The 144,179-nt window shown below is 35.1% G+C and overlaps 1 protein-coding gene across 1 annotated transcript; it reads right to left on the bottom strand.

Annotated features, from left to right (window-relative positions):
* Positions 1-32,016: 32,016 nt before the first annotated feature.
* Positions 32,017-33,244, bottom strand: LOC125359225 (hypoxanthine-guanine phosphoribosyltransferase-like). The gene has a single exon (XM_048356839.1). The coding sequence runs from the start codon at positions 33,198-33,200 to the stop codon at positions 32,544-32,546; it is 657 nt and encodes a 218-aa protein (XP_048212796.1). The 5' UTR covers positions 33,201-33,244; the 3' UTR covers positions 32,017-32,543.
* Between the last annotated feature and the right edge of the window lie 110,935 nt (positions 33,245-144,179).

The following is a 144,179-nucleotide window of genomic DNA, read 5'->3' as shown; positions in this document are numbered from 1 at the left end:
TAAGAGGCAAGCACTCTTGCCACTAGGCCATATTCCCAGTCCCCATTAGTATATTTTCTAAGTGTCCATTTTGTTATTTTGTTGGTTTTGCCTGTTCTCTATTTTATTGTTTGTCCTGCTTATATCAAATTGTAAGAGGTTATTAGGCATTCTTCATGAAAGATTTTAATCTCATTCTGAAGATGTTTTTTGCTTCTATGACTATCTTCATAATTTGTCAGTGACATCCCATTCAAGAATTTTAGTGTTTGTTTTTTTTTGCCAGTCCTGGGCCTTGGACTCAGGGCCTGAGCACTGTACCTGGCTTCTTTTTGCTCAAGGCTAGCACTCTGCCACTTGAGCCACAGCACCACTTCTGGCCATTTTCTATATATGTGGTGCTGGGGAATTGAACCCAGGGCTTCATGTATAGGAGGCAAGCACTCTTGCCACTAGGCCATATCCCCAGCAACAATTTTAGTTTTTATAGTCCTTTTTATTTGTCCAAGAGATTATGTTTTTGAGTTCCAAGAACTCTTTCCCAAGGCAAAGCCAACAGGGTTATCGTCTGTGTTTTCAGAAATTTCACAGTTTGGCTCTGAAATTTTAGTTCATTATCTATACAGATGACTGTGTGTATTTTGTAAGGTAATGGTGCATAAGAACATGGGATGAACAGGAAGAAACAAAGGAAGCAGGGAAGAAAGGTACTTAGAGGTTAGGGTAGGACAGCACAAGTGTCCCCTCCTGTAGTAAATATTTCATTTTCAGGTCCTGTGGGGGAATTAAAGCATTGTAAAGAGTCAGAAAATCTTCACTTTTCCAACTCTGATTCTAAGAAAAACTGACTCTTCCCTTTACATCCCTTTTAGGAAGTTCCTTTAGGAGGAGTAGGGCCTCGATTTATTCTTGAAACCCTCAACCAATTCAGAGGCTAGGATTCCAAAGGACTGCTATTACTACTACAGGAGACAAATGGGGCTGCACAATAGCTTGATTGCTTTTTAACCCCACAAATAATGATGTGAGTCAAACTCAAACCTATCCTAAGTACTGAGTTCTCAGTAGAGTGGAATAGTCAGAAGGACCGCTATGGCAAACTGGGATATAAACTCCTGCCAATCCCCAATATTGCCTCTGCAGACTATCAGTTTCTCAACTGGGAACCTCCATGGGAAAACAATCAAGCTGAGGATCATATAAGGAAAAGCAGAGATTCAATTACAAAAGGCACCAGGTTATGGATCTCTGATCCCCAAACCTATCTAATACCTTTGTGGTACAATTTAAATAGGAGGGATTGTTTCAATCTTAGATTCAAAGAACAAATCTTAAAAAATAAAAGAAAAAGAATCAAATGGAAGTAGGACATGTTAAAACTCTACTTTGTGACTAATGACTGGCCTGGTAAATTTAAAAAAAAAACTTACAAAAAATAGAAAAGTAAAACATTAGGAAGATATAAACCTAGAAGGTTCTATCCTCTATCATGCATATCTGCAGTTGTTTTGGAAGTATTTTCTGAGATTTCACTTTTTCTTTAGAATTATCATGATACTTTCATTGAAGATCTATATTATAGGTATGGTGTATTTCTAGACAATTTTCTTCTCCATCCATTAGCATGTTACTTTTATTTAAATGGCACACCATGCGTTATTATAATTGCTGTGTTATAAATGTATGCATTATTTTGACTGATTTCTTCAGTGGTCTTCAGTACTTACATGATCATCTTCCCATGTCAGTCTGTAAGAGCAGTTAACTAAACAATGTTCTGGGGCTGGGTAAATATGGCCTAGTGGCAAAGTGCTCACCTCATGTACATGAAGCCCTGGGTTCGATCCCTCAGCACCACATATATAGAAAAAGCCAGAAGTGGAGCTGTGGTTCTAGTGGTAGAGTGCTAGCCTTGAGCAAAAACAAGGCAGGGACCATGCTCAGGCTCTGAGTTCAAGCTCCAGGACTGGCAAAAAACAACAACCCCAAAACCAAAAAAAAAATCAATCTAAACCATGTTCTATTGTCCTCAGGTGCCCAAGTATTTAAAAGTTATCCTTATATTTCTGTGTGTATGTGTGTGTGAATGCACATGTGCATGTGTGCATGCTATTACTAGGTCTTGAACTTTTGTCACAGTTCCTTTTGGGGTTTCATTGTACATATACAGAGCTCCAGCACTTTGGCAACACCTCCAATCTAACATTATGTTGATTAATTGCAAGTAAAGTGTGATATAATTTCCTTCCTGGGCTGGATGTAAATTGTGCTCATCCAGTTCTCAACCTCCTAAGCAGTTAGAACTACTGGAATGAGCCACTGACATCTGAGAGATATTTCATTGTTTTAAAAGTCTTCACTTGGGGCTGGGGATATAGCCTAGTGGCAAGAGTGCCTGCCTCGGATACACGAGGCCCTAGGTTCGATTCCCCAGCACCACATATACAGAAAACGGCCAGAAGTGGCACTGTGGCTCAAGTGGCAGAGTGCTAGCCTTGAGCGGGAAGAAGCCAGGGACAGTGCTCAGGCCCTGAGTCCAAGGCCCAGGACTGGCCAAAAAAAAAAAAAAAAAAAAAAAAAGTCTTCACTTATATTTTTTCTCCTCTATCATAGAAAGTGTATCATTTTGTTTGTGATTCCAGATCTATCTGACTAAAAGAAAATCACATTTATTTATTCTACACTTTCTGAAGAAAAGTCCAAGTGCTAAATTTGGGTCTTTCCATTTGAATCTATCAGCTTTTGACATATGATATTGTTTGGCATAATATCACTTTCCCTTATTCTATTCTTTTTGCACTGTTTGTTCCTGTCAACATTTCTACTCAAATAAATATCCTGAAAATATAATGAAAGAACCATTACATTCTAGTATAAAGAATGTTTAAAATCATGCTATGAAATAATAATCTGAGGCTTATTGACAATTCATAATAAGATTTACCACTTAAGATGTGCCGGAATTCATGGGTTATTTGTCTTTTCTTCTTCCTGCCTCAGGAGCTCTTAGTTTCTAGCCGTGTAAACAAGGCTGATAATCAGTTGCAACCATCACTGCCTGCTGTAATTGCTTGTTAAAAACATGCTTCTGGCAAATTTATAAACCCAAATTCAATGCACAGTTTTCATTAGTCTTCAACAAGAGAGACAGAATATGTGGCCAGCTCAGATGAGAGGAGAGCTACTTTCCAGGGAGAGAATGAAAGGGAAAGGAAGAGCCTTGCCAGAAGGAGATCAGTGGACTCCTTGTCACACAGATCAGCTGGGCCTGAAGCCAGACTCTTGCTTTCATCTTTCCAGTTACTTGGATTCATGTATTCACTCTCTTCGATAAAACTAGTTTGAATTGGTTTTCCAACATTTTAAAATAGGATGTTGAAAAGTAGAAAAAATGCATAGTAAGAGTGAATTGGTACAACTGAAAGATCTAAGCTGTCTAGGGGCTCAAGTGGTAGAGCACCTGCCTATTAGTTGAAGTCCCTGAGGCCACACTCGGGTGCTTAAAAAGAAGGAAAAGAAAGATGAAGAAGTACTGTTATCAGTTGAATCAAGGAAAACTTTCCCTCCTTTCAACTATCCTGACAAATTTTTAAAAATAAAGAGTAAAGAATTGGTTAAACAAATACCTGTTATCTGAAAATAGATCCTTGTTTGAATAATAGGAAACTGCCTGTGTTTTGTAACTCAGGAATTTGATAATAAAACAGAGGAAGGAGGATCCAAGTGGAAGAATTTAAGGAATAAGAAGACCCCATTTTCTGTGGCTTGTGGTCTGTGGACTAGGATTTAGCTAATCTAGTCTAGTTGGTGGGAACCTTGGTATTATTTTGAACCGTTGCTGTTGACAAGATGAAGAGTAGAGACCAAATTCAGGAATGCAGAGTGGAATGGGGAACTTCATCCTTTATTTTGGTGCTTAAACTTTCTGTTCTATATTATCATCCCTACCAAATTAATTACCATGCCCTGTAGTCTCACCATGATGATTTAGTTTTGTGGCCACAGGCAGAACACACTTACCTCGTTATCTCAACTTGTTAATTTAGAGATTAAGGCCTACAAGGATGTTAAATTAAAAAGCATGCTGATGGGTAGCATACCAAATCCTGTCTCTAAAAGAAGGGAACATAGGATTCACATTGATCTACTCTAACCTAACGAAGTATCTAACTAAAACACAGCATTGAGACAAGAACTGCAGACTCTTATCTTCTTTCATCATCCTGGCTTGATAATCAGCAAGAAAACTTCAGATGAGTTATCTCCCCACATTTGATCATTGTGTAATATTTCAGGACCTGCACAGTGGAGAATTAACAAATGATAAGAATAAATAATAGTAAATAAAGTATGCTTATTTTGAGTTTCCTGGGCAATAAGTAGGCAGTTAGGATCAGGTATATATTATCTGGCTTGCTTACTGTGAGAAGGTACCCACTAGCTTTGGGATTACCCATCACCCCGTCTGAGAAGTCAAGATGCCAACTAGCCTCAGAACATTTACTAAATGCCCTTGTAAGCCACTCCTAGATCAGTTTCCAGGCAAGATGACTTTGTGACAAGTATTCTCTGTCTTCTCACCAGCAGGCTTTTCAAAGTCACCTTTTTTCTTTTGACTTAAGTGGCCAACTGAGGAATAACTGGGTTCAATACATATAGTTCTGGTTACTTCACTGGAGAATTGAGATGACATAAATTTGTCAGCCTCCTAATGTGGTTGTAAGGCTACTTCATCACTAGAACAGTCTCAAGTTAGGGAAAAAAATACTGATGCAATTGTTTTCTCATGGAGTTTCAAAACACTTAGTCAGCTGGTAAATTAAGATAGCTGTCCTTTTTCCTTTCCATGTGTACATGAGGTATATAGAAGGGCAGGTTTCAAATCATGGGGCTAATGGCTTTGAAACTGATTGATTCACAAATCCCATCCACTTCCTTGGAGGAAGTTCTTCAAATCATGTTCAGGAAAATGGTATGATAGCCTTATACATGGTTCTTATTTCTTTTTTTAAATTTAATTTTATATCAAGGTGATGTAAAGAGGAATTACAATTACATGATGTTTTGGGCAAATGCCCAGGAGTGGGATTGCTGGATCTTAGGAGATCTCTAAGTTTAGTCTTTTGAGGAAATCCATACTGCTTTCCAGAGATGTTGAACAAGTTTATACTCCTAAAACCAGTGTAGTAGCATTCCATATTGGCAACATTCCTACCAGTATCTGTTGTTATTAGATTTCTTGGTAATGACTATTCTAACAAGAGTGAGGTGAAATCTCAATACTGTTTTGATTTGCATTTCTTTCATGGCCAGAGATGGTGAGCATTTCTTCATGTGTCTATTGGCCATTCTTATTTCCTCTTCAGAGAAGTCTCTAAGTCTTTAGCCCACTTATTAATGGTGTGGTTGTTTCTTTGAGGATTTATATTGGGGGGATTTAATTTTTTGAGTTTTAAGTATATTTTATTTATGAGACCCTTGTCTGTTTTATGGCTTGTGAAGATCTTATCCCAGTCTGTGGGCTTTCTATTTATCTTGCAAGCTATGTATTTTGCCATGCAGAAGCTCTGCAGTTTGATGCAATCCCATTTTGCAACCTTTCTTTGATTTGTTGTGTTTGTGGTCCTTTATTAAGAAAGTTTCTACCTGTGTTAGGGAACCGGTGTTTCTCCTATTCCTTTCTGCAATCTTTTCAGGGTATTGGCTTTTATGGCAAGGTCTTTGATCCATTTGGAATTGGTTCTGGTGCAGGGTGATGTATAAGGTCTAACATTAGTTTTCTACACATGTATAGCCAATTCTGCCAGCACCAATTTTTGAAGCGTCTGTCTTTTGTTACATCCTTTTTATTTGTCTACTTTGTCAAAATTTAGGTGGCCATAGGTCTGCTGGTTCATTTCTGGGTCTCCAGTTCTATTCTATTGGTCCCCAGGCTTGTTCTTATGCCATTACCAAGCTGTTTTTTTTTTTTTTTTTTTTTATTACTGCAGCTTTGTAATAGAGTTTGAAGTTTGGTATTGATATTCCTCCAGCAATGCTCTTCCGGCTAAAGATTGTTTTTGCTATTTAGATTTTTGGATTGCTACCTTTTTTTCATTAAAGAATTATGTTGGGATATTGATGGGTACTGCATTGAATTTGTAGATAGCTTTTGGCAGTATTGCCATTCACAATGTTAATCTTCCTAGTCGAGAAGCATGGGAAGTTTTTCAACTTCCTTAGCTCTGATTTAATTTCCTTTTTAAAGTTTTTGTCATGGAGGCCCTTGACTTCTTTGGTCATGTTAATTCCTAGGTATTTTTTTTCCCCTTTATTGTCAAATTGTGAAGTACAGAGGGGTTAGTTGCTTTCCTAATTTCCACCTCACTGTTCACATTGTTGGAATACAGAAAAGCCATTGATTTTTAAGGGTTAATTTTATGCCCTGCTACTTTCTCAAAGTTTCGGTTGAACTTGAGTAACTTGTGAGTGGAGCCTATGGGGTTCTTTATATACAGGATCATGTCATCTGCAAAGAGAGAGAGTTTAAATTCATCTTTCCCTATTTGAAGCCCCTTTATATTTGCCTCTTGCTTTATTGCTCTCCCTAGGAAATCTAGTAGTATGTTGAGGAGGAGTAGAGAAAGTGGACATACTTGTCTTGCTCCTGATTTAAAAGTAAATGGCTTTAACTTATTTTTGAATGTTTTTTTTTATTTATTGTCAAAGTGATGTACAGAAGGGGTATAGTTTCATACATAAGGCAGTAAATACATTTCTTATCCTACTTGTTACCTCCTCCCTCATTTTTCTGCTTCCTTCCCTCCTACCTAAGTCCAACTCCCATGAATTGTACACTTGGAATACAGCATATAGTTTTGTAAGTATTGCTGTTGCATTGGTTTGCCTTTTCCCCATTGGTCTCCATTTTGATGTTCACCTTCCCTTCTCTATTTCCAATAAACATATAAACAATGCCCAGGGTACTGAATCAGTAATAATGACATCAAGGGTAAAACCCTGGGGACAAAAGACAAAAGAAAGTGGCATAATTTCAGATCATACATTGAAAATAACAATGATAATGGTAAACCACTTATTTCCATAACTTGGAGTTCATTTCACTTAGCATCATCTTTATTTAAAAACTTTAAATCTCAAATTAAACACGGGTCTTCTATTTCTTTCTTCCATTATTACAGTTTGCTTTATTTATTCAAATAAAAGTAATTGAATCCATTTTGTATCCACCCACAAAGGTTCAGCCCTATTTAAAATGATGATTTTTTGATCATTGAACTCAATCTCTTCACACACACACACACACACACACACACACACACACACACACACACATACACTTCATTTTTTTGAGACAAAGTCTCAAAAATGAATGATGACCTTGGATTCTCTACACATTCCAAGCTCACATGGAACTCAAGATATCCTGTTCTTCTCTCCTGGGTACTAGATTGCTGGCAGATGCCACCATATCTAGCTCAAGTAAAGGATTTTATTTTAAAGAATATACTATCATGCCAAATGTTCAGCTCATTGTGCTTAAAATTAATATAATGCTAGCTGTTGGTTTGTCATACATAGCCTTTATTATGCTGAGGAATGTTCCAGGGATTCCTAGTTTCTCCAGAGCTCTCATTTTAATGGGTGTTCAATCTTGTAAAATGCTTCGAGCTCTTATAATGGCTTTCTGTTTTACCTTAACCAATGTATATTCAGTGTTCTGAGATTTTACCTATATTTCTTTAGCATGAATTGTTGCACCTTGAAACCATATCTACATTTGATTAAAAACAAGTGAACAAACAAACAAAAATGCTACATCCCACTCTGACAATTCAGATATAAGAAAGTAAGATTCATCTAGTCACTCTATGGGACAAGATGTCAAGGTGGTTGCTAATGAATGTTGTACTTGAATAATGATTGGCTTGGAATTTTTGAAATTTTATTAACTGTAGAAAAGGTAATATGGCTTTGCATAGTAAAAGGATGGAACAGCAGAAGACAGTCACTGTATTTTAATTTTTGTCTCCTGTCTTTTCCTTTCATAGAGTGTCAGGACTACTCCTGATAAAGCATTTTGATTTTCCTAACCAGATATGAGCTGTTCTGACAACTATTAGAATAAGATGTTTACTATAATGTTTATGAAATAGATGGCACTCTTTAACGTAATGTCTGTATATTCTGTACAACCTTAATTATCACACTTTTATAACTGGAAGCCATAGTATCACCTAGTTACCAAGAATAAGAAGTTATTTCTTTTTATGTATTTTTATTATCTTTAATTGTTCTTAACAAGAAAATGGTGTTTTGAGAATGCTAAATTATGTTGGTATAATTGGTATGAGTTATATAGAAAAGCATGTATCATACTCTTTTGTACATAACTGAGATCACTGGGAAAGATCTATGGCTGTAATCAGAAGTTTAAACATTGTTTGTAGGCAGTTGTCAGGAAGTACACCTTTGACAATGAGAGTTACAAAATCACAGGAGTGGGGGAGAATAAAAGGAAGACAGGACAAACCAGAGTTCATGAGTGAGGTTAGGACCTGGAGTTTGGGGGAAGTATTGGAGAGCCCAGATGGTTTTATTACTGTTAACATCACTGGTCATGTTTACATACCATCTGCTTTACCCAGGAGTTTAGTCCTCTGGAGTGTATTTCTTTGTTCTTCCCTAGAGCAGAAGGATCTTACAGAGGACTTAAAAAATTATTGTCAATGTGATGTACAGAGGGGTTACAGTTTCATATGTAAGGCAGTAGGTACATTTCTTATATGTTAGTTTCAAACTATGTATATCACGGAGATTACAACATGAGCATTTACAGAATGTGTAGTGAAAGAAGCATGTGTGCTAACCACAAAGTTATTTACAAAATGAGGAGAAAAATTCATACAAAAAAGGATTATTGATCTATGTGGAATAGAAAAATGTAAAGAGGATACAGTCTTACTGGAATTGTTAGGTTGAAGGCCTTACCAGGTATCAGACATTTTTTCTTATTTATTGTCAAAGTGATGTACAGAGAGGTTACAGTTTCATACGTTAGGACTTGGGTGCATTTCTTGTACTGTTTGTTAAATTGTCCCCAAATTACAACCTATCCACTAGTGCCACCATGTAGAGAGAGGTCTGTGATGTCACCTTGCCAGTTCCTTCCACCCACATTGTACATTACCTTTCACCCCTGAACAGAGGAGCACTGCAGGTGAGATTTACCACCCCTCTAACAGCATGGGGAGTCTTGCAACAGTACTATTTATAGCCCAGAATTATATAGTGAATTTCTCTAAGGTGTACTATATCCCTTACCAAGGGTTTTATGTAGGTATTTTAAAAAATAAATTATCAGGTAACTCATTAGCTTCATATATTTTAAGTGTGTTTTAAAGATGGAAATAATTTTCCTAGCAAATGCTGTTTATTAGTTTATTGAGAAAACTCATGTGAGCTGGGTATCGGTGCAGCTCCGGCCTGTATTCCTAGCTAATGAGTAGAACTAAGGTCTTGGTTCAAAGCCACCCTGGGCAGGAAAGTTCATGAGTCTCTTATCTCCAGTCAGCTAGCAAAATAGCTGGATGCAGAGCTGTGGCTCAAGTAATAGAATTCCATGCATAAGAAAGTCAATTTGAAAGGAAATCGACTTTGTTACCTACTTCTTCCTCTTATCATTACCATTCCCATCTTCCCACCAGGGTCAGGAATATTTCAGAATTAAATAGTGCAAAGTCAGTTTTGTCTATACTCATGAAATTTCCTGCAGTAATCAAAGATCCAGATAAAGTGCTGGTCTGGATCATCCAAAGAAAACAAAAACAAAAACAAAACAAAAAGCAAAATGAAACAGGTTTTCCTAAGCAAAGGGGAAATGGAGATACTTGCAATTCTGAGATCACTGATTAAAGGCAAGTGAAGAAATGGTCTTTTTCATACACTCCTTTTGCTTCACTTTGCTGACTGCAGATTGATTGACTGTGCCATAGGTGTTAGATAATTTTAGAATCGTTTTATTCATAGTGTCTCTCACATTACAAAATGTTTTACTTTAAATTGACAAATGCTTGTCTTCCTTTTTTAAAAAAAAGTGTACTGGGGAAATGTATGGTGTGCTTCAGAACTGCTTGCAAATAACCTACATAATTGGATAGCCCATTATCTTGATTATTATTATTACTCAACACAAATACAGTTTGACTAAAACAGTATTCACTTAAAGTAGCTGACAAGCATTAATTACTTAATGTGCTCATGTTCTTTATAGATACATTAAGTATAATTGAATATATATATATATGTTTGTACATATATATAAATGCATGTGTGTATATATATGTGATTGTGTTTGTGTCTATATTTCTGTGTGTCTGTGTGTTTGTGTCCAAATAGATGGTCCAAGTAAATATTGAGGTGTTCTTAAATGTGTATATAATAGTGTCTATGAAATTTCAAGTTGATGCTTATTAGTCTTTTTAGAAACATATGTTTAATAATAAAATTTCTAATCATGTTCAGGTTCACTTTAGGCTCTGTTAAATATTTGTACACATATTTAGTGTAAAAGTTAATTTCATCAGGAAGAATTTTTTAACTATACTTAAACTTATGTAATAATTTTAATTTACTTCTTCTTGTGGAAAATAATGCAATATCCTTTATGTTGTCTGTCATGAAAGATGCCTTAAGACATCTTGTGGGTCCTTGATTTGAGTCAAATGAGCTGAACAAACGAGAAAAGAGAAAAAATACCTCCTGCCTTTCTGAATATGCATTAATGATACAGGACCATTGTTATGAAGCATCCTCTGCTTCCTTTCAATGTACCAACCTGTTCTGGAATGCTTTGCTTGCTGAGACTCCTAACTCTGAATTAGAAACAGTCTATAGTAACTAACATCCCAGATATGTTTCTCAATTTGTGAAAGTGTCTAAATTTGTCTGAATGTAATTGCTTTTCATCTTAGCTGTCATATTTTCTCTACCTCAATTAGACGCTGATATACTGGGTTAGTGAATGACCGTCTAGTTTGAGATGTATAAATATAATGATGTTTGTTAGCCAATCATTAGAGTATCTACAAAAGGTGAGATCAAAAGTCTCCCTATAACTTGAAACCCACACCATAAAACTCATTCATCAAAGCCATTTGTGATTGAAGATGTAACAAACGTCATTCATGTCATGTGTACATCATGACACTTAATGGATTATTTTTGCCTTTCAATTGGCTAACATTTCCTTTATCAAAGATAAAAGAAAATATGAAATTCTTAATTCTCAGGCTCATCTATTACACAAACCAGAGCTAGTTAGGCAATAAATCATATGGGCTGCTAGCTGGGTGGAGGTGAACTCATGGTAGGAGAGTGCATTAGAATACAGGGAACAGCCCCTGCGAGAAGCTCCCATAACACAGAGCAACAGTGTTCTTATATCAGTTAAGCTGTTCCATAGTTTACTTCAGTCTCACCTGTACTCTTTATTCTTCTAGTCCACCTCCACGTTGTATTAAATTGTTTATAATGATATTCTAATGATAAATTTGAACAATATCTAGGCCTCTCCTTTTCACTGACAATCGGGTGAATGACATGGGTCTCCTACCTAGATCATGCATATGAATATATCTAAGTATAAAAAAAATTAAATTTACATATAATACTTCTCCAAAGACTTCATGATTTATGAAACATGTAGAAAAATTTTAAGACTTCATTGAATAGTGTTAACACATTAGGAGATTTATTCCTGAAATGAATTTTTGTTTAGTTTACATATAATGCTTCTCTGTCTTACAAACTGTTAAGAATTTTATTTTATGTGTATATAATATTGTTCTACAATATTAATATGTCTTCTTATTAACAATACAGGTCATAATTTTAATTTGTAAGGTTTTTTGACTTCTGATAAGTGTACTAATGTTTTTCACTGATAAAATAATTCCATATTTCATTTTCCTCACAATTTGAAAAGGTTACTAAGATTTTTCCATTTTTTTAAATTGACATCACTGATGGCAACTAGAATCTATGCATAAGAGCTAAACATGGAGTAAAGTGACCCTTTTCATCTGTTCAAATGATTTTTGTGTATTTTACTTCAATTATTAAGAGTAATTGCTTTACCTTACTTCTTACAAGTTGGAATTTCTTAAATCCCATCCTTGAAAGAATACCTGCACAAATGACTCCTTTTTCTTCTGAACTTTATGCTTATGAAAGATTTATTTGCGAAAAGTCTGAATAAGACACCCTGAAACACTAAAGGAAGGAGTAGGAGAAACACTTGGGCTCCTTGGCACAGGACGGAACTTCCTTAACAAAGACCCAGAAAGGCTACAAATCAAAGAAAGGTTGGACAAATGGGACTGCATCAAACTGCAGAGCTTCTGCACTGCAAAGGACATAGCTCGCAAGATAAACAGAAAGCCCACAGACTGGGAGAAGATCTTTACCAGACATTCAACAGACAAAGGTCTCATCTCTAAAATATATGCAGAACTAAAAAAAAATTGCCTTTTTCCAAAACAAAACCGCAAAGAACCAATAGCCCCCTCATCAAGTGGGCTAAAGACTTACAAAGAGACTTCTCTGATGAGGAAATGAGAATGGCCAAGAGACATATAAAAAATGCTCTACATCATTGGGCCATAAAAGAAATGCAAATCAAAACAACATTGAGATTCCATCTCACCCCAGTAAGAATGTCATATATCAAGAAAACTAACAATAACAATTGTTGTAGGGGATGTGGCCAAAAGGGAACCCTACTTCATTGTTGGTGGGAATGTAAACTGGTTCAGCCACTCTGGCAAGCAGTATGGAGATTCCTCAGAAGGCTAAATATAGAACTCCCCTATGACCCAGCAGCCCCACTTTTGGGTATCTATCCAAAAGACCACAAACAAAATCACAGTAATGCCACCAGCACAATGTTCATTGCAGCACAATATGTCATAGTGAGAATCTGGAACCAGCCCAGATGCCCCTCAGTAGTCGAATGGATCAGGAAAATGTGGTACATATACACAATGGAATTTTATGCCTCTATCAGAAAGAATGACATTGTCCCATTTGTAAGGAAATGGAAGGACTTGGAAAAAAAATTATACTAAGTGAAGTGAGCCAGACCCAAAGAAACATGGACTCTATGGTCTCCCTTATTGGGAATAATTAGTACAGGTTTAGGCAAGTCATAGCAGAGCATCACAAAGCCCAATAGCTATACCCTTATGAACACATAAGATGATGCTAAGTGAAATGAACTCCATGTTATGGAAACAGTTGTAACTACTTTCAACATCCTATGTGTATCTGTAGCTTCTATTATTGATGATGTTCTTGTATCACCTTCCTGTGGTTGTACCTACACTATCTCTCTAATCTTATCTGAGTATATTGAAAACCGTGTATACTGGTATTGGAAGTAGGAAATTGAAAGGGAATACCAAATTTGAGAGACACAGGGTAAAAAAAGAGAAACAACTACAAAAGCAATACTTGCAAAACTGTTTGGTATAAGTGAACTGAACACCTCCGTGGGGGGGGGGGGGGGAAGGGAAAGGAGGAGGAGGGAGGGGGGTATGAGGGACAAGGTAACAAACTGTACAAGAAATGTATCCAGTGCCTAACGTATGAAACTGTAACCTTTCTTTACATCAGTTTGATAATAAAAATTTGAAAAATAAAGTCTGAATAAGCATACAAAGGTTATAAAATGTATTTAATATATACTTACATAGAAGCTAGGTATCTGACATTGCAGAACATCCACCTCAGGACGTGGCTTAAAGCCACTGTTAAAAATAACTCATGGACCTGTGATTTGACTGTTGTATTTTGTTTTGCAAGAGAATTCTTATTATTTGGAACCTCTCAAAAAAGTTGCAACCAGCTAGTAGCTAGGAGGGCAGTCATCTTCACAATTGACTCTAGGTAAACCATTGAAACCCTCTAGTGCCTAGCTGTTTATCTGGAGTTCCCAATGGGCACCTACAGGTGCCTCGCTGTGTGTCCAGGGTTTTCTCCTGGTAAGTATGGCTTGGATTGTTACATGAAGCCTCAGGGCTCAAAGAGAAGAGGTGGTCCCTTTTGAGCCTCATAAGAAGTAAGTCTAGAATTAGATGAGTTTCAGTTTGCTGTAGATAAGTAAATTCTATTTTCTAATTGATAGTATAGAAAAGTATGCTTTAATTTATTGTAGTAGTCACTAAAATACTCAGAGATGCATTGACAAGCTTTGAGAGCACAAGCAACTAATATATTTTAGATTTATAATAAAGCAGTGATATAAGAGCACTGCTATGGCTAATCTCATAATGTTTCATCAGTTTGCCATATACATTTACAAAGTTTATAGATAATGAAGGGTGAATGCATAAAGAAGGAGCATAACATGTCTCATATTGTTTCCATTAGTTAATAAATGATGCCCAGGTTATTGAGTAATAAGCAACCAAATAAACAATGGCTCACAATGCAGTCAAAAGGCATTATGGAACTTTACTACCTAGAATCTTAAGCAAAATCACAAGTATTTTAAAGGATGTGGTACAAACATTCTAATAAATCTTTCTCATGACAACAGTTACTGAAATTATGAGCCTAGGTTATGTTCTGTATCTGTTTGTCCAGTTTTCTCTTTTGTTCTTTTCTCTTCTTTTCCTCTCCATTCTCCTCTCTTTTCCTTTCTCCCTTCTCTAGTTTCTTATTTTCTTTATTTATCCTGAGCACCTTTTAATATTTAACAGAATTGGTGTTTGCTACACATACTTTGGAAACTGTTACATAGTAAAATATGATTGTGTGTTAATAAAAAACCATGCAGGGTGTAGTGGATCATGCTTGTAATCCTGGCTACTTAGAGGGAAAAGGTGGAGAAGATTGTGATTAAATGCCAGCTAAAAGCTAATGAGACCGTATCTCAGCCAATAAAAAAGCTGAACTTGATACATTCCTGTTGTCCAGCAATGTGAGAAATGTAATTGGAAGCATGAGACGAGGCTGTCACAAGCATAAAAGCAAAAAAAAAAAAAAAAAAAAAAAAAAAAAAAAAAAAAAAAAAAAAAAGACCAGGCATGGCTCAAGAACATCTGCTGATAAGCAGAAGATTTCAAACCCCAGTACTGCCAACAATAACCTGAAATTTAGAGGATAATGTTTTAAAGCTAGAAAAGAAAAATATACTTTGGATTGCACCTTTTGAGACAGATTTGATGAACAAGGTGGGAGTCTAGTAGAGCCATTAATAAAACTCATATACATTGGAGGGCTGGGGATATAGCCTAGTGGCAAGAGTGCCTGCCTCGGATACACGAGGCCCTAGGTTCGATTCCCCAGCACCACATATACAGAAAACGGCCAGAAGTGGCACTGTGGCTCAAGAGGCAGAGTGCTAGCCTTGAGCGGGAAGAAGCCAGGGACAGTGCTCAGGCCCTGAGTCCAAGGCCCAGGACTGGCCAAAAACAAACAAACAAACAAAAAAACAACTCATATACATTGGAAGATTTTCCCTTCCAAAGGCTCTTAGAATCAGGTAGCCAGTGTGTTCAGCGGGATGCAAGATGCTGGTTCCTCATGTCCGTCATCCTAGTTACTTAGCAGTGTGAGATCTGAGGATCATAGTTTGTAGCTGTCCTGTGGAGGAAAGACTGTGAAACTTATATTTCCAATTACACTTCCTCACCCCCAGATAAAAATAAAAATGCTCAAACCAGAAGTGGGGTGAGGCTCAAGTTGTAGAGTGCCAGCCTTGAAAGAAAAAGCTAAGGGACAGCACCAAAATTTTTATCTCGAGCCCCAGCACTGGAACAAAACAAAATTGAATAAAGAGCTTTCAGCAGGGCCAAAGTTTTTTTTTTTTTTTCTCAAATTTTTATTATCAAACTGACGTACAGAGAGGTTACAGTATCATACGTTGGGCATTGGATACATTTCTTGTACTGTTTGTTGCCTTGTCCCTCATGCCCCCCTCCCTCCCATGGGCCAAAGTTTTTGTCAGAGACATTTCAGAGCAATTTAGGAAGGTAGTAAGTTGAAAAGCCAATACAACTTTACTATTTTTGGATCAGTTCTTATCCCCTAATAGGGAGAACTATTATATTTCATTTGAAGTGGCAGTTCTGATAAAAAGTAAGGGAGGAAAAGAAGATGTGAATAAGGAGAGAGGAGAGATGTTACAAATATGGGACAGTGAGATGTTTGTGCTCTGATAGTTCCTGGCTGTAATCCTAGTTGCTCAGGAGGCTGAGACCTGAAGATTGATATTCAAAGCCAGTATAGTAAAGTCCATGGAACTCTTAACTTCTCTCACCATCTAAAAGCCAGAACTGGCTATATAGCTCAAGTGGTAGAGAACCAGCTTTGAGTGAAAATAAAAATCAAGTGAGAGCACAGGCCCTGAGATCAAGCCCCAGTAATAGTGTGTGCCAGCACATGCACACCCACCCACTCACACTCACACAATAGAACCTAGATCTCTTGCTTTTAGAATGGATTTTTCTAGTCTTTCTGAAGTGGGAGAATGGTGAGAGGGGTAGAAAATAAGAACACAGATTAGCAAAGATCTTGAATTACTTTTTATAATTCTTATAGGACAAAAATATTGCACAAAATATGCCTGGATGGAATTAAAGCATTGCATTTTTGGTAAAAATGTTGTAATTGAAAAGAAAAACACTTGGAAAAGGAAACAAAGATCATTTCCATTGGATCATACCTAAAACATACCACTTAATTGTCATGCTCAAGTTTTGCAGTTAAATACCTTTGACTGTATTTTTTTTTTTTGTCTTTTCCTTTTTGGTACTGGGGATCTAACCCAGGGTGTTGCACTTGCTAGGCAAGAGCTTTGCCACTGAGCTACATCTCATCCCAATTTTTGTTTTGTTTTGTTTTTGCCAGTCCTGGGGCTTGAACTCAGGAGGGCCTGAGCACTGTCCCTGGCTTCTTTTTGCTCAAGGCTAGCACTCTACCACTTAGCCATAGTGCCACTTCCACTTTTTCTATATATGTGGTGCTGAGGAATCGAACCCAGGGCTTCATGTATACAGGCAAGCACTTTACCACTAGGCCATATTCCCAGCCTTAAATACCTTCTGAAGCTAAATAGCCCATAGACATGAGTATCTAAAAAGGCAACAAGTATATATATTCTGAGAGCTGGTACATAGTCAAACTTGTTTGTAGGATGAATACATGCTAATGCTTAAGGATATTTATACAGCTATATTTTGAAAGCTTGTATAAAATTCAGTCATCCCTAGTAATAAAAGTTTTTTGAATTAATATGACTGGAAAAGGAAACAACATAGCATTTTTGCATAGAATTGAATATATGATGCCTGAAGATTAGACACTCTTCAAATAAATAATACATGTGGACATCTCAATGCTGTTCAAGGTCATCCCTTCTTTTCTGAGACCACATGCCTATTCAGTTTAAATTTGTTCTTCCAATAAGGTTACTGATGAGGTTGTGTTTTTTTCTTTGCCACACTTGGATGTCCTATAAAACTTTAAAAAGTAAAGGAACAAAGTGTAATTAGAAAGCTTGGAAAAAAAATGTGATTTCATATCTATTTTTCTCTATTCAACAAAGGATAATCGTTTGATGGTGGATTTATGAATTTATGACTTAAAATAGCAAATTATTGTTAAGTAAGACCTTATGCCTTCTCAAACAATTTCAAAAACGTGAATATCATTGCAATATTTTAAAATAAATACATCACTAATATTAGACTATTGCCATCAGTGCAATTTTTTCTTATCAGAAGAACCAGTATAAGAGACTGAGGTAATTTCTTGTAATTTTGGTTGTGCAGGATCTAATTGCAAATAACTTATCATAAATTCTGATTAGTAAGTACTTATAGATAGCTTTTATTAATAAAAGCTATAAAGTCATCATTAATTAATAGGCACAGTTTGTGACACAGAAAATTCTCTAAACACTTAACTCACAGGAAGTAGTGTCTACCTTCTTTTGGGGTCCAAATATTGGGGTCCAATGAACTCAATTTATTCATAAGAATTAGTAGTTACTTTATAGGAATCAATCTAAAGTAATTAATTTGCTCTTTCTCCAAGGTTGTAAAATACCAGCTTGATCTTTTGTCCACCTGATTAACCAGTTAATTAAATTTTTATTTAAGTCTCTGACCTGGTTGAATCACCAGAGGCATACACTAATGGCGGGTAACAGACGAGATTCCTTTGACCCATCTGTGCCAATTGCATCCTTTCATCTTCTCCTACCAGAAGGAGCCCCTGCCTTTATTAATAAGCATAAAGGCCACTGTGGAAACAAATGAGCAAAATAAATGCCAAATCTGAATGACCTGGGAGTCTATAGGTTCTATGTGAAGAGAAGAAACTAGGTAGAAAGATATTAGGACATAGTACCTTTCCAAAGTGGAGGTACTTAAATGTGTATTGAATAAATGAAATTAATGAATGCATATGAACTGTGTAACTTTAAATTTTGGTTATTTTTCTCTACTTAAAAATTCTACCTATTATTTTTTCTTTAGCACCTGTGCTTATTAGGCAGGGGTATATCACCACCAGTCTTTTGTTTTTATTTATTTATCTAGTGCTGTTTAATTTGAAAAAGGGTCTTCCTGCCTGGGCAAACCTCAATTTCAATGCATGTTTTTTATATAGTTAGGATGACAGATGTCATATTGTGCTCTGGTAGTTGTTAAGAAGTAGTCTTGAGAAGTTTTCTGCGCAGACTGCATAACCGCAATTCCTATCTTGACCTGCCAAGTAGCTAGGAAGACGGGTGTCAGTTATTGTTATCCAACTTACAGTGAAATACCATTTTAAAGTCCCTGATTTCAAGATTCTAACCAGCTTTCTCTAGGAAACTGAAGTTCATTATGTAGCTCAGATCGGCCTTGACTTTGGTTTTCCCAACTCAGCCTCTGAAGTGCTAGGATTACAAGTGTATGCTACTGTACCTGGCTAACAGGCATGCTCAACATGATTTTAGAGGGAAAAATTTTACATGTGTTGGACTATGTTAACTAAAGCAAAGTGGCTCATTTGCAGGCTTGAGATAATTAGCAGAAGGGTTAGGAGCCAGAACACAAACATTTTAGAAGTTAATATTTAAGATAATGTATTTATCTTCATACCCAGCCTTCACCTATTCTATTTGCACTCTTAGAAACCTCTTCCCCTTTCTCCTATTTAAATATTGAGATGTTTATTTCTCAAGCTACAAACTCAGAGTAATAAATAATTTTATCCTTTAAATATACCACAGTATTAGAGGTCAGGGTCTTCAGATCCTTAGTATAATAGTTTCTTTGGGAAATGCTGCTGCGTTACAACCTTGTATTTTCTAATAACAACAAAATTCCTAAATTTGTTCTGCTGATTTTTCTTAGGTCAGTGGATGATCTATCTGCTTTACCTTTTCTCCTCTTCAAAATAAAAATCAAATTATGTTACTAAATTCCTTTTACATATTACCCTATTGGTGGTTGTATTGTCAACAATCTGTGCAGAAAATTAATGAGCTTTTGCAGAGAACTAACACTGCATATCCTTGGAAACTAATGTATTTAGCCTAGGGCATGATGGATTGATCCTGTGCTTTGTTATATTTTGCAGTTTCAGAAAAATGATTTATAAGAAGAAATGCAGCCATCATTTAGTTTATGATTTATGAGGTTTGATCTTTAATCTTGAATTTTTATATCATTAGATGTTAGAAAAGGGTATTAAGGACAGGTAAAATGAAACTTTAAATATTTTCATATGTATGAATCAGTTTGTTTTCCATACTTTATTCTTTGTTATTTTTTGATGAAACATATAATCAGATAACAATCCTTTACTCTAGCTATGTTTCTTGATCTTACATATTTGTCAAATTTCATAGCAACCACATGTATATTTATATAGATGTGCATGTGTGCATGTGAAAAATCAATTTGTTTAGGTGAAAACCAAGACAGAAACAGTTTATTCCCAGTTCTTAAATTGATGAGTACAAATAATCCATGTAGAATTTGAACTTCTTCTTAAACATATGAAGTCACTTACACTTTATCAAATGATAAAATTTTCAAGGATTTATTGACTAAACTTAAAAAAAATGCTTTACTCATTGCCAAGTCCCAAATAAATGAATTGGTAAATTTAACAAAAATGTGTGAGGAAAGATCCAGAAATATATTGTCACAATATTCAAAAGAAATCTATAAAATGTTCTTGTTTTTAACTCAAGAAAAATTGAAAAATTGTGATATATTACCTAGGGCATTTTTCATTCTTCTTTCAGTGTACTTTCTTCTTGAACGGTTTCAAAGTTTCAAGGTAAGATGTTTGCAATCAGTGGCAAGGTCCATGAAAACTATTTGGTCACTGCCTTTTCTTTTATGTTTGTGAATTTTCTGACTTTATTATCAGACTGTGAAAAGCAAAACCAGTAGGAGACCAATAACATAAGATTAATTCCAAGCAAGTGATTCAATTACTGTGGAGTGTGGAGAGACAAATCTCAAGTCCAATGCCAACTGGAAGGCCTGAAACAAAGACTTCAAATGGTAATGTGCCTGCCTAGCAAGGCTATGGCTCTACGTTCAATCTGGCATGTTTCGCAAGACAGATCACAAATGTAGTAATGTATTTTCATGTAGAATATTCAAAATAGCTCCAAAATATCCCCCATTAAAATTTTATTTCAAATTTTAAGTAGATATTTAAAAAAGCATACATACATGGCAAATAAACATATAGAACAGTGTTATTAATCATTATGGCAATGCAAACTCACCTTTTAATATAATACTAAAATATACTTATCATAATGGCTGTCAAAGAAAAAAAAAACAAAGAGAGATTTCTTCTCTACTTTAGTCAGAGCAAAAATAGAGAACAAAACCAGGTTCCATTGGCTCACATTTATAACCCTAGCTGCCCAGGAAGCTAAGAACCCAGGAATCATAGTCTGAAGACAGCAGGGACAGAAAGTAACTTCATTCCATCTCCCAAATAACCAGCAAAAAGCATGTCTCAAGTGCTATTACACCAGCTGTGTAAAAGCTGAGAAAAAGGCACGGTTATTAAGACATCAAGTCTCAGAGTCAGGGAATGATCTATCTCTCTCTGTCTGTTGGTCTACAGATAGATCTATCTACATATGTATGTATATTAATGTGTATCTATGATAGTAATATTCTTTTTCTTCCTTTTTCCCCCTCTTGTCTCTCACTCTCTCAAGAATGGTGGAGAGAAATAAAAGTTTCAAGAAAAAGTAAGATTTTTTTTTAACAGTTATAAAATAGAGGCCTGGGAATATGGCCTAGTTGTAAAGTGCTCATCTTGTACACATGAAGCCCTAGATTTTATTTCTCAGCACCGCATACATAGAAAAAGCCAGAAGGGGCATTATGGCTAGCCTTGAGCAAAAAGAAGCCAGGGACAGTGCTCAGTCCCTGAGTTCAAGCTCCAAGACTGGCAAAAACAAAACAAAACAAAACAAAATAGTTTTTTTTTTTATTTTTGCTCAGTTAAATTCTTGTCAGTAACTTTATAGATATTATATTAATTAGTGACCTTGTTTCTTTGTTTTTTAATATCTCTATAATCTAAAGGAGATATAAAATAATTTGATATTTAAATGTTTTCTTTTTAAATTCACACAACATTTCTTTAATCTAATGATTCAAACTTATTTTGTAGGTCATGAGACTTGAACTCTGGGCCTTGACATTGTCCCTGAGCACTTCAGCTCAAGGTTAGTGCTCTACCACCTGAGCCACAGTGCCACTTCTGGTTTTCTGGTGGATAATTGGAGATAATAGTCTCACAGACTTTCCTGTCTGAGCTGGCTTTGAGCTGTGATCCTTGGATCTCAGCCTCCTGAGTAGGTAGGATTACAGGCTGAGCCACTGGTGCTTGGCTCAGTCTGTTTTATTTTTTTACTTGATCTATATTTTAATCAGTTACTTGAGTCAATCTCATTTCTTGCTGATGATTCATAGAGTAATTCTGTGGGTAAATATCACTGTGAACAGTCAAATAATGCTCGAAAGGTTTTTCTTTTCTAGAATTGGACTTTGGATAGCTTGAGGACTTTGATTAATATAGTATTACATATATATGATGAATAATTTTATATAATACAGATGAGTAATTGCATACTTATATGCAAATTATAATAATTATATAGTGTACATGAAATATATATGGTTATATAAGAATAATTTTATATCATATGTAAGAATAATTATGCATTATATATGTAAGAATAATTATATATAGGTATGTTTTCTGCTTCAAAATCCCAAATGTGTCCTCATATCTGTGATTTTTTTTTTTTGCAAGAAGAAGCAACTGCACACCTAGGAAGACTAGGTAGGTTTATGGGATAGTATAGTAAAAATCTATGAACATGATTTTTCATATTTATTGTATTCTTCCTTAGTGCCTTATGATGAAACTAAGAAAAAGAGTTTTGGCAATTATAACGTTGTGGAACTGGCAGACATGCACATGAAATTGTGAAACATATGATAATAAAGCAGGAAAATAATGAAGCATCCACAGCAATGGAAGAGTGAAATGTGGAAAGCAATGAATTTGGAAGCAGCAATGAAATTGCTGGTAAACCAGGAAAATCATAACAAAACAAGAGTAAGTGTATTTTGAGAAGAATAATGTGGGCACAGGGACTCATGTTGCTGTTTTGTGTAAGAAAATAAAGACTGGGACACTGTAATCGATTGCCAACCTCCTCTATTTTCAGTGCAATGTGCTATCGCTGATTGAACCTTTGAAGTTTGCTGCTTCTACCTGGTGATTGTTTTGCCTCCAAATTGATGCTGCATGCTAGTGGAGTAATATCCTTTCTTCTATTGGAGTTTTGAACTCAAGGCGTTCCAAGTGTTGACAAGTGTTCAACCAATTGAGCAACACCTACTCCAAATTGCAGAGAGTACCACACTGAGCTTGTTCTTTCAGATAGGATGTCATTAACCTAAGGTGAGCTAGAAACAATACCTATTTCCAAGAGAGGTTATAGATAGGTGTGCCATGTCCTGTGTAGTTTGCTACCTTGAGTCCAGAATGAAACATACTGATAATACAAATAGCTTTCCTTCTAAAGAACATATGAGCAGAGTACTGGTGGCTCATGCCTGTAATCCTAGCTACTCAGGAGGCTGAAATCTGAGGATCATAGTTCAAAGCCAGCCTGGGCAGGAAAGTCCATGAGACTCTCATCTTCAATTAGCCACTAGAAAACTGGAAGTGGCACTGTGGCTCAAGTAGTAGAGCACCAGCCTTGAGCTGAAGAGCTCAGGGACAGGTCCCAGGCCCAGATTCATGACCAATGACCAACCAAAAACAATAACAACAACAACAATAACAAAACAAAAACAACATATGAGCTTTCTGTTTGAGACCCATTTTTTTAAATTGCTGATTTTAGAGGAATTTAAATTAGTACTGACTGAGCATAAAAGACAGATTTAGAGAATCAAGAGTTTTGTTCATTTACTTTTTTGTAAAGAGGGGAGAATTATAAACATGTATCAACTCCTACCAGATAAAGACTCAAAAGTAAACAAAAGGGTGAATGCAAGTACATGAAAAGGTACAGTTAGTGCAGCAAGTTACCACAGAGATAGAAAGTAGAAAGCGATGAAGTCCACCAACACTGCATTATTACCATAGGGGAAAAATTCTCTCTCTCTCTTTTTCTCTCTCTCTCTCTTTCTCTTTCCCTCTCTCTCTCTCTCACACAAACACACACATATACACAAAATGGGTGTGAATAAATGTTTTATAGATTTGAGTTAGTGGCATATTTACGAGAATTACTTTAGATGGTTTCAGTTTTTTTTTTTTTTGAGCATTCACTATTCTAAACACTTGGCCAAGAGAAAGTGGTAGTTACCAGTGTTGTGGCAAAACTTAACCTTTTTCATATTAAGCAGCTCATGCATATAGAGTACAGAGTTGACAGGTAAAAAAAAGTTGCTAAGAAAAGTAGCTTATTCCCAGAACTCATAATTGAGGACATAATCTGGTCAAAAATGGATTAGAGCTTGCTGGGAAAATCGTAAAAGATTTTGTGGAATTGGAAGATTTTGTGAACTGCAGGGGGAATGGAGCTAGCACTCAAGGATCAGATTTAAGAGTGGAGATAAAAGTGTTTCTGAAGAAGCAGCAAATGCACAATGTGCCTGTGTCCTGGAGAAGAGGATACAGGGTTCTATAAACTGTAGAGAAATAGGAAGCTATAGGTAGTATGGAATCTAGTTTGCCATGTTTAAAGCTTTGGATTTTATCCGAAGGCACTAGAGAAAGCAACAGGGGTAAACAGATTTGCTGTTGTTGAGGATTATTCTTGCAGCCCCTTGGTGGTTCAGAGAATAGATTAGACATTGAAAACCAAGGGTAGTCTCAATATTTGAGAATGTGTTTTGCAGTTTCTTTCAAGCACTATTTATTAAAAAATGTTTTATAGAGTGATGAATGTGTGAATTTTTTCATGGAAAATAGTTAATCCTCACAACTCTTCTCTTCTTTGCCATTCCTTTCTCATTTACAATTCTCTATTTGATTTCACTTAAAAACAAAAAACACGAATCCACAAAACTTATACTGAAATCAATCATTAAGATGAAGGAATGGAGGCTGGTACAGTGGTACTGTAGTACAGCTCATGGCTAGACTGCACAAAGCCCTGGGGTTGACTTCCAGCACTGTAAGGAAATAATAATGATTTTTAAGATGCCAGGATTTTCTTTTTTTATTTGTATATACATTTTATATTTTATATACATTTTTTTCATTGTTCTTTCTTTTGGGTTTGTTGTTGTTCTGAGATGTTTTTCTCTTCCTTTTCCAAATTTATTATACATTAAGAATATATTAAGTGTACAATGCAAGAGAATTTGTTATGACATTTCCTCAGATGCAAATAATGTAGTTTGATCAATAGTAAATATGATAGAGGTTTCCCTAAGTGTATCAATAAACATTTCTATTGTCAATTATCTAACTATACAGTTAAGAGTGACTGACAGAATAAAAACTAAAAAATGTCCTCCATCTCAACTAGGTAAACACTAGAACATATACAGAGAAATGACCAGCAGCAGATTTACTTTTGAGTTAAATAAGCAGGTCTTAGTGCTTAATAAATTTTAGGGAATGAGAGACACCAAAGTAATTTTACTTTTTAAAATTGTGGTTGTTCAAGGAGTAGAAGCCTATGTCATTTGGTAACATAAGGGACATCAAACAAAAGACTTACTTAAGGGGAATGATGCCATGATTGTAGTCAGGTGTTGCAGATGACTCTGACACGGTCTAGTGCATTTGTTGAGAGAGTGACTGAATATTTACCTGAGGCTAGAAAAATAACTCTGCAATATAAAATTTGAAATGTCCACTCTAGTTATGGTCATTGAAACCATGGAGACAGATAGCATAATATCAGTAAGCACATTGTGGAAGCATAGTTTAGGACAATTGAATTTTGCCTCTATTGAAGTTTAGACAGAGAAGGTTCAACTTGTGAAAGATCATGAAAGTGGCATTTTGGTAGCTGAATTAAATCCACATACCAAGAAGAAGGGAACTTTCAAGTAATAAGAATATTAAAGCAGGTTTATTGGTACTACTGTGAATCATAACAAGGGAAAAAGATTGAGGAAGCAGGAGATGATGAAATAAGAACATTGTACAGATTTGAAGAATTTTTATGTGTGAAGAAAGGGGAAAATAAAAAGAAAAACCATTTTTTGTAAATCAACTGCACAACTCTTGGGGGGAGAGGGACAGGGAGGGGGGTGGGGGGTTAATGAGGGAGGAGATAACAAGTTGAACAAGAAATGTACTCACTGCCTTACATATGAATCTGTAACCCCTCTGTACCACACTTTAACAATAAAGAAAAAAGTTTAATAAAAAATACTCTTTGTTTACTTTTAAAATTCTTTTTACAATTTTAAGAAGACAAAACTTGAACAGAAATCTTCTTTTTTGAGTTTTATGTAAGAGATGTACAGGAAAGTAGAATTTAAATAATATTTTGGTTCATTCACCTTATGATTATTGTAGAAAACCAGGGAAATGCTGAAAAGCAAATTTGGGGAAAATCCAGTCATAATTTCAGTACTAAAAGATGACGATAGTTTTCAGTGTAATATGCACACATTTAAGTCTAGCTATAATGATTTATTTATACATGTAATTAATTCATTCTTTTGATATATTTCTAATTATAATTATTTCTTATTTACAAAGTAATTTTATTTATTAAATATTTGGAATGCAAATTTGCCATGCCACACCTCTACCTCTACCTCTACCTCTATACCTCTGCCCCTGCCTCTCTGTCAGTCTGTCTCTGTCTCTGTCTTGGTCTCTCCCTGTGTCTCTCTCTCTCCAGCAGCTTGAACTTAGTGCTTGGGCACTGTCCCTTAGGTTTTTACCTCGAAGCTTATTTTCTACCTTTTGGTAGATAGTGATAAGAGTCTCATGGACACCCCTATCCAGGCTGGTTCAAAACAGAATCCTAAGACCTATGCTTGCTCAGTATCCAAGATTACAAGTGTGACTCTTTAACTCTCATCTCTTTCTCTTCTTCACACATGGATTATCTTCATATTGTTTTGAGTATCTTTCAGATGTAATTTTTGAATAGAACTAGGTTCATGTAGTTCCAAATCTAAGATTTGGGGCAGGGAATATGGTCTAGCGGCAAGAGTACTTGCCTCGTATATATGAAGCCCTAGGTTCGATTCCTTAGCACCATATATAGAGAAAACGGCCAGAAGTGGCACTGTGGCTCAAGTGACAGAGTGCTAGCCTTGACTGAGAAGAAGCCAGGGACAGTGCTCAGGCCCTGAGTCCAAGCCCCAGGACTGGCAAAAAAATAAAAAATAAATAAAGAAGAAAATCTAAGATTTATAGGCAAATAATTAAAATTTGATTTTCAGTCTCAGATATCAGCCATATTGTACCTGATGTCTAAGTCTACTCTGAGGTCAGCAGTAATCAGTGGACAGGAGAATTGTCAAACTTCTGCATTCCGTCACTTGGTCCATCTGTTCTGAGTCAGAAAACTAGAGGGGTTATTGTTGCCTGTTAGTGATAATCTTCAGCTGGTTTTATCCTAAGCTCAGTGTTTTTATGGTTGTCCAGATTCTGGAGATGATCTCTATTGCTACATGGAGGCATCACCCCCTGCTACCATTAACGCTGCAATGGCTGTTTCTGCTTTATCAAAACAGTTGGAATACCCGTTAAACATTTTCCACTTGGGGTGTACATTTGTGCCAAAGGGCATGCTATTGATAATGAAACTGGAAAAAAACAAAACAGGTATACACTTCTCAAGCAAACTAGTACTTAAGTTATGCTAAGTATTCCCAGAAATCTCCCTCTTCTTCAGCATTGGCTTTATTTCCCTGATTTATGACTGTTTGCTTTCATCAAAACAGTTTAACTCAATTGTATAGGAAAAAAAAAAGGTATATCACGTAGAGTGTTGAATTCACTCTACGGTACTGACAGGGCTTTCTTATCCGTGTTACATTGTGAATGATGGGAATTAGTGTTGATTACCTCATTAACCTGAACCTTAATTATGGTTTTGTGGTGGTACAGTTGCCAATTGCTCTCTATTCCATATATATGTGTGTGTGTGTGTGTGTGTGTGTGTGTGTGTGTGTGTGTGTGTGTGTGTGTGTATATATATATATATTTTTTTTTTCCCCCTAAGAAGCCCACTAAATTTGCAGACGATAAAACTGCAATGGATTCTAAGGACTTTGTCCATGAATTACAAATGCCATTTTATTATTTTTTTATTTTCTTTACACTTAGGGAATCACAAAAAGACATTTTATTCTGGAGGACTTTCTATTTAATTATTATTTTATAATATGTGATAATAACAAAGATCAAATCAGCATAAGAAAGTGTATACCTCCCTGGGCCATTGTTTCAATCTTTATTTTGTATTCATACATCAATCACAGAAGATACCGTAAAGATCATCTTTGTCTGACTTGATTCAGATATCAAAAAAAGTTACTGCTTAAAAGACATTGATCAACTAAATGCAAATACTTTAAGAATCAGAAGTGAAATTGGAAAGAGAATAGTCAGGCTTCATAAGGATGGATAAGCACAAGGCCTTTAATGTGGAATTACTTCACAAAGCTCTCTTGAGCTCTCAGCATTAGTCAACTTTCCACATTACCATGAACTAATCAATCCATAGGAGAAATCCTAAAGAAATCAAATGTTTCACACGTACCATAAAGACTGAAGATGCCACTTAAAGGATGGCTTGTATTTTATGAGAGAACAAGATTTTTTATCTTTTCAGGGAGCCATTGACTGCAGACACATTGCTATTCAAGAGTTGATACTTAATGATTTAATCTTTATTAATAGGAGAAAAGATTTCATTTGTTTAATATGTAGGTTGTTTGTAATGCTAAATGCAATGTAATTGATGTAATTTAAAAGTTCCAGGGATAATGTCATGATTAATTCATCTGTAAAAAATCTGGCTTCTCTCATTTTATTGAGGCAGGCAAAAATTTTAACTAGATGAAATGTGGGTAAGAACATTTAGGACAACAATTATCATTTAAAAATATAATGCAGTATGAAGATGAATGTCCTGCAGGGCATTTTGCATTGCTGTAAGGTCTTAAGAGCTGTAATTCTGAGTGATTCATTATCTCTGTGTGAAAGAAATATGAGGACAGTATAACTAGCTTTGTGTCTTTGGGATGAATAAGGTTTTAGAATTTTATGAAAGAGGTTACTGAGTGTACTTCAAGGGTCAATTTCTTGAGAATTTTGCTGCCCCTGCTCAACCATTCCCTCATTGACTCATTTATTCAGCCATTCAATAAATATCATGAAGTGCCTTTTAAAGAACAAGCCCTTTGGAAAAAGCCTGAAGATATGTATCTATGTTCTTCCTGCATAAAAAAAAAATAATGTAAGGCCTGGGCTGGAGATATAGCTCAAGTGGTATAGCACTGAGAAGCTTGTGCAAGTCCGTGTATTCAACCAATAGCACTCGCCGAAATCAACAAAAACTACAAAAAAAGACCCAAAGCAATGCTAAATTATTAAAGAAGATACTTAAAGTAAGATACAAGTGATATATGTCATAGAATAAGTAAAATGCCATGGAATATGCACTAACTGTGGACATTTGAGGCTGGTGATATATTTAGGATCAAAAGAGAAAATATTGAAGATTGACAATATTGTTTCCTCATGTAACCTAGTAATTTAATTTTAGTAGATGTATGTAACTGACTGACACTTCATTATTCTCTAGTACATGTATTATGGAATTGCTTTACATATGGTACAAAGGACAAAAATAAATTTACCTTTGAATGATATTGTGCAATCTTCAAATGCATGTCTGCCTGTATGACCAGCAGGGTGAGCAAATGGTTGGAGGTTTAGTTTCAAATTGTGTACATGTGAAAAAAGTATAAAAGTAGAACAGAATCATGTATCAGAAAATAGACCAAACATATGGACTTTGTGATTTTTGCTTTCATTTTATTTTTTGTAGGGGATGAATTAAATGGTGTTTACATAATAAATATAATGGTTTTAATCTGTTTAAAGGTGTTATCTAAGTCTTTTAAAATTATGATGAGATATGAATTGTTCTATTTGAGGAAATTTATACATAGAAAGAATAAGTTGCTCAAGATTATACCATTATGAGTACAAGAGTCTGGATTTGCACTTAGGTAGTCTGGTTTCAGAATTTCTGATCCTCCATTCTATAGATGTGTAGACTTTGGTTTTGAGGATTTACCAATAGAGAAATAGGGTAGTAAATTAAAGATACCATTTTGGATACCTTGAAATTATTCTTGCTCACTATCTAAAAAAATCCTTAAATTGGGAATTGTACAACTACAATAATTTCATTATAAAACCCCAAATCTGTGTCGTATAGTAACTTCCTATAGAAATTTATCCATAATATTAAAAATCATATAGTGATTCCATTACTTTTACTTATTCAACAGTATTTTTAGCTATGAATTTCTAACGTGAATTGCCTTCAAAAAGTAAGAAATCCAGGACTGGAGGAGACATAATGCAAACATTTTGCAATAGGCATTTAGAAAAAAGATACAATTTAATAAAGATTCAACTAGAGACTAGTAAAAGACATGTTAATAAACTACAAAATCTGATTCAGTCTGAATACCAGATGTTGGCTGTGGACCAACTGTGGATTTTATATCCTGACGTTCACTAGCAATAGTCAATAGAGCAGAAAGGGGTGTGTGTGTGTGTGTGTGTGTGTGTGTGTGTGTGTGTGTGTGTGCATGCAACTGTGTGTCGGGATAAGAAAGCAAATGATCCTGTCTACTCAGGTTACTGAAGGCAAAGGCAGTAAAACAGATGTGTAAGGGAGCAATTGGAATTTTAGGAATATATATTTACATAGTTTTGTACAGTTCAGTAATAATCCAGATAAATTGCTTGGGCCAGATGGCTGGTTTATCCATCCATGTGGTGTGCCTTTTTGTATGCAAATGAAATGTCTACAATCCGGAGAGCTTTGGGAAGAATCCAAATGTGAAACAGCCATTCTACCTAAATAAAGTGATACATTTAGGACCCAGAGATGAGTTATTGGCGGTTGGCAATATTGTTTCCTAATATGTCTCAGTGATTTAATTTTAATAAATGAATGTGAACTCACTGGTAACCTAATTGTTTTCAAAGAGATGCATCGAGTAGTTTTGTTGAAGAAGTATAATGTATAAGTAGTCCATAGCATTGAAGTGTTCTTTAACTTTTAGTTTAGTCATTTCAATTTTAATTTCTAGAAAAAATTATCACTGTGTGAAATTTAAAAGGTCATAATTGATTAATTGTAAGTTCTCACAATAGCCTCAAATAAATTCCTGTTTATGGAGATGAGGAAGAAAGCAGAGGTGACCACAAGAATGAGAAGAAGATATATAAGTCATGATTGTGGTAATGCCCAATTTGACAAAGGTAGTTTTCCGAAACTACTCTTGTTGTTACAGGAGTGGAAAGTGTGTGGCCAGGTCATCTAGTATTAAGAACTAAAGCAAAACATAAGAGAGAAAAGAAAAACAAGGTAAAATAGTATGAATAATAGTATAGTATAGAGTACTGTTGCAAGTACTAAAGATTTCTTTATTAAGCCATGTGCTGGTGGCTCACACCTATAATCCTAGCTACTCAGGAGGCTGAAATTTGGGGATCCTGGTTCAAAGCAGCCCGGGAAGGAGGTGAGACTCATCTTCAACTTACCACCAGAAAACTGAAAGTGACACTGTGGCGCAAAAGGAGCTCAGGGACAGCAAGAAGGCCTCGAATTCAGGCCCCACAGCCAACAAAAACTGCAAGGAAAGAGTTCTTTGTTAAGAGAAAATTGGTTAGAGCCAAAGTCCATGACCCATGACCTAGACCCCAGGAAGCTTACGGTATTGAATTAGAGTGGCACTGGAGTAATAAGTTTAACTTGTCCAATCACTTTGGTAAACTCTCCTCTACCCTTAGTTTTCCTAATAAACACTGGCCCCTGGCCACAGAGGCAAGCCTATGAACTAATACTAGCCTGTTATTATTATATCTCCCTGGCAGCAATAATTGGTACAAGTTACAGTATTGAGACCCAAACAGGTTTCATCAAGTTTTCCTTGGGAGGTTTGTAATTTGCACATTCATAGTAACAATTTCTTTTTACTCCTGAGGTTGTTATACTGAGATGCTAAGATGTAGGTACTTATTACAAATAATATTAAGATCAAAAAGAAAATAAAAAGGAAACAAATATGAATAAAAAATTGGGAGAGTTTTTTTTTTTTTGGATGGAAGAGTCTGTTTGTGAAGGTTCATATCTGGAAACTACACTTGAAATCATTCACTCTTACTTAGGGCGACCTGGCAGGCCCCATAGCTCCACATTGCTGTTACCCCAGACATTCAATGGTATACTATTTTTTTTAATTTTTGGAACTTTATTTGCATTTGAAAGGAACTGTTGACAAGATTCACAGAAACAATCTGAGCAAGTGAGCCAACACTGTCACTACTACTGAACAGGCTGCTGGTACTGGTGAGAACTGACTGTCTCTGACTGTTCCAAATGCATGGTGGGATAATTAACAAGGGTCAATCACCTCCATTTTCCCCAAATATACAAAAATTAAAATTCCAATTAAAAAACTAATATATCTTCTCTTTAAATGCTTCTCACAGATACAATTTCAATATTATCATTAATAGTGGTGTAGTTTAAGAGACTTTTCCATTCACAAGTTAAACATTGGGAACTGGGAACCTGCCTATAGGCTTATAGTGCAAATAAAATGTTTAAGAATGCAGCAACTGACATTTCTAAAATACAAAACAGATAAAATTCTTAGAAGGTTCATGCAAAAAAAGCTTTACTAAGCAGATGGCCACAGAACTAGGAACATCTGATGACGTCAATGGGACTCCTCATGTTTTCAGACTCCACTTGAACGCTCGTCTTACGCTTTGTACTTGGCTTTTCCAGTTTCACTAATGACACAAACATTATTCAAATCCCTGAAGTATTCATTATAGTCAAGGGCATAGCCAACAACAAACTTTTCTGGAATTTCAAAACCAACGAAGTCTGGCCTATATCCAATGCTTCGAGAGGTCCTTTTCACCAGCAAGCTCGCAACCTTGACCATCTTTGGGTTATGCTGCTTCACCAAGGAAAGCAAGGTCTGCATAGTTTTGCCAGTGTCAATTATATCTTCAACAATCAAGATATTCTTTCCAGTTAAAGCTGAGAGATCATCTCCACCAATGACTTTTATGTCCCCTGTTGACTGGTCATTACAGTAGCTCTTCATTCTGATAAAATCTACAGTCATAGGAATGGATCTATCACTATTTCTATTCAGTGCCTTAATGTAATCCAGCACATCAGCAAAGAACTTATAACCCCCCTTGAGCACACAGAGGGCTACGATGTGATGTCCTCCCATCTCCTTCATCACATCGCGAGCAAGCCTTTCAGTCCTGTCCATAATCAGTCCATGGGGTATAAATACCCTTTCCAAATCCTCAACATAATGTTTAGGTATACAGAATAAATCTAGGTCATAGCCTGGTTCATCATCACTAATCACAACGCCAGCGCTGCGGGTCGCCATATCGGAGCTTGCCAGCTTGACAAGCTGAGGGTAAACGGAGGAAGGAAGAATGGTATACTATTTTTAAGTAACTGAAGCTTGATAAATCTAATAATAGAAGATGGTGGTCAAAATGCATATTTTCAGAACCTAAGGATTTGAAAATTCAGTTATTCGGAAAATCGCAATATCTAATAAAAACAATGACTGCTCAACTGCATGCCTCTCAAAGTCTACAAGAGTGATGTGTTAGAGACCAGAGTGGACATGTGTTTTCAATGAGAAAGTTATCTAGAGCTAAGTGAAATTAGAAGTTGATATATCCTGTCAATAAAAGTATTTATACTGCTAAATACACAGTAAAATCTGCAGGGAAAATGCCATTGTACTATGAAGGAGTGAAATACTAGATGAATCAGAGGCCTATAGAGCACTTTCTTCATGTGGAGCATGAATTTATTTGTAATTGAAATTGTCTGGTTCATGAGGAAGGTTGTTACTTTTGTGTTTTAGCTAATTTGATTAACAAAGAATGTAAGAATATCAAAAGAGAGTCAATTTAAGAAACAGTACAGCTTACATAAAGGGATAACATTAGAAATCACGCAGGTAAAGGTATTCTTTCAGTGGACTTCAAGTAAATATTTCTGAAAATTAGGAAAGTAAGAAAAAGGAAAGAAGTACCTAAGTTAAAAATCTTAGCACATACCAAAAATGAGTGATACAGAGACTGTAGATAGAAGTAGTGCTAACTGGTTTCCAAACAAGGTAAAAAACAATGTGCTAGGAACACACTGTGTCTCAGAGGATAAAACAATAACATCAGCTCTCTCTCTCCTCTGCACTACAAATACCATTTGCATTTAAATGACATGATACTGTAAAGTATATGTTCTCCTAAGTTTGTTAGATAAGCCACATGTGCTTTGTTTCAAATCACAGAGTAATAAAAGTGATTTAGATTTTTGACAGATTTGCATAATTCCCTAAGTGAACTACCACTGACATCCCTAAAGAGAAGTGTACAGACTTGCCATGAAAAATAATGCTTCTCAAGTCCAACTTCCTTTGTGGATTGTATTATTATTTTATAAGAGAATAATTTCTAGCTGTTTTCTTGTTGTTCCCAGGAGTCTTTCCAATTCCTTTATATTTCTATCCATGGATGTTCAATTTTCTCAAGGACCCTTGAAAATCATTCTGGCTTTTCTACCCATTTCACTTGTTAATCTTGACCTAGTTTTCTTTTGGTCTCATATTGTCCATTCTTTTATTTCATCTTTCTCTTTTTTCTAGCTCTCTTAAATAAATTTTATTTTCAGGTCATTATACTTCTATTTATTCTTCCTACCAAATATCCTTTCCAAGGAACTCAGGTATAATGTTACCTAAGAGTGGAAGACATTTTTGTTGTTGTTGTTTTGTTTTACCAAAAATTACTTCTCTTGTCATATGAAACAACAGGTTGGTTATATTTTAGTAACATTTTACATCAGTACAAGGTGTGACTGCAATGCTTCAGATCAATTTACATATTAACTCTTTCAACATCTTAGTATGCCAGAGACTTTGTAAATGTCTTTTATTTTCTGTAACCTTAGATTTTCTTGCTGTTGATCCTAAGGTATCTATCTTTTTCAGGACATGGACAAATTAGAATTGTTGAAATAGGATAGTGAGGAGAAAAAAAATTCTATTCAAAAATAGACATGACATTCTTAAGATTTTTTAAAGCATATCAAGGGTCAACCCCAAAGGTGTTAGGGAGGATTTGCTCCAGTAAAATGTCTCTAGTAACTTGAAGGTGAGTGACTGGGAAATCACTATGGCACTGTGTCTCATTAACATCACAGTTTACTAAAAGGTCTGAGATGCAGAGGATCAGCTTAGCCATTCATCTCTACTAGACTGTAGTCCAGTCGGGGAGGAAATAGTGTGAATTAGGTCATTTCTCCAGGTAAGTATGATTATAATATGATGAAGAGAATTTAAGCCAGGCCCAAAGGACTAAGTGAGTTCTGTGTGGACTCTAGCCTGACTGTGAGCAAGAGGCAGAGGATCACAGAAATCCTCAGGTCGAACTAATGAAATACTTAGGAAAGATATAGGTGCTCCAAATAGTTTTAACTCGATGGCGTCTGTTTTTATTCCTTTTTAAGTGGGGAAAATTAAACTCTATGTGTGTGTGTGTGTGTGTGTGTGTGTGTGTGTGTGTGTGCACGTGCGCATGAGTGTGGAGGAGTCTTGAAGAAGATTGAATCAGTAACCAATATGGTTGACAGATGGATTGGGTTTTTGCAAAATTAAATTCTTGTGTGAGTAAATTTATAGTTTTGCTACAGAGCTTCTGTCACAGTAAACAAATCATGTCACTATTATGGGTATGAATTCATATTTTTATTTGTAGAACTAGGGGAGTCGGGTAATATAATTCCAAATGATGCTTTGCTTTCAGTATATATAAATAAATAAATAAGTATATATATATATATAGTCTGCCTCATTTATATGAGGACATCAGCATTTCCTTGTTTTAATTTATTTTATGAAAGAATTAAATTGATATATTGAACTGACCTCTTTCAGCCATGCTGGTGACCAGAGTTATCAATTTTTAGGACAGAGACCAAATCAAAGTATGCAAAGGTACAACTGTAAAATGGAACAGATTAACCAGTTTATGGAAACTGAGCTAGCCATTTTGCATGATGCTTGAGCCAACTGCACACAAATACAGTCAAATACAGTGTTTGTTCTCCTCGTCTCCCTAACTTGTTCACTAAAACCAGGCCATGTAGACCTCATTGTCAGAAGATGACCTTATTCGGTTTAAATCCCTGACTCTGTGCATGTTCTTTCTACTAGAAACCTACTTACTTGCATATTTGACTCTCTTCTTCACTTCCTCCTCATATTATCTATATTAAGCATTCTTTTGCTACTAGATAGGTGACCAGTGACTCTTTAGAGAGGAGGCTTTGGCCTTGACCTTGGATACTGAGTTTGTAATGCTGCAAGAAAGAATAGGACACATGGAGATAGAAACTGAAAATGATTATTCTTAAAGAAAAAAAAAGATAACATATTGGTCAAATATAGGTGCAAACATATTTGATAAAAGGTGAAATTAGTGCTTTAGCCAGTATTTATCATTAAATAAAAGTGGTTGGAGTTTGACTCAAATTCACCTTAGGGTGAATGCTCCCTTTTGTTCTAATACCTGGCACATCCCATCAATTTTGGTGTTACAGTGTTTTATAGTGTTATAGTGGGCCAGGAAATTTCCAGGGTAGAGTTCTTACTGAGTTTGGGTCATTGATGTCTGGGCATTCCTTCAAATGAAGGATGGATTTTGCTAGGCATACTCTTCAAGACGAGTGTTCACTCTTGTGATAAATATTTCTAAACATATTGTGTGAACAAGAGTTATTTTACTGAAGTGTTTTGTTTTGTTATAAATTTCCTTGCTCAATCCCATGGCATCATCTGGATATATCAACTAGGACAGAGAAATAATCTCCATTTTTCTCCTCTTTCCTTCCTCCCACCCTCCCTCTCTCCCTCCCTCCCTCCCTCCCTCCCTCCCTCCCTCCCTCCCTCCCTCCCTCCCTTCCTTTCTTCCTTCCCTCCCTCCCTCCCTCCCTTCCCTCGTCTTTGTGTCTTCCTTCCTTCCTTCCTTCCTTCCTTCCTTCCTTCCTTCCTTCCTTCCTTCCCTCCCTCCTTCCTCCCTCCCTCCCTCATCTTTGTGTCTTCCTTCCTTCCTTCCTTCCTTCCTTCCTTCTTTCTTTCCTTCCTTCCTTCCTTCCTTCCTTCCTTCCTTCCTTCCTTCCTTCATTCCTTCCTTCCCTCCCTTCCTCCCTCCCTCGTCTTTGTGCCTTCCTTCCTTCCTTCCTTCCTTCTTTCCTTCCTTCCTTTCTTCCTTCTTTTCTTCCTTCCTTTTCTTTCTGTTTTTCTTCCTTTCCTCCTTTCCTTTTCTTTTTGTGCTGTTCTTGGTGCTTGCACTCAGGACCCAAGTGCTCTCCCTAAGTTTTTCTGTTCAAGGCTAGCATTCTACCACTTGAGTCACAGCTCTAGTTATGGATTTTTTACTGGTTTATTGGAGATAAGAATCTTATAAACTTCCCTGTCTGGGCTGACCTCAAACTTCAACTCTCAGAGCTTAGCCTCCTGAGTATCTAGCTAGGATTATAGGCATGAGCCACTGGCACCAAGTGAGCCAGACCCAAAGAAATATGGACTCTATGGTCTCCCTCATAGGGAATAATTAGTACAGGTTTAGGCTAGTCAAAGCAGAGGATCACAAGAGCCCAATAGCTATACCCTTATGAACACAAAAGATGATCCTAAGTGAAATGAACTCCATGTTATGGAAATGACTGTTATATCACTGTTGTAATTACTTTCACCATGCTATGTGAAACTGTAGCTTCTATTTTTGATGATCCTCATGTATACCCTTCCTGTGGTTGTACCTGCACTATCTCTGTATCTTATCTGAGTACATTGGAAACCGTGTATACAGGTATTAGAACTAGGAAACTGAAAGGGAATACCAAAATCGAGAGACACAGGGTAAAAAAGACAAACGATTACAAAAGAAATACTTGCAAAACTGTTTAGTGTAAATCTACTGAACAACTCATAGGGGTAAAGGGAAAGGGGGAGGGGGAGGGGAATGAGGGAGGAGTAACAAACAGTACAAGAAATGTATCCAATGCCTAACATATGAAACTGTAACCACTCTGTATATCAGTTTGACACTAAAAATTAAAAAAAAAGAAAAAAATACTAAATCATGAAGTTTATGAGGGAATGCATGGCATAAAGCAAAAGCATTAGTATGTATGTTTTCTAATCAAGCTATTCATTAGTACAGTGAATATCCCCAATTTCCTGAATCAATACCTCTGAGTTCCTGGCTATTGTTTCCCACATCACATTTTCCTGGTCTCTCATATCTGTTATTCTAGCTACTTAATAGGCTGAGATCTGAGGATAATGGTTCAAAGAGAGCCCAAGCAGGAAAGTCTGTTACTCTTATCTCCAATTTATTGCCAAAAGGCTGGAGGTTGAAATGTAGCTTAAGTTAAGTAGAATACTTGAGAGCTTTGTGCATCAAAGGTCAGGTAAAGCAACCTAGGTCCTGATTTCAAGTCCCGGGACTGGCAGAAGACGAAACAAAACTACATTGTTTATGACTTTCTTCAATTCACCTGACCTGTTTCGGCAGCTAATATTTCTTTCTTTTTTTTTTTTTTTTTGGCCAGTCCTGGGGCTTGGACTCAGGGCCTGAGCACTGTCCCTGGCTTCTTTTTGCTCAAGGCTAGCACTCTGCCACTTGAGCCACAGCGCCACTTCTGGCCATTTTCTGTATATGTGGTGCTGGGGAATTGAACCCGGGGCCTCATGTATATGAGGCAGGCACTCTTGCCACTAGGCCATATCCCCAGCCCCGGCAGCTAATATTTCTCCTGCTCTCCCATGACTTTGAGATATGTCTCTATTGCAACCTATGTGCACTTATTCAGTATTAATGATCCACTGAATGTTATGAAACCTAGGGAGCTAGAGTCATATTTTATCTAACCTAGTACTACTGGGATCGCTTGTTTCCTAAACTCTGTGTACAAAAACAAACACTCCTGCATGAATTCCTTAAGGTCAGAAACAGCCACTTAGCCTTACCTCAGCTATGTGTGTCCTGTTCCCTCAAGGTAACCCTCCTTTTCCTATATTTCATCCTATTGGTTATTACTCTTTTCTTTTTCCTTTTGTATTTTGCTTAATTTATCTACCTACAATTTATTTAGACATATTTTCCTTTATTTTTCAAAGTAAACTTTTCCATGGGTTACAAATTGATTTTTGGACAGTTTGTAGACATGGTGAATGATATAGGTCAGTTTATAATTACGTAGTGAAGGTAGAAAATTACATTTTAAATTACTTTTTGACCAAGTTGTTTCTTTTCCATTTTCCCTGAGAGTGATCCATACTATATTTGTATTCAAAATAACAAATTTAATATTTCCTCTTACTCATTGACATAATATGCTGTGGACTTTAAATTCAAATGGCAAAATGCAGCAAGGTAAACCTCCAAACTGGAGAACTTTTCTCCCATAACTGATCCAGAGGAAGAACATAAATCAGTTTTATTCCTCACCTGGGAAAGCTAATATCACTTACTCTGTATCTACTTTGGTCATATTCAGTGGAATAAATAATAAGAAAGTGACTCTATTTGTAAAGGAGAATGGTCCAGAAAACCTTGAACAGAAATTTCAAATAACATGGTAGTTACAACTGAGTGACTTATTTGTCATAGAATCAATAAAGCTATGTGGGAGAGGAGACGGCAGAAAACGAGGAAAAAAATTGTATAATACTGCAATAGAATGCACCTGGAAATGCAAAGAAATGAATTTGAAACCTATTTCATTGCTTGAATGGTATCTGTGTTCTGAATGATAAGAGAACCTATTGTAGGATTTCTGAATTATCTTTTGTAATTTAAGCCGCAAGAACATCGTATGAAACTGCCCAGTGGAGATTCTACTGTGGTCTCAGTGTATTCTGAAACAGGAGACAGGTTTAGAATTAGTGAAGTAATTGATAAATATAAAACTCCAACATGACACTTAATTTAATTTTCAGATGTTGAAATGGAAACACAGCAGCTTAGAGTGTGCTGCCATCTTAACTAGCATTCCTTTGTGCACTGCAGAGCAATTGAAGATAGGCGATTATTTTCTTTCAAATTAAATAACTCTCTGATGCTGTTTTCTGAAAGGAGCCAGTTTCTGACAGTCATTTTGTGAATGGCCACTTTAGGAATGAGTACTGTGATGGTGTTCGAAATTCTGTAGACAGTTGATTTCCTTTCCAATTTATTTCAAGCAATACTTACAAATGCAGCCCCTTCTGAGTAGCCTGAAACTTCATGTGTGAAGAAGATCCAGTAAATTTGTAATGAATGAAGGCACCTGATACAGGACAAAGGTTATTGCTCTCTTAGCATTATAACTCCCCTAAATAACTCCTTAGCTTATCAAATGTAAATAGGAAAACTGTCTCTCCATACACATTTTCTATTTAAGGAATAAGAAGTCTGATGGCATTTTTTCTCTCTCTCTAACTCTAAAGTCTATCCATATTGCATAAAGACAGCAGGGTCCAGACCTTGCTATATATAAATAGACTAGACCTTGCTCTGTGTGTGTGGGGGGGGGGCACGAAAGTGTGTTGGTGATGCTTCAGTGGAGTTGGAAAACTATTACTGTAATCAATGTTAATGTTTAGAGAGGAAAAAAACAAAAAACATATCTTTACAAAGCAATGTTGAACTCCACGAGCAAGTGGGGTTTATTCCAATTTGGCTAAGTGTTGATTAGTATTGGTACACTTAACAGTGTAGTTAATTAAATGAAGGGAAAAGGAGGATGAAGAGGGAGGGGAGGAGGAAGAGAAGAACTATCATACCAAATTTGGTGATTTTCAGCATCCATTCCTTATTTTTCGTAAGGATGGATAATTAGGAATGGTAAGATTTCTCTTATGAGTGGACAAACCTATAGCTAAAATTACTACTGACTGGAACCTGCTTCTTTTCTACCATCCATCTTGCTGGTTTGCATAATGTTTCTGTTTAGCCTCTGGGGAAAGATCCACACATTTGATCCCCAAGCAACATCCCTGAGGCATATGCTCTTAGAACTGTTCAGATAATTAACCTTTTGTAATCATTCTCTAATACTTTTCTACAATTTTTATTCTCTTTCAAGATATGGATACATTTTCCTTTGCTTCTTTAGTTTAAAGAAACCAATGCTTATTCTCAATCTACTGAAGACATTGATAATTTCCACATATAGTTTACCAGGACTAATATATTTTGTAATCTAGCCAACTAACCAACTCTAGTTTTTTCCTTTATTGGGTTTAGAATGAAAGTTCCAACTCTGTTCAACCATTTTAATTTTCTGAATGTCAGACCTGTCTTGGCTTATGACATCTTTATGTGTTGTAACTGTGAATAGATATGCTGTTCCTAACTTATTCATCTTCAGAGAATCCAGATATAATGCAAGCATCAAATCCTTGGAGAGTTCTACACTGATCTCCGCAAATTAGAGCCTTTGTTATGCTTTTATAGTATCTTCTTTTGGTCAATACTGCAACATTTTCCATGGCATGATACACAGTGATTTATATCAACTTTAGAGAGCAATAATATTTACACAATTTTTTATCTATCAGTCCTACATTGTGTCTGAGAAAATATTGGTGTCTACTAAGCACATGGAAAATAAATCGATATTTCTCGAATCTTATTTTATGCAAGTCACTATGGAAATAGGGGATAACTATGTTATGTTCAGAGCTTTGACCTGCAGATTTATTTTATGAAGACATACACTATGCCTGAATGCTATCCTTCTGATCTACGGAAACTCTGTTCTAAATTTGTACTGGGAAATGCTGATTTGACCATTGTGTTTATTTGAAAAGCACGCATTGAAGACAATCTATTGTACAATTATACAGCCAGAGTCTCCTGAGAAGAAAACTATGAATGCCACTTATCTCTTTCTTCATATGTTCCTGGAACTTTGCCTTTCATTAGACTGTTATCCTGCCTTTTCCTGTTACACATCCTTTTCTCTGGAGTGTCATGTCATTTTCTTTCTTCCATTGATTTTTCTTGTTAAATAGTCAATCGTCTCTCTCCATTTTTTTTTTTTTTGGCCAGTCCTAGGGCTTGAAGTCAGGGCCTGAGTACTGCCCCTGGCTTCCTTTTGCTCAAGGCTAACACTCTACTACTTGAGCCACAGCACCACTTCTGGCTTTTTCTGTTTATGTAGTACTGAAGAATCGAACCCAGGGCTTCATGCATGCTGGGCAAGCACTCTGCCACTAAGCCACATTTTCAGCCCACTATTTGATGTTTTTTAATATTTTTTTTCAAAATTATTTCCTCAACCATGATTTGTCTCTAATTCCTACTTAATATTATTAATCAAATGTCTTTTCATCCTTTATTTCTGTGTTAATTTTGGCCAAATAGACTTTTCTGGATCTCCTATCACTTATATTACACAATCTAGTTAGTTGACATTATTTTCAAAACTATGTGTGGGTGTGGATATTGCAATTTGAACTCAGGGCCTTGTACATTTATTTTACCCTCTTTCTATTGTTATTATTAAAGAGTTGATAAAAGCCAACAAATTGGTATGTACCTGGGGAACCCAACTATTTAATTGAAATGAAGCATCATGAAGACCTGTAGTAGGTGTTGATGTGATGTGAGGCCTGAAGAGCACTCTGAATGTCAAAGTGAAAGGCCTCACACAGTTCCTTTGTGCTCATGACTGGCCTCTACCACTTAAGCCATGTCTGCAGTGCTTCAAAATGAGATCCTCAGATCTCAGCTTCCTGAACAGCTAGGATTTTAAGTGTTGGTAGTTACCATATGGAAAAACTGACACACTGTGTGTGTGTGTGTGTGTGTGTGTGTGTGTGTGTGTGTGTGTGCCTCTACTGAGGCTTGAATTCAGGGACTCATATTCTACCTCAGTCAGCTTTTAGGTTTGCAGATGGTGCTCTATTGCTTCAGTCACTCACCCAGTTTTGTTTTCTTTTTATATATCTAACACACCAGTTGAAATATGTCAAAAATCTGTTTTTTTTTCTTCCTACAAATAGGTTCTTGTGTATTGTCTAGAATTGCTGTGTGAGAAACTGGCAATGAGTTGGAGACACATAATATTAAAAAAATAGACATTGGTCAAGATGTGTTGCATTCATAAAGAGCTCTGTTGAATGTCTAGGCCTTTTACAACTATTTCAGATAATAAAAAATAAACAGAGGAGTAGTTATCTGTGCTTCTAAAATATTCAGGAGCACAGGAAGTCCATCATTATTTATTGTCTTTTTCTCTCATTTGTGCCTCATGTCTTATGGGCTGTGTGACTTTGTAGCAATTTTCTCACCTGCCAGTGAGCCTAGTGCCACATCTAAATGTGAAGAGCTGTGAGCTGCCACACTATATGTGTTCTTTAAGTTCACTTCGTGTTGCATAACTAAATAATAACAAATGATTATTACTGATATCATTGTTTGTACTGCTGTCTTTCTTTGCTATGATCACAGTTGTTAGGTCCTCCCCTTGTCTAAGGTAGACATTCTTAACTATTGTTTTCTAATCACACCTACCTACCTACTCTTTCCAAACTTATATTCTATGTTAAATATCAATGGTGTCATTTCATTTCTTGGCACATTTTATAGCCTCATCCTGGAGATAGAAAATGGCTGTCAGAATAGATGTGATTCAAGGTCACTCCCAAGCATTCTCATACTAACTCTTCATATTATTTTCCCATTAAATTTCAGTAGTTTTGATTCTTCATGTATAGTTTATGTATAAGTTATACACAAACCTCTACACTTCTGTTACTGTTCTATCTGTCATGAAGCCTTCTATTCTCCATGTTTAGCTGCAAAGAAACTCTATAAAATGACTACTTTAAGTTCATGTCACACTTTCTGAGTGTTGTCTTACAAATACATACTGTCTTGTTCACATCTAAATACTCCTTTGGTTATCAAATCATTTCTATTGGTATGACCCACTGTGTTAGGATCTTCCAGTTCAATTTTCTAAATACTCTGTGACATTATCAGCATAGTCCAATAATTTTCTACATCCATATGAGCTGATTGTTCATTTCTCCTACAGCCTTAATGTTAGCTTGGATGACGTCCTCCAAGACATCTGATGTGGATACCCCCAGGGATGAACCTAACATTGCTCCTGCTACCACACTCTTGAAGTTGAAGATTTACCTAAAGGTCTAGAAATGAACTGCCAATGCCTTGCAGTTCTTTGATCATATCCTGTGCTTGATTTAAAACACTGCTATATACAAAAGGCTCATCTTTTTGATAATAAATTGTGAAGTTCAGCATTAAAAAAATCGCCACCAGTCAAAAGTGCAAATACTTAGCAAAAACTGTGGTAGGCACAAAGATAAAAGGCACATCACCTGTTCAAGTTAACCTGTGCCAATTACAGCTAAGAAGGGAATTTATTTCAATTCAATAATTTAAAATATTATATATAATTATCGCTAATTGGGCACAAATTTAACAGGACAAAAGAGAAAATAGCCAAGTAAAGAAGAATATAAAAGTTCAGAAATGTCACTCTGAATTTTAAAAAGGGAACTAAATTACCATTCTGGGTTTATTTAGTTCAGCCTTTTAATTGCACGTGCCTTTCTTGTTTTTCAAATGTATTTTAATCCCAGACTGAAAACCTTACTAAAAATTAGAAGATTGACATTTCCATGTATCCTTAAGAAATCAAACTCACAAAATGCTTGGTTCACTAAAAAGAAAGTGTCTGTTTAGGATGCCAGGAGTTATTAAGGCACAAAGGTAAAATAAAAAAGACAGTTACTGAAAAACTGGTTAAAATGAAATGTAAATTATTATGCATATTCAAATTAATCCTAAATAGTATTTGATGTCATTGAACAGCATGGAATAAAAAGTAACCTCAATGGCTTTCATTGGCTATCATTAAGACAGTATTTATTAAAAATAAACACTAAGGCACAAATAATTAAATTGCATACTTAATATAGGAAAAATTATGCAGCACACAAAAGATGGTGTAAAGGGTCTGTAAACATGAATATTAGAGGCCATAGTCTTTTTAATATTTGCTCCATGTCTATTTAATAAATTATGCAATGTATAGCCTATTCCTCTTGAATATATGTGGCAATATCCTACCATGTACTATAATTTTGTAACCAGAGCAACAATCTTAGTTCATGCAAAGAAGGATCACAAGGGCAGGGAAGGCATGTTAACATCAGTTAATGGGTGATGGGACAGATTCCCTTGATGACTTTGGAACTTTACTTAGGTATAACAATCCTTCCTATGATGCCTATGATCTCAGGGAGGTCATAGTGGCAGACAGGACATGATTCCAACTGACCCATTAGTAAGCAGCCGAGATCATTTGTTAGAGCTCTCTCATGTGCTAAAATGAGGAATGCAAAGTAGCCAAGGAGAGCGTGTTTCTACTTCACTAACCTCCTTTTCCCCTACATCTTACCAACTATCCTCATCTTCCAACTTAATCTCCCAGAAATTGAAAAACTGGGCCAACTGACTTATTTGAGTTGACTGAGATCACAAAAGAGATCTACTTGGCCTCATAGCAGCTGAATACCTGGCTCAAATGTCCTCTGATTCATCACAATTAATTTAAAAGTTATCTAGTACATCCTATTTCAGTTGTTAGATTTCTCTTTACATAATGTTTTTCCCCCTGTAATCTACACATTAAAACATTTCCAAATTGCCAGGCACTGTGGCTCATTCCGGTATTCCTAGCTACTCAGGGGGCTGAGAGGTGAGAATCAGAACCGGCTGGGGTAGGAAAATACCTGAGACTCTTATCTGCATTTAACCACCTGAAAACTGGAAGTGAGGCTGTGGCTCAAAGTGGTAGACCTCTAGTCTTGAGCAAAAAGACTCAGGGACAGTGCCCAGGCTATGAATTCAAGTCCCATGACAGAAAAAAAAAAAAGGAAAGAAAATAAATCCAACTCACTGGTCCATTCTGTCTTTGTAAAATTGGAATTTTCACACTAGGCACTAATGACTGATACCTGTGATTGTATCTACTCATAAGGCTAACTATATCTATCTATCTATCTATCTATCTATCTATCTATCTATCTATCTATCTATCTATCTATTATATATCTATCTCAAATCTATATAGAGACATAACACTTTATATAATATCTATCAGTCTAGACGTAATATGTATAATATATAACTATCTATATGAAACTATATATAACCATAGCATATATGTGTAGTTATATTTAAAATCAATATTAGGATCAAATTTCCATGTTAGACAAGGTAGAAAATTTCTTCATGCTCCTACATTTAATTGACCAGGAAATTACTGGACTAGAGGTGTTGCTCAACTCGTAATGCAGCTACAGTATCAACACACACACACACACACACACACACACACACACACACACACACACACTTTCATCCAGTCTTCAGGAGATCACACCTGTACTTCCAACTTCTTCACAAGGCTTGCCCAGGCAGGAAAGTTTGAGACTATCATAACTAATAGGTGGTGGCTGGCAACTTTCATCCTTTCTAATGGTATCTAAAATAGAAGAATTGTAGTCTAGATGTATAAGTGGGTATGGAAAAATATTATTTTAAAACTAACCAGCACAACAGGCTGGACACATAGCTCAGCCATAGAATATGGATTTAGTAAGTATGAGACCCTGAATTCAAAACACAGTAGTGCAAACAAACAAATAAATGCATAAGCAAATTGGAATTTTCTTAGCCTGTGAAACACAGGAAAGAAATGGACACATCTTTTCAAAGATATGCCCTTCCCTTAAAGTTCAAGGCCATATGGGCCTATAAGGTTCATAATTCAAATTTTGATGAAAAATAAACAAGTGCTTCAATTTACAAATAGAAATTTAAGTGGGACACCATGTTATTATTTTACAGATATTTATTTCTATAAAGTTTTGAAACATTTTATCGTGAAGGTGATGTACAGAGGGGTTACAGTAACATAAGTCGGGTATTGAGTACATTTCTTTTTGAACAGTGGTGATATACAATAATTGTGCACATTTATGGAGTAAAACATTTCCATTCAATCATATAACCTATAGTGATCGTGTCATCATTCTTATTAGTTTATCTATATAATTTTTATCATTTCATTTAGGTGAATGTGCTCAAAAGGCATTCCTTCTAGCTATTTTGAGACATACAATGAATTATTAACTGCTTTCACTTTACTGTGAAAAAGAAGAGCAGATATTATTCCCTTTACCTATTCACATTGTGTTCATTGATCAGTCTCTCTCCATGTCTTGGTATCATATTCTTCCTAGTCTCTGATAAACACAATATTACTTTCAATTGAGATCAGTTAATTGTGACAGGTAAAATTATAGTAAGGCAATCACAGGCAAAACAAAACAACATTCCTACCTTATTGTCATTTTATACAGTGGAATTTTTTTGTTCTAAATTAAGATAATTTGATCTGAGATTAACAATGTTATATAATATTCAGCTTAGAAACATTCATTTTAAAAGGTCATTAATAGAAAAAATTAATCTGTTCAATTATCTTTATAGAAGTTGATTATGTATACTCTATTTTTTTGAGATTAATGTGTTCCTGTGAAGCATTTTCTCCAGGTAAATGTTATTAATATATAATATTGATTTCCTTTTAATGCGGTATCAGGTTTGATTTTACAAACTATGGATATGCAATGGTTGAATTGTTATTAAATGCTAAATCAAACTGGTGATGTAGTTGAATTGTTTTTTATAGTAGACTATTTATAAATGATAAAGAAATAAAAAAATTGAAATAAATCCTAACTATATTCATCATTCTTTTCCAAAATTGCTCTTTATATTTTTTGACATGCAGTTTAACAAGAAAGATGATTAGACAGATAAACAGATGGATAGTTATGTAGTCTTCTATGCATTGTTCCAAATTAAGATGTCTTTTGCAACTGAAAAATTATTAAATTTTAAAATAACAAATGAATAAAGAAGACAGCATTACTACTGTGATTATGAAAGGCATTATGGTATCCTCCACTTATGTTTTTGAAAAGTGAATTTCTACATAACAAGTTGGGAAAAAGATATTGAATTTTCTCGGAACTAATCAACATGCCATAATATAGTAGCATCATTTTTATCACAGATTTAATTGGTGACGTGATCTTTCCTAAGGATGAAGCCACATTATTTTTTGACAGTGTAATTTTTTTATTAGGACCATTGTTCTAATTCATAAGAAGTGATAAGGCAGATTTCTCCAAAGTTATAAAACTGCAGACTTTCCTATAGTTAACATTCTGATGATAACTACAACAATGATATCAACATGCAATATGAAACCGTATCTTTTTCTTCTCTCATATTCCCTTCCTGTGGTTTTATTCCTGCTATTACTGTAACTGATCTTAGTACCCCAAATGCTGCATATACATGTATTGGAATTAGGGAAGGGAAGGGGAATACCAAAATTGAGAGACAAAGGATAAAAAGAGAAACCATTGCAATAGCGATACTTACAAAACGATTTGGTGTAAACTATCTGTACAACTCATGGGGGGGATACTGGGGAGGGGGGAGATGGGGGAAAATGAGGGAGGAGGTAACCAGTTGGATAAGAAATGTACTTGCCTTACATATGAAACTGTAATCCCTCTGTACTTCACTTTGACATTAAAGACGGGAAAAAAAAATAAGATTCTGGTGATAGAAAAAATAAATTTAAAGGTTTTGTTCGTCAAGACATCGTTTAACAACACATGACATGTCAGTATGTAATAAGTGCTATGCAAACAGAAGGACAAGTCATGATTCTCAAGAGTCGATATAGTGAAAATATTTCACAAGAAAACATTAATGTCATAAAATATATAGTATACATTATCAATTTCTACAAAGATAAATGAACAGATTATTTTTTCCATTAATGACCTTTTTAAATGAATGTTTCTAAGCTGAATATTACACAACATTGATAATCTCAGATCTAATTATCTTAATTTAGAAATAAAACCAGTCAGCTGTGTAAAATGACAATAAGGTAGGTATGTTGATTTTTCTTGCCTGTGATTGCCTTACTATAATTGTACCTGTCACAATTAATTGATCTCAATTGAAAGTAATATTGTGTTGACCAGAGCCTAGGTAGAATATGATGCCAAGGCATGGAGAGAGATTGACCAATGTACACAATGATAAAATAACAAAATATTAAATATCTCTCTATATAAGCTCTGTACTTTAGAAATACAGTAAACAGTAAACTAGACAAGTTCTCATCTTTCATAAGACCCAGAAAACAAAATGGTGAACTAAAGAAATTATTTACAAACTGTTATTTAATGGCAGTTGTAATAAGCACAGCATGCTGTGAAAAGAAACATACGGACCCCATGCCTGCTGTGGGAATGAGGTACTTCTTGTGGAACAGATATTTTTCAAGAGTTTGAACTAAAGCAAATAGAACTACACAGATAAAGGAGTGAGACAATATCATTTTTAAGTTAGTAAACTTTTTCTAGTATTACTTGGGTATTTTTTAAAATTTCTAAAATAACCAACATCAATCATCTGAAAACAAAGAATGACATGATGGCATAAAAATAAAGACCAGATGGCAAAGCAAGCCAGAATGAAACTTAGAATAAAAATAATTTATGCTGATGTTAAAACATAGGTAAGTTTGGGGAAATGAAAACATTTGCTTTATTCACTCAGTATCTCACAGAGTCGATCTTATACCTACTAAGTTCCAGCAAGTCTTTTTTTTTTAATTTCTAATATCCCAAACATTGGATACTTGCTCCATGTTGATGTGAATCTTGTATCCTGAGAGAATCCATTTATCCATCTATATCTCTATCTTTATCTCCGTCGTCTGTCTCATTCTGTCTATAAACAACTGAGTTGTAACATGGTAGAGATAAAGATATCTTTGTAATCTGAACTATATATCTGAAATTTATAATATGTAAAATATATATTTGTAAAATATATATGTATAATATGTTTCCTTGTGAATAGATATACATTTATGTTTATATATTTCAAAAATACCCATATATTTCTGAAATGAAAATCGAGTACTAGTAACATTGACAGAAATGTGGTTACTGCTCTGATAAGAGAGGGAATGACTGTACAAAGAAGTTTGAAAACAGTTCTAGCAACAACCAATTATTAGGATAAGTTCATAGTGTGTGTTATTATTTGCTAGGACTCAATTATTAATTCATTTACACTTCCTGTCAACATTATGGTAGGGATTGCTATTGGATCTCATATAACAAATGAAAACACTGAAGCACACAGAAATAAAGAACCTTCCTCAAGACCACACAAATTCAATGCAATACCCATCAATATCCCAACATCATTCTTCAATGAAATATAAGAAGCAATTTAGAAATTCATATGGAACAATAAAAAACCCGGAATAGCAAAAACAATCCTAAGTAGAAAGAACAGTGAAGGAGGAATATCAATACCAAACTTTAAATTGTACTATAAAGCTATAGTAATAAAAACAGCTTGGTACTGGCACAAGAACATGCCTGAGGACCAATGGAACAGAACTGAAGACCCAGAAATGAACCCACAGACCTATGGCTACTTAATCTTTGACAAAGAAGCTAAAAATATAGGTTGGAACAAAGACAGCCTCTTCAACAAACGGTGCTGCCAAAACTGGGTCAACACCTATAAGAAACTAAAACTAGACCCCTATCTATCACCTTGCACCAAAATCAACTCCAAATGGATCAAAGACCTGGAAATAAAATCAGACAATCTGACAACTCTGCAAGAAGGAATAGGAGACACTCCAGGACTCCTTGATACTGGAAGAAACTTCCTCAACAGAGGCCGAGAAATCCAACAAATCAAAGAAAGGCTGGACAAGTGGGACTGTATCAAACTTCAGAGCTTCTACAGGGCAAAGGATATATCTTCCAACATAAATAGAAAGCCCACAGATTAGGAGAAGATCTTCACCAGCCATACAACAGACAAAGGCCTGATATCTAAAATATACACTGAACTCAAAAAATTAAATTCCTGGGGCTGGGGATATAGCCTAGTGGCAAGAGTGCCTGCCTCGGATACACGAGGCCCTAGGTTCGATTCCCCAGCACCACATATGCAGAAAACGGCCAGAAGTGGCGCTGTGGCTCAGGTGGCAGAGTGCTAGCCTTGAGCGGGAAGAAGCCAGGGACAGTGCTCAGGCCCTGAGTCCAAGGCCCAGGACTGGCCAAAAAAAAAAAAAAAAAAAAAAAAAAAAAATTAAATTCCTCCAAAACAAACAATCAAAGAATCAACAGCCCTCTCAACAAATGGGCTATAGACCTAAAAAGAGACTTCTCTGAAGAGGAAATGAGAATGGCCAAGAGTCACATGAAAAAGTGCTCTACATCACTGGCCATAAAATAAACGCAAATCATAACAACACTGAGATACCACCTCACCCCAGTAAGAATGTCTATTGTCAGGAAATCTAATAATAAATTCTGGAGAGGATGTGGACAAAAGGGAACTCTACTACATTGTTGGTGGGAATGTAAACTTGTTCAACCCGTCTGGAAAGCAGGGTGGAGGTTTCTAAGATGGCTAAACATAGAGCTCCCCTATGACCCAGCAAGCCCACTCTTGGACATCTACCCAAAAGACTATAAGCAAGATCACACTAAAGACACCAGCACAACTATGTTCATCGCAGCACAACTTGTTATCACTAAAACATGGAACCAACCTAGATGCCTCTCAGTAGATGAGTGGATCAGGAAAATGTGGTACATATACACAATGGAATTCTATGCCTCCTTCAGAAGGAATGACACTGACCCATTCATAGGAAATGGAAACACTTGGAAAAATTTATACTAAGTGAAGTGACCCAGACCCAAAGAAACATAAACCCTGTGGTATCCCTCATAGGGTATAGCTAGTACAGGAATAGGCTAGTCAAGGTAGAAGACCAAAATACCTCAATAACTACACCCATATGACCACATAAGAAGATGCCAGGTGAAATGAACTCCACATTATGGAAACAAGAGTTATACCACTGGTGTAATTGTTCTCAACATTCTATGTTTACTTGTACTACGTTTTTTCTTTTTGTCCTTGTCTGTTTTTTTGACTGAGTGGCTTCTCCAGTTTTGCTTATCTTGTAATCCCTTCCTGTGGCGGTACCCTCACTACCACTGTACTACATCCGAGTACCCTGGTTATTGTCTGATATGGGTAATAGAACAGGGGAAGGGAGAGGAAATACCAAAATCAAGAGGCAAAGAACAAAAAGACAAACCATTCAAAAAGCAACACTTAGAAACCATTTGGTATAAACCAACTGCACAACTCTTGGGGGGAGAGGGGAAGGGGGAGGGGGAGGGGGAAAATGAGGGAGGAGGTAACAAGTAGAAGGAGAAATGTACTCACTGCTTTTCATATGAATCTGTAACCCCTCTGTGTCACACTTTGACAATAAAGAAAAAAAAGGAAAAAAAAGAAGAAAGGAAGAAAATACCTATGTAGTGAAGTACCTGTATATAAATGACTTTTAAAATTTAGAGTTGTAGTTTTATGGGGGTAAAACATTGGTGCCTGACACAGTACATTTTTACTCAAGAGTGTAAAAAATATTTAAAGAGTCCTCCTCTAGGTAACTAAGCAGTTTTTATGTTTCATTTTTTTTTCTGCTTCTCACGGGGAAGTTTTTATGAGGGACATATTATCCACGCTAACCCCTAACTACAGAATGAATAAGTAGTAGGTCTTGTGCATAAGCATACCCACTGTTAGGTTTTTAAAATAGGTAGCTGAAAGGAGAATGCCACGTGGTATTCAGGCAGGAGAGAAAAGTTTATTACTGAACTGCTGGCCTCTGGCCTCTGTGATGTATGGCCATAGAGAAGGGCCATCATACAAATTTTGAAGTTGTGTAGGTGGAAAAAAATCATGAAGATAAACTATTTCCAACACAGTAAGTAAGGCTGAGACTTCTTTGCTTCTATATTTACAGTATTTATTGAAAAGACTATGGAAGACTTTCACTTGCACTACGAAATACTTGTTACATTAGTCATACTAACATTTTTTTGTTTTCTAATACAATGATTAACTAGAGTTGCCTTTATTCATTTTGAATGAGTAAAGTTATTAGTATCTCTGTAATCTCAGCTACTCAGTAGACAGAAATCAAGAGCAGCATGCTTCTAGGCAACTACAAGCAAAAAAAAATTGGTGAAATCCTTGAGTTATTGAATAAACAGGACAGGGCAGTATGTGCCTATGATCTCAGTAATGCAGTGGGCATAGAAAGAGGAACGTGATCCAAGGCTATCCCATGAAAAAAAAATGAAAGGCCAACCTAGTGCTAGGAGTTCAAGTCTCCAATCCTAGCTATTCAGGATGCAGAAATCTAAGAATAGAGGATTAAAGTCAGGCCCCAAAGGTAAAGCCACCAAACTTTTATGTCTAATTAACCAGCAAGATGCTGGAAGTGGAGGACTGTTTCAACGTAGAATACGTTGTGAGTGAAAAAAATGCAAGGAATATTAAGATGTCCAAGTTCAAGACCCAGTATCCATAAACAAAAAGTGGAAGATTAGACTAGAAAAAAATAACTAAAGCAAAAGAAGACATGGGAGAATAGCTTGTGATAGAATGCCTAGCAAACATTAGGGTACAGAGTAGGAACCCCAAAAGAAGTGAAAGGAGAGAGAGTAAAAGGGAGGAAAGGAGGGAGGGAATGAGAAAGAAGGGAGGAAAGAAAGGAAGGAAGGGAGGGAGGGAGAGAGGGAGGGTGGGAGGAAAGGGGGGACGAAGAGAGAAAGAAAGGAAGAATGACAGAGAAAGACAGGTTATAGACAGCCAAAGGTATCTAGTTATCTAGGAAATTCAGGGGAAAATTCTGTCCAAAATGTAGCAATATCACAAATACTAAAGGGAAAACAAGTGAGAGAACTTTGAATTTTAAAAGTTAGAAGCATCAGTAACTTTAGGAAGATTGATTTCAGTGAACTATGGATATGGGAGTTGGAATATAATGGATATTAAATCAATGAGAAGGGAAGAAGAATGTTTAGCTTTCTGGGAAAAGCAGTTTTAATGGTACTAATTTTAAGATTGAGAGAAATGTTATGTTATGGATTACAGAAAAGAACATTTGAAGGAGTTTACATTTGCTAGTGGTTATCCTTTTTTAAAGTAAATACAATTGCAGTTTGCATGTTGTGTGTATTTTGACTTTTAAAAGCCTGTTGCTTGTACTTTAAGTAGACACATTGATTTATTTTACTCATTTATTTTAGTCATTCACTCATTTTTCTTTCATTTATGAGAGAAAAAAGTCACATTTTCTCTTTTATTTTATGGCAACCCAAGAAATATAAACATTGTATAATAATTAATAAACACATTTGGATTCCCAAAGTAAATAAACCAAGACACATTTTTAAAATCAGTCATTTCCTTTTTACAAATCATAGCAATTTCAGTGCTGGGTCATCCAAAACAATTTTCTGCATCTGGGAAACTGCATTCAGTCACATTTTTGCATAATGTTTGAAGTAAGCTTTTGTACACAATAAAATGGGAATGATCGTACAAAAGTTTTTATCATTCAAAACTGCCTTCTTTGCAGAATATGTCATCTGGATGCTTACATGAAGACTCAAAATTTGTATTTTTTTTTCACTTTGGGTTCAACATGAGTTGATGAAAGAACAGCCAGGTCATCAGTTTTGTCACCATTAAGCTGCAAAAGCAGCCCTCACATTGCACTCAGCCTCAGCCTTGATGATAGGGAAGGATGGGAAGGAGATGCTTTTCACCTCAAAATTTGATGCAATTAACTAGCTTTGAATTTTCTCACATCAGCAGGTTTTATATTTGAGTGATCTAACTGATTGCTGACACAGGCTTCCAGCTAGCTTATATCTGTGTATATAAAAAAGATACCATTGCTATTTAAAGTGAAGGCACTAATATGTAAGTTATACATTTGTTACAGCAGTTCCCAGTGAATTGATAACTGGAAATATGTCTACAAGAAATGGCTCTAAGTTTGTCAAGACATTTTCAGCTTTTTGGAATTGATCTAATTCCTTGAAAAAATATATACCCTCGTTATGTACCATTTGTCATTGTGAAGTATACTTTCTGCACTCGGTTTTGAATTTATAGGAGAATACTATTTGAGATGAATTCACACATTTCCTGCTGTGTGTTCACATTGGCTATACCTTACGTATAGGGAAGAATGGTGGAAACAAAAATCTTCTTTGGAGTTATAAATCCACTATAAATATACACTGTGTCACATGTCTTCATACTTTACCACATTTTTATGTGTCTGAGACAGTAACTTGTGTTCTTGAGTCTTACTTTCCTAAAAACACAATAGAAATAAGGGTACTCACTTGTTAAATTAAGGAAAAGTTGTGTATTTTCTGACAGATGGTAACAGTTAGAGCTCAAAAATCTTGAGAGTGGATTGCATCTGTAAATGCTTTACTGATATTTCTCCACATCCTAAAAATAACCACATGAGGTGGAGACCCTAGTTTTCTTAGGGAAGTGACATGTTTGAAAATCTTAATTATGACATTTCTTTAATGATCAAAACTTTCTTTTAGAAATCTGTATTCCATTTCTTTCAATTACATTATGGAACTTGAATCTAATCGGATAAGGAACCATAGTCATTGCAATCTTATTCTAAGGGAATTAGTTCATCTATTCAAAGTTACAGATCATACATAGTTTTTGATTTCCAAAGTTAACTAGTACAATGCTCTCTATTGTATATATGAGGTTCTAAATCTACTTGAGGAATATGAACGAAGAGTATTTTCTGTTTTCATTTAGCTTATGCTCAGAGTTAGACAATCACACAAGGAGATAGACAAATAAATAGAAAATCACAGGTAATTGCAACGACTATGTCAAAACCTAGACTAAAGACTAGGGAAACCTAAAACGATTACAAAAAGTACGAAGTATAGAAGGAATTATAAAAAACAGATCAGGTGATTGTCATTTTTCAAGGTGATTATTTACATCACCTGTTGCCCAGAAATTACTGGAAATACAACTTGACTGACAGGACAGTTCTAGATGATGGTATATAAGATTTAACACAAAGTGGCTTCTATGTTAAGAAGTTAAGAAATATAATGAACACAGTGTTGGTTAATACAATGATCCAACACAGATATTCAAGTTCCAGGCTCCTTTTGTCCTGTATTTGTAAGCTCTTGGCTCAAGACAACTGTTCTCTGTAAGAATTTATCAGCAATGGTAGCCTTAATTTGTACTAGAATGCCAAGGTATTGATGCATTTAAACACAAATAATTAAGTGCAGAGCCTTGAGAATTTCACACTGGTTAGATGAGAGGTATGGCATGCTCTCATTTACTCCTCACAGTTATCTTGGTCAGTAGAAAATTTGTCATTTATCTTGAAGAAAATGAGACACTAGAGAATTAAATACACTTTCTGCTACCATTCAGCCACTCAGGGACTCAGGTCAATTGACGTGTGTGTGTGCGCATGCATGTGTGTGAGTGTGTGTGTGTGTGTGTGTGAGAGAGAGAGAGAGAGTGTTTCACTATACAATCTCTAGGCTTTTGAACATCATGCTAGTCTGAGAATGGCTTTTGCCTCTGACTATTCTGTGCAATGAAGCATGGTATTCATGTGTTTTTTTGTCCTTATAATTATTCAATTAACATTAATTCTTCATTAATTTAAACATATTAGTTCACCATCTACTCTGTGGTGGGCATGGCACTTTTTTCCCTTTTCAGTGACTTAAAAATATATTCATGTACTGTGTTCAAGTAGGAAACAGAGATATTAAGTAAATACTTGTGCAGATATCAAATAATCTCATGTATAGGCCATGGAATAAATGCTGCAGCATTCAGGAAACTATGAAAACATGTAGTATGGGAACTAATCTAATTTTGAGGTAAGAAAGGCTCTTGAGAAAATAATGGTCTCATGGAAGAGTTCAGGAGGTACACTGAGGATATAGTCCAGGTGGAAGATAACAGTCTCATCTATGGAAACTGAAAGTGGCAACTGTGGCAATCTGTACATTATGTCAATATAGAAACAAGTGCCTTTGGGCTGGAGGTAAGTACAAATCAATCTTATGGAAGAATTTACACAAATCAAGATGTGGTGGTGATACTCTCAATGAGAAAGACACTGAAAGTTGATGCCCATGTCCATTCGGTAAGTACAAATCAATCTTATGGAAGAATTTACACAAATCAAGATGTGGTGGTGATACTCTCAATGAGAAAGACACTGAAAGTTGATGCCCATGTCCATTCCAAAATTAATTTTCACTTTCTAGGTCAAAGATTATGTGGGATGAAACCAAGAGCTTTGAACTCACAACACATGTAGGACAGTCCTCAGGCTGCCTGAAGAAAATGATGTACACACCAGTCAGAGACTCTGGTGAGGTAGAAAAAGGACTTTATTTTCCTGATCCCATTCAATGTGTGCACATATTCAGTGCATGTAGTTTTCTTTGGTTTTCTATTTTGTCCTCTTCCTTACTTCTCTGGATTTTCTAGATCTCTAAGTAAATAATATGTCTTGCCATATTTATCATCATCATATGTTGCTTGATTTCAAATTTATAAGAATACAATTTTTACTTTTATGATTTGATAATGAAACACTTTTTTCATAACACTTGACATGAACAACATAGAAGCATCTCTCTCTATTATTGATTATATGGAGAAAATCTTACCAGGCTTTACATATTATAATAACTATCCATTGCTCTTATATGTGAATTGAGGTATTAGCCATCAAAAATAAATATCATTTAATTCTCATGATAATCTTATATATTAAATTTTATTCCCTTCCTTTCATAAGAGAGAAAACTGAGGCTCAGAGAAATAAGATATCCAAAGCCAAAGTCTTTTAGTTGGCAGAGCTGGCTCTAGGCTCAAATTATTGACTTCAAAGTCAGTACTCTTCTCACTATACTACATGTGTGCCACCTAAAAAACAACATGATAGTATTCTAGGGATGGTAGACTTGGCATGCTTGGAAATAATAAGTGAAATTATTGTTACCAATTGGATATTTCAGAAAACCTTTACAATCCACTATATTGGTATCTTGTCTGTCAGTCTCCCTTAATGGAAACACTCAAAGATAATAGCAAATACTTCTTTCAGAAATAAAACATGCTTATGTTCTCTTTCCATGCAATCCCTTAAGCAATTCCTTACTGTCTTTCATAAAATGTCAGACAGCATAATGAACTAAGTCTTCCTGTTTTGCATAGGCACTTATCACTAAAATAGGTAATAAATTTGACTTCCAAATAAAATATATGATAATACCAATTAATATTTGAAAAGTGTATTAAAAATAACTCTAAAAACATTAAACACCTAAGGAGAAAAACAGATTAAGGGGCAACATTACTGGTGGAAGGAATTTGGGCATATACTAAGTGGCATGGAGAAACAAGATGCCCCTTTCCCAATCAAGTCCCCATCAGCTGTTGCCCATTTTTCTTAACATTAAATAGCATTACTATTTTTCCCATTGAAATAAATTCCTATATTATTGAAAGCAAAAAAATAAATCTCACTTTTCTGTATCTATCTATCTATTTAGCATTAAACAATGTTTAAAATTTGAACAATTGTGTGTAGGACTCCAGATTAGTATACTACAACCCTCCCCATAAAATCCCATGTCAGATTTCTGAGACTAAGAGTGTCAATAAATTACATAACTAGAAAACCATCAATTCACTGTATTGCCTTTCCCTACTGTTGAGATTATGTGTCAACACCCTAATGTCTTTGAAAATTTTGTTTCCTTCTAGAGAACAAATTACAACTCTAAATAGAGATGAAGCAATTTACTTCCCAGTGAGGAAGGGATTAGAATTAGACAATAAAATGAGAGACAAGAGTACTCTGTTCTAAGTAGAAAGTTTTATTTACCACGATGAGTCACTGATGACATTTAAATGGCTGTAGGCAAGAAAACTTGTATTTGAAAATAAATATAACTCATAGGAAGAAATAAATAAAAAACAGACATAAATGAAGTATTCATAATGGGGGACCTAACTGAGGGTTATTAAAAATAAAATTTATTGTGAAAATTTTTCTCCCAACTGACAGCAAATATGAAGTAAACATTTTCTTTCAATTCTCATTGATAAATTAAAATGATAGATGGTAAAACACAGTGATCTCATCTAGGCCCAAAGCTATGAATATCACATATACTGCTAGATTCTTCATGGTAGGTTTCTTTATCTCTCAGTCTCTAGCCTCATACACTACATTTTCAACTTTTAAATGTCAATTTAATATTTGATGAAACTCAAATTTAATCTGCCAAACACAACTCCCAAATTTTGCTACAATCTTTTTCATAGGCATAGCAGCATGGGACTCAGTTCTTCCAGTTGTTGAGGCCAAAACTCAGCATTTTCTTGATTTCTCTTTTCCATAGCCTAGAGTCTGATCATTTGTCAACATTGCCATTGTTACTGCCCTGCTCTATTGCATCATTATTTCTCAGTTAAATCATTATAATTATTTCTTAATAGATCCCACTTCTTTGATATTTAATCTTGTCTCTCAGCCCCATATAGAATCTCTTTAAACACAGTATCCAGAGTGTTTTGTTATGTATGTCAGATAATAGCAGTCATTTATTTGCTGAACATCCAGCATCTATGCTCTGGATCCCTTTTAAATTTGAGCTAATCACTCTACTTATTGTTCACTTTTCTCCAAGATGAATTGAAAGAGTGATTTCTGTGGCTTTTCTCAAAAAGAAAATAAACGACAAGTCCATTTTGAGATGTTTGCAGTTAGGTATTCCCATTTGCTAGACTATTATTTGCTCATATATCTTCATGTGTAATTCTCCTCCAGTTTTACTCAAACTCCATATTATATGAAATCTATTCTTATCTGAAAACTGCTTTCAAATTATATTATCTAGGTTTGGAGCATGATTGTCACATTATAGAAAAAGAAAAATAATCCCAGTTAGAAATTCAATTTTTAAGAAATGTATAAAAAACAAATGCAAATGAATAAATAATAGTGTCCTTTTAAAGACACTACTGTGGGATAGTATAGTCTTATCCAGTTCCAATGTTACATCATTTCTCAATCAGACCTGTAAAGGACTAGACTGAAAATCTGAAAATCACTTGCAATAATCATTAGGTTCTCTATTCCTGTTCTTTAACCCAAAAGAGCACCAAGCTGCTTTTCAGATCTGTCTTTCCTTTTATTTCTTTTGCATAATTTGATTGCATCTATGTATTTTAAGTTTATACTTGAGTTGTTCTTAACTTTACACAAAGAACATGACAGTACATGGAACTTTGAAATATACGGTCACTTAATAATATATTGGAAAATGTTGCTGCCTGACACAGCTGTTTATTCAACAATGTCTGATTGGATCCATATTCCACAGCTTAGAAATCCACTCTCTTATTATGAAAATTTTATACATTTCCTATTATGAGTAATGCTACTTTTGCTTCATTCTCCTTCTACACATCATCTCTCCTCACAAGATTCCAGCTTTCCTATCTAATTGTGTTGGGGCAATACTCTCTCACCTCATATCATTGGGGCTAGACCAATCTGAAATTTGATATGGTGAAGAATATTAAGCTAATATCTGCTGATATGCCATCTTTCTGTGCTGGTTGCCTGACCTTCTTCTGATAGTCTCCTCTTCCAAAGGGATTTACACTGAGCTACCAGAGAGACTCCAACAAGGATTTTCTATCACCTATATACAATTATCATAGAGCCCCAATATACTATCTCAGTTTCTGCATCCACTATCTAACACATCTTTTCTTTTGTAAGTAATGGAGGCAGATAATTTTTTTCTTTTTACCCCTCTTCCTTTCTTTCCCTTCCTTCCTTCCTTCCTTCCTTCCTTCCTTCCTTCCTTCCTTCCTTCCTTCCTTCCTTCCTTCCTTCCTTTTTCTTTCTTTCTTTCTTTCTTTCTTTCTTTCTTTCCTTTCCTTTCCTTCCTTCTTTCCTGCTTTCTTCCTTTCCTTTCTTTTTTTCCTTCCTTTCCTCCCTCCCTCCTTCCCTCCTTTCCTTCCTTCCTTCCTTCTTTGTTGCTTTCTTCTTTCCCTAACTTCCTTCCTTCCTCTCGTTCTTTTGTCAGTTTTGTCCCTTCTTTCCTTTTTCCTTTCTTCATCCCCTCCCTCCTTCCTTCCTTCCATTCCTCCCTCCCTCCCTTCCTTTTCCCTCTCTCCTACTTTCCCTCCCTCCCTCTCTTTCTTTCTTCTTTACCCCCTCCCTTCCTTCCTCATTTTCTTCGGTCATTTTTGTCACTTCTTTCTGTCTCGCTTCCTTCCTTACTTCCATCCCTCCATCCTTCCTTTCCTTGCTATTCCCACTCCCTCCTTCCTTCCTCCTTCTCTCTCTTCCTCCCTCTCTCTCTTCCTCCCTCCCTCCCTCCCTCCCTCCCTCCCTCTCTCTCTCCTTCTTCCTTTCTACCTTCCTTCCTTCCTTGACTTCCTCTGGGCTAGATGACTTATCCTATGGTTAAGCTTCTAAACATATCTATTTGAAAAGTAGAAAGCTATTTTTCAAGTCCAGTAATAAAATGATTGTTCAATTCTTTAGTCCCTCAATATTGCTAGCACTTTAAATCAGCTATATTATTTCCTAGATAATTGATTCTGAATCTGAAATAACTTGTTTTAAAATGGTCTTTGAAATGTAATCTGTTTACAAGTTAGGGCTCTGGATAATTCATCTCAGAGCTAAATGCAAATAATTTTTCATTATCTGTTGCTATGGATCATCTGCTTCATTGCTTTTCTTCATTACCCCTGATTATGTGGACCTGAGTTACTGCTTTCAAGCATGTCTATTACTTTTGTTTGTACCAAACATTTTCACTTTTATTTTTAAATATATTTTTCAGCTTGATATTTCAGTTTCTCATCCCTGAAATAAAAAGAAAGAAAATCTAATGCCAGTAATGTCCTCTACAATATGACATTAGACAAGCTTGAGAGATTTTATCTCCTTTATTGAACAGACATTCACTAAGAATTCAAGATATATGGTAGGATGTCAGGTATCAGAAGGAAAACAGAAATAAAGAATACTTTTAATAAGTTTATTAAATATGAACCAAAATCCTGTAATATAATTGTTTTACGTTAGATGTCAGAGATATCCACATGGTGGTTCATGCTCTAATGATGCGTACATTCAAATATGGAAGATATCAGTAAACACTTTAAGTATAATGCATAGCATACTGTATAAGCTACTTAAATGATAGTGACTTAATACATTGGCCAAGGAGGGAACTTTTGGGCATGATAATCATATATGTTCTCCATGAAGATCAGGAATGGAGTGAAAGTACATAGATAGTGAACAACAGATATGAAGGCTCTGAGAAACAGGTTTGGTGTTCTCAAAGAAAAAGAGGTCAATAAGAGCCTAAATATAGGAACTCCTTTTAAAACTCCATGTAAAACAGTCAACAAAGACTTCAGATTAAAAAATACATGAAAACAAAAGGGTAAAATAAAGAAGAGAAAAACAAATGATGTCAGCAAGTGCAATGATACAGGCAAATAGAAAACAGGCAATGTGAATAGGAGAATGCATCTTGTTTTTATAAATATTGTATGTAATAGGGGCTTTTGTTGCTAAGGTATCAGTAAGTGACTTTTGCTCTTTGTATTTTTCTATGTGTCCAAACAGTTTTCAATTTATAACAATAAATAAATTTAAATCTTTAAAACTTTCTATGAGGAAATATTATAAAAGTATATCCTTTTATTCATTAGAGAATTTCAGCACAGAGAGGTTGAGGAACTTCTCCAGGTCTGATTGTGTGTAATGTCTCAAGGATCTAACTACACACAGTGACTGGTAACTATAGTACTGTATGCAAGTTGTGAAAAATTGCAAAATGGCCACTGGTTTCTCATATATCTCTCTATGAATACCTTTCTACAGTGGGACTTCTAGCTGTTCCATTTGAGAGGCTCAGTCTGTTTCCCTCCTCTATGACTCTGGTTTTGGACATGTGATTTGCTTTGGCCATTGAGACACTGACAAGGATGACACAAGAGGACTGAACAGTGCTGATGCACTGATACTGGCTCTCACTTGTCATGCAGAGACATCCCCTATGACCAAGTTGTACCAGCAGCTAAGTCACTGCAATATACGCACTACAATCTGTTCTTGCTAGTCTCAATCACCTCACCACAAGAGGTATTAACAATCAAAAAGTAATTTTAGAAAATCATGTGCTTTATGGAGCAGTTATGCCATTTTAACTGAGCTGGGCCCAAATAGCTGATCCACAGAACTGAATGTATGTGAATTGTCACATCATATCACAACATTTTAGAATAGTTTATTATACAGTGACAATTAACTGGTATGCAGGGCCAAAATAAAATGACTTTCTTCGTATAGTTAAAGATACATGTACAATACTATTATTTTATGCCAAGGGCTTTTCTCTGGAGCCAATATCATTGTATTAATAAAAATTCATCCTAAGTCCTAAAGAGCATAATATTCCATAAAGCACCATTGATGACATGACTCTGGCCAAACCTGATAGCTACTTTTTTTTTTCTTTTGGTGGTACTGGGGCTTGAACTCAGGGTCTGGGCTCTGTCTCTGACCCTCTGTGATCAAGGCTAGTGCTATACCACATGAGGAGTTTATTGAAGATAATGAATCTCATGGATTTTCCTACCCAGGTTGGTTTTAAACTGAGATCCTCAGACCTCAGAATCCTGAATAGCAGGGTTGCAGGCAACTTGCTGCTATTTTTTCCTGATATTTAATTTCAGTGCATAGTTAGTTAGTTCAAGGAAAAACCTTACTATGAATTGTTCTATTTGCTCCAGCATTAAAACTTAGGTGACTTTATACATGCTATTGTAGACACTCTGTATATAAAGTTCATCATGACAGCCTTTGAACAAAGCCAATATGGTATGAATAATTTCCAAGAAAAAAACACAAAACTGCCCAGCTAAAAGAATGTCAGTGATGCTTGATAGAAGAATAAAGAAGAAATACCTAATACTTTACCCACAGTATGAAGTAAGCAAGTTATTTCTAATAGTCAGCAAAACCAGATACTACATCCTCTTAGAGATTTATTTATCAAACAACCTCTTTTTGACCTTCCAGGAATTATACAAATATTTACCTCCAAAATATAAGGGTAGGCAGTAAACACCCATTAAACTTGAAAGTTAATCATTCTTCATTAAACTAAAGTTCAAATTTGATACCATTACATATATCTTGATTTCTCAACACTCCTATAATTATGTGGCCAGTTGGTAAGATTCAGGGAGAGGGGCAGTTACTGTGCTATTGTATTTCTGGCAGGAATTTTAAATATCAAGGGAACAAAATAAGACAAGGATCAATTTTGTAAATTCGGAGAGAACTTTATCATAGGGTAAAGAGGAACATTAGACATCCCACATGTCACAAAAAGCATAGGAGTGAAGAAAGTGAAAATTACTCTGCCTAGTTCATATGGAACAGAGAAATCAAATTATCTCAAGGTAGTCACTTTCTAACCGCTTGTCACCAACCCCGTATGTGTCAGTTACAAGAAATCCATCCTGCAGCATGTACAAGAGATGTAGAGCAGAAAATGCAAACTGGGAATTTTCATTAATATGAGACACATGGTTACATATCTCTGAAGTGTTTTTTGTTTCTTTTTAGAAGACTCATTTAAGCTACAGTGGAATGCTTCAACCCTATGCTATGCAGTCATCAGGACAAAATAATTATTGTTGCTGTCTGAGCTATAAATGTGCCTACTGTCTCTCTCACTAAAAATAACTTACATATGATACAAAAGCAGTAGAAAAATGTCTTAGATGAAAATACTTATTATATATAGAAATATTCAGGTACAATCAATGAAAACAGTCATCTTTCTTTTCCAAACTTATTATTAGAATAATATGGTTAAATTTATTTTTTCTAATTAAGAATACAGAATAACATTATATAATTCAGGATAAGCTCAAGTTTATGATCTTTCTGTCTCAGGGCCTGCTACAAGTATGACAGATGTCGAACACTATCCTCGTCTAACTATCTAATTGTCTGTCTCTTTAAATAACTTGCCTTGTCTGTGAGATCACATTATTACAAACAGTAAATGAAGACAATCTCTTTTATCATTAAAACAATTCTATCTTGTTAATAGTATTGATATAGGACAGCTAGCATCTTCTCTGGTGAAGCACTGGGAAGAGGAGATAGAAAGTAGTACATTATCTATGTAGAATGAGACTTCAGAGGTCAGTTGACAACAGAGCACTGACTCTAGTTTTCAGCCGTGTTTATTCAAAGGAAGAGGAGAAGGAGGGGAGGAGGAAGAGGAGAAGAGGGAGGGGGGAGGAGGAGAAGGAGAAGAAGAAGATGATGATGAAGAAGAAGGAGGAAGAGGAGGAGGAGGAGAAGTAGAAGGAGTAGGGGAGGAGGAGAAGGAGGAGGAGGAGGAGAAGGAGTAGGGGAGGAGGGGGAGGAAAAGGAGGAAGACGAGGTAGAGGAGAAGGAGAATATGATGTAGATGGAGGAGGAGGAGGAGGAGGAGGAGGAGGAGGAGGAGGAGGAGGAGGAGGAGGAGGAGGAGTAATGCTTTCTATTTCAAACAAAAGCTGAGGATGATGCCTTATAAACCTTATATTGTTTTAAATTGGCTTGAATCCAACTATACCAGTCTATCCCTACATAATATGTCTTGTTTGTTTCTTTCTTTATGGTAGCATTCTCTGGGTAGCCTGAAACACATGTATTTATGTATAATTTATGTTGAAAATTACTATTGAAGAACCTGAGCAGCTCTTGCACTTCCATATTGTAGTTTGGGCCAGACCGGACCCTGAAGCTCCTGGAATAACTGCAGAACACGTCAGTGTGAATGAAGAGCCTGAACAAAATGCAGTCTAAAATAATGAAGGTGGCCAGAGAAACTTCATTTGACCAGAAGTCAGTTAAAGTTAGAATGCTTTAGTCATTGTGACACAAATAAAATGTATTGAAATGTGACCAGTATGTGTTGTGTTCCTGAAACATGGTTAATGTGTTGTGTGCCTCATAAATGAGAGTAGCCACTTCTGAGAAATAAGGCCCACTCCCAGCAGGTGTGTGCTTAAGACCATAAACCTGCCCCTGTGACAAAGTACAGAAGTGCAGAAATTCCAGGAGAAGGGTCAATTCACTGCCTTTGGGCAGTGAAACTCTCATAATGACCAAGTAATCAAGAAAGTTTAATAACTTCTTTGTTCAGTGAAACTCCCATAATAACCGGTAATCAAGAAATGTCCCCTCAAGTTAAGGATGACTCAGGTGACACTCTTGCAGTCCAGATCATTTGTCTAAACCAATCATTTTGAACCCCATAAGCTAGCCAATCACCTTCACCAGACCTGTTCCCGCCATTGATTAGGCCAACCATTCTTAAGAATTATTTTATAACTTTCCCATGATACAAAATGATTTGCTGCGAGTTGCTATGCTGTTTTATGATTTTCCCGCGGTATGAAATGATTGGCTGTGTGATGATGTGACACATGGAATGTTCCCCCAAACCCTATAATAACCCTGTTGAATTGAGGGTTGGGACTCTTGATTCAGACCTGCTGCATCAGTGACGATTCTGAGCCCAGGCTGGAGCTTGCAGTAAATTCTCTCATGTGATTACAACCGCTTTCGGTTCCTTGGTGGTCTTTGGGGACCCCAAAATCTGGGCATAACACTGTCTCTGCACAGACAAATCTTTTAAAATTTGTTTTATATATAAGAAACTATTCTGATTCAAATTCACTCTCCTTTATTCCTTCCTTCCTTCTTTCTTACTTTCCTTCCTTCTTTCCTTCCTTTCTTCCTTCTTTCTCTTTCTCTCCTTCTTTCTCCTTCCCTCCTCCTCCTTCCTTCCCATACACTCTCCTTCCTTCCTTCCTCTTTCCCTCTCTCCTTCCTCCCGCCCTTCCTTCCTCTTTCCTTTCTTTGTTTTTTCTTTCTACCAGTACTAGGGCTTGAACTCACAATGTGGGTGCTATCCCTTAGCTTTTTCATATAACACGGTACTCTACCACTCAGCACTTCCATTTTTTTTTTGCTGGCTAATTGGCAATAGAGACTCATGGAGTTTTCTGCCAGGACTGGTTTTTGAACTGTAATCTTTAGATTTTAGCCTCCTGAGTATTTAGGTTTACAAGCATGAGCCACTAGCACTTGGCTTTATATTGTACTTCTTTGTTACATTATCAGGACATGAATTCATCAACATTCCTAAGGGAGGGTTCCATTTTTGTTGATTTTTCATAAAAAATTTAGTTACAAAATAGCATTTAAATATTTTAAATTGAATTAAAATTATAACGTGCTCACAGAAAATTCTGTGACTTGAATATTTTATAACCTTCTCTCCTTTTCCTTCTAAACTGAGATTCAAGAAGCCTGAGATTACAAAGAGATAATGCTCAAATATGTGTGTGTGCATATAGTTGATATATATGAGATATATATATCACACATACATATATGTGTATATATGTGCATATAAACATACATATATATTACTCTTTATCTTATTTTATTTTATGGTTCTATGGACTAGCCTTATTTAGAGCTTTACCATTTAGCTTCACCTTGGCCTATTAAAGGCTGCCTCTATGTTGAACTGCAGAACCAGGACAGGCTCCGATACTACCATTCTCTTGAAATATGTAATATTTTCTACATCCATAATTTCATGGAGAGCAAGTTGCTTAGTGCTCAAGTTTTGGAATTTGTTTCATTATTACACATTTTATACATTTGGGCTTGTTTCATAGTCATCTATTTATATACTATACAACAAACAGAAAGCTGATGAAATCACTGTAAGTTGCAGTTGAGAATAGTTACTGATTGTTATCCCAATCATGGTCATAATGCATCTTATTTTGACACATAGTTGCCATGCTCAAAGTAGATCAGATTGAAATAAGTCTGAAAGTGACTAAATGATTTGGCCTGATAGCTCAAAATAGTGTCTTCATTTTATTGTTAGGCTGGGCATTTGTAATTAACTATTTACCTATGTAAGAGGAGATTTTATTTTTACATCTCCATACATGTTTACCTTCATACAGTTAGATTCGATTTTTAAAGAAAGATTAAAACCCTTATCAGAATTCCAAGGCCTTCCAAGACTGAATACAGAACTGAACTTTGATTGCCATTTTAGACTATTTTCCATGCGTAATTCATTTTATATGTGTTATTTATCTATATCCTATAGAATCTCACCAAATATTTATGAAATATGAAGATATAATACTATATATATTTCTTTCCAGGTTCATTGACTTCTAAGAAATAAGCAGCCCTTTATTTTATTAGCATACTGTTTTTTAACAAGCTACAGACACTTATGATAAAATATATGTGTCTACATGTAAGCAAAGACTGAAATAAGAGGATCTACAAAATTACTCAGTGTAATTCTTAGTCAAAGTCCATTGTGATTTCAGAGATCTGATTACTAGTTCTTGTTTCTTTCTGACCTCTCTTGCCAAAATTAGAGTTGGTTGGTTTCCTTTGCAAGTTTCATGACCTGTAGCTCTTAGAAAGTTAAGAATCTATGCACTTTATTCTGGACTTGAAGCCAAAATCCAGTCTCTGTAGTTGTTAAAGTGTGATGCTATTTCCATATGAACAGCCCTAACTCTGTGGCTGGCTTCCCCTTGAGTTTGCTCTATTGTCAGCCATTTGCATATGTTTTCACAGGAGGCAGAATCAATGCATTACATTAACCATCTACCATATGTGACTTCACCATATGTGACTCTATCACATCTTGCCATTTTCTTTCCTGAAAAAAAATGAGTATCTGAGATGCATTCTGCCCACACATTCTATTTCATATGTAAGTTGATCCACAACTCTCAGTAGGCCCTAGATTCTAACCAGCACCAAGGCTTTGGACTTTGAGATGAGATGCTAACAAGTTGTCAAAAGAATTACAACAACTAGGTCATTATTCTACCACTCACTGTTCACACTTGTCCTTATTTCATCTTAATGAGGTGTTAGGTTTCTGCAATCCAATCTGCATCTACTGGCAATGCAAAAATTTTGAAGATGTTATGATAAGGAAGTTCACTGCTCCTTACTTTGGAAAATAATTTCTGAAATCTAGTTCCTGGTAACTCTTTCGGGTAACTGAGACTGGAGCCTAATGAGCAAGCTATCTTCGGTGACATATTATTGTTAGTGGATGAAGTAGGAAATGAAAGATTTTTGTTACAGTTTGAAGGCAATGAATATCTGACCTGTGATGGATAAATCTATTCTGTCCATGTTTCTACTTCTGTAAATTGTTAAGCAAGCTTATAAAAACAAGGAATAAAGTATTGCTTTCTTCTTATATGACTATTTGCAGATATTATCCTGAGTTCTGGAACAAAATTTTTCCTTATTTTAAGTTGAAAATATATATGATCTTATATCCTATTCTTGGAAACTTGCAATTATTTTGCTAAGTAAACAGACAGAGTTGTAAGTACAAAGAGAGAGTATAGGTCAAACACACCCATACACTTTATGCTTAGATTTAATTCTAATATTATAATTCTATAATTATGTATTTATCACAGTAACATGTTTAGAGCTATGTACTAGAAGAAAATAGGAAAAGCATGAGGCTGACAAAAAGTATTTGAGGTGACTTTGTTATGCTCAGATTTCGGGGTCCCCAAAGACCACCAAAGAGCTGAAAGCTGCTGTAGTCACATGAGAGTCTTGATTGCAAGCTCAAGTCTGGGCTCATGATCATCACAGATGCAGTGGGTCTAAATCAAGAGCCCCGACCCACCATTCAGCAGGGTTAATATAAGGTTTTGGGGAACATTCCATACATCACATCATCACACAGCAAATCATGTCACACTGCAGGAAAATCATAAAATAATCCTTAAGAATGATTGGTCTAATAAATAGTGGAACGGACCTGGTGAATGTGATTGGCTAGCTTATGGGGTTCAAAATGCTTGGTTTAGACAAATGATCTGGGTCACAAGGGTGTCACCCAAGTCATCCTTAACTCGATGGGACATCTGGAACTTCAGGTATTTCCTGTTATTTCTTGATTACTGGTTATTATCAGAGTTTCACTGCACAAAGAAGTCATTGACAGTCTCTTGATTACTTGGTCATTATGAGAGTTTCACTGCCCAAAGGAGTTATTGACTCTTCTCTGCACTTCTGTATTTTGTCACAGGGGCAGGTTTACGGCCTTATCACAGACCTGTTAGGACTGGGCCTTATTTCTCAGAAGTGGCTACTCTCATTCATGAGGGACACATTAACCATGTTTCAGGAACACAAAACATACTGGCCACACTTCAATACCTTTCCTTTGTGTCACAATGGCTAAAACATTCCAGCTTTAACTGACCTCTGGTCAAATGAAGTCTCTTTGGCTACCTTGATTATTTTAGATTGCCTTTTGTTCAGGCTCTTCACATTGACATGCTCTATAGTAATTCCAGGAAGCTTCAGGGCCTGGTCAGGCCCAAGCTACAATATAGAGGTGCAACACTGCTCAGGTTCTTCAACTTTGTTATTTTTTTATATTTGCATGCATGAAAAATAATTTAAGAACACTTAAGCTTGTGCACTTATACCTACACACCTAACATTTCTGTATATTTTGCTACTTTGCTCGGAAGTCTAGATCCACACATTTTCTCTTGATCATTATAAAAATGTAATTTGATTATTAAAACATACCGTCAGACTTTGAATAGCCAGTTTTCATGTGTCAAGAATTAAATCGCTTAATCCAGTGTTAGTTGTATATAAGCTATCCCACAGAGTTGTGGAGAATTTAAAAAGTATAGTTCTTAGTATTTTCACCATGTGATATATATGATTCTTTGTGCTATTTTCTATATTCCAGGTAAATGCATTGATTTTACATTGTGCTCAACTGAAATTTCACTTTCCAGCACTTTCCATTTTCTTTCCACCTTCTATTTTCTTTTTATTTCCTAAGTTTGGTACTATTAATGCCAGGAATGTCACTGTACAACCATTTCCTTGTCGCTGTTCTTTAGATTATTGCTCAAGACTATGGCTGTAATACTTGGGCTACAGTTCCACTTCTATTTGTTGCTTAATGAACTTTCCTGCCTGGGTTGGTTTCAAATCTTGATTCTCAGATCTCAGCCTCATAAGTAACTAAAATTACAAATATGTGCCAAGAGCACCAGACTAGCACTATTATTTTTTTTAAACAACATTAAATTTATAAGGCTCTAATATGAACTCTTTGGTTTTATGTTTTTATCATAGGTAAGGTCTGACCAAATAACATAGTTTCAATTTTGAATTGAACTTTATAGAATCTTACTAAATGTTCATGAAAGATTAAGATATAATACTATATATCATTCTTTCCATGTTCATTGGCTTCTAAGAAATAGGCAGCCTTTTATTTTATTAGCAAACTGTTCTTTCTTAACAAGCTACAAAATGTCCCTTTAGTATTTCTTGATAAACACTCAAATCTTTCATCTTGCTTCCCCTCCTTGCACCCTGCCTGGAATTGTATTGATGCAAACATTGCTTTATAAATCTCACTTACTGGAGCATAATAATAGTGAAATCAATGGCTTAGAAAAAAAATGCATCTATCCAGTGTCTCTTTAATAACCACCAAACAACAAATCCTTCAGGAAACATTTTTTTCTATTCTCCACAGGATGCTCTGAATCAAAATATTTTCATTAAAAGTAATATGGAATGACAGAAAGCAGAGAAAAGGAGAATGGTTCTTGTTTATTTTACTTATTTCTGCCACATATGTATTGATAAAGCAATTTTAAAAGATCTATGCATGACATAATTCAGTAAAATTGACTTTTCTTCTTCATAACCACATGTACATTCTTACATCTGCAGCAATATTCTTTTTGAATAGCTATCTGCAGTTAATTTCAAATTCCCATTGATCTTTCATGGCCTAGACAAAAGTGATGATAAAGTAGACAGCCTGAATTATCAGCACACCAAGTAGGATTTAAAAACTTGCTCATGCATATGCCTTCATCACTGAAAATAAATTGTGACAGACAACATCTTAAAAATACATTGTTGGATTTATAAACCAGAATAGATCTTTTTTTTTTTTTCCTGTCCTGATACTTTGGCTTGAACTTAGATTTTCTTTTTTCTTGCTCATGGTTGGTGCTCTACCACTTGAGCAACAATGTGAATTCGCAGAGTAGATAAAAATGTAGAAAAATATTGTTTTCCTGCTTTTGTGAGGTTGTAAGCATGACTGAATTATTGTGTTAGTATTATGGATTGTATTCATGGCCCCTGCTCTTGCTTGAGTTTCATGATCATGGGTGTTGTACTAACACTTGAGTTATGCCTCAGGGTCAATATTTTCTTGGTTACTTGGACATGGTTTTCTAAGTAGCTAAGATTTTAGATGCAAGATAAGACTCTGGCTCAGATAATGGGATAAACATTTATATAAAGCACTAGTAATTAAAAAACCCTACAAAAAAGAGTTTATACAGGTTACCCTAATTGTAACCACTAAAAATATTTAGAAGAAGTAAAATAAAAATGGTCAAATGTTGAGCTTTATATACAATGCTGAAACTTTGTTTCTTGTTCTTTTTGTTTCTGTGTGTGAATGTCTCATGACATGGAGGAGACAGGTAGCAGGAAGTGTTCTTATGTATAATTCAATGTAAATCCAGCTAGCAGTAAATTCGACAGAGAATTTCTGAAAGAGATTTAGGCAGAGAAACAGATCAAACTGGGTCATGTTAGACAGGATAAATGTTATGATTCCTCTTCTGCCAGAAAATACAAAAACCACAGCATTACATTGCTGAAGCTCTTTGAAAACTGGCAGGTACTTTTAGATAGAAAAAACTCGAAGTCTTTCACATCCTTTTTTTAGGGGTAGAAATAGGCTTTTTATCAAAAAATGTTTCCTGTGATCATTCTAACTAAATACTAACTAAAATCTATCTTAAGCCTCCATCTCATATCTTTCCAAGTAGTTGACTGGTTTATAGACCTCTTCTTGACAAACAGCAAAGTGACAATTTATAACTCTCTATGGTTAAATAAAAATAAAAGTACGAAAAGCTACTTCACAGGGAAAAGCAATTTTAAAGTGAACGATTTTTCCACATGCAAAGAAAATCCTAAATCATGGCAAGTGAGCAACATACTCAGAGAAAAAGTAATATAAGCAAAGACTAATAAGTACTCTTTACAATCTCAAAATTAATGTCAGATGAAATTCAAGCATTAATTTTTTAAGTTGTTTCGATGTTTTGATGACCCTCCTATTATGAAGTAGGAATTGCATTGTGGAATTCTGGAAGTCTCTTCATGTCAAGAATTTATCACTCCTGAAGTGCTGGCATTCTTAAAAAGATGACTGGAACCACATCTTGAACCATCTTCATAGAGCTCTGAGCAGCTTTTAAATTTTTAAGTGAGTGTTTTTCAAGTTAGTTACAAGAAAGCAACCGTGATGAAGTTATTTATACCATAGAAAAACAGCCAATTGTTTGACATTTGTTTGTGTGCCACTGTGTATTGCTTCTTTATAGAGCCAAATATGATTATTAGATGCTCAATAAAGGTTTTTGAATGAATATGTGCTTGGCAGAAAATCTGCTCCACCATACATTCTACATAATGAATTTCAGTCTAAATAGAAAGCTCAGAGTATGAGTCATCCTACCATGATTTAAAAGCTCAGAAATGATAAGCCAAATAGATCTTTCCTACATATGTCTTTACCATAGTAAAGGTAATCTGACTGACAAATTAAGAGAATGAGTAAATTTTAAACTACTGGGAACAAATACAGCTAGACTACTCAATATACACATGTAAATACAAAATGGGAAAACATGAAATGAGTCTAGAGGAAAAAGATAGATGTTACAGATGAGAACAATTAAAGGAATGGGTCTGATAAAGAATGCACAATTAATGAGAATTTCATCCCCTTGTGCAAATTAGAAAAATATAAAGTATCATATGAATGCAGAGTGTAGAGTAGTGTCATTGTTTTAGCAAGTTACATAGACATGGCAAATTAATGGTATTGTTAGTTTTCAGTTTATATGCATATAAATGAGAATTAAATTTAACTATTTTTTTCTTATTTATTATCAAAGTGATGTACAGAGAGGTTAAAGTTTCATATGTTAGGCATTGGATACATTTCTTTTACTGTTTATTACCTCCTCCCTCATTTTCCCACCCCCCTCCTCCTTTCCCTTTCCCCTGATTAGTTGTTCAGTTGGTTTACACCAGTTTTGCAAGTATTGCTTTTGTAGTCGTTTGTCTTTTTATCCTTAGTCTCTCGATTTTGGTATTCCCCTTCACTTTCCTAGTTCTAATACCAGTTTATACAGTTTCCAACATACTCAGATAAGATACAGTGATAGTGCCAGTACAACCACAGAAAGGGGATACAAGAGGATCATCAACAATAGAAGCTGAAGTTTCACATGGCATGTTGAAGGTAATTACAACAGAGATACAACACTCATTTCCATAACATGGAGTTCATTTAATTTAGCATTATTTTATGCATTCATAAGGGTATAGCTATTAGGCCCTTGTGATCCTCTGCTGTGACTAGCCGAAACCTGTGCTAATTATTCCCTATAAGGGAGACCATAGAGTCCATGCTTTTTGGGGTCGGACTAACTTCACTTAGTATAATTTTTTCCAAGTACTTTCATTTCCTTACAAATGGGGCAATGCCATTCTTTGTGAGGCATAAAATTGTGTGTATGTACCACATTTTGCTGATCCATTCGTCTACTGAGGGGCATCTGGGTTGGTTCCATATTCTAGCTATGACAAATTGTGCTGCAATGGACATTGTTGTGCTGGAGGCTTTAGTGTGTTCTTGTTTGTGGTATTTTGGTAGATACACAAAAGTGGGGCTGCTGGGTCATGGAGGAGCTCTATGTTTAGCCTTCTGAGGAATCTCCATACTGCTTTCCAGAGTCAGAGTGGGAAAAGATCTTTACCGACCCTACAACGAACAAAAGCCTCATATCTAAAATATATGCAGAACTAAAAAAATTAAAATCCTCCAAAACCAAACTGCAAAGAACCAACTGCCCCCTCAACAAGTGGGCTAAAGACTTAAAAAGAGACTTCTCTGATGAGGAAATGAGAATGGCCAAGAGTCATATGAAAAAGTGCTCTACATCACTGACCATAAAAGAAATGCAAATCAAAACAATATTGAGATTCCATCTCACCCCAGTAAGAATGTCCTATATAAAGAAAACTAACAATGACAAATTTGAAGGGGATGTGACCAAATGGGAACCCTACTTCATTGTTAGTGGGAATGTAAACTGGTTCAGCCACTCTGGAAAGCTGTATGGAGATTCTTCAGAAGGCTAAACATAGAGCTCCCCTATGATCCAGCAGCCCCACTTTTGGGCATCTACCCAAAAGACCACAATCAAGAACACACTATGACAAATTGTGCTGCAATGAACATTGTTGTGCTGGTGGCATTACTGTGATTTTGTTTGTGGTCTTTTGGATAGATACCCAAAAGTGGGGCTGCTGGGTCATAGGGAAGTTTACATTTAGCCTTCTGAGGAATCTCCATACTACTTGCCAGAGTGGCTGAACCAGTTTACATTCCCACCAACAATGAAGTAGGGTTCCCTTTTGGCCACATCTCCTCCAACAACTGTTATTGTTAGTTTTCTTGATATATGACATTCTTACTGGAGTGAGATGGAGTCTCAATGTTGTTTTGATTTGCATTTCTTTTATGGCCAGTGATGTAGAGCATTTTTTCGTATGTCTATTGGCCATTCTCATTTCCTCATCAGAGAAGTCTCTTTGTAAGTCTTTAGCCCACTTGATGAGGGGGCTATTGGTTCTTTGTGGTTTTGTTTTGGAAGAGGGTAATTTTTTTAGTTCTGCATATATTTTAGATATGAGGCCTTTGTCTGTTGAATGGCCGGTGAAGATCTTCTCCCAGTCTGTGGGCTTTCTGTTTATCTTGCAAGCTATGTCCTTTGCCGTGCAGAAGCTCTGCAGTTTGATGCAGTCCCATTTGTCTAACCTTTCTTTGATTTGTAGCCTTTCAGGGTCTTTGTTAAGGAAGTTCCGCCCTGCGCCAAGGAGCCCAAGTGTTTCTCCTACTCCTTCCTTGAGTGTTTTCAGGGTGTCTGTTTTGATTTCGAGGTCTTTAATCCATTTGTAATTGATTTTGGTGCAGGATGATATATAAGGATCTAGTTTTAGTTTTTTGCATGTGTTGAGCCAGTTTTGCCAGCAACATTTGTTAAAGAGGCTATCTTTCTTCCATACTATTGTTTTAGCTCCTTTATCAAATATTAAGTAATCGTAGTTCTATGGGTTCATTTCTGGGTCTTCAATTCTGTTCCATTGGTCTTCAGGCCTGTTATTTGTCATAGCGAGTATCTGGAACCAACCCAGATGCCCCTCAGTAGACGAATGGATCAGGAAAATGTGGTACATATAAACAATGGAATTTTATGCCTCTATCAGAAAGAATGACATTGTCCCATTTTTAAAGAAATGGAAGGACGTGGAAAAAATTATACTAAGTGAAGTGAGCCAGACCCAAAGAAACATGGACTCTGTGGTCTCCCTTATTGGGAATAATTAGTACAGGTTTAGGCAAGTCATAGCAGAGCATCACAAGGCCCAATAGCTATACCCTTATGAACACATAAGATGATGCTAAGTGAAATGAACTCCATGTTATGCAGACAATTGTTATATCACAGTTGTAACTACTTTCAATGTCCCATGTGTATCTGTAGCTTCTATTATTGATGATGTTCTTGTATCACCTTCCTGTGTTTGTACCTACACTATCTCTGTAATCTTGTCTGAGTATATTGGAAACAGTGTATACTGGTATTGGAACTAGGAAATTGAAAGGGAATACCAAAATTGAGAGACACAGGGTAAAAAAAGACAAACAACTACAAAAGTAATACTTGCAAAACAATTTGGTATAAGTGAACTGAACACCTCAGGGGGGGGAAAGGGTAAGGGGGAGGGGAGTGGGGGTATGAGGGACAAGGTAACAAACAGTACAAGAAATGTATCCAATACCTAACATATGAAACTGTAACCTCTCTGTACATCAGTTTGATAATAAAAATTGGAAAAAAAACAAAACACTAAAGCCCCCAGCACAACAATGTTCATCGCAGCACAATTTGTCATAGCTAAATTTAACTCTGTATGTTCTAATTGCTAAACAAGCAGCGATACACAAAAGCATATCTAACTAATTTAGACAATATTCTCAAAATCTAAACTAGAAATCAAAGGGGCAACTAAGTCTTCTAGAAGATGATATGTTTGAGTGAGTTGATAGATGGCCGAGAAATTAAAAATGAATGTCTATGATAGGAGCTATTAGATAACTTATCTAAAAGAAAACCATGTTGGAAACTCTTAAAATATCTTAATTACTATTCTTGTTCCAGTTGTCTAGAACAGAAAAGCTGTTGGTCCTGATGGAGAATAATATGGAGAAGAATACAGTATCAAAAGTAAATCATATTGACACTTTGAGTTATACATGTAGAATTCAAACAGGTGGTGTGATTCAGAGAAATTTTGTAGATACCAAAAAATATCTTTAAATTTTTTTATAGAGACTGTTATGTTCACTAGTGTGAAAATTCATCTTTAAACTCTTTACAGAATCATAATCTGTTTTTGTTCATGCTTTCAGTACAGCATTGGAACAAAAATATGCAGCTTGGGACATAACTGTACATCAATATGTAGCAAAAGTCATTTAGAATCAAACGCGATGACACAAATTTGGAAAGTAAAGTAAGAAAAAACATAAGTTTGAGGACATCTCATGCTTATAAACTTCATGTTCTTGTAGACATAGATGCCTGAACTTAAAGATTGCATTTTATGTGATTTGATTAGCCTCTTGGCCTGTCTCTAGGTCTGAAAACTCTATGCACAGAAAGTACCCAATATTTGTTATTTTCTACCTCCATTTTTAAGTAAATGTTTTATGAGTTTAAGCCAGTTAGTCATCCTTCAAGCATGGTTAAGTACTTTTGTTTATTTTTATCTCAAATTATTCTTTCTTCTAAAGGCTTTAAGTCATTCTAGAAAGACCATGTGTATTGTCCCTGAATTTTCATGTTAGCACCCTTAGTTTTCCTAATCAATTAGGTTGTCAAGTGAAGTACTTGCTTCACAATGATACTTTTGTTCCAGTCATCGTTCTTACATAAAATATGTAATTGTCTCATGTTATTTCTTTCCGCACTGATTCAAAGCCTAAATGCATTAGAAAATTGGAATTCTGTGGAAAATAAAATAAATAATGAATTTAGAGATTATTTATGTGTTTGATAGGAATTGAGATATAAATATGAACTTAGTAAACATCTGTCTACTTATGAATTAAATTTTAATGAATGATATATTACAAATGTTTCATTGGATACTAAACAATTTATGCAAGACATAAAAATCAGACAAATCATCAAAATACATAAGTGAAAAACTTGTTTAATGACATATGCTCTTTTCAATACCACAGTAAACATATTTATTCAATTAGAGTATGTTTATCGGATATCTCTACCATTGGATTCATCTGCCTGAAACATTACAAATGTTCTTACCTCTTTCATTGTCAAAAATTAGAACTATTTCTGCATACATTTTAGATATGAGGCCTTTGTCCATTGTATGGCCAGCAAAGATCTTTTCCCAATCTGCAGGCTTTCTGTTTATCTTTGCCTGCAGAAGCTCTGCAGTTTGATGCAGTCCCATTTGTCCATCCTTTCTTTGATTTGTAGCATTTCTGAATCTTTGTTAAAGAAGTTTCGTCCTGTGCCAAGGAGCCCAAGTGTTTCTCCTACTCCTTCTTTTAGTGTTTTCAGGGCATCTGTTTTAATTTTGAGGTCTTTGATCTATTTGGAATTGATTTTGGTGCAGGTTGATATATAAGGATCTGGTTTTAGTTTGTTGCAGGTGTTGAACCAGTTTTTCCAGCACCATTTGTTAAAGAGGCTATCTTTCTTCCATCCTATTTTTTTAACTCCTTTATCAAACATTAAGTAGGCATAGTTCTGCTGGTTCATTTTTTTTCCTGGGTCTTCAATTCTGTTCCATTGGTATTCAGGCCTGTTTTGGTGCCAATACCAAGCTGTTTTTATTACTATAGCTTTATAATACAGCTTGAAGTTTGGTATTGTAATTCCTCCAGCACTGTTCTTTTTGTTTAGGCTTGTTTTTGCTCTTCATAGTCTTTTACTGTTCCGTATGAATTTCTGGATTGCTTCCTCTATTTCATTAAAAAATGTTGTTGTGATATTAATGGGTATTGCATTGAATTTGCAGATAGCCTTTGGCAATATTGGCATTTTGACTATATTAATCTTCCCAATCCAGGGGCATGGGAAGTTTTTCCATTTTCTTAGTTCTGCCTTAATTTTGTTTTTCATGTTTTTAAAGTTCTCAACATAAAGGTCTTTCACTTCTTTTGTTAAGGTTATTCCTAGGTATTTTATGTTTTTTGAGGCTATTGCAAAAGAAGTTTTTTTTCCTGATTTCGGCCTCAGTCTTCGGGTCTTGCTATATAGAAAGGCCATTGAATTTTTTAAGTTTTTATTATAAAACTGATGTACAGAGAGGTTACAGTTTCACACGTTAGGCATTGGATACATTTCTTGTACTGTTTGTTACCTTGTCCCTCTTCCCCCCCTCCCCCCTCCCCCTGTCCCCCCCTGAGGTATTCAGTTCACTTACACCAAACTGTTTTGCAAGTATTGCTTTTGTTGTTGTTTCTCGTATTTTACCCTTTGTCTCTCAATTTTGGTATTCCCTTTGAATTTCCTAATTCTTATACCAGTACACACTGTTTCCCATACACTCAGATAAGATTACAGAGATAGTGTAGATACAATCACAAGAAGGTGATACACCAACATCATCAATAGTAGAAACTACATATACACATGGGATGTTGAAAGTAGTTTCAACTCTGATATAACAATCATTTTCCTAAAATGGAGTTCATTTCACTTAGCATCATCTTATGGGATTATAAGGGTATAGCTATTGGGCTCTTGTGATCCTTTGTTGTGACTTGTCTAAACCTGTGCTAATTAGTCCCAATAAGGGAGACCATAGAGTCCATGTTTCTTTGGGTCTGGCTCACTTCACATAGTATAATTTTTTCCAAGTCCTTCCATTTCCTTACAAATGGGGCAATGTCATTCTTTCTGATAGAGGCATAAAATTCCATTGTGTATATGTACCACATTTTCCTGATCCATTCGTCTACTGAGGGGCATCTGGGTTGGTTCCAGATTCTCGCTATGACAAATTGTGCTGCAATGAACATTGTTGTGCTGGTGGCTTTACTTTGATTTTGTTTGTAGTTTTTTGGATAAATACCCAAAAGTGGGGTTGCTGGGTCATAGGGGAGTTCTACATTTAGCCTTCTGAGGAATCTCCATACCTCTCGCCAGAGTGGCTGAACCAGTTTACATTCCCACCAACAATGAAGTAGGGTTCCCTTTTAAGGCCATTGATTTTTGAAGATTTATTTTATATCCTGCAATTCTGCCAAAGTTTTGGATCAGCTCTAGTAGCTTGTGAGTAGAGTCTATGGGGTTCTTTAGGTATAGGAGCATGTCATCTGCAAAGAGAGAAAGTTTAACTTTATCTTTTCCTATTTGGAACCCCTTTATGTTTTCTTCTTGCCTAATTGCTCTGGCTAGGAATTGTAGTACTATGTTGAAGAGGAGGGGAGAGAACGGAAATCCCTGTCTTGCTCCTGATTTTAAAGGGAATGGATTTAGCTTTTCATCATTTAGAATTATGCTTGCTGTTGGTTTGTCATAAGCTGCCTTTATTATATTCAGGAGTGTTCCCTGGAATCAGAAACTGAAAGGGAATACTAAAATTGAGAGACACCGGATAAAAAGACAAATGACTAAAAAAGCAATACTTGCAAAACTGTTTGGTGTAAACCAACTGAACAACTCATAGGGGGAGAGGGAAATGGGGAAGGGGGGGGGAATGAGGGAGGAGGTAGCAAACATTATAAGAAATGTATCCAATGCCTAATGTGTGAAACTGTAACCTCTCTGTACATTACTTTGGCAATAAATAAGAAAAAATATTATCATGGAAAAAATTAGAACTATTACACTCCTCACAAGATACTATACTTTTTATCCTTGATAGTTCCTTAATCCTCTGACTTTCTTTGCCCCAGGAAGACAGAGCCTTCACTAGCTCTTAAAAATACATCTTTAGGGGGAAATGAGGGAGGAGGTAAGAAATTGTACAACAAATATACCCACTGCTTTATGTATGAAACTGTAATCCTTCTGTACATCACTTCGCCAATAAATAAATAATTATTTAAAAATACATCTTTATATATTTTTGAACCAATACAAATTCCTTTGACAGAAGCATAATGCTGTTCCCAAAGATGTCTACTCATAAACTTATTTTCTTTAATCCTTAGCTTACAATATCATGTTTTATAGAGACCATTTTTGAGAAATATTTTCAATTGTCTTCTCTCTTCCTGCAACACTTGCTCGCTGCTCTTGCAATCTTGCTTCCCTATTTTATTTTACTAATAGTAAACATTTCCTTTTATATATATCATTCATATCCTCCTAATAATAATCTGTGAGAATTCAAGTAATGTAAGGGAAAAATCTATTTTTTTTCACAATTGTGTTCCTAAAATCCAGAAAGTACATATATATCATAAATGTTTATTGGTTAATTCAGAAACAAATGAATGGATAAATATATGAAAAGCAGCTTACATATAAATGAATAATATTGAACTTCAAAATTAAGCTCATTTTTATTTCTAGTAGTCAAAGGAACTAAAGTGTAATCAAATATCATATAATATTTGACTTTTGCAACTGAGAACACATTTTCTTGAGAGAACCAATTTATGTAAGGAATTAGAGTTAATGTCCCTTTGACCTGCAAGATACTATACAATACCTTGTTAAGTTTGATATATTCTTGGGGGACATTTTGGAGACTCCCTCAGAACCTTACCCCTTGTTGCCATCAAAATTTATCAATAATACAGGCTTAACTACATGAATCCTTCCTCAGATGGAAATGATGTCCTCACTTCTTAGTCTTCTTTTGCTTCATAATTTCCACATTATGCTTATCCAGTCCGTTAGGTTATATCTATGTTGTACTTGAATAACATTTAACTATCAAGCATTTGAGTTTTTCTCTAGTAGGCATTAGTGTTTTGTGTGGGGCTGCTTTCATAATAGCTCCTTAGAAATAATAATTTCTCATTTATTTATAAAATTTCATTTGTTTAAAGTACAATTCAGAGATATATGCAATATTGCATAAACAAAATCATATTTTAAATCAATGTTCAATATGCAATTCTAAAGTTCTGGGTTGAAACAACCTGGGGAAAGAAACATTAAAAGGCAATTTTTAAAATGCCATTTCTTATTTAGAGACATGGTTTCAAAATCTAAAAGAAAAAGTATATTCATTAGAATTTATATGAAAGTGAAAAATGAAATAGAAAAGCAATGAAAATATACTTCATTGTTTCTTGAAGCTTCTTGTCCCTTAATTTTAGATAAAAATTTTCACAGTTGTAATTGAAAGTTATAAGCCACCCCTATAGAATGTTGTGAGGACTAACATTTAAATTATATTTGCGAATTTCCACCTTTACTTCAAGGATGGGGGCTAAATGTACATTTTTTTCAAAACTGTACAATACTTACTAAAAAATAGAAGTTGAAAATTGGAAGTTTTTATGTGTGAATTAGTGTTATTTACATGTGTAACTAGAAGCAAAGTAATTTTTAAAAATTATGTTTCAGTAAACAGTTTGATCAAATTATAATTTCATCCTTACATCCTTATTCTTTAGTAATTTTCTTTTCCTTTCCTTTTCTTTTCTTGTTATTGTTATTCACAGGACTTGAACTCAAGGTCTGCATTTTGTCCCTGAGCTTTGCACTTAAGGCTAGAGCTCTAGCACTTTTAGCCACAGTACCACTTCCTGTTTTCTGGGTGTTAATTGGAGATAAGAGTCTCAGGGATTTCCTGCTGCTACTAGCCTGGAACCATGATCCTCATATCTCAGATTCCTGACTAGCTAGCATTACAGGAGTGAGTTACAATTTTTATTTTATTTTCATTGCCAAGGGCTTACAGTTACATACATAAGGTAGTGAGTACATTTCTAGTCAAACTTGATACCCCTTCTTCCTTTTTTCCCACTTTCCCTCTTCCCCAAACATCCCCACCCTGCCCAGAGTTGTGCAGTTGGTTTACAACATATTGTTTTGTAAATATTACTGTTGCATTGGTTTGTCTTTTACTCTTTGTCTCACCATTTTGATGTCCCCCTTCTCTTCCGTAATTCAGATAAACTTATATACGATACCTAGAGTACCAAAATAAAATACATTGACAACAAGATTAAACCATAGGAGAGAAAAACAAAAGAAAAAGGCATAATTTCACAGAGTACATTGATAAAACATCAGTAATAAAGCACTTATTTCCATAACTTGGAGTTTATTTTGCTTAGCATCATCTTATATGATCATATGTACATAGCTATTGAGCTATTATACTCATCTGTTAAGATTGTCCTATATATTTGCAAATTATTACCAATGAAGGAAATTGTGGTATATGTATATATATATATATATATATATATATACATACATATATGTGTATATATATATATATAATCGAATTCTATGCTTCTATAAAAAAGAATGACATTGCCCCATTCATAAGGGAATGGAAAGGCTTGGGGGGAAAAAAGACTAAGTAAAGTGATCCAGATGCTGAGCAAATTTTTAAACATTACTTTTGAACAAATTATGAATCCATTTTTTTTGGCTATGGCTTTGGCAAATCATTTGTGTAAACCACATTTTAAATACAGAACACTGTCCTTAACTAATGAGAATGTTAGGCACAATTTCCAAAATATGTTGGATTCTAGGCAGAAAACATATTGTGTATGTATACATGTGTTCACCTCTAACTTTATTAATAGCTATATTATGTATTTTCAGTACTTATCTGCCCTGAATATTGTTTTGTTAGGCTTATAAATAGTGACCATCTCCAGAGAAAAAGATGAGTAATCCCTTTCATGCCTTTAGAATGTGCACATTCCGATTATTTTCAACAATTACAGAATGAGAAATGGAAGTTCATAATCACACTTTGGACTGGAAAATTGAGACCTTCCAACTTCACAGCCGTGAGTGTGTGGGGTGACTACCCTCAAACCTTAGAGGGTTCAGACAGAACCCTGAGTACAGAAACACAGTAGTGGCTTTCAGAAAAAACATCACAGAAAAATAAAGCTAGAAAAGATGTATATTTCTAAATACAAAGCAGTATGAGAAAGGGTATTAGTAAAAAACAGCTTGCTTTTATAAAAATATAGCTGTAAAATAATGAATACTAACATTTATGTTGTGGTAGTATATAATCTATCTTAAAACAACTTCAGTAATAACCAGAGAAAGATGGATTAGCATATGCAACAGCATTGCAAAATCAATCAATATCATGATCACAAAAAATAAAAGATGAGACATGATTATTAATCTGGATTTCATGTCATTGACTTTTTTCAGATCAAACTTAAATCAAACCTGGAAGAAAGCATAGCACTCGAAATAATCACTTTAAAAAATGATATATGAATAAAAACACCCCCAAAAACAAAATTCACTAAAAGCACCATAGAGACAGAATTAAAGAAGCAAAGCCATGGGCTGGGAACTCCATGTATGGAAAGGAGTGTTATATCACTGTTGTAATTACTTTTAACATGCCCTATGAAACTGTAGCTTCTTTTGTTGATGATCCTCTTGTATCCCTTCCTGTAGTGTACTCGCACTATCACCGTATCTCATCTGAATACATTAGATACTGTATATACTGGTATTAGAACTAGAGAAGTGAAAAGGAATATCAAAATCGAGAGACAAATGATATAAAGACAAATGATTCCAAAAGCAATACTTGCAAAACCATTTGGTGTAAATCAACTGAACAACTCATGGGGGGAGAGGGAAAAGGGGGAGGAGAGGGGGAAATGAGAGAAAAGGTAACAAACAGTACAAGAAATGTACCCAAGGCCTAACGTATGAAACTGTAACCTTTCTGTACATCAATTTGACAATAAAATAAAAATAAAAAATTTAAAAAAGAAATGAAGCCAAGATAGGACATCTGAAAAATCAGTAAAATTATAAAAGAAAATCAATAAAAGAATAAAATAACAAAATAAAAATAATACAAAATAAAAATCGGTAAAATAATAAAGTATTTTTCCCAGTACTATGGAATTACCTCTTAAAAATGTAAAGGCCAAAGCAGGATAAATCTAGCATTCACTACAAGGAAAATAAACTAAGAAAAGTATCAAAAATATGATGGATAAGAAGGCAACAGTTATTAAACATAAAGGTAGGATCTATAAGTAGAAAATCTGATAATTCATAAAAATATTTTTGGAAATGTAACAAAGGTACATGTATATATGAGAAAATTCATATACATACATATTGACATTTAATATAGTCAGATATAGATATATATCTATGCAATTAATTTAATAGTATATTTGGCAAGAAATGGAAAAATACACAATAATAGCTAAAATGCCTGGAAACTTTGACATGACTGTTGTGACACCTTTTCATTAAGAGAAAACGCTTTATAGAAGAAAATCCATCAGAAAGACAGAATAGTATTATGATATATACATATATATGGGTAATTTAAAAACAATCTTGTAGACATTGCAAATATGATAGGGATTAAAAACGCTGGGGAGACTGGGGTGGTGGTCACAGAGTGGGAGAGAAGTTAGAGATAGATACTATAACATATACTTTATATTCTATTTATTTTAGAGTACAATATAAATGACAATAATATATTATATATTTTGAATAGCTATTGAAAAAATTTGTGATGTTTATGCCACAAATAAATAATAACTTTCTGTATATGTGATTTGAACAATAATCAATGTATGCATGTGCCTAAATTTCATATGGCACCACATAATTTGTTACCTACCAATTAATATGAACAAATAAATATAATCAAACGAGACAGATAAAGAGGCTTGGACTCTCATAAGTGGACAAAGCTCTTCTAGGTTGGTGTTACATTCAGCAGAGTAGCAATGGATCCCAGAACTAATAATAGTGTATACTATAGCCTGGTGCTGGTGATCAGGCCCATAATCCTAGTTACTCAGGAGTCTGAGATCTGATCTTTGGGGTTCAATGTCAGCTCAGTCAGAAAAGTCCACGACACTCTTATTTCCAATTAACCACCTACAATCTGGAGTGGTATCCTTGAGGGAAAAAAATTCAGGGACAGTGCTAAGGCCCTGAGTTCAAGCCCCATGACTGACAAAACAAAATAAAAAACAGAAATGAAACCTACAATAAAAATATATACAAAATAAATAATTATATAACAAAAAATAATATATAATAAGTGATAATAAAATACTATAATAATATATCTAAAGTAATAAAAGTATATCCAAATAAATGCAAGTACATCCAAACTAATAAATTCACCATTTATAGGAAAATAAGAAAATTAATCTGAAATTGCAAGGTAATTCCAAATATAGGTAATTATAATAATACAGTTCCATGACATGAAAGGCTTCTTTGAAGAATTGAATCTAATGGAAAAAAAGAACATTTTTTCTAAAGTTAATGTCTTTATCTTATAGCAACTAATCAAGACAATTATAACAAACACTTTTTTTCTTTCTTTCTTTTTTTTTTTTTTTGACCAGTTCTGGGGCTTGAACTCAGGGCCTGGACTCTTTCTCTGGCTTCTCTTTGCTCAATACCAGTACTCTACCACTTGAGCCACAGAACCACTTCCAGCTTTTTTCTATAAGTGGTGCTGAGGAATCAAACACAAGGCTTCATACATGGTAGACAAGCACTTTACCACTAGGTTACGTTCACAGGCCCAACATATACCTTTAAGAGGAAACTGACTACTGCGCTAATGCAATATTTTGAAAAATCTGTCTGTATAGAGCCAAGAGCTTGAGGCTCATATGATTCATATGTATAAATTTAGTGACTTGAGAAGCTCAGATTATGGTGAAAATCAGCATGGGAAAGACAGTACACGAGATATTTATCTCTAGCAGCAAAAACAAAACAAAACAAACAACAATGATAAAACCCTGGAATTGTAGCTGTGGCTCAAAGGGTAGAGGAGTAGCCTGATCAAATAGTTATGAGAGAGTGTCAAGTTCCTGACTACAAACCCCAGGCCCAGCACACAAAATATCTGTCTATAAAATCTTTCTATTCACTTATATAGATATATATTAATTTAACAATGCTTATTTCTGCGTAATAAGACATTAAGTCTATTTTTATTTTAGTTTAGAATTTTTTTCTTTCAGTTTGTAAAATCATGTGCAAGGACTATTTTTTAAATACTAAAATCATATTTGAGATTATATGTCTATGTTGTATATACATATATATGTATATATATACATGTACACACATTACATGCATACTGGTCTTGGATCCTTTATACAAAAATCATTTTCTACTTTATATATTTAATATTTTAAAATGAAAATTTAAAAATCCTACTGAAAGTTATTTTAAGTTCTATCTCTGAAGCTTTGCTTGTACTTGAAAAACTTAATACATTTTTAATTTAAAACTAAAAGTTTTACTGATGATGAAATATTATTTTAACATATTATTTTGTAATAAATCAACCCCATTTTCATGCAGAGGTATATTATTGTGTCTTAGAGGCTTATTTTCAGTAGTACTGATTGTGAAAATTAATATCAATAACCTCTATGCTCTTGTTTCAAGAAAAATAAATTTATGATCAACATTGTTTAATAAAAACTACAATGAGAATTTACAGATGATTTTACCTCAGTAGTTATTTCAAACTAAAAATAGAGAAAAGTGAAGATAAGTATGAAATATATACTTCAATTAGGAGTTCTAGGAGTTTAATTTGGAGTTCACATCCAATACATCTATCTAGAAGTATCACGTTTTTCTATAATACATATTTATTGGTCAAAGCTAGTATAGATTTGTAAAAATTATGTATGCCATGATTGGAAAAATTCTTCCTCAGAATATATAGTAAAGGATTTTGAATGGTTTTCTAGTTACAGAAGACTTAAAAGAATCAACAAAATTCTGAACAAAAGTGAAAGCAAGTGAAGAAAAGTTGTTAAGGGTAATATCACTTAATTTCTGAGCCAATTCTGACCAAGGCACTGTATATTGGAAAAATATTAGACGTAATGAACAGAGCAGACAGCCTCAAAATGGAAACACAAGGATACAGGTGATTGAATTGACAATAATATGAAGAAAATTCTCAACAGAGTTCTGAATGGAATAAACTCACACACACACATACATTCCATAGACTCATATAATATTAAATTTTCAGTTCAAAATTGATCAGAAAAACAATTGTAAACTGAGGACTATAAAATCACTACAAAAAGAGGTGTAATCTATGTAATGACCTTCATATGATCAGATATAAAATGAGATGATTTAATCATATGAAAATAGAGGGAGGATTTGGGGGAAAAATATGCTCATTTGTTGAGTATATTCAAATTAAAAACCATTTCCCTGAAATTTACTGTTAAAAAATACATAAAGACTTGCCACAGACTGGTACAAATATTTTCAAAATAATATTTTAGAAAGAATCTTCATGCAAAATACAGAGTTCTTAAAATTAGTCAATGGAAAAGCTTAAAAAAATGAACACACATCTGTAGAAACATCCTACCAAAGAACATATACAGCTTGAAAATAATCATGGGAAAAGATTTTTGGCATGGTTTGCCATTAAAAAATTCTGTACTAGCCATTACTTAAGGGAATAGCCAATACTATGATGTATATATGATTATTAATTCTGATTTTAAAAGACTACCTAGATTCTTGATTTCAACTAATGGTCTGCTAACCTAATGGGATGTGATTTCTTGTACTTACTTTCTGTATAAGGGTTCATACCAACATTTTATATACATTCCTACTGTTACTGTTATATGAATAAACAAAATTATTCTGTGGGGAAATAATAATTCTGTCTTTCCAATTAGTCAAATGAATGAAGCTGAAATGGTATTGCTACACATATCTACCTTAAAGAAATTGCCATTTTGCATCTTTTGATTATATATAGCCTTTGTTTTAAATTCTGTCTAGGGTACAATAAAAATGTTTTATGTTCATTTTTCATTTTATAATATTCAAGATGGAAAATAAGCTGTCTCAGGAGAAGTCCAAGTGAGGATGTTTCTAGGTACTTCTTGCAACATATAACATCCTCAGACTGAAATGATAGTGATATATCTTTTATTTATCTTGGTGAGCATAAAGATTTTACCAAAATAACTAAATAACACAGACTTGCAATAGGATAATGTTGCCCTCCCCGCAGTGTAAAAGTTTCCATTTTATGGTATGAAATTTATTTCTTTATAGCACAATCCAGCAGGGTTTTCCTTGTTCTGAATCCGTTGTTCTCCTTTAAATTATGTGGTCAGTTTCACTTAGGAGAAAAATAGTATGTGTAAGCTAAAAGTTATCTTGCATCTAAGATTTCTTGAGTGGACTCTGGTTTCTTGTAAAGCTTTTTTGTGTGTTATTTTGTCTTTGTAGTAAAAAAATTCCTTCACAATGTGAATGTAAATGTAAATGTAAATGAGGAAACTACTTCTGTTTTGCTAAATCCATGTAGGCAGCTACCATGTGTTATACCCCCAGATGTAGTAAAAATAAGACATAGAACATCTCCATCCTTCTGATATGACTTAAGTGCCATCTGATTAACCTGTATGTGATCTGGCATTATTTCTTCAGTGCTGCCATGCCTTGAGATAAAATTGAATACATCTAAAATGAAGGCTTCTGTCATTTTCCTCTTTTTTTTTTTTTTTTTTGCTATACCCAAATCTCTCTTAAACTATTTATTTTCCCCACAGGAAACAAAATATCTAATGCTTAACTAACATTTTCTAATCACTTTGTATAAACATTTTTTATTCGAAATAGTTATGTATTATTCCCTGTTGTAGACATGTAGTGATGGATTTGTAAATACGATTCATGTCTCTTGAAGCCTGTACAGTATGTGTGCGTACACACACACACACACACACACACACACACACACACACACACACACATCTCCTATTCTCCTTAAATTGCATGCCCAGACAACCAACATTTCCTTTGTCTTATCCTGTGCTTGGTAAAAATTCCAAACTTATGTTTAGGCCTTTAGTCTATACACATTAATATTTAGTTAGTTACTTTTACTCTCCAGGGTTTGAACTCAGGGGGTTCATGCTTACTGGATGTATTTTCTGAGCTGACTCTACCACTGGTGCCACAATTAAAATCTAGAATTTTTTTTTCCTGAATACTTTGGAGATGGAGTCTCACAGGCTTTTCTTTCCAGGCTGGCCTAAAAATGCAAGTCTCCAGGTCTCCTCAGCCTCCAGATTAGCTGGGTTTACAGGTGTAAGCCACTGCATACACTTAGCATTTTTTTTTATTATTAAATGTCTGTTGTATGATACACTCTTAGAGTCAGCAATATATTTTCATTTACATATTATATATGTTTTTGATTTTTTACATAACATGTTATTACTAATTTCAGATGACTTAAATGATAATATTAAGCTATAAAAATTGAAAGTAGACTAATAATAAAAATAATTATGTTATCTGGTTACAGTTCTATCTGGAACATCTTAGATACTTGTAACTAACTTTATTTTCCAGAAACACATAGTAATGAAGAAACTGGAGTACTAGCTACTTTGGAGAGTGAGCTCCAAGAATCTCTACTATAGCCAACAAAGGAAAACAAACCCTATGTTTTGTGCATGACCAATTAACCAGCAAAAAGCTAGAAGTGCAAACATGACTCTAGTGATAGTGTATCAGGTTTAAAGAGGCCAAGACCCTGAGTTCAAGACCTAGTATCTTCACCAAAAATCTTATAAGAATCAGAAGAAAAAGAGCAAGAAGAAGAACAAAAAGAAAAATCATATTAGAGTAGAGATAATCTTTACATAAAAAATAAGCTAAGTTAGTAACAACGATGAGCTCATATAAAATCTCTTGTAAAAAAATAATTTGTGTGTTTTTTGCCTGATAATGGGACAGGTTATTTCAGTACATATTTTTGAAAAAAGTTCTCCTATTTGTTGCTATCTGTTTTATTTGATTTTAATGTCTCCTATAAATACAGTAATTTATTTTTATTATGTCATCCATACAACTCCAATTTGTAAGTAAACAAATGTCTACAAAGTTATTGTATATTGTATCTGGATCATTATACCTTATCAAAATATGTAAATAATTTCTGGATTGATTATCATTTTATTTACTGCAGAATTTGAGTTGAATATTTAAATTAATGACTGAGAATAAATGTGATGTATTTTGCTTTCAGTAAATTAATCATACAAAGGTGATAATGTATATTAAAGACAAGATTGTTTTCTATTCACTTTTATAATGACAAGAACTGTCTTCTGTGCATAAACTATACAGAGAATGTTCTTATTTTTTGAAGAGCAACAATATTACAAGAACTATTTTGTATTACTAATATTCTATTATACTGAGAAAAACCTAATAAGTGCCCACTTGCTTTCATATTTCTTTTACAATTTGCCGTCAATATTTTCCCCTTTATTCTGGAATGTAAAACAAATATATTCCACCTTAGAAACAAGTATTGACATTGGAACCACGTACCCAAACCGATTGGCTGTGGCACATTCGATTTCTCTTGGATTCTACAATGAATTAATTCTCATTTCTATGAAGGTACTTTTGCTTTCAAAAATGACGTTTTACTAAAGATAAGTTAAATCCTCTCCTAAAGATTTTTTTTTAAATTTTATTATATTTTATTTTATTTTATTTTTCAGTCGTACGGCTTAACCTCGGGCCTGGGTGCTGTCCCTGGGCTCTTTTTGCTCAGCCCCAAAAGTGGGGCTGCTGGGTCATAGGGAGCTCTATGTTTAGCTTTCTGAGAAACCTCGATACTGTTTTCCAGAGTGGGTGAACAAGTTTACACAACCACCAGCAAGGTAGTAGAGCTAGAGCTCTACCAGTTTGAGCCACAGTACCACTTCCAGTTTCTAGTGTTTATTTGGAGATGAGGACCTCATGAAATTTGCCTTTCGTTCTGGCTTTAAACAATGATCCTCAGATTTCAGCCTCCCCAGTAGCCAGTAATACAGGAGTGAGCCACCAGCACTGGCGATTTAACATTTTAATAAAAATGCTCAGTGTGGGGGCTGGGAATATGGCCTAGTGGCAAGAGTGCTTGCCTCCTACACATGAAGCTCTCAGTTCGATTCCCTAGCACCACATATATGGAAAACGGCCAGAAGGGGCGCTGTGGCTCAGGTGGCAGAGTGCTAGCCTTCAGTGGGAAGAAGCCAGGGATGGTGCTCAGGCCCTGAGTCCAAGGCCCAGGACTGGCCAAAAAAAAAAAAAAAAAAAAAAAAAAAAAAAGAAAAAAAAGAAAAAAAAGAAAGAAAAAGAAAAATGTTCAGTGTGATGTTATATAAATTAATTTTTGTTTACCTACTCCATGAACTGCTGAAAACGATAACGTTTGAGACACAGTATTATTCCTTGGGGTTTCTAAAGAAAACTAACAAATCCCTAAGTCTAGTGAACTCTACATTTTCCAATTCCAAGTAGAATACTACATTTAGGTGTTAACTTTCATTACCCGTAGGAAATGTTTTCTCAGTTATCAGAAAGGGGCCCCAAGCTTTACTGTGCCCTATGTACCAGACTCTTTTATACCTCAGTAACATCACTTCCTGTAGTTTTACATTTACCTATTATTTAGAAAATTTTAATCTTTTTTTAACTTATTGTCAAAGTGAATTACAGAGTGGTTACCATTTCATATGTACAGCAGTGAGTACATTTCTTATCTAGTTTGTTACCTCCTCCCTTTTTTTTCCCCTGCCTCCTCTCTCCCCAGTCCCTTCTTCCCTGAATGAGTTGTACATATGGTTTTATAAGTGTCACTGTTGCATTGATTAGTGTTTTTGTCCTTTGTCTCTTGATTTTGGTATTCCCTTTCCCTTCCCTAGTTCCAATATATGTATATACAATATCCAGGGTACTAAAATCAGTTACAGTGATATCAGGAGTAAAAACACTGGAAGGGAATATGAAAAAGAAAAACAACAGAAGAAGGGCACGGTTTCACATGGTATGTTGAAAATAGCTACAACAGTGATATACCACTTGTCTCCATAACTTGAAGTTCATTTCACTTAGCTTGATCATATTTGTTCATATGGGCATAGCTCTTGAGCTATGATCTTCTGCTAGGACTATCCTAGACATGTACTAATTATTCCCTATGAGGGAAACAATAGAATCCATGTTTCTTCGGGTCTGGCTCACTTCACTTAGTATGTTTTCTTTCCAAGTCTGTCCATTTACTTATGAATGGGACAATGCCATTCTTTCTGATAAAGGCACAGAATTCCTTTGTGTATATGTACCACATTTTCTTGATCTACTCATCTACTGAGGGGAAGCTGGGTTGGTTCCATATTTTAGCAATGACAAATTGGGCTGAGTTGAACATAGTTGTGCTGGTGGCTTCAGTGTGGTCTTGCTTATAATCTTTTGGGTAGATGCCCAAAAGTGGGGCTGCTGGGTCATAGGGAGCTCTATGTTTAGCTTTCTGAGAAACCTCGATACTGCTTTCCAGAGTGGGTGAACAAGTTTACACAACCACCAGCAAGGTAGTAGGATTCCCTTTTGGCAACATCTCCTCCAACATTTTTTTTTATTATTAGTTTTCCTGATAATGGACATTTGGCCTCCTTTGCACAGGAGGAAACTTTCTTAATAAAGGCCCAGAAACACAACAAATCAAAGAAATGTTGGACAAATGGTATTGCATTAAACTACAGATCTTCTGCATGGCAAAGAACATAGCTTGCAAGATAAATAGAAAGCCCACAGATTGGGAGAAGATCTTCACTGGCCATACAACTGACAAAGGCCTCATATCTAAAATATACATAGAACTCAAAAAATTAAATCCCCCTAAAACAAATCCTCAAATAACCACACCATTAGTAAGTAGTTTAAAGACTTAAAGAGAGACTTCTCTGAAAAGGAAATGAGAATGGTCAAGAGACACATGAAGAAGTGTTCTACATCACTGGCCATAAAATAATTACAAATCAAAAGTTCATTGAGATTCCACCTCACCCCAGTAAGAATGTCCATTATTTAGAATTTAAAATTAGTGTTCTGGGAAGCTTTGTGAATGGAAATATTTCTGCTCCCACTTTCTCTCCTTCATTCCTTTCAAGATAGCTTTTTAAAATTTTTTGTATAGTTGACTTACGCATAACAACCAAATGTGTTCCTTTTATCTTCCAGAAACAATTTTTAATTTAGGACACATTATCATTTCCATTTCAATATCTTAAAAATGTTTACTTTTAAATTGAATGTTCTGTTAATATAAAAGCTCTGAAGAATGTAGTGATAGGGGGAATTTATTTTAAAATAATAAAGGAGTTGTGTAACAATACAGCTGCCATCATCATAATAAACTGACAATCTTAAATCAGGAACTAGAAAACAGAGACTCAAAGAGACAGGAATAAGCCTATCTGTACCTATTTGCAGATGATATGACCATCGACTTAGAGGTCCCTAAATAGCCTACTCCTTATCCCTTAAAGTTTATAAACAACAAAGTGGTGGGATATAAATCAACACACACAAAAAAAGCCCTGTACGTTTTCTGTTTACTGACAATGGGCCAGAGGGAAATTAGGAAAATAATATCATACATAATAGCCCTGTAAAAAGCCTCAAAAAACTAGGACTAAACATAATCAAGCAAGTAAAAATCCTGTATGACAAAAGACATAAAACTTCAGAGAAATAAAGAAGACATGAAATGTGGAAGAACTCCTCATGTTCTTGGATAAGCAGAATGTAAAGTAGCAGAATGAAAGTAGCCATATAGGTGAAGACAATCTGTAAATTCAATATAATATACATCAAAATGCCAATACCATTCTTTACAGAGATAGGAAAACCAATCCTACACTTCACATGAAACACAAAAGCCCCAAATAACTAGAGCAATCTGTTAATTTCTCAGAACAATCAAATATTTTTTTCTTATTTATGTCTATGATTATCTTTTAGTTATTCCTCCCTCCTTCCCTCCCTCCCTCCCTCCCTCCCTCCCTCCCTCCCTCCCTCCCTCCCTCCCTCCCTCCCTCCCTCCCTCCCTCCCTTCTCTCTTTCCTTCCTCACGTAGTCTCTTCAGTGCTGGGATTGCAGCATGTGCTACCACTCCACCTGAGTGATTTTCCTAGATTACAGTAGTTAAAAGTACAAAAAGTACCATATCATTTGGGAGAAAATCAGATATTTTTGTGCTCGAAAGCTGCCATTTTGCTACTGTTTCATACAGTAACTAAACAAATCTATATTTTTAAAACTTGTGATACAGTTCCACTTGTTAAGTATCAGTATAAATCTATAATTGAAAACAAGTTATCAAAATCACTTTCAGATTGTGAGAACAGCTCTAGCACTTATATTAATACATATCATAGGAAGTTCCTAGAAAGAAATAACTGTGTTTCTCACATTTGCTTTCACTATACTACTCAGCATTAACATTATAAAATACAGTATTCTTCAAATCATTCTCCACCAAGACATTCATCACCACCATGGCCACATTACTTATGTATATTTTATTACTTATGAATAAATAAATTAAATATTCAAAGTGAAATTTATATCATTTTAGGTATTTAAGACCTAAACAAGGACATGTAGAGCAAGGACTGCATTTATAGTTACTAGTTCCTCCTCTATGTAGGCACTGTCCCAAATTTTCGTAATAAAATGCTTAATATTTCAGCGAATGTTACTTTTTGACACTGAGTTATAGTTAATTATAGATTGAAAGCTTTAGAGGTGACTACTGTGTGACTTCTTTTCCTTGACATAGATTAAATTTTAATTGATTATTTCCCAGTATTGTAAAACCAAAGCATTTGGGAGAGATAATCATTTTGAATATTTGAAAAAGAACACTGCCCAATTAAGTCTCCTTACTATCTTCAAAAAATATTATGAAAGTACAGAAATTTTCAGTAATGATCTATAAACTCAAAAATGTAAATTATTAGGGTAGTGTTTTTCTAAAGAAATAGTTTCTCGCCAGTCTTCCTCAGCTCCATGCAGGATATGGAGTTTTCAGTGATTCTTTATAACACCAGTTCAGTTTCTCCCACCACTGACCAATACAATGCTACTCATGGACTTCAAGTAGATTTCAGGACTTTGTCTTCAATCTTGTACATAAAACTATGTGTTTGCTCATTCAACAGTGGGAACATAAGATATGTAACAACTACCAATATAGAACATTCCGTTTCTAACTTAAAATTTTACTAGACATATGAATTAAAACCTAAAAGGTAAAAAAATATCATTTGGATGGATGATTTAGCTCAATTAGGAAGACAGGGAATACCAAGAGAAAGATGCAGACAAGGGCTGGGGATATGGCCTAGTGGCAAGAGTGCCTACCTCATATACATGAGGCCCTGGGTTCGATTCCCCAGCACCACATAAAAAGAAAATGGCCAGAAGTGGCGCTGTGGCTCAAGTGGCATTGTGCTAGCCTTGAGCAAAAAGAAGCAAGGGACAGAGCTCAGGCCCTGAGTCCAGGCCCCAGGACTGGCCAAAAAAAAAAAAAAAAAAAAAAAAATGAAGTCACAACCTCGGGCTGGGGATATGGCCTAGTGGCAAGAGTGCTTGCCTCCTACACATGAGGCCCTGGGTTCAATTCCCCAGCACCACATATACAGAAAACGGCCAGAAGCGGCGCTGTGGCTCAAGTGCCAGAGTGCTAGCCTTGAGCAAAAAGAAGCCAGGGACAGTGCTCAGGCCCTGAGTCCAGGCCCCAGGAGTGGCCAAAAAAAAAAAAAAAAAAAAAAAAAAAAGGATGCACACAATTTGGGGGTTTGTTTTATGCACTGTGTTATAATCTTCTCCAAAATTAAATAAGCTGTAGGAAAATGAGACTTGGTGAAAGGCTCATCAAAGTCAGTAATAAAAAAAATCAACATAAAGAAACCTGCTTAAGACTGCTGAATAATAGAAGGCTGGAAGGATGGGAAAAGACAGTAAGCCAATCTGATTAAAGAACTTTATATGCATGTATAAAATACTAAGGTGGAACCTCTTAGATCAATTAGCATACACTTGAGAAAAGTGAAAACTTAGAATGTAAAACATATCCTGAGAGAGGGAAGGAAGTTGAAAGTAGACAAGATATTTTACGAGCATGTGTAAAAATGGAAGAATGAAGATTGCTGAAATTGGCTCCTGAAGGGTGAAAGGAGATAGGATATATAAGGAGAGCACACAAATAGGAGTATCACAAGGAAAGCACTTGTGTAATTAATTGATGGTAATATAAGTAAAGGGCTAGCTCTGGTGGCTCATTTCTATAATCCTTACTACTCAGGAGGCTTAAATAGGATGATCACAGTTTGAAGCCAGCCCAGCGGAGGAAACTCTGTGATACTCATCTCCAATTAAGCACCAAATAGGCCAAAATAGGAGTTGTGACTCAAGTGGAATCATGCTAGGCTTGAGCAAGAAAGTTCAGGGAAAGGACCCAGGCCCTTAGTTAAAGCCATATGCGCACGCACACACACACACACACACATACATACACACACATATATATATATTTCTACACATGATAGATAGATGGATAGATACATACATATGAAAAGAGGAAAAGTCTAAGTGTCTCAGAAAATACTGTTTACAGAATATGAAAAACTGGATCTTGGAAAGAATAGTTTGCAGTAAAACTTAATACAATATGAATGTGAAATACCCATAATCAAAATTCTGTTATCGATGGAAATTAAAAGGTATCCATAAATGTAGGAGAGGACAGGAACGATGAATGAGATAAAATACAAACGAGAACAAACATGAAATTGCATGCGTAGTTTTTATTAGAACACATCACTTTTGGAGGTGACTGTGCTGAAATAAAATCTTGATTTAAATTCCAATTATATGCATAGAGTGCAGAAGTCAGAGAAAAATGGCCAACAAATAGAAGCAACTAAATGAAAATAAGTATTTAGACAAGATGGAAAACAAAATACAAATTTGTATTAGAATATATGGAATTAGAATAAATAGGATAAAATAATAATCAAGGTAAAATAATTTTTTCTGCATTTGAGAAATACCTGATTGTGCAAGTTTACATAGATTAGTGTGTAATAACCAAAAAATAATAATAGGTAATTATATTCAAGCACATTTCTGGAAATTAATATTCAGAGTAATAAAATAATAACATTAATGAGAAAACATTTTGGAAACCATTAGCAAGGCATAAAATGTTTAGGTATAATTTCTATTGTACTGTGAAATTTCTTACATGTTTAAATTTTATGAATTATTCTTTCTGATCTCTCTCACATGTATGTAACAGAGTCAAGTCAGGCTTTTTCTGTTAGTAAGTATTTGAGCTGTTAAGTAGCTTGCATTTTAAAAGTGGATTGTTACAACATTGGAGGCATATTTTTGTAATGCTTTGAGTATTTCTTAGAATAAAACCTGAGAAACAGATTTGCTGACTGAAAAAAGTACCAGACTTCAGGAGATAAGTTTCTAAACTGCTTTCAACAGAGTGTGGGTGTTTTTATACTCTCCACATTATTCATCTTGTAACATTCTTGCTCTGAGCTCTTTTCTTGGGCATCCAGTATGGAGCTATTTCTGGAGCCATAAAGATACTAAACATGTTCTAACATCTGGAAGTTTCCACTATGGGCAAAGTAGAATTTGTAGAGGATATTGGACATGGAAAGTTATGGAGGATTTTGGTGAGAATAATATAGATTTGTGACATATATAGGTCACTGGGAAAATAAAAAGGGAACATTTTTCATCGAGATAGCTGGATTCAGAAAATGTCCTCCAGTAATGAAATGACTTCTTCAGTGATACATTCAGTTTTAAAAAAATGAATGTAATTAATGAAGAGTGTGTGGGGAGGGAGGAGGGGCTAACTCCTCAGTCATAGTTTTGCTACTAAGACTTATTTGGTGACCTTATTCCCAGTTGGAATTTGCATTAGTAATTAATTTCTGCATAGGTGTGAGCAAAGTGTTTTCCCGAATTACTTAAGGAGAGGCCTTATTTTGCATGAAATTGAAATAGAAGTTTCAAGTCTATGTTTTCTTGACTTTGTGCACTGGCGTAAAAATGGAGTTTGTTTCCTGAGAACAGAGGAGCTTTTTTTTCCCCCTTCATTACAAGCAGAGCAGGAGAAGAAGCCATGAGGAGCCAGTTTAGAACTACAAAACCCCCTATTGCCCTCTTTGTAGTTGTGCTCCACCTCTTAAAGTTACCACACACTCCTAAAATAGCACCACCAGTTCAGAGTGAGTGTTCAACACTGAGCCTATGTGGGACATTGCAGTATCTAATTACAAATGCCTAATTGTTTAAATATAAATTAGTAAACTGGAAGATCACCCACATAAATGGACAATTTGAACACAATTTTTTTCCTAACTCATGAAATCCACTGTCCTAGGTTTCCTTGTCATTCCTCCCAGGCAATTGTGGACTAACTTTCTAACTCTGTTCCTTGTTTTACCTTAGTTTACATCTTTCAAAACATTGTCAAAACTACTTTGACAGGATGAGGGGAAGTTGTTTTTATAGATAGAATATGTACAAAAGTACATACAAGCAAGTGTATGTCAGTTAATTTCTAGATTTGTACCAACCCTGATTTATAGCCAAGAGGACAGACATTGCGGGACAGATTGAGTCCCTTCAGAAGGTTTTGTATTGTTTTCTGCTATGAAAATGGCTTTATTTTAATTCCCAATACATATCTGTGTGTTGCTTACTGAATTTGTCCCCCCATAGGTGTTTTTGTTTTGGTTTGGTTTGGTTTGGTTCTTGGGGCTAGAACTCTGGCCTGGGTGCTATCTCAGAGTTCTTCAACCTAAGTCTAATGCTCTACCACTTTGAGCTACAGTGCCACTTTTCTGGTGGTTAATTGGAGATAAGAGTCTCACAGACTTTCTTGCTCTGGCTGGCTTTGAACCACAATTCTCAGATCTTAGCATCCTGAGTAGCTAGGATTACAGGCGTGAGCCACTGGCACCTGGCTTGAACTTGTTATTTAGTTGAATAATCTTATTTATTCCAAGGAAATGCTCCGAAGATTCAGATTATGATCCCACTGCCAAAATTTGTGTATTTGTGGGTGTGTGTGTTCATGTGTGTGAAAGGTTTTATTTTCTTTATATTCATATGTTTTATAAATAATTGTATTTTAAGGGATCATTGGATAAGAATGAAGACATTTTAACCAATCCTCTCTTACCTGCCTGTATGTTCTTGGAGTATCATTTGCTTGGTTAGTGGATTTTTGTCATGTGACTCAAACTGCAAAGTTTTCTCTCCTTTTATACTTGAGCATTAAATCTCTCAGTCAGTAAGTCAGTCCAAGCAAGCATTCTGGAAAATGAAGTACAATACTATGAAAATTCAATGAACTCAAATGCATAATTGTGACAATTCGGGTAAATATTTAATATGTGAGTCAGGCTGTTGTAAATCATATTCCATAGCCAGCTGACCTGCTAATCAAGCTGACAGGTGATTGCAGATGCATAAATAATCCTAGTATAAGGAGCAGTTTGATGTGTAAGTCCAGACCAAAAGAAACAGCTCGTACATATACAAAAGTATGAATTAATAAAAGGCCACGGTTTTATTCTCTTAATTTAGTGTGGTTTATTATAATAACAATGACTTGATATATGATGTGAATTGCTCTAAGTTAAAACTAAGAATACTTGATTACTCTATACTCACATGGAACAAGAGATCAGCACATAATGTAAATCTTGAAAAATACATGTTGCTATAATTTTATAGCAATGTCACATTTTTACAAATTAAATATGTTGACATGAAAACATTCATATTGGCCTCTCTGTGAAGAAGCAATTTCCTAATATAACTCCTATTAAAATTTTAACTGAAGAAAGCAAGAAAAAGTGATAGCTGTACAACTCACAACTAAAATGAATTTGTATGTATTTAATATACTAATTGAATATATACATTTAAATGAGCTATGCTTTTAATGCAAAAGGGAATTCACTGTGAGGCGTATATATACAATATCAGTTTGAATGAACTCTTTTGATGTTATTTACATACATATTTTAAATTGAGCTATTTTAGTGAAATATCAGGACCTTCATTGGGGTACAAGATTTTCTTCCAAGAAAATTTAAAATCTATGCTATATAAGGTATGTGAGAATTGATTCTAAAATTTCATCAGTAGTTACCAATGCTGTGTCAAACTGACTGCAATATTTATTGAGATAAACCTTTAAGTTTATAAAACAATATTAACCATGATTTCACAAGATCATTACTCATATTTAGTAAAAAGTGTTTAATTTCTGCTATTCAATAGAAGGTTTATGCTGATGAAAGAGCCCAAAATTATATGAAATTTAAGAAATAAAAATGACCAAAGTAGTGTTTTCACAAAATAACTGGCATTGGATTTTCTTAATATGCTTAAGATATAATCCTTTGGTATTCTTTACTTCGCTCCAATCCCCAAGACTATGAAACAAATGTATTCTTAATTTAAAAATCATTCAGGCTACATTTATACTAGGCTATTGATAATTTAGTCAAGTTTTTCAAATCAATTACATTCTACTTGGTTTAAGTATAACCTCATGTAGCCACTAAAGATGCGGAAAATGAAGTTTGATTGCTTTCTCAGGACATTCATCATGAGTACCTAATGGAAGCTTGCCAAGCAATATTCCTCACCAGACTACCCACCAGACCACAACATACTTACCAGTGTTTTATGACACCTACTGTTCAGTGATACTTCTGGGTATCCCAGTATGAAATTGTCCCATGGAAGAAAATGAAGTATTGTCAAATATTGAACATCTCACATTTCTTGATAACTCTCAGAGGCACTTCTTCATTTATTTCTTCACTTCTCTCACTTAAAATTCTGTGCATTATCTTCAAAGTGATGTCTAGGGTTCTGGCAAGCAGAGTCATAATGTTCTAGATATTTAGTGTAAATGTCAAAGTCTGTGATTTTCCCATCATAAATTTCACTTGACTGGTGTCATTTACTGGAAAGGTTACATGCGATCGAATTTATGACCATTTGCTGCTGAACTCAGCTTACAAATTGCCAATGATTCTGGCAGATAATTCAGTTTCTTATGCCAGTGAACTATCTGAGGTTAATTAAATAGCTTCAATAACTGCTTTTCACCAAAATGCCAATGAACTGCTGAGAAGTTAAATAAATGTACTAGTCAGGATCTAGTCACGCCTGAAATAAGAATACACTTTCCTTGGCCTGTTATAGTACTTGTCTAAAACAGAACGTGAAGTTTTGAATCCTGAAAAAAGGAAAAATATTTGTGATGATTCTTTTTCTCTCCGTATGAATCCGAATTTCATCGAATAATGTACTACTATAATAAATCAATAAAACAATAAAAAAAATCAGTAGTGTGCTTTAGAAAGGCAATACAAAAAAAATACAAGTATATAAATTTCTTGCCAAGGTAGAAATGGACCTTTGGTTTGACATAAAAGTTTCAAACTTGGTAAAATTGTGGAAAAAATATTAATTTAAAGTTTAAAACAAATTGTGTCTAACATGAAAATGATACTAAACCAACAGTAATTTGGGCATCAATATTTTAAATTAAACAATCAGTAGTTTTCCTTTGTTAAGCCATGATTTTTATCTTTAAGTTTTGGAGCATTTGTCCCTGCTTTGCCAAAGATACAGTCTTTTATGATAAATATTTCTCAAGTGACATTATTCAAAATCAATAGTTTCAAAATTCCTACTGAAAGATTCTTTTTTCCAAGTAGCTCTTACAGTAAAATGTAACAAATTATTGGGCAGGAATTCAAGTTAGACATTAGAATATTTTATCTGTGTTGAAATTATTTTAAAGTCTCCTTTCTGTTCTCTTACTTTAAGGAATTCTTGAGTTGTGATATCTCACCTGTATAACAAATGACCTTGAAGATATGGAGGTAGAAAGAAGGATTACCTATTGATCTTGAAGCCACTTACATATTTATTTTAAGTAAAAAATAAAGGTGCTCCACTATAACTACTCTTATTTGGTCACTTAATAATTTAAATTAATTTTAACATATAGACAAAAATACTTCATTATTTTGTTAGCTCAAATACTAAATGTTTTTTGTCAGTCATGGGGCTTGAACTCAAGGCCTGGATACTGTCTCCTTGATCAAGGCTAACACTCTCACTTTGAGCCACAGCATCACTTCTGGTTTTCTGTTGATTAATTGGAGATAAAAGTCTCACGGAGTTTCCTGCCAGTGCTGGTTTTGAACCATGATCCTCAGCTCTCAGTCTCTTGAGTAGCTAGAATTAAGGTGCAAATCACCAGTGCCTTGCAGTATATAATCTTTTAATAAAAGTTACACACTTAAAGGGTCAAATTTTTTGTGTAATTTTAATTTATTGTAAATAGCAGTTAGTTTCTTATGAAAATAGAATAGAAATATTTCAAATTAACATTAATATAGACATAATGTTATTCATAGCAGATAATAACTACTTTAAACCAAGAATAATGGCACAGTGAATGTCAGCCCCTGTATGCATTTCATGTCATAGTTCTTTCTTAAACGAACTCCTCAATATAAATGTTTTATTTATTGCACAGTGACTTAAAATTAATTTCATCCTTATTTTTTTCACAGACTTCTAAATAATTTGAATTCCTCCATATGTCTGGTACTATGATTTTAAAAAATGTTGTAAAGGTGATGAACAGAGGGATTACAATTACAAAAGAAAGGTATTGAGTATATTTATTTTTAAACAGTTAAATCCTCCCTCATTTTCTGCCGCTTACCACTTCCCGCTCTCCCCACAAAGTGTAAAGTTCATTTCCAATATAGTTTCTACAGAGTATCATTGTTACATTAGTAAACCCTTTGTCATGATGTTTCTGTAAGCTTATAAATAAGACAAAGGGTACAGAAAATATAAAACAAAGAAAAAATGGAAATGCATGCATATAGGACATAAAAAGAACTTCTTGTTTCCATGTATTGGAGTTCATGTTGATACATTTCATTTATATATAGTCTTACATACTAAGTATTTGGGTTATTGAGATCATCTGCTAAGAATATCATGGACATATTATAGTTTTTACAAATGAGAAAAATCATGCAACCTACTTTTTTGGGGGTCTAGTTTACTTCACCTAATTAATTTTTTCCAAGTCTTTCCTTATGAACAGGGTAATGTCATTCTTTCTTGTGGAAGCAAAGAAATCCATTATGTACATGTACCACATCTTGATCCATTTATCCACTGACGGGCATCTCAGTTGGCTCCATATCTTAGCTATGGTAAATAATGCTGCAAGGAAGATAGTTGTGCTGGTAGCTTTAACATGTTCTTGTTTGTGATCCTTTGGGGAAATGCCCAGGAGTGGGATTGCTGGACCTTAGGGGAGTTCTATGTTTAGTCTTCTGAGGAACCTCCATACTGTTTTCCAGAGGTTTTGAACAAGCTTACACTCCCACCAACAGTGTAGTAGGGTTCCCTATTGGCCACCTCCCTGACAACATCTGTTGCTATTAAATTTCTTGATAATAGCCATTCTAACTAGGGTAGGATAGAATCTCAGTGTTGTGATTTGCATTACTTTTATGGCCAGAGACATTGAGTATTTGTTGAGTGTTATATAAGGATCTAACTTTGAGTTTTCTACATATATATAACCAATGGTGCCAGCACCATTTGTTGAAGAGGCTATCTTTCTTCCATTCTGTTGGGTTATTTTTTTTTCTCCCTTATCAAGGTTTAGGTGGCCATATTTCTACAGGTTCATTTCTGGGTATATGGTTCTATTCCATTGGTCCTCAGGCCTGTTCTCCCACCAGTAGCAAGCTGTTTTTGTTACTGTAGCTTTGTAATAGAGTTTGAAGTTTGGTATAGATATTCTTCTAGCACTGTTTTTCCTACTAAAGATGTTTATTTGTTTTGCTATTTGGGATCTTTTATTATTCCATGTGAAATTTTTTATTGCATTTATTTCATTAAAGAATATTGTTGGACTGTTGATGGGTATTGCATTGAATTTGTAGATAGCCTCTGGCAGTATTGCAATTTTCATGATGTTAATCTTCCCAGTCCAGGAGCAAGGGAGTTTTTTCCACTTCCTTGCTTCTTCATTAATTTCCTTTTTCTGGTTGTTAAAGTTTTCATTATAGAGGTCATTCACTTCTTTGGTTAAGTTAATTCCTAGGTATTTTTTTAACCTATTACAAAAGGAGTTGTTTCCTGATTTCAGCTTTGTTCTTCCCATTTGCTACTATGATATTTATCTATCTCTACTTTTTTTCTGTGAATGAAGATCTATCTATCATTTACCTATCATATATCTACTTATTTATTATGTATTTGTCATCTATCAAAAGAAAGCTCTATATAAATATATCTATGTTTGTCTATCTATACTATAGCCCTAGTTTTCTATCTACCCATAATAATTTAGTACCCATATAAAATCGAGAGACAAAGGATAAAAAGACAAACGACTACAAAAGCAATACTTGCAAAACCATTTGGTGTACACCAACTGAACAACTCATGGAGGAGAGGGAAATAGGGAGGGCGAATGGAGGAATGAGGGAGGAGGTAACAAACAGTACAAGAAATGTACCCAAGGCCTAATGTATGAAACTGTAACCTCTCTGTACATCACTGACAATAAATAAGAAAAAAATTTAAGTAAATAAATAGTTGCTAAATGTATTAAATATGGTGGATATAAAATGCAAAAGCTAAAAATAATATGTACTACTTTTTGCATTTCTCTGGATTACAGTTTAAGATGGTAGAATGGTAACAACAGTCAGGATAAAGACAGTCACATAGAGTTTGACATGAAGAGGACAAGATACCTAGGAAAACAGTGGACAAAGAACAGATAAGCATGACAGGGTAGTAAATTTTGCCAAAATGATGGTACATGAGGGAAATCAATTCTAAATCCTTGAAGTACTTACTACAGGAAGGTAAAGTGCCATCCTAAATTCTATTGGAAGTCACTCTGTGGGTTGATTGATACTAGAAAATGTATTAGATTCTAATAAATTCAGTCAGACTGTTAAATGTAGTTAATAGAAAATTAATCTAATGGCTATTTGAACAAAACCCAGGAAAGTCAACCTGATATGAAAAAGAAAATTAAGTTTTTACAGCCTTTTTTTTTTTTCCAATCCTGGAATTTGACTCAGGGCTTGAGCACTGTCCCTGGCTTCTTTTTGCTCAAGGCTAGCACTCTACCTCTTGAGTCATAGCACTACTTCTGACTTTTTCTCTTTATGTGGTGTTGAGGACTCAAACCCAGGGCTAGGCAAGCACTCTACCACTAGGTCAGATATCCAGCCCATGGTTTAGATACTTTTATTATCTTGTTACTGAAAATTACACTATTTATTAAAAGTGACTAAATATATTTAAGGATGGAAGTATGATCTATAGGAGAATATACATATGCCAAAGATTGTACCTTTTTGAAGTGTGCACTAGGACTTTATGTACATTATTCCTGTGCTTTATTTTATATTCTAGAGCAAAAATAATTTTTATAAAACTATTAGTCTGACAAATTCATGATTTGTTATATAAGCATCACTTAAAAGCATTTCTTATCAATTCAAGTTTTTTGCAATTTCCTCAAAGAGTATCAAAAGTGACTATGAAGATTCAAGAGTGCATTTTTATCTTTTGTTATACATATTGACAGAAAATATGTGCTGACAGCTTTCTACACTGCCAGGAAGTAGACATAAGGAGTGAGGCAAGCATAGAAACAAACACAGACACAAAAGACAATTTAAGATTTAATACTGCAGTGTTGTTATAAAATCTCTAGGCTAATTATCAAAGATTGGTGAAAAAATGTATAGGTTTTATCTTATTGGAAAAAGAAAAATTATAATAACTAAAAATTATTACCCATCAGGGAAAACCAAATCATGAAAGAGAAATAAAACCAAACAACCCCTCCAAAAAGTTTTTAAATGTAGACATAAACCCCAATATATAATAGATTTTATTAAATGCCAGTTGAAAATAATCACATTAATGGTGAATAAGTTAAACATAACTATATGCTGTTTGAAGGATTTTACTTTCAACACAAGTGTATCTGAAGATTAAAATTGAAAGGATGAAAAAATGTGCTGTTGAACAGTAACAGAAAAGTGAAAGCTGCTGGGCATGGAAGCTCACTCTTATAGTCCTAGTAATTTAGAAGTCTAAGATTTTAGGACTGTGCTTTAAAGCCAGTGGGAGCAAGAAAGCTCATAAGACTCTCATATCTAATTATTGATTGATAATTTGAAAATGGAGATGTGACTCAAATGGTAGAGTGCTAGCCTTAAGTAACAGTAAAATAAAACTCAGGGATAATTACTAGGCCCTACATTCAAACCTTGGAAAACACACACACACACACACACACACACACACACACAGAGCTAACATGCTACAACATATGAGTCAGAGCAGGCTTTGTGAGAATGTATGCTTTCCACTATTAGGTATGGAGGAACATTCCTAACCATGAATGATAATTCTAAACTCCATTGTACTCCCTGTAGCAACTCAAAATAAAAGCAACTACAACTAACAAATAGGAGAAATGCAGAATTAAAAGGAAACAGGCTAAAGGGACCAATAGAAGAGATATTTAACTCTATCTTTTTATCTTGTTGAAGTCAAAGATATTAGATGAGTCAATTCTAGGCTTAGCAATTTAAGACAAACTGAAGGAAGGTTTCCAAGTGATGGCAACTTTGTTTTTCACTCTGGGTGGGGATTTTATGAATGTGCTCATTTTTTTTTTGGCAGGTTCAGAGTTCTGCATTTATATGATAGTCCCTTTCCTGAAAATAACTTCTACATTAATTATGTGCTCAGGGGAAAACTGCATATTATTATTCCAGAGAGACCTTTGTAAACTGAGTGTGGCAATCCTAGCACTTGGGAGTCTGAAGCAGGAGGATGGTAAGAATGAAGCCAGTTTGTGCCACATAATGTGACCCAGTCTCAAACAAACAAACAAACAAACAAACAAAGAAGAAAACAAAGTTTGGGAATGTGGCTTAGAGATCGAGTTCTTGCCTAGCATGCATGAGGCCCTGGGTTCCATTCCTCAGTAGTGCTGTGGCTCAAGAGGAGATACAGTGCTAGCCTTGAGCAAAAAGAAGCCAAGTACAATGTTCAGGCCCTGAGTTCAAGCCCCAGGACTGGCAAAGAAATAAAATAAAGCAACCAAGAACCGATGAAAAAAAGAAGAAAACAACAGCCACAAAACCCAATAAAGAATATTAAAAAGAAGCTAAAATGTAACAAAGATATTTTCAGCAAGCATATCTAATCACAATCCTATGTTTAGTGACTTAGTCATAACAATATAGTCTTGTAAAATTAATTAAATACTTAAAGGAACATTTTATAGTAAGCCTCTGAATTCAAATGGCTAGTGGCCACTTATAAAACTAATATTAATAAATTTCTGTAATTGCTACCAATCTATGTAGCAGATGGGATGCTTAAGAATCTTCACAGCATCATTGTATGAACATAAGAAAAAGGTAGAAATTGGTCACATACTCTTCAGGGGACATACTTGGGCCATAAATAGTGCATAATAAATTTTATACAGTGATACCACTATATAAATTGCAAACAAAAATGGATGTGATATGCAAGAAAAGTTAATGTTTATCTTTGCAATGTCTTTGATTAAGCAGGATGGTGATAAAGTGATTTATGAAGTTATTTGCTTTAGCTAGGTTTTTGTGACTCACGTCTGTAATCCTAGCTCTTCATTAGACTGAAATATTGAGCTTGTGTCTGCTGGAAAATACTGGAAGTGGAGCTGTGGCTCAACTGGTAGGATGTTTATCTTGCACACAAAAGTTCATGAACATGACACAAGCTCCAAGACCCACCTAGCAACACATACACACACACGCACACACACACACACACACACTCACAATTTACTTTGTAAGTTTTGTATTTCAAAAATCCACAATATTTTGTACTTAGGGTTTGATTCTTTTCATGGTTTATTTTTCAACAAAACTTTGCTACTATGACAATCTACAAAAGGCAAAATTTGTAGCAACTATAACTGTAATATGTTGCATTAAATTTTCAATTATAGTCTGAGATTTAATTTTTTATGTAGCATTATTTTTTGAATATGTAATTTTATTTTATTTATTTTTTATTTATTGTCAAAGTGATGTACAGAGAGGTTACAGTTTCATATGTTAGGCCTTGGGTACATTTCTTATACTGTTTGTTAGCATTCTTATTTAACAGATTAGACAAACAGAAAGGACTATGGGAGAATAGTTTAGTTTCTTCTGAATAAATACCAAGGTCATCTATATGCCTGAAGTAGGACCAAATAAATAAGATACAATTCATTGAAATTAAGAGAAATATTTATGATGATATTTTATATTTTTTGACAATTTCTCTACTTTGCATTATGCAGCTAGATATTGATTTTTTTAGTACTAAGGCTTATTTTGTTTTGTGCTTCAGTTTTCTACAAAATCTGTAATAATATATTCTCATAGCAACATGATTTTTTTTCATAAAAGTGGTTAATATTTACAGTTGTTGGGGAAATTAGTTTAATAGCTAAAAAGAAGATACAAAACTAATGTGTACGTGAGGGTAAATGGGTGAAAAAGTGTAGCAGTAGAATTCATTGGGCACTGATGAAAGTGCACTATACAATTGTGGGTGGAGACAAGAGGGAGAGACTGGGAGTAAGGGAACAAAAGGAAATGCACACCTTACCTGAGTCAGATAATCCCTTTGTACATCACCTTTATAGTGAAAAGAAAGTATTTTTTTAGAAAATAAGTAAAAATAATGTGTACATCTTCTGCAAAATTATATACATTTAAATAAGTTTGGTACTGACTTTAAATGGAATGGAAGTACATATTTTTAAGGAGGAATGTAATAGTTCTTTCTTTTCTGTCCATATATTATAATGATTGTTCTAGATTTGCTTTGTGAAATAGAAGCAAGGTTGTTAATAGTAGCGTCCCAGGGACGAAAAAGAGGTATTGCACTAGTTCAAGAATAGGCAATGGTTCCTATTAGTGTAAAAATTGGGGAGGTAAAAATGTGAAAATTTTTGAGAAAGATATAGAAGGGGAAATTCAAGTTACTTCTTAACATAATAAATGGAAGAAATTGAGAGTTGATCAAAGAATAACATTTATAAGGATTCAGTATTATTTTAAGTGAGATACACAATTTGTGGGTAATGAGTGGGATATAATTTATTATTCTTGGCCAACCACTGGAGGCTCAGGCCTGTAATCCTAGCTAATGAGGATGCTGAGATCTGAGGATCACGATGGGAAGCCAGCCCAGACAAAAGTTTGTAAGACTCTTATCTTCAATAAATGACTCATATAAAGCTGAAAGAGATCCTGTGGCTCCAGTGTAAGGTGTTAGCCTTGAACAAACAAAGCTCAGGAACAGCACCCAGGCCAGGAGCTCAAGCCCTAGGACAAAAAAATTTAAAAATCTGAAATTTGACAGGGTCATAATACATTCAAATTATAAAATTCGTTTTTTTTCAGCAGAGAAAAGATTAAAATTGGCACACAGTGAATATCAGTTTTGGGCGTTAAAAACATTTTGATGTGTCAATAATAAGAACACATGAACAAAAATGGGAATAATTCAGGTCAGAGCACTTTACCCTCCTTTTTGACATTAGAAAGAAATCAATGGGCAGCAATTTACACCTATTTAAAAGTCAAATTACCAAAATAACAACTTCAACAGGAAAACATTTCTGCCATATGTATCGGGGTCTTTGCACAGAAGTATCTGAGTGTTTACTCCTGTCAAATTAAAGCAAGTTTCATTACTTTTCCAATATAATATTATGCTCTTGCTGGTACACTGTTTGAAAACAAAAACCATAATTTCATCCCCCTAATAAAGACTATAATGCACCATTTTTTATGATACATTAGTAGAAAATGTTATATTCTCAGACCGAGCATATTTAAAATAATCACTTCATAAAGAATTGTTATTTCACACTTCAGAAATGGGGGAAAGATTCTTTCAGATTTATGCAGATAATAGAATAATATTTGGTGAATTTGTAAACATGAATATGTTCCTTAAGTTGATGAAGGAATTATAAGCATATGATAGAACTCTTACCTCTTTCTTATTGGCTGTTTGCATTTCAGCAGGGCTATTCAGCTAAGGATTTATTTACAGAACCTATACCCTATACATTTCTCCACACTGGAATTTTAAGATATTTTTGTTCTTTAAAGCTATGAGAGAAACTGGAAACATTAAAATGTCTATTAGCCCTTTTTTACTTTTTATAATTTTATTTTATTTTATTTCATTTTATTTTTCCAGTCCTGGGCCTGGGACTCAGGGCCTGAGCACTGTCCCTGGCTTCTTCCCGCTCAAGGCTAGCACTCTGCCACTTGAGCCACAGCGCCGCTTCTGGCCATTTTCTGTATATGTGGTGCTGGGGAATCGAACCTAGGGCCTCGTGTATCCGAGGCAGGCACTCTTGCCGCTAGGCTATATCCCCAGCCCTATAATTTTATTTTTATCTAGCCCATAATAGCATAACAAATTCTAGTTTTGACATAGGAAAGGAAACATATATTCTTTTTTTCTCTGGGCTGGATTTACTTTACATAATGTGATTTTGGCCAGGTCCTTGTTACCTATGGTCTCCTTGCTTCTCAGTGGCTCACCATAATATCCTCCTATCTCATTTCATCTTCATCCCAGGAACCCAACCCCACCACCTTTCCAACTCTACTTTGCACAGCCTCTGCAACCACAATTATTACACATATTTATTAAAAAAATAAAGCACTGGCATTTTGTAGCTATAACAAGTGGTGTATTTTGAAAATGAAAAATGTAGCATTAATCCGTATCACATTAATGAAATGTCATAAAATAAACAGCAATGTCAGAGGTTACCCAGAGCCCCAAAGTCATGCATTCTTATGAGCAAAATAATCACTCAATTCTTCCAGTTTATTTTGGAGATCAAAGAATTCAGAAAAATATTATACAATTTATTGTTTAGCACATAGCAAATTATAAACCCTGTTTTAATAGGTAAAAAAATAAACTAGTCAAACTCATTATGTGTATATCCTAAAGCAAATACTAACAATCAAAAAGTACACTAAAATATAATCTGAGATAGTATATTTAATCTAGAAATGTTGAAAATATTTACTGTATAGAAGCACTAAAATACATTATCAGTTAATAGACCAAGGCAAAAGTTGATAAGGGTGAAAACCCAATTTTATTCTGGATTACTAATGTTTCGTGTAACTGTTATGGAAGATGATGTTCTACTCTCTCTCTCTCTCTCTCTCTCTCTCTCTCTCTCTCTCTCTCTCTCTCTCTCTCTGTGTGTGTGTGTGTGTGTGTGAGTGTGTGTGTGTATGTGTGTGCATCCTGCATGCTGGTGCCGGGACTCTGGGATATAGCTCCACTCAGGCGTTTTGGTGGTTAATTGAATATGTATCTCACAAATGTTCCCACGTAGACTGGCTTTAAGATAGGCCAATCTGTACATCAAAGCCTCCTGACTAGCTAGTATTTACAGGGATGGAAGACAATACCCTTCATACGATACAAGTATTTATCTCTAACAGCCAAACATATAGCAGATATATGCTCTGTAGCATCTCTATTAATACTGGGAAAGCTAAGTCTTCCCTATAATGCAGAGGGGGAAAATACAGAGAAATAAAGGGGGAAAGTCATCATTTTTCCCATTATATTGTTGTCTCAAGAAACTGAAAGCGCCAAATACATACACTGAATAGTACTATAGCAATTAGGAATAAGGGAATTGTTACAGCAATAATAAATGGCCTTCATAAACTAGAAAAAAATATCATGGGTTTGCATTTTCTACAATAGAATGAATTCATAGATCATGTTGTCATTATAATACAGCATATTTTTACTGCAAAATAAATAACACATTAGAGTACATGGTTGAAAATAAAAACTTAATAAACACTTCAGAAATCCCAAATATCACCATTTCCTACATATAGTATTCCTGTAAATATACGAATAGGAATTATTTAGAAAATATTTTCATATATTTTTATCCTTGAACTGCTTTTGGCTTTGGCAATTTCCCACTGTTATCATGATTCCACATCTTCAGACACCTCAAAGGATATTTATATCATCATTTTTAACAACTTTGTATTTTTTTCTCTCTTTCTTTTTCTCCAGTCTTCTATGACACAACACACAAACACATACACACAAACATATGTGCCAGCATAGATCTTTATGACTGTTTCTCAAGTAAAAATTAATGATCACAAAACAGGGAATACTAAAATGTTTCTTTTTTCACAAGAAAAGGGGAAAATCACATTAAATAAGCCTTCAAAGCTTTACCTACTTTGAAATATGCCATAAAATGTCTCCAAATCAAACAAAAAAGCCTTACCTCAGTATAGTAATTTGATATTTCTTAAGATAATTTAATATAGCTTCTTCAACTTTTTAAGTTATTTGAAAAGTTTGTACATAATTATTTACATGTGACATTTCTATTTCTATCTCTGTTAGAACTATTAGTGATTCTGCTCAAATTATTTCTTCTTAATCTCATAACTCTAACTCTTATTTTATTGGCCCAAACCAAAGAGTAAACATTTTTCTCTTTCCAAAGTATATAGGTGTGTGTGTGTGTGTGTTTGTGTTTGTGTGTGCTATCTATCTTCTTTCCATCCTTGTATGAAACAAACCACCTTCCTGCTTAAGACAAACCTCTCCCCAAGTGATGTGAAGCCCATAGCTTTTACAGTTATGAAAATTTCAGTACTGATAGTTATCAGTGGTTCACACATTTTCCTGGCTGATTAGGAGGCTAATTCATGGTGGATTGAAGTTCCAACCAACTGAGACAAAAAAATCTGTAATAATTCATCTAGTTAACATAAAAAAAGCCAGGCTAAAGGTGTGGTTTAAGAACTAGAGTGACAGCTATGAATAAGAGAAAACCGTGAAAGAGCATGAATCCCTGAGTTCAAGCTTTGTATTGGCAAGTAGGCACATGATGCATGCACGCACACACACACACACACACACACACACACACACACACACACACACACATGTATTAATCTTCCAGATCCAAAATATTCAGGCCCTTTTCATTTTTAGGTGATATTTTCCTTAATTGTGTATACATGTGCAAATCTATTATGAAAACAACCACACAAGCACAAGCAGAAACAGGCTAATATATTTCCCTTAATCCCACTATCTTCTTGCTATCTTTGTACTGTCTCACTACCAACCCCTTGAGTTTTTCCACCTCTTTCTGTCTCAATTTCGTTGTCTCTTGTTCTCTAGATTCTAGCCTTGTATTCCTAGGGCCATAAATCACATCTTTTCTTAAAATAAATGAAGGGTAAACTTTGATTTTCTAAGTTTTTCACTGAAGTAATAAACTTAGAGTAGCTGCTTTGATGATCATTTTATCTCTGAACATGACTGGGTAGAAGATTACTCAGATATTTGGTTAAAGATTTTTCTGTTTCTGTGTTCCTAAATAAAATTAACATTTAAATTAATAGTCTACATAAAGCAGATTTCCTCACTAAATTGGGTGGACTTCATCCAGTCTTCTGAAAACCTGACTAGAACAAAAAGTTGACCCTTCCAAGGTTTAGAGGGCACTTTTCCTTCACAGCTGATTGCCGACTGGATAATGGTTTCATCTAGCTTCTGGAAAGGAACAGAAACATCTGGGGCTCTTGGACTGAAGTTTATACTGTTGGTTCTCCTGTCTGTCAGCCTCACATTTGGATCAAGAAAATACATGAACACTTCTGGGTCTGTAGGAAGGGGACAGTCAATCTGGAAAACTCTCAAGTACCACAAATCACATATACACTATTTTAACAAGCAGTAATATAAGCCATTAAATGTACTTTTTAAAAAGCACACCCATGTGCACAAACACATATAGCCATGAACATATGAATTTTATTGATTCCATTTCATTGGAGAATTCTGATAAATACTGCTGCTTGTTTTTATTTATTTCATACATAGTCTACCTTCTGAAGTACCAATTTAATTCTATAAAGAGGACAGAAACATGGCTTACAAAATCGTCCCTACTAACCTCAATACCTTTATGTTCAGGTAAATATTTTATTCATTTATTCTTACTATTTTTATATTTACCTCAAAATATCAACGTGTAGGTGACAGCATAGAGTCTTCAAATTGACTAACTGATGATCTAAAATGAATTAAACTTCATAAATATATATTAGATATATAAATATATATCAAACCGAAGAGCTTCTGCCTACAAAGGAAATACTAGCAAGGTAAATAGAAAGCCCACAGAATGGGAGAAAATCTTTACTAAATATATATCAGACCAGGGCTTCATATCTAAAATATACCTAGAGCTCAAAAACTTAAATCCACCCAAAATAAAGCCTTTAAAACTCAACAATCCAATCAATAAATGGGCTAAAGACTTAGAGACTTCTCAGAGGAAGAAAAAATAAAGACCAATAAACACATGAAGAAGTGTTCATCACCTCCGTCCATAAAAGAAATGCAACTCAAACCACAGTGAGATTCCAGTTAAGAATGAAGATTATAAGGAAAACCAACAATAACAGATGCTGGTGGGATGTGGTCAAAAGGGAACTCTATTACACTGTTGGTAGGAATGTAAATTTGTTCAACCACTCTGGAAAGCTGTATAGGGGTTCTCAAAAGACTAAACATAGAACTTCCTTATGACCCAGGAATTCTACTCCTGGGTGTTTATCCAATGGACCACATACCAGGCCAAACTAAAGCTACCAGCACAAGAATGTTTATTGCAACATTGTATAAGATATTTAAACTAGATAGATGTCTGTCACTGGGTGAAGAAATGTGTGTGTGTGTGTGTGTGTGTTTGTGTGTGTGTGAATTCTACTCATCCAACCGAAACAATAATATTGTACCATTTGTAAGGAAATGAAAAGATTTGGAAAATAGAAATAAGCCAGAGCCAAAGAAATATACACCTCATGGTTTCCCTCATTTGTGGTAACTAGAATGTGGCTATAAATCTACAAGTAAACATACTGAATAAATAAAACTGGGATATGATAAATTATATAGAACCCTAAACATTAACATACAGAGGCCAAAGGAGACTCTGCATAGAAGTGGTAAATATGGCTCAATAGATATGGATAGATGGTCATACAAAATAATACTCTATGAAATGAACTCCAAGATAAGGAAACAAGAGACATTCTTTACTTTCTGTTGTTGCTGTTTTTGTTTTCTTTTCTTTTTCTTTTGTTAGTTTGTATGTATTTGGGAGGTTATGAGTGGGCCTATAAAAAGTGATACAAGAATGAACAAATACAACAGTGATTCTCACCAGGCACTAAGTGGAAAATGAACTAGATATTTTTGGATGGGGACAGAGGGAAAGATTGTGGGAGCATGATAGAAGGGGAGAAATGGTTGAAAAAGCACTGTACTGATTGTATTTGATTCACGTAACTATAACTCCTCTGCATATCAACTATTTGAATACAACTAAGAAAAGTTAGATAGTTAGCAAATATGGATAAGGCTGTGTGTTAGAACATTGGTTTAGATCAGTGTTATTTCTTTTTCTATGCATACATATTTGTTCTTAGGAAATAGATGCTAGAATATTTGGGAAGCATTTAAATGAGGGCCAAAAAATCTTGGAGCCTTTAAAACTAATTGTGCACAACTAAATAAATGCATACAAACAAGCAAATAAAGTGGAAGGAAAAAGAAAATGTGAGAAAATATCAACCTTTGAAGGAATGGGTTTAAGATTTTAAGTAACATTGCTTTATATTTTACCCCCAATTTATCTTCTCCCATATCCCTATCATTCTTTCAAGATTAGTGTTTCTTAAATGTTAGAATTCTTTGCTTCAGTCACAATCACATGCTCTTGCCACTCTAGCACAGAATTCTAGTCATTAATTATGAGTTTCTTTCCTCCATAGCCATCTTCACTAAAACCAGATTCCATCTTGTTTTAATTTAAAGAGGATCTTAGCAGTGTCCTATGAGCTTTTTGCTTTCTTTCCATTCTCCATTGCCAGTCTTTTTGCTTTGATTATTCATTCAGCAAACATTTAATGAGTGTCTGCTGTGTTTACAGGATTGTATCTTGCTCTAGGAAGCAGATGTGAGGCAAAACCCAGTCTCCGATAAATGATTTTATACTCAAGGAGACTGGGGACAGTCAAATATAAATAAGTAAATAAATATGTAATGTGTCATAAAGGATAAATGCAGTGAAGGAGAATAAATCAGGATTTGTGTGTTGAGTGTGATAGGAAGCCAGTGATTGGGGAATATTGAACAGGGACTGAAATCTTCTTAGGGCCTTGAATACAGAAAAGTCATACCCAGAGAGGAGGAAAGATAATGTTATGAAAAGAAACATATGCAGCCTGGTTAAGATAGACAGGGAAACAAGGAAAGGAGGCAATAGAGGGAGATTCAACTTAAAAAGTTAGGTTTATATTAGAGTTATATACTGTGGTTAGAAATCCAAAGAGGCTAATGTGAGAGCTCCACAATCTATTATGCATGACTCTGGTTAGAGTTCATTTTAGTCAGAGTTCCTGTAATTCATTTACCAAGTTTTCTGACTCATGAATTCCCCTTATTCCAAATCTCCAATATGCAATATTCCTAGCTTCCTTTGCCTGAATGGCTACTGCTTAACCCTCTAAGAGAATCACTGCCTGCATGATTTCAGTTCAACTTGATTCTCAAAGCAAAGCTGACATCACTGTCATAAGATTTCATTTTCAACAAACTCAAATTTGGTGAGGTTACAGATGCAGTTAGTCCTGGTAGATTCTACCTTTAGCATTCAGTAGCTTCTGCGGTGCAAAGTACCTCAATATGATATGTGCTCAGTGTAAAGGATGCAAAAATCTTTACAAGAAGACACTACATTATTCACATCAAATTGCCAAAGAGCTATGGCAAGAAATCTTATACCCTGTAGTTAAATGTGTAAGTAGGTGCAGACACGTTTTCAGAATGACAGCTTGCTTAGCAATAAAGGGTCATCACTTCTGTCAAACAGTACTTTAAGAAATTTTCTTTTTTTCTTTCTTTTTTTTTCTTATTTATTGTCAAAGTGATGTACAGAGAGGTTACAGTTTCATACGTTAGGCCTTGGGTATATTTCTTGTACTGCTTGTTAACTCCTCCCTCATTTCCCCCTTCCCTCTCCCTCCTCCCCCTTTTCCTCTCCCCCCATGAGTTGTTCAGTTGGTTTACACCAAATGGTTTTAAAAGTATTGTTTTTGGATTCATTTGTCTTTTTACCCTTTGTCTCTCAATTTTTATATTCCCTTTCACTATCCTAGTTCTAGGATCAGTATATACAGTATCCAGTGTACTCAGACGAGATACAGTCAACCACAGGAAGGGGATACAAGAGGATCATCAACAATAGAAGCTACAGTTTCACATGGCATGTTGAAAGTAATTACAACAGTGAAATAACAGTTGTTTCCATAACATGGAGTTCATTTCACTTAGCATCATCTTATGCATTCATAGGGGCATAGCTATTAGGCTCTTGTGATCCTCTGCTGTGACTAGCCTAAACTTGTGCTAATTATTCCCTATGAGGAAGACCATAGAGTCCATGATTCTTAGGGTTGGGCTCACCTCACTTAATATAATTTTTTCCAAGTTCTTCCATTTCCTTACAAATGGGGCAATGTCATTCTTTCTGATAGAAGCATAAAATTTCATTGCGTATATGTACCACATTTTCCTGATCCATTCCTCTACTGAGAGGCATCTGGGTTGGTTCCATATTTTAGCTATGACAAACTGTGCTGAAATTAACATTGTTGTGCTGGTGGATTTATTGTGTTCTTGTTTTTGGTCTTTTGGGTAGATGCCCAAAAGTGGGGCTGCTGGGTCATAGGGGAGCTCTATGTTCAGCCTTCTGAGGAATCTCCATACTGCTTTCCAGAGTGGCTGAACCAGTTTACATTCCCACCAACATGTATTTAAGATAATAATAAAATAATTTTGATAATCCAATAAATTTGATTTCTGACAAAAGTTTAGCTATTACATCTTCAATAAAATGAAAAAATATGGTGTTGTGCTATTATCAAAATTTATAGGAGGACCATTATCTATTCAAAGGTAAAGTTCATATTACTGAATTAAAGAGCAGGTTATTAAATATTATTGGACTTCATAATTATATAACATAAAAGTATAGCTACATAAACTACAAGAATATAAGTGACTACCTAACTCTGAATTGAATTTCCAAATCTGTAATTTTTATTTTAACTTTTGCAATATGAATTTTTCCTCAAATGAAAATAATAAATGCTTTTTAAATTAAAAAACCTCATGTAGTTTTAGTCTTTATTGCATACATATGAAAGAATAGCTTCATATTTTAAAGAAAACATTTCCAATTAACATTCATTTATTTAAATTTTTTAGCAATGCTGAAGTTTGAATTCAAGACCACTTGCTTATTAGGCAGATGCTCTACCATTTGAGAGAACTCCAAAGCCTCTGTTGCTTTGATTATTTTTTATATAGGGCTTTTCTTTTACCCTTGAGAACCTGCAATCCTCCTACTTACTGTTCTTTCTGTAGCTGGGGTGACAAGGACATGTGACCACACTCATATTTTTCTGTTGAGATGCGATATCGAGAACATCTTGTATTGTTCAGGCTGGCCTGGAACTGTGAACTTTCTAGACTCAGCTTCCATTTTAGTAGCTAGGATTACAGGGGTGAGCTACTATGCTGAGATTATTTAGATAATTACAAGACAAAATTCAAAATGGAAAGTATATGAGATTTGATATGGGATACAGTTAGGTTCAGCACCAGTTTTGCCACATTCTCTTGTAGTCAATATCTAGGTTTTGTCTTAACCAATTATCTTTCCCTTAAAGTTTTTGAGAAGTTATGAATTAATGATGTCTGTGGTTTAACTCATAGTAACTAGCCCAGTAATAGGAGCTATACTTAGGCTGTTTCCAGATACATCAAACAGAAGTAAATTTGTTCATATGATCACTTAAAATTTGCAAGATTGTCTTTACCATTTTCCTAGGTTCATGAATATAAGCCAAGAGATACCTGGGAGGAAGAAGATCCCCAATACATGTTTTTCAATAAATTGATGAAAAATAAAAACGAAGTAGGGAAAAGTCTATCTTAATATGTATTTCTTGGGGCAAATGGGCAAATAATAATGGCTATATTATAATTTGAAGACTCAATATTTAATTGAAATACATGACTTAAAAATTATGTGGATATATATGTGTTTTGGAACTAGGGAAGGGAAAGGGAATACCAAAATCTAGAGACAAAGGATAAAAAAACAAACCACTGCAACAGCAATACTTAGAAAACTATATGGTATAAACCAGCTGTACAATTGGGGAAAGGGAAATAGGGAGGGGGTTGGGGGGAATGAGGGAGGAGGAAACAAGTTGGATAAGAAATGTACTGAGTGCCTCACATATGAAACTGTAAACCTTCTGTATATCACTTTGACAATAAAGAATTTTTTTAAGTATTTATTATAAAACTGATGTACAGAGAGGTTACAGTTTCATACGTTAGGCATTGGATACATTTCTTGTACTGTTTGTTACCTTGTCCCTCATACCCCCCTCCCCCCTCCCCCTTTCCCCCCCTGAGGTGTTCAGTTCGCTTACACGATACAGTTTTGCAAGTATTGTTTTTGTTGTTGTTTCTCTTTATTTTTGGCCAGTCCTGGGCCTTGGACTCAGGGCCTAAGCACTGTCCCTGGCTTCTTCCCTCTCAAGGGTAGCACTCTGCCCCTTGAGCCACAGCGCCGCTTCTGGCCATTTTCTGTATATGTGGTGCTGGGGAATTGAACCTAGGGCCTCGTGTATCCAAGGCAGGCAGTCTTGCCACTAGGCTATATCCCCAGCCCCTGTTGTTTCTCTTAATTTACCCTTTGTCTCTCAATTTTGGTATTCCCTCTCAATTTCCTAGTTCTAATACCAGTATAAACGGTTTCCAATATACTCAGATAAGATTACAGAGATAGTGTAGATACAACCACAAGAAGGTGATACAAGAACATCATCAACAGTATAAACTACAGATACACATGGGATTTTTTTTTTTTTTTTTTTTTTTTTTTTTTTTTTGGCCATTCCTGGGCCTTGGACTCAGGGCCTGAGCACTGTCCCTGGCTTCTTCCAGCTCAAGGCTAGCACTCTGCCACTTGAGCCACAGCGCCGCTTCTGGCCGTTTTCTGTATATGTGGTGCTGGGGAATCGAACCTAGGGCCTCGTGTATCCGAGGCAGGCACTCTTGCCACTAGGCTATATCCCCAGCCCTCACACACATGGGATTTTGAAAGTAGTTACAACTGTGATATAACAATCATTTCCATAAAATGGAGTTCATTTCACTTAGCATCATCTTATGTGATCATAAGGGTATTGCTATTGGGCTCTTGTGATCCTCTGCTCTGGCTTGCCTAATCCTGGGCTAATTATTCCCAATAACGGAGACCACAGAGTCCATGTTTCTTTGGGTCTGGCTCACTTCACTTAGTATAATTTTTTCCAAGCCCTTCCATTTCCTTACAAGTGGGGCAATGTCATTCTTTCTGATAGAGTCATAAAATTCCATTGTGTATATGTACCACATTTTCCTGATCCATTCGTCTATGGAGGGGCATCTGGGTTGGTTCCAGATTCTCGCTATGACAAATTGCGCTGCAGTGAACATTGTTGTGCTGGTGGCTTTACTGTGATTTTGTTTGTGGCTTTTTGGATAAATACCCAAAAGTGGGGTTGCTGGGTCATAGGGGAGTTCTACATTTAGCCTTCTGAGGAATCTCCAAACAGTTTGCCAGAGTGGCTGAACCAGTTTACATTCCCACCAACAATGAAGTAAGGTTCCCTTTTGGCCACATCCCCTCCAACAACTGTTATTGTTAGATTTCTTGATATATGACATTCTTACTGGGATGAGATGGAATCTCAATGTTGTTTTGATTTGCATTTCTTTTATGGCCAGTGATGTAGAGCACTTTTTCATATGTCTCTTGGCCATTCTCATTTCCTCATCAGAGAAGTCTCTTTGTAGGTCTTTAGCCCACTTGATGAGCGGGCTATTAGTTCTTTGCGGTTTTGTTTTGGAATAAGGTAATTTTTTTAGTTCTGCATATATTTTACATATGAGGCCTTTGTCTGTTGAATGGCCAGTAAAGATCTTCTCCCAGTCTGTGGGATTTCTGTTTATCTTGCAAGCTATGTCCTTTGCCGTGTAGAAGTTCTGCAGTTTGATGCAGTCCCATTTGTCCAACATTTCTTTGATTTGTAGCCTTTCAGGGTCTTTGTTAAGGAAATTCCATCCTGTGCCAAGGAGCCCAAGTGTTACTCCCACTCCTTCCTTTAGTGTTTTCAGGGTGTCTGTTTTGATTTCAAGATCTTTAATCCATTTGGAATTGATTTTGGTGCAGGGTGATATATAAGAATCTAGTTTTAGTTTGTTGCATGTGTTGAGCCAGTTTTGCCAGCACGACTTGTTAAAGAGGCTATCTTTCTTCCATACTATTGTTTTAGCCCCTTTATCAAAGATTAAGTAGGCGTAGTTCTGTGGGTTCATTCCCGGGTCTTCAATTCTGTTCCATTGGTCTTCAGGCCTGTTCCAGTGCCAATACCAAGCTGTTTTTATTACTATAGTTTTATATTACAGCTTGAAGTTGGGTATTGTAATTCCTCCAGCACTGTTCTTTCTGCTTAGGATTGTTTTTGCTATTCTAGGTCTTTTATTATTCCATATGAATTTCTGGATTGCTTCCTCTATTTCATCAAAGAATGGTGTTGGGATATTAATGGGTATTGCATTGAATTTGTAAATAGCCTTTGGCAATATTGCCATTTTGATTATATTAATCCTCCCAATCCAGGAGCATGGGAGGTTTTTCCATTTCCTTAGTTCTGACTTAATTTCGTTTTTCAAGTTTTTAAAGTTCTCCTCAAAGAGGTCTTTCACTTCTTTGGTTAAGGTTATTCCTAGGTATTTTATGTTTTTGGAGGCTATTGCAAAGGGGGTTGCTTTCCTGATATCAGCCTCGGTCTTCAAGTTGTTAGCATACAGAAAGGCCGTTGATTTTTGAGGGTTTATTTTATATCCTGCAACTTTGCCAAAGTTTTGGATCAGCTCTAGTAGTTTGGGGGTAGAGTCTATGGGATTCTTTAGGTATAGGATCATGTCATCTGCGAAGAGAGAGAGTTTAACTTCATCTTTACCTACTTGGATCCCCTTTATATTTTCTTCTTGTCTGATTGCTCTGGCTAGGAATTCGAGTACTATGTTGAAGAGCAGGGGAGAGAGTGGACATCCCTGCCTTGTTACTGATTTTAAAGGGAATGGTTTTAGTTTTTCACCATTTAGAGTTATGCTTGCTGTTGGTTTGTCATAAACTGCCTTGATTATATTCAGGAATGTTCCCTGGAATCCCAGTTTTTCTAGGGCTTTTAGCATAAATGGGTGCTGGATTTTATCAAACGTGTTTTCTGCATCCAGAGATAAAACCATGTGGTTCTTTACCTTGCTCCGGTTGATGTGGTGGATTACATTAATTCACTTGCATATATTAAACCAACTTTGCATCCCTGGGATGAATCCAGTTTGATCGTGGTGTATGATTTTTTTGATGACCTGTTGAAGTCGATTGGCCAGAATTTTGTTGAGAATTTTTGCGTCTATGTTCATCAGGGAGATAGGTCTATAGTCCTCTTTCAGTGATGAGTCCCTGCCTGGTTTTGGGATGAGTCTGGAAGTGCACGTTCTCTTTCAATTTCATTGAAGAGTTTGAGAAATATTGGTGTGAGTTCTGTTTTGAAGGTCTTGTAGAATTCTGCAGTGAATCCGTCTGGACCTGGGCTTTTCTTGGATGGGAGATCCTTTATTGCCATTTCTATTTCAATATTGGATATGGGTCTGTTTAGGAGGTTTAAATCTTCATGGTTCAGTTTGGGGATATGAATTTTTTCTAGGAAATCGTCCATTTCTTCCAAGTTCTCAAATATGTTGGCATAAAGGTTTGCAAAATAGTCCCTTATTATTTTCTGAATTTCGGTTATTTCTGTGGTGATGTTACCTGTTTTATCACTTATCTTGTTTATTTGAGCGTGATGCCTTTGTTTTTTGGTCAGGTTTGCCAGGGGTCTGTCTATCTTGTTGATTTTTTCAAAGAACCAACTCTTTGTTTTGTTAATTCTTTCGATGGTTTTTTTCGTCTCTAATTGATTTATTTCTGATTTGATTTTAATTATTTGCTTCCGTCTATTGACTTGGGGTTTGGCTTGTGGTTCTCTCTCAAGGATATCAAGGTGGTTCCTTAAATTATTGAGTTGCTGTTTCTCCAGTTTGTTGATGTATGCACTCAGAGATATAAATTTTCATCTGAGTACTGCCTTTGCTGTGTCCCACAGGAGCTCGTACTTTGTATCCTCAACTTGGTTGAATTCCATAAACATTTGAATTTCCGTTTTAATTTCTTCAATGACCCTCTGATGGTTCAGCAGTGTGTTGTTTAGTGTCCATGAATTGTAGCAATTTCTGTGGTGGCTGGTTGAGTTGAGCTCTAATTTTATTCCGTTGTAGTCTGAGAGAATGCAGGGAATGGTTTTGATACTTCTGAATTTGTACAGATTTTCTTTGTGCCCTAAGATGTGATCTATTTTGGAGAATGTTCCATGTGTTGCCAAAAAGAATGTGTATTCTGTCCTTGCTGGGTGGAATATTCTGTAGATGTCGATTAAGTCTAGTTAGTCTATGCAATTGTTTAGTTCTGTGGTTTCCTTGTTCAGTTTTTGGCGTGTTGATCTGTCCAGAGGTGATTGTGGAGTGTTAAAGTCCCCAACTATCAATGTGTTTGGGTCTATGAGTGTTTTTAGAGGCAGTAGTGTTTGTTTGATGAAGTTGGGTGCTCCTGCATTTGGTGTGTAGATATTTAGAATGGTTATTTCTTCCTGTGGGAGAGATCCTTTTAATAGTATGTAGTAACCTTCTTTGTCTCTTCTTACCTTTTTTAATTTGAAGTCAATTTTTTCTGATACTAGGATTGCAACTCCAGCCTGCTGATGGGGGCCATTTGCTTGATAGATTTGTTTCCAGCCTTTCACTTTTAGAAGATGTTTACTTTTGCTGGACAGATGTGTCTCTTGGAGGCAGCAGAAAGATGGATCTTGATTCCTGATCCAACTTATGAGCCTATGTCGTTTTATTGGAGAATTAAGTCCATTAATGTTGACAGGATTGAGAGATGATCGTTTGTTCCTTTCATTATCACTATCTTGTTTAAAGCTGTGTCTTCCCATTTTTTGATCTGATGTTTACTAATTAGGGTTCGTTTCTCTGTCTGTATTGGGATCTTGATTATTTTCCCTGTATAGTACATCTTTAAGGATTTTGTGTAAAGCTAGTTTGGTGGAGATATATTGTTTCAGTTTTTCCTTATTGTGGAAGACTTTTATTTGACCTTCGGCTATGAAGGAGAGTTTGACTGGGTACAGAATTCTTGGTTGGTAGTTATTTTTATTTAGAGTTTGGTATACTTCATTCCAGGCTCTCCTTGCTTTCATGGTCTCTGCTGAGAAGTCTGGGGTAATTCGGATTGCTTTTCCTTTATATGTTATTGTTTTCTTTGTCCTAACAGCTTTGAGTATTTTTTCCTTGCACTCTGCTGAAGCTGTTTTCATCACAATGTGTCGGTGGGATGTCCTATTCTGGTCTGGTCGATTTGGGGTTCTAAATGCTTCTTGTATCTGTGTAGGCATTTCCTTCTGGATATTTGGGAAGTTCTCAGCTAATATTCTGTTAAATAGGTTGCCTATCCCATTAACCTCTTTCTCCAAGTTTTCCTCAATACCTATTATCCTTAAATTGGGCTTTCCTGATTGTGTCTTGAATCTCCTGTAGCTATCTGTTTTGTTGATTGGACTGGATTTGTATTGATTTTTGATCTTTCTCCATAGAGTCTAAGGAATCTTCAGCTCCCGAAATTCGATCCTCTGCTTCGGTTAGTCGGGACTGTAGGCTAGTTACTTGATTTCGAATCTCTTTTGCTTCTGACTGGTCTTTCCTGATAATTTACATGTCATTTCTTAGGTCTTGTATGGACTTCTTTACTTCATTAACTTCATTACTTTGGTTTTGAGAGTTGTCTCTCAAATCTTTAAGCTGGGTAGCTATCTTTTCATTTGACTCTTGAAGTTCATTTATTTTTCTATTTGTGGATTCCATGAAATTCTCCATTAATTTTTGTTTTGCCTCCTCACGCTCTAGAATAATTGACTGAAGAGATTCGAACTTTTCATTTATCATGTTTATCAGTAAACTTTGTAGAGCATTTTGAGGGTTCTCTTCTATGTCTTTGATTGGCTGCTCTTCTTCCTGCTTGTTTTGAGTGGGAGATAAGACTTCATTGTTTGCCATCTTTCTTGTGTTTCTTCTGCCCATTTGAATTGGGGATGCCAGACTACCAGCACCTGTGAGCACTGTTTATGACCCAACGCAGCCCTTACCAGTCACTGTTGTGTAAATCTTACAAGTTCACAATTATGTACAGATACCCTCTATACCTGTCTATAAAATTAGATTTGGTGTTCCTAAAGAATGCAATCGCAATATAACAACTGATCCTGGGCCCTTTATTCCATAGTTACTTATTTACTGTTACAACCCTATACGCAATTCTTGTTTTTATATTAAGATCTTTTAGGACTGGCTTTCTCTATGAACCCCTTTGATTCACTCGTATTAAGCTGGGATACCCTCTATCCAATAACCAGGAGTCATTGGGGACTGGAGGTCCAGGCAGTAAGTCAGGAGGGTAAATTGGAGGTAGTAAAGAGAATAGAGTAAAATGTATTGGGGAGGGGAGGTGGTGATCTTGGTTTAGTTTCAGTGACGTGGAAGTGTCGAGAAGAGTAGAATCAGTAGAGAATAAGGTTGCAATGATAGATAATGGAGAGTTAGCAGAAAAGAGTGGAGGTGTTCTTCATAGGAAAGTAAGTTTTAAAGAAAGAGAATGCAGAGAGAGAAATAAAGTAAAAGTAGTGGGAGACAGATGCACACAACAGAGAAAAATTATTTTAAAAAGAAGATAAAATAAAAAGAAAAAAATAAAAATAAAAAAAATCAGCAAAGGAACAACCCAAACAAACAGAAACGAAAAAAAAAAAAAAAAACTTGATAAAACAAACTGGTAAAAATAGAAAACATGGGGAAAAAAAAAAGACGACGTTTCCGAATTGAAAAATTTTTTTTTTTTTTAAAGTTTAAGAAATGTTGAAAAGATAAAGAAAAAAAATGGAGTCTTCCTTGTTTGGGTCGTCTTTCCCCAGTCTCTGGTTTCCTTATGATGGTCTGCAGTCTATATTCCTGATTTTCTGGCTTTGGCAGGATTGAGCTTGCTCCTCTGTTTGCTGCAGGGCCACTGCCTTTACAGCCTGCCTTTGAATAGGCTGTGAACTCAGCAGGGAGGGGCGCCTCTGGCCTGTTTTACCCAGCTGAGAGGTGCTTGCCTGTGCAAGGCTTCTGCCTCCTGCACCGGGTGGCCTCCTTCATGGAGGTGGCTTTGGAAAGCAGCTCCTTTTCGGGCTGGGAATTGGGCTTCCTCTGTGACGGGACCGTTTAACTGTCTCAGGTTCCTCCTTCTGGTGCTTCCCTGCCGCTGGGAGCTGGTGGCTGTTTTCGCTTTAAATTTAGAAGTTCCGGCGGGCAGGGCGGGGCACCTCTGGCTAAGCCGAGGCCCAGGGCATGCTTCCTGCCTGGGCAGGGGACGTTCTCCTGGGCGGAGTTGGCTCTCACTGATTGGTCCCTCTTGCCCTTTTCAAAGATGGCTAATTTGACCTCGCTTTTCCCAGGCCCGCTTTAGTTCCATTCTGGTCTGACCCTATGCCAGTGGCAAAGATTGCGCTTTGCTCTGGCGGTGGGGCAGGGCTGCCTTGCTGGAGTTGCTCTGTGGTAGTGAGTGAGAATATCTTTCTTGGGTACTCACGCTTTCTCGGCGATTTCAGGTCGTCTGTGCTCAGGCGCCGACTGGTCTCCGCTGTGTGCTTTACCTCCGTGGAGTGCGGGTTGCTGTAATGGGCACTGTGCCGGTGCCGCCGACAATGGCAAGGCGGTGGGATACCGCCCAGAGCTCGAATCTGTGTTTTCAGACGTGCAGAGTCGATTTTTCTTTCCTGGCCAGAATCCCTGTACTGTTACAACTTACGCTGGTTGTATTTCTAGTGGTAAAAGTTTCTATGGGGTGAGAAATCTGCGGCGCTGGAGGGAGCTGAGCTAGTGCACTGCAGCTGCTCTGCTGTCTTCCCGGAAGTGACAATAAAGAAATTTTTTAAGACGAAAAAATATCTAGAAAATAAACTATATCTTGTGAGTGAGGATGGAAGGGAAAAGCTGGGAGGGAAAGATGGAAGGGGAGACATGGTTAAAAAAGAGTTTTACTCATTACCTGATTCATGTACCTATAACCCTCTGCATAACAACTTTGCAGTAAAAATAAAAAATAAACTAAAGAAAAACCATCTTAAGAAACCTTCAAGGATTCAGATTAATGGTCACTAGAGTTCATCATATTACTATGCCATCAAGCATATTCTTCATTATTAAAATCAAGTTTTAATCAGTAATTTAAAAAAGAAATACATCTAAAGAAATTCTAATATCTTGGCACACAGAAATTGTAGAAATATTGGGAATTTATGTGGAAATTTAGGAAAATATGACGGAAGAGAATGAGAAGATTTTAGGTTAATCTTAATGTTTGCAAATAGAGTTCACACACACATAGAAATGGAAGAGTTATACATCTCAAGTAAGATGAACAGAAAGTCCCCAGGCTCCATATTACTGTTATTAATAGGTAAATGACTTGTCTTCTGGTCTGGGTATTTGAAGAAGCCTTTGCAAAGATAAAAGCTAATTTGTGAAGCTTTTTTTTTTTAAGGAAAATAAGTATCTGAAAAAAATAGAGGGGTTTCCAGATGTTGGGAAAAGTAAGATTGATCATGCATGCTTGAAAGAGGAGAGGAAGATTATCATGCATCGATTCCTTCAGAGAAATCCATCTTTACCAGAAGCCTCTTTGCTCTGTGATTGGCTAAAAGCAGCCAATGGAAAGTGGGCTTTGTCACAAAAGTAACAGCATTCAGAGAACAGTGGTTGAGAAAGTCTTTGTTTTACAGTTTGGAATTTACATTTGGGATGATGATCTTGCCACAGGTAGTTGGCTGAACTATTTATTATTGTGTTTATATATGAGTGCAAGTGTTTTAGTTATTACCATTAGCCAGGCTAGATTGTGGAATTTTGAGGAAACAGATGTTAGGATGGCCTGAATGTATGATCCTTTGAAAATTACCTAATACCTCCATATTGTACCTTCTCTCTTTTTTAAAAAATTGTTTTTTGGGGCTGGGAATATGGCCTAGTGGCAAGAGTGCTTGCATCGTATACATGAGGCCCTGGGTTTGATTCCTCAGCACCACATATACAGAAAATGGCCAGAAGTGGTGCTGTGGCTCAAGTGGCAGAGTGCTAGCCTTGAGCAAAAAGAAGCCAGGTACAGTGCTCAGGCCCTGAGTTCACAGCCTAGGACTGGCCAAAAAAAAAAAAATTGTTTTTTTAGAAAGTTGTACAAAGAGCTTTGAGTATCAGTTTCTGTGTACAATATACTCTGCTCATTGGCATCCTTTACATCATCACCTCTCTATCACATCACACCCATCCCCTCAATTATCCTAGTACCATTTCCATGCATAATAGATTGAGTATTATGATTGTATTAGCCCACTATTCTTCTTAAGATCCATTCCTCAATTCTTCTACCCTTAAGTCCCACACTCCCTTCAGAAAATACGTTTCAACTTTCTAGTACTTTTTTTAACTGCATGCTAATTGTTCAGAGGGTTGTACCATGAGAATCCACTCTTGTACACCATGACATAGTTTACTAATTTGTAAAATAATGAATATTGAAATTTCCTATGTTCATTATAAGGAAAAACATGATAATGGAGCACTTTGCCTAGCAAATAACACTATTACAAAACTTTATACTCTCTAGACTTAAAATTCAAAAAGAGTGATCTTTAAAGGTTTTCAAACATTAGTTTATTTTAAACGTAAAATATATCAGTTAAATTTTAGATAATCTGTGTTTTATTTTTACCAGTTCTATAAATAGTGAAATTTTGGATACTGAGCTTCCTATTTTACTAAGGTTTGCTTATTGCTATGTAAAAGAAATTTAAAAGAGAATCAATTATAAAATCATCAGTCACAGAAATTAATTTAGGTCACATAACTCATGAAAGAAAGTGTCATTCCATTTTGTTATTGTTCCATAGGCAATACAAAAACATTTTCATATTGTGAGCAAAACAAACATTGCATGAGAATTTACTGTTTAGCAAAGCTATCCATTAACCAAAATGTATAGCCTAAAACCATTAGGAAATGAAGAAAATATGACAAAGTTCTACTAAATTTTCATTGAATATGTTTGGATTTTGAGGTTATTATTTTTCACAGTTACTGATATCATGGTGTACCTTCCAGTATTTTTCATTGTGCATTCAAATTATGTTATTCATAGAAATATATTTGATCTAGAGATGTGTTGAATAGAGAGATATAGACCACTTAAATTACTTATAAGAACATTTAGAATATTAAATCCCCATATTACTTTTGATTTGAAGCTTTGTATATAATAAATACAAAACAATGGCACAAGAATCTACTTGATTGGATGTGGCCTGAGAATTACCACAATATTCACCAGCATAGATACAGTAAACTTGTAAGATCAGCACTTTTTTTCTCCAGTCTAGGGGCTTGAATTCAGGGCCTGGGCGCTGTCCCTGAGTTTTTCCGTTGAAGGCTAGAGCCACTTTGAGCCACAGTGCCACTTTTGGTATTCTGGTGGTTAATTGGAGATAAGAGTCTCAATGAGTTTCCTGCCTGAGATCCTGAGAACCTCAGATCCTAGATTCCTGTGTAGCTAGGATGTCAGGCATGAGCCACAGGTTCCAGGCAAAACTTTATTTTTTTGTGCTTAAAGTCACTGATAGTCCAGATATAATGAGATTAGAGCCTCTTGTAAAGTATATCTTTAGAAAAGTACTTCCAATTCACAATTCCAACTACTTTTAAGATTTATCTTAGTCATCTTCTTCACTGATGTGACAAAATACTTGAGTAAAAATGCCTTAAAGTGGAAAGATTTTTTTACCTCACACTTACAAGGTTTCTGTTTGTGATGATTTTGTTTCATAAGTGTCAACTTTTGGTTATACAAAACATCATGGCTTGGCCCTGCTCACATCACTTTGGCCTGGACAGAGAAAGATAGGCAATGGGAGTGTGTGTGTGTGTGTGTGTGTGTGTGTGTGTGTGTGCAAAACATACCTTTCAAGGCATATGACCCTTTCTTTTTTCTTTTCCTTTCCCCATTCTTTCCTCTGTTATCTCTTTTTTCACAAAGTACTTAAATTTACCCTAACACGAAAGAAAGTGATTTGTACTTTGCAAATGCAAGAAAAAGGGACTTTATATAGAGAGTACACAAAGTAAGTGCTTTGTTAGAAAAAAACCTTCATTTATCAAGAGAGAGAAAATTGAGTATTTTTTAAAGGAAATAAACTGTAAAGTATCTGTTAAAGAAATAAAGGAAAGGAACAATGGAAGGAAGGAAGGAAGGAAGGAAGGAAGGAAGGAAGGAAGGAAGGAAGGAAGGAAGGATGGAAAGAGGGAGAGAAATGACTTCAGAATGATACAGTCTATGTAAGAGAAAGAGAGAGAGGGAGGGGGAAGAAGGAGGGAGGGAGGGAGATCAATGGCTTTGTTTCTAAAGATGTATTCTATGAAAGAGAAAAAAAAGAAAAATGAAAGCACTACATTTAGAAACCACTTTAAAGTGATGCAACCACTAAGGTTAAAGTGATAAATTAATGCCAAAAACCCCCTCCCAAACAATGATTAATTTCTTGACGTTCCAATTACTCTGCCATTATGATTCTAAACCAAGATTTGCCTAGTTTTTCAAAAAGATGAATGACTGCAAAATTATCCATTGCAGATTACTCTTCTTAACCAGCAATTTTCTTCCTCTAGCTCATTACAGAGAATGAGACTAGCCCACATAGATGGATTTTTACACACTCACAGCTATATAGCTATCATTTAAATAGTTAAATAAATTACTGATTGTCACTTTAAATATATTTTAAAGGAGTAACTCCTAAAATATTTTTTTTTGGAAAACTCTCCTAGGAAGATAAAAACTCAATGACCTTTTAGTACTTGTAAATATATCTGTAAATTATAGATTCATAGATACTCACAACATATCTTTAAAGAAATGTTCTATCCAAGGACTAAAATAACATTTTTCTTCCTGAAAAACAACTTACTATTAACTGTCACTCAGGATCTAGTTGAATATTTGTGGCAATGAGAGTTTGTAAAAGATTCCTTGTTAAGTTCAAAGATCTAGAACCTACAAGAGGGTTTAGACCCGGTAAGTATAGAGCATATAGATGCATAATATATGCATGTAAATATATTTATATGTAATTATATATTATAGTATAACTTTAATTATATATATATATATATATATATATATATATATATATATATATATATATGCTTCTTTTTAGTGCTAGTCCTTGGTCTTGAACTCAATGCCTGAGAGCTATCCCTGAGCTTTTATGCTCAAGGTTAGCACTCTACCTCTACCATTGGAGCTATAGCTCTACTTCTGGCTGTTTTAATACTTTATTGGAGATAAGAGTCTCACTTTTTCTGGACTTTTCCTTCCCTCTACCCTCAGATCTCAGCCTTCTGACTAAATAGGATTACAAGCATGAGACACCAGAGCCTGGCTTAATTTTTCTTCATTTATGAATTTTATTTCTCAGTTTCAGAGTTTGAACCCAGGGTTTCCTGTGTGTTTGGCTTTGCTTTCTCAGTTGACAGTCTACTAATTGAGCTATGTCTCCAGCTTGGCTTTTTCTAAGTAATTGGAGATGGATGATTTACTTTTTTGCTTGGTCTGTCTTCCAACTTCAATCCTTTGGATTTCAGCCTTCTTAGTAGCTGTAATTATAGGCATGAGTGACCCAAGGTGGGCTATTTTAGTGATTTATTTTTACAAAAAGTGAAACAAATGCACAACATGAACTAAAGGAAAATATGAAGAACAAAATGCTACACAGAATAGTTCCACAACACTCTCTTCATGTCAATATATACAGAACAATTGTATCATGCTTAGTAGTTGCAAAACATTTATTTGAAAGGCCATATTGTAATTTATCTAACCAATTTCAATGAATGTTTATATTGTATCAAAATTTTTATTAATACTACTGTGATAAATATCCTTGTCCTTACATTGTTTCTTGTCTGTATAATTAAAAAGAGGATAATATAAATTGTTTAATTGCCCTCTGAAAGATTCAGATCAATTTATAGCCCTTCTAAAAATGTATTAGAATGCCAACACTGTTATCAGTGTGTTTTACTGTTTGAATAGCTGATAGATGAAAAGTGACTTTTCATAGTTTATGTTTATTTACACACTCAGTATAATAGCAGTGGTCAGCAGCCTGGATTTGGGAGTCAGGATATCTGGGCTGTTCCAGTTTCACTCCCCATACATATATAGTAAGACTTTTTCACCAGGGTTGTAGAGATATTAATCAATGTTGTATAGGAATTTTATGAAATTTAATAAACTAATGCATGTTAATAGCTTGGAACAGTGCCTGACATATAGTTAAGTGCTATTTACAAGTGGCTTTCATAGGTTTATTGTTAGTAAATACAATACATGTATTTTCTTCTCTTAAAAATAATGGCCTTACAATTTTATCTATCGTATTTTCAATCTATTATATATGTACATAATAGTATACAGTGCCAAATATTATTGTAAAATGAATGTTATATTATGTTTATTCTTTTTCTCTTTATTTTGTTATCAACAAAATTGAATAATATCCCCGAATGGATCATTTGTTGAAGGCATGATCCCTAGCTGGTAGATTCAATATTTGAGAGATAATTACTTCAAGAGGGCTCTAAACTAACTAAACTGCTCATCTACTGATGTATTAATACTGGATACAGGATATAATAGAAGGGATGGAAAATTTTGAGGTGAGACTTAAGTAAAAGAATTATGTCACTGGGAGTTTTCCTTTGAGTCTTTATCTATCTATCTATCTATCTATCTATCTATCTATCTATCTATCTATCCATCTATCTATCTATCTATCTATCTATCTATCTATCTCTGTTTCTATACATACACAGTACACATATGCTTCTTTAATTGTTTTTATTGTGAAGATGATGTACAGAGGGGTTACAGTTACATAAATCAGAAAATGACTATTTCTTTTTGAACATTGTCACTTCTTCCTTTGTTTTCTTCCAGTTTCTCCTTCCTGAAACCCCTTCCTCACAAGTTCTATAGTTCTCTTTCAACATAGTATCTAGTGACTATCACTGCTTCATTTTTTCATCCTTTGTCCCACTATTTCTGTGCATCACCTCACCATCCCCAAAGGAGATAAATGTATGCACAAGACAAAATGTACAGAAATCTAAAACAGTGACAAAGGAGATTAAAAAAGAAAAAGAAAACCAAAATAAAGAAAAACAAAAAGCAAACTAAGTTGGAGTTCTTTTTGATGAGCATTTTATATAATCACATGTACATAGCTATTGAACCTTTGTGATCCTTCTCTAAGAATATCCTGTTATAGTCTCATTGCGGGAATGTTTATAATTTCCATTTACTTTATCATGTTCAAGTGTAATTTTTTTGTGTTTACCATCCATTGTGTTTACTTTAGATTTATAGGCACATTATCATTACTGAAAATGAGGGAAAACATACAAATGATGTTTCCTTGAGTATGGCTTACTTCACTTAATATATTTTTTTCCAAGTCTTTCCATTGCCCGATGAATGGTGCAATCCCATTCTTTCTGATGGAAGCACAGAATTCCAATGTGTATAAATATCACATTTTCTTGATCCATGCATTCACTGAGCAGCATTTGGGTTGATTCCATGTCTAGGCTATGGTAAATAATTCAGCAATGAATATGGTTGCATTGGTAGCTTCAGTTTGGCCTTGTTTGTACTCTACTGGAGAAATGTCCAGGAGTGGAATTATTTGGTCATTTAGTGGGTCTTTTGAGGGACCTGTGTACTAATTTCCAGTGTGGTTGAACAAGTTTACATTCCCAACAACAGTGTGATAGAGTTTCCTTTTAGCCATGTACCCAAAAGAATTTGTTTTTGTTAATTTTCTTGATAATGTCATTCTAACTGGGAAGAGATGCAATCTCAGTGTTTTCTTCATTTATATTTCTTTTATTACCAGAGATGTTGAATTTTCATGTGTCTATAGGTCTTTGATTTTTCTTCTTTTTCAATCTGTCTCCTCAAACATTTATTTATCTTGCTTTAGGAAAATTTAATATCCTTTCTTTTTTTCCCCTCTCTCTCTCTTTTTTTCATTTCCTTATTGTCAAAATACTGTACAGAGGAGTTATAGTTTCATACGTAAGACAGTGCATCCATATATTATCATGCTTTTTCTTCTGATAAGTTTCTCTTTAAATCTTTAGTCCATATATTAGTCCATATATTTGATAGTTTTTTGGAGGGATTTAATTTTTTTAATTTTTGAGCTCAAAATATATTTTAGGTATTAGGCGCTTTTCTTATGAGTAAAATTTTCTCCCGTTCTGTGGGTGTGGGCGGAATTCTTCCATTTCTTCCGTATTCTCCAATTTGTTAGGATAAAGGTTTGCAAAGTACTTTCTTATGACGTTTGGAGTCTTGCTTGTTTCTGTGGTAATGTTCCCACTTTGTCCCTAATTTTATTTATTTCTGTCTTCTTCTTCTTCCTCTTCTTCTTCTTCTTCTTCTTCTTCTTCTTCTTCTTCTTCTTCTTCTTCTTCTTCTTCTTCTTCTTCTTCTTCTTCTTCTTGCTTGTACCTTGTGTTCTGCCTCATCCCAGGCCCTTGACAATGAAGTAAGGTGATCATGGAATAAAACTTCTGAAAGAATAACCCAATGAAAATCTTTCTTCCCTTCAATTGTTATCTCAGGCATTTTTCTCCCAGCAAGGATAAACTGCCTAACTTAACATTATTGTATTAGTCTTTCAGTGAAGACAAACAAAACAACAAAAAAATTAGAAATTTTATATAATTTATAGGCTTAATGCTGAACATAATGAGGTCAGCAAATATAGTTCCTCTTGAGGTCTCTCTCCTTGCAGAAAAATAAAACAGAACACCTCATTGCACATCATTATATGGCCTTTCTCTTGGAATGATCATATGTAGTGGTTCTTGCTCTTCTTAGAAATATTGTAGTTGGGTTGGAGTTTAGTTTCCACAATTCTAACCTTATTTAAATTTAAACAATTCTCTAAATGTCCTCTCTCGACCTAGAGTCCTATTAAGAATGATAGCTTCAAAATACACATTTTTTTAAGATACAATTCAATCCATAAACTTATTTTCCTTGTAATGTTTAATATTTCTTCCAAAAAGGAATTTCTTTGTAAACATTTTAGTAGAAATTAAATACTGAAAATAAGAGTTACTGAAAATAGTAAGACTAGAGTTCAAAAGATAATCAGAAAGTAAATTCACTGGTATAACCAATACCCAGCTCAAGAAAGAATCCCAATCAATACAATGGAAGTCCCTTATGTCTGCCTCAAATCACAGTACATCCATTCTAATCTCAATACTAAATAAAGTAATCATGGTATTGTGCAGTACTTTGAACTTGGATTCTTCGTTTTTCTTTTGTGAATAAGGTTTTAGTCTATCATTAATCTACAAGATTAATCTTATATTAACAATCTTCCTACCTTGATCTCATGAGTTTTGGTTCAGGATTTTAGATGTGAGCCACCATGTGCTTAGATTATCTTGCCAAAAATTGTTATGAAATTTATCCATGATATTACATGAAGTCATATTTAATTCATATTCATACTACATCATATATTATTTGTATATTAAAACACTTATTTATGTATTATTAAGGAACTTTGGGGATATCTATATTCTGAGTTTACTAAAATAGTTCTGTTATAAAATTTGTGAATATATTGTGATGAGTTTTTTCATGAATCACTATTGTATGTAGTCTTCAGATGAAACTGTTGGATCAAAAGTATTTCATTAGCCAAGTACCAGTGACTCAGGCCTGTAGTCATAGATACTCATTACGCTGACATCTGAGGATTGCCCTTCTAAGTCATCCTAGTCAGGAAAGTCCACTTAATTAAGTCCACTTAATCACACACACACACACACACACACACACACACACACACATACACACACACACACAAATTGGAATTGAATCTGTGGCTCAAGTGGTAAAACCCCAGCCTTGGAATGGGAAAACAAACAAATATGTGGAAAAATTCCCAGGCCTTGGTATCAGCATGAAAAGAAATGTTTGTGTCTGACCAATGTATTGGATGATTAAAAAATCTCAAAGTGTTTGTATAAATTTAAGCTCTCAAAAGCCTTGTATCAGGGCTGTACTAGGCTTACATCTTCAATAATTTGGGTCCAGCCTGGGACTATTCAGGTGGGCATAGAGTGGAATTTCTTTTTCCATTCAAATACCCCAATGGTTAATAATTAGTTTGAGTTATTTATTCACTTTATTTGTCCATTTGGAAAGTATGCAAATTTTAAGTAGTTAAACTGTACCTATTTATTACTTTACAAACCCTAATTAGAAAATTATCTCAGTTGAAGATTATATTTTAAAAATTCACATGTGCTAGGTTCTTTATTTTTGTGATTTAATACTTTGATCCTAAATATTGATCCTATTGTAATTTATATTTTGCCAGGATGAATTGAGTTTTTATTTCAAATTTGCTCACACTAACTTAGTCTTTTCATCCATAGATAAAACTTCGACTTGAGGTTTGTGTTGATTTGTCATTGTCTAATTATACCATTTGTAGAAAGCTACTATGTATATGTGCACATAAATGTTATTTTATTTTTCTTGTTCTTTAATGTTAATTTTAGGTCAACTTGATTGGGCTAAGGGATTCCCAGATAGCCGTCAAAATTTTTTTCGAGTATTGAATAACAGATGAATAAGTATATTGAAATAGAATGATTCTCCTCAATGAGAATATGTATTACCTAAACTATTGAGAGCATTGCTAAACCATAGGTATAGAAAGAATGTTTACATTCTCTTTTCTGTAGTGGAGGCAATCTATCTCCTCCTGTCCTCTGACAGTGAAGCCCCTGTTCCACAGGTTTTTGGATATGCATAATATTTAGATAATTGATTCTGTTGGTTCTCAAACTTTCCGGCTTGACCTGGAGCCATGCCCCTGATTTGGTATCTGGCTGTCATGTACGAGATTGAGGGATTTCTCAGCTTCAATCATCATAGAAGCGAATCTCTTATAGTAACTACATTTCCACCTATCATTTTATGCCCTAGGGATTCTGTTCTCTAATGAACTCTAACATAAGTATAGGTGCTATTCATAGTACTGTGGAGTCCTGAGACTTTAGACGGTAATTAAACATTTCATTTTGATTGCTCTTCTCATCTATTCAGGAGAGAGCAGAAGAAAGATGTTCTGGAAGTGAAATTCTCTAAGGCCTCTCTATCACATATCAGATATTGAGCTGCTTCTCTAACACTTAAAAAGACTGCATTATTTTTAATTATTTTGATCTTTATCCTCATATTATTTTTGTCTAAATGGAGTCCCATAGTAAAGTAATAAATTATATCTCAAAAGACTATATATGCACTATATTAGTTTCATAAATTTATCTAGCAGTTTACATTACATATTTTAGAAAGAGAATGAAATAATTATTAATAAAATCATCTAGGAAGTAATATGTTTAGTTATTTAAACACCATATTACGTACTAGAACTAGGTATATTTTGATGCTGTAGTGACTGCAACATAGTAGGGCCAAAAAATGTTTTGAATGAATGAATTAACTGAGCTCATAGTGGGAAGTATGTTCATAATTCCACCAAAAATGCCACCCACTTAGTTCATATTTATTTGTGTGTTTGTTGCATTATAGAAACTTGAACTATGAAGACAAAAAAAAAAAGAATAGTGCCAAAACACATCAGCTAAAGCCAAAATTTCAATTAGAATTCTTGGAATTGAATCAACACTTTAAATATATTCTTAGAATAGCTAGCTAGTAATGTTGGGACCAAACTAAAATCAACATTATAAAGAAAATCTCATGGGATACTTCAACAGAGTCCTTTTGACACTCATTCCTGTAATTTACCTTTTCAAGGACAAATAATTATGTTCAACACAGATCTGATATTAGATCTTGTATTAGAACTAAGGAAGTGAAAAGGAATATCAAAATTGAGAGACACAGGATAAAAAGACAAATGACTCCAAAAGCAATACTTACAAAGACCATTTGGTGTAAACCAACTGAACATCTCATGGGGAGAGAGGAAAAGGGGAAGGGAGAGGGGGTAAATGAGGAAGGAGGTAACAAATTGTACAAGAAATGTGCCCACTGTCGTACGTATGAACTGTAACCCCTCTGTACATCACTTTGAAAATAAATAATTACTAAAAAAAGAAATTTAAATACAGCAAAAAAAGAAATATGGAGCAAAAACTGTTTAATATTTCCCAAGAAGAATAAACAAGCTTAAATCAACTACACTAGATGAAAGGCTGAATTGTCTTTATATTTCTTGGACTTAAAAATTTGTGTTACAGGAACATTTTCTTTTGATTATTTTGGCTTTGAATTCCTCACACTTTTCTGCTTCCTTATAGGCCTTGCAAATTTCTGTTGAAACATGGACATATGAATCTGCTATTGAGAATCTAGAAATTGTATTATTTTCTTTGCTTGAGGTTTGTGTGCTTTGCTACTGAATGCTTATTACTTTTGTTTTTTGGTATTTGTAGGCCTCCTACATGAAGAACAGCATGAAGTATTAACCTAAGTTTTTCTCTCAATTTACATATTTCCTTTGGCATGGATGCTTACTTTATAATAGTCCATATATTATATATGCACAAATATGTATACATATATGTTGTTGTACATATACATACACACATACTGATAGATGGATAGGTAGATAGGTAGGAAGATAGATATAGATATATCCCAGTATTTAATGCCTGTTACCAAAGATAAAAAGAGGGAGAAAGATTGCTGTATTGACCTTTACATTCCTGAGAAGCCACATAATGCTTTTCTCTTGTGCCTCTGTGTTTTTCTCTTGTGCTCTGATTCAAAGCATCAATAAACAATCACAGTGGAGATCTCTGATGGATAGAAGAATTGTGTTTTCCCATCCTAGAATCTGTGAGTTGTGCACAAGTTCTCTGGGAATAAAAGTGTAAACCTTTCTGACACAGAGATGGAGGTGGTGAATGAGTAGCTGCCACTATAATGGGAATAAAACTCCCCAACACTGGCTGAAATTCAACCCCTAAGCCTTCCTTCCAAAGCTTAATTTTTTCATTGTACTCTAGGATTCAAAAATAGTTAACATTAAACTATTTCTGTATGATTATTTTCTAAGTTGGGGAAATGTATTCTAGACGTGTCCAATTCCATCACCTTCCTAGAATCCCTTCAGTAAATATTGTCTATAAGTTCACAGATGTTTCTAAATTACATTTTGGAAAATTGCTACTACCTGCAACCCTCCTCCATTTAAAATAGAAACTTTTTGAATTCCCTTGTTTTATGTAATTTGAATGAAGTGTATTAGGACATATTACTTAAACTGTGTTATAGGCTCTTCATGTTTTCAGATCAAAATTTATATCTAAATAATTTCTTATAGAGAATAAATGAGAAAATATAGTAGTATTTATAATACATGCAATGTGCTGAATTCTTCCTCTGTGATCAGGCACTTTGCTCAAATATTTTCATATATTATTTGTTTTTCCCTTTCATACTGCATGAGTTTAACAATAGATTCTTCTTTTTTTATAAAGCCTGTGTTCAAAAATATGAAGCAGTAAACTTGGATAAAACAAGATATTTTTCTCCCTAAGGTCTTTTTAGAAGCACATTCAGTAAATCAAAGAACCTCAAAGAACCAGATTGCTTTTCCAAAGGAGAGAAAAAAAGAGAAATGAAAAAAAAAAAAACAAACCAGAAAGAAGTTAGCATAGCATAAACTGAGTTCTAGAGACCACAGATATCTGCTACAGCTAAGGAAAAGTGAGAAGCCAAACTCCAGGTTCCTTTATATGAAACTTATCATTGTCACCAAAGTGTGATGATTTTCTGATTATAAAGTATCACTTGGTCATATGAGAAGCGCATATACACTGTAGAAATAATAATTCTCACTCACAATGTTTTGAATAAGGAGGCTGCTTCTAAGTAACTTCTCACAGCCATCCTGGTGTCCTGCTTGGTGGAAGGGACTTTCCATCCAGTGCTGAAAAGCCTAGCGGTAAGAGCGGCCATTCTTTGAATTACAGATGTCATGTTGTTTAGTTTAGGAAAGCTGCTATATTGAATGTTGGCCTTCAGTTTCCCTTAAATGATTTGATTCACTAGCCTCGGTATGACCTCAGTATCGTATCTCCCAATATGGGAAATTAGAGGCACCCCATATGGAAAGCCTAAGCTGACCCCTGAACTACTTCCATAGATGGAAAGTTCTACTGGTACCAGAGCTACTTCCCTATATGGTCCAGTCTGCTTTTGTTGGGGATGGGCCTCTACCCAAAGCATGTGCCTTTTGTCTTTAAAAGCTTTGTTCAAGTTGTGCAGTGGGTTGAAGGTCTTTGAGACAGTTGTCCACCTACTTATTCCAGGTCTCTCATAAAGACTCCCAATTCAACTGCTCAGAATGTGGCTTCTCTGTTTTCTTGTGACTCATTTCCCATAGAGCACTTTAAAATTTGTAAAATATTCAAAGGCTCTTTAAGATGTGAACTGTACTATAAAATATTTAACAAACTTACAGTTACATGTACACATACACTCATACATACATGGAGATAATATTCATTATTCTCACTTAGGGTGATAAACAGAATCTGCAGTTAGGATCAGATATAACGTTTAACAGCTCTAAACAAAAAGAAGTGAAAGACCTCTTTGTTGAGAACTTTAAAAGCTTCAAAAACAAAATTAAGTCAGAACTAAGGAAATGGAAAAAACCTTCTATGCTCCTGGATTGGGAGGATTAATATAATCAAAATGGCAATATTGCCAAAGGCAATCTACAAATTCAATGCAATACCCATTAATATCCCAACACCAATTTTTAATGAAATAGAGGAAGCAAGGCAGAAATTCATATGGAACAATAAAAGACCTAGAATAGCAAAAACAATCCTAAGCAGAAAGAACAGTGCTGGAGGAATTACAATACCCAACTTGAAGCTGTATTATAAAGCTATAGTAATAAAAATAGCTTGCTATTGGCACTGGAACAGGCCTGAAGACCAATGGAACAGAATTGAAGACCCAGAAATGAACCCACAGAACTACACCTACTTAATCTTTGATAAAGGAGCTAACAATAGTTTGGAAGAAAGATAAACTCTTTAACAAAAAACTGGCTCAACACATGCAACAAACTAAAACTAGATCCTTATATATCACCCTGCACCAAAATCAATTACAAATGGATTAAAGACCTCAAAATCAAAACAGACATCCTGAAAACACTAAAGGAAGGAGTGGGAGAAACACTTGGGCTCCTTGGCGCAGGACGGAACTTCCTTAACAAAGACCCAGAAAGGCTACAAATCAAAGAAAGGTGGGACAAATGGGACTGCCTCAAACTGCAGAGCTTCTGTAGGGCAAAGGACATAGCTCACAAGATAAACAGAAAGCTTACAGACTGGGAGAAGATCTTTACCGGCCTTCAATGGACAAAGGCCTCATATCTAAAATATATGCAGAACTAAAAAAATTACCTTCCTACAAAACAAAACCGCAAAGAACCAATAGCCCCCTCATCAAGTGGCCTAACGACTTACAAAGAGACTTCTCTGATGAGGCAATGAGAATGGCCAAGAGATATATGAAAAAGTGCTCTACATCACTGACCATAAAAGAAATGCAAATCAAAACAACATTGAGATTCCATCTCATCCCAGTAAGAATGTCATATATCAAGAAAACTAACAATAACAATTGTTGGAGGGGATGTGGCCAAAAGGGAACCCTACTTCATTGTTGGTGGGAATGTAAACTGGTTCAGTCACTCTGGCAAGCAGTATGGAGATTCCTCAGAAGGCTAAATATAGAACTCCCCTATGACCCAGCAGCCCCACTTTTGGGTATCTGTCCAAAAGACCAAAAACAAAATCACAGTAAAGCCACCAGCATAACAATGTTCATCGCAGCACAATTTGTCATAGCTAGAATCTGGAACCTACCCAGATGCCTCTCAGTAGACGAATGGATCAGGAAATTGTGGTACATATACACAATGGAATTTTATGCCTCTATCAGAAAGAATGACATTGCCCCATTTATAAGGAAATGGAAGGGCTTGGAAAAAATTATACTAAGTGAAGTGAGC

Source organism: Perognathus longimembris, chromosome 11 (genome assembly GCF_023159225.1).
Source record: "Perognathus longimembris pacificus isolate PPM17 chromosome 11, ASM2315922v1, whole genome shotgun sequence".
Taxonomy (NCBI): domain Eukaryota; kingdom Metazoa; phylum Chordata; class Mammalia; order Rodentia; family Heteromyidae; genus Perognathus; species Perognathus longimembris.
The sequence above is the reverse complement of the archived record's forward strand: the minus strand, read 5'-3'. Positions and strand labels throughout refer to the sequence as shown.

Bases quoted from the DNA above. Each gene is read 5' to 3' on its own strand.
- LOC125359225 (XM_048356839.1), bottom strand. From the start codon at position 33,200: ATGGCGACCCGCAGCGCTGGCGTTGTGATTAGTGATGATGAACCAGGC.